Source organism: Cinclus cinclus, chromosome 29 (assembly GCF_963662255.1).
Source record: "Cinclus cinclus chromosome 29, bCinCin1.1, whole genome shotgun sequence".
Classification (NCBI taxonomy): domain Eukaryota; kingdom Metazoa; phylum Chordata; class Aves; order Passeriformes; family Cinclidae; genus Cinclus; species Cinclus cinclus.
This window is the reverse complement of record NC_085074.1, coordinates 443,083-567,088: the sequence shown is the minus strand read 5'-3', so window position 1 is coordinate 567,088 and position 124,006 is coordinate 443,083. Positions and strand designations below refer to the sequence as shown.

General features: G+C 48.5%; 4 protein-coding genes across 12 annotated transcripts; 1 reads left to right on the top strand and 3 right to left on the bottom strand.

Annotated features, from left to right (window-relative positions):
• Nucleotides 1-1,482: 1,482 nt before the first annotated feature.
• Nucleotides 1,483-34,302, bottom strand: GFPT1 (glutamine--fructose-6-phosphate transaminase 1). Of its 4 annotated transcripts, none has more exons than XM_062510731.1 (20): nucleotides 34,260-34,302; nucleotides 28,248-28,355; nucleotides 27,773-27,880; nucleotides 26,510-26,635; nucleotides 25,750-25,808; nucleotides 24,644-24,778; nucleotides 23,738-23,799; nucleotides 22,973-23,052; nucleotides 21,983-22,036; nucleotides 19,830-19,935; nucleotides 18,687-18,850; nucleotides 17,650-17,745; nucleotides 17,275-17,372; nucleotides 16,055-16,175; nucleotides 13,326-13,483; nucleotides 11,429-11,543; nucleotides 10,970-11,097; nucleotides 9,976-10,143; nucleotides 9,497-9,658; nucleotides 3,779-8,913 (listed from the first exon to the last, which is right to left on the bottom strand). In XM_062510731.1, the coding sequence occupies exons 1-20, from the start codon at nucleotides 34,264-34,266 to the stop codon at nucleotides 8,869-8,871; spliced, it is 2,100 nt and encodes a 699-aa protein (XP_062366715.1). In that variant the 5' UTR covers nucleotides 34,267-34,302; the 3' UTR covers nucleotides 3,779-8,868. The 4 variants fall into 4 exon arrangements, with proteins under 4 accessions (XP_062366714.1, XP_062366715.1, XP_062366713.1 ...); XM_062510729.1 differs by lacking the exon at nucleotides 21,983-22,036 and adding an exon at nucleotides 20,426-20,464 and having other exon boundaries at nucleotides 34,260-34,284; XM_062510730.1 differs by lacking the exons at nucleotides 3,779-8,913; nucleotides 21,983-22,036 and adding an exon at nucleotides 1,483-1,884 and having other exon boundaries at nucleotides 34,260-34,284.
• A 2,533-nt stretch (nucleotides 34,303-36,835) lies between these two features.
• NFU1 (NFU1 iron-sulfur cluster scaffold) lies at nucleotides 36,836-44,796 on the bottom strand. Its single transcript, XM_062510587.1, has 8 exons — nucleotides 44,750-44,796; nucleotides 43,298-43,404; nucleotides 42,795-42,930; nucleotides 40,818-40,884; nucleotides 40,202-40,316; nucleotides 39,941-40,004; nucleotides 37,762-37,936; nucleotides 36,836-37,057 (listed from the first exon to the last, which is right to left on the bottom strand). The coding sequence occupies exons 1-8, from the start codon at nucleotides 44,794-44,796 to the stop codon at nucleotides 37,010-37,012; spliced, it is 759 nt and encodes a 252-aa protein (XP_062366571.1). The 3' UTR covers nucleotides 36,836-37,009.
• A 912-nt stretch (nucleotides 44,797-45,708) lies between these two features.
• LOC134054783 (smad nuclear-interacting protein 1-like) lies at nucleotides 45,709-51,363 on the top strand. The gene is given in 3 exon segments (XM_062510746.1): nucleotides 45,709-49,153; nucleotides 49,155-49,228; nucleotides 49,230-51,363. Coding segments are annotated over 3 exon segments (837 nt in total). The 5' UTR covers nucleotides 45,709-48,655; the 3' UTR covers nucleotides 49,495-51,363.
• A 31-nt stretch (nucleotides 51,364-51,394) lies between these two features.
• AAK1 (AP2 associated kinase 1) lies at nucleotides 51,395-116,584 on the bottom strand. Of its 6 annotated transcripts, XM_062510743.1 has the most exons (19): nucleotides 116,529-116,584; nucleotides 116,149-116,440; nucleotides 95,102-95,220; nucleotides 92,922-93,030; nucleotides 90,571-90,713; nucleotides 86,633-86,754; nucleotides 85,185-85,266; nucleotides 83,284-83,416; nucleotides 81,960-82,063; nucleotides 80,930-81,009; nucleotides 80,040-80,194; nucleotides 79,678-79,955; nucleotides 79,280-79,486; nucleotides 76,120-76,334; nucleotides 75,278-75,435; nucleotides 74,813-74,929; nucleotides 64,408-64,518; nucleotides 61,679-61,830; nucleotides 59,794-61,431 (listed from the first exon to the last, which is right to left on the bottom strand). In XM_062510743.1, exons 2-18 carry the CDS (start codon nucleotides 116,312-116,314, stop codon nucleotides 61,691-61,693), a joined length of 2,439 nt encoding a protein of 812 aa, XP_062366727.1. In that variant the 5' UTR covers nucleotides 116,315-116,440; nucleotides 116,529-116,584; the 3' UTR covers nucleotides 59,794-61,431; nucleotides 61,679-61,690. The 6 variants fall into 6 exon arrangements, with proteins under 6 accessions (XP_062366724.1, XP_062366725.1, XP_062366728.1 ...); XM_062510740.1 differs by lacking the exons at nucleotides 59,794-61,431; nucleotides 61,679-61,830; nucleotides 64,408-64,518 and adding exons at nucleotides 51,395-52,638; nucleotides 73,065-73,160; XM_062510742.1 differs by having other exon boundaries at nucleotides 59,723-61,830.
• Between the last annotated feature and the right edge of the window lie 7,422 nt (nucleotides 116,585-124,006).

Sequence of the window (124,006 nt, the reverse complement as noted above, 5' to 3'; positions counted from 1 at the left end):
TGGCTGGAGGCTGGGGGTGGTTTTCTGGGAGTTTCTTCCCTAGTTTTCCCAGCGCCATCTGGGGACATCCCTGCAGTGATGGGTTCATCCTGCAAGGGAGCTCTGCTGGCCTGGCCCTGGTCTGGTCCTTGGTGCCTCCCTGCTGCAGACAAACCCCCAACAGGAGCTAAATGAGTTCAGTGCAGTCCTCTGTAAAAATTTTGAGCTAAAACTGCAGGGAAGGGGGTTGAGTTCATCTGGGGTGGTTTCAGCAGTGTCAGGGAAGTGTCTGAGATGCTCCTTTCCCTGTGCTCCCTGTTGTGTTTTGACAAAATGCCTTTGGGTTTCAGTGGTGCCAGCTCCTCCTGGGCTCAGCTGGGCTTGCCCAGACCTGGGACAGAGGGGACAGGGCTGTGGGAATGGGGACCCTGCAGGCACCTCCCCTGTGGTTTTGGAGAGGACAGAGCAGGAGACTGCTCATGTTCTTCACCCTTCCACGGAATCCTTTCCCCTCCTCTTCCCATCTATTTCCTGTCCAGAAATTCCTGACTGCTGCTTCCCTGACTCTCTGCTGCTGATGGAATGTGATTTAATCACAGTGAAGTCCTCGGGGAGACAGCGAGGCAAGCATCATCTGCACTGGTGATGTCTGTCTGTCTGTCTGTCTGTCTGTCTGTCTGCAGCCAGACCGGTGATAAATCTCTGCACTGCAGCCTCAGGATGGATTTGGGTTGGGTTTGCTCCCTCCTCCCCCTCTGTGCAGCAGGAAAAGGAGGGATGAGCTGTGGGATTCTGCCAGATCCTAGAGCTGCCCCCCACGCTCCAGGGAGCTGGAGGAGCTCGGGGGTCTCTGGCCCAGGCAGGAAGGGGGATGCTGTCAGTCTGCAGCAGGAGCAAGAGGGGCTGGGCCAGCCTGGAACACTGCCCTGCTTTGGCTTTGTGCAAGAGCATCAAAGCTTTTCCCAGCATTGCTCTGTCAGTCCAATTGGGGCTGGTGCAGCCTGTAACAGTTTTGCTCTGTATTAATTTTTTTACTGCACTTCCGTCAGAAAAGCTGATTCATGCTGGGCTCCCCAGCTTTGGTGAGCACAAAAGCTTTGCTCCTCTGCTTCCCACACAGGCTTGGGGAGTCCTGATCAAATCCTGTGGAAGGTTTTCTCTATTCCCAGGAGTTCACTATGGAGATCTCAGCAGCTTTTTGGGTTGAGTTGGGATGTTTGTGACTAACTGGGGTGTTGAACAAAGTGCAGGACTGTCCAGCCAGACTCTTGTGACAAAGCCCAGCCCTCAGCTCTGTCTAAAGGAGACACAAGGAGGGAAATTTGGGTCCAAGCCCTCAGAACTGTCACTGAACAGGAAAAGGGGGAGCAGGGGAGGGTGGTGAGCTTGGCTTTGTTCCCTGAGCGGCAGAAGCCAAGAAGGAAAGGAACCATCCAAGAAAAGACAAACTGGCATTTCTAAAGCAAAATACTCCACTTTTGGTAATTGCTCTAAAAACCAAGATCATCTTTGAAAGACTTTTATTGTTTAAACTCTACAAACAAGACAAGAACTCCAGTGCTAAACACAGCCAGTGAGCACAGCGGCCTCTGAGTGTGTCACCTCCCCAGGGGCGGTTCCAGGCTTTGTTCAGCGCTAAACGCTCAGGGGTGCTGGGCTGGGCTGTGGAGCAGAGGGGGCCTGGGGGGGTCTGGGCTGAGCCAGGGGTGCTGTCACCCTTGAGGTGGCATCACCTCAGTGCCAGTGTCACCCCGGGCGTGGTGTCACCCGAGGGCCAGTGTCACCCTGGGCAGGGTCTGGCTGTCCCCGCTCACCCCTGGCTCCTCCTCCTCACGACCCTCAGGTGCTGCAGCAGCTCTGGGGTAGTGCTGGTGCTCAGTCTCTGGAGGCAGCGATGCGATCGACCTGCAAAAGGGACAGGCAGTCATAAAAACAACAGCCCTGGGACAGGGAATGATCCACCTGAACAGGGACATAAAAAACAACAGCCCCCGCCTGGCTTGGCTGGGGTCCTGTGGGGACATCCTGGAGCCACTTCATCCATCCACAGAGGTACTCAATTCATTCAAGACTTCAGGCTCTGAGCATTTCTGAGGGGCTGAGGGAGGGGACGTGGCTGTGCCAGGCTCAGGTGGAGAGGAGGAGGATGAGAACTGCCATCCTGTGTCAGCAAGGGCTGTTCCACATTCCCTGGCTCACATAAACCTGTCCTTCCTCGTGCTTCGACCCAGTGGGAATTTTTCCTGCATGTGTCCTTCCCACCTTGGTGCAGTTCTGGAATGCACCTTGAATTCCAGCAGGTGATGGCTGGAGGGTTTTTCTCTCCAGGGAGATTGGGGGTCACCCCCTGAGTGTGGACAGCCTGTCCTAGTGTGTGCCTGCAACCTCCTCAGGCAGGGCCAGCTGGGGCTGTCTGGGCAGAGGAGAATTGTCATGGTCAGCAGTTCCAGGGCTGGGGAAAGCAGCTGCTTCAGGAAATGCCAACAGGAATGTGAGTCCCTGCCACAGCTCAGAGTGGCCATGACCGCAGGGCCGTTCTGTCTGTGCTGGCCTCGTGCTGGAGAGGAGCTTTTGTGGCTCCAGCCAGCTTTTCCCACCATCCATGCACTGGTGGGAAGGTGGCTTTGGTCACCCAGGCAACTCCAGGCACATCCCCAGGGTTTGCCAGTGCCCCCCCCATGAGTGTCCTGCCTAGCCCAGGTACCAGAAGGAGCCAGCTGGGAGCTCGAGGACAGGTCCTGGGGACAGCAGGGACAGGAGAGGCAGTCAGTCCTTCCTCCCAGGGACTCCCTGCTGGCGACAGAAGACGTTGTGCCACCCTTTCAGCACCTGCATGTCTCCTGCTCTGCTGGGGACACCGAGCTGTGCAGGCAGAGCTGGACTGTCCCCTCTAGCCATTCCGTCCCTGGGGCAGGGAATGCTGGACAGACGGGGAATGGAGGAGCTGGGAGGGAATGGAGGAGCTGGGAGGGTCCAACTGCCCCCCTGCAGGTTTGCTGAATACTGCTCTTTGATGCAGCTGGTAATTTGTGTGCAGGTAATTTGGTAATTTTATCCTGAACAAGGAGCTTGGGTGACCTCACCCCAGTCTGCCCAGGCCTCCTGTGCTGGCCCCATCTTGCACATGGTCCCAGTGCCCTGGGGAGCATCACTGGGTAGCTCAGGGCTGCAGTGGCACCATCAGTGTCCCAGTCTGCCCAGGCTCGCTGCCTTGCAGCATCCTGGGTCTCTGCACAGCCTGTTTGTTTCCGCTCATTTCTGTAGGAATTTGTAAGGACCATGGGAACATATTATATCTGACCTAAACAGCAAAGAATGAGCCAGAGGAGGGGGAAGGAGTCATGTCCTGTCTGATCTGTGGGTCTGATTTTCCTGAGGGGCTGGGTAAATCTCCTCAGCATTGAATGGACCATCCTGGTGAGGCAGTTTTTCTTCCTTCCAGTGCTGTATTCCAATAATCAGATAAATGCATGGGAACAGGTGAGGAATGGCCTCTTTTGAAGCACATGGTGGATTTGGGGCCAGGCTTGCAGAAGCAGTTCTTCTGCTGGGCTGGAGCTGAGGAGGCCGTGCCTGTCCAGGAGCTGTGGCTGTGTGGGTCCATCCACATCTGGCTGTGCCACCAGAGCTGGAGCAGAGGGCTTGGGGAAGGACAAAGCAGAGGGTTTGGGAAAGTGCAGTCCCCTGTCTCCTGAAGTGCTCTGGACTGTGCAGAACTCAGCTGCAACTGGCCAGGATGCCTCACCGAGGTGAACTCCCATCCCTGTGCAGCATTTTTCTACATTTTTCAGGATGTCCTGTCAGCTGTCACTAAAGCTGAGGCCCTTAAAGCCCCCTGGCTGATGCTGCAAGAGCTGAGGGGCTGCTGTGACCCCAGAGATGTTGTTCTGGCCCTGGGGATGGTTCCTGGGGCGCTGCTGAGAGCACCCAGGGCTCCGGAGCCACAGCTCCCCAGGTCAGGGGTGCTGCTCCCAAGGGACTCCCAGCGTCTCCTGCTCCTCCCTGTGCACAGGAGGGTGGCTCTGTCATCAGCTGTGTCCTCACCCCATGAGCTGGGCGTGGCTATGTCTTTCTGGGAAGGGCAATTAGCAAGATTATTGTAATTAACAATAGCTTTTACCTGTCCCGGACAAGGAACAGAACAGGTGCTGCTTCTCCACCATTCTGGAGCAGTCAGTGTAAAGCCATTTATTCAAACCAAATCCTTATGCCTGTCTGGAAGTCTCCCTTGGTTTCTAGGGTTTATTTATCAGCTTGTACGAGACAATATGGGCAGGACTGAAGGTTTCTGTGCAATCCTGCTCCCACCTTTCTTTGTGCTCCCATGGCCACACTGCAAGTTCTAAGCCCTAAAGAGAGGAGCCTGGGGACCCTTCAGGCTGTTTTTTGTATGGGGAAGGTCACTGAGAGGAGAAGCCTGAGCTGCTGCTTTTGTCTAAGATAATAAAGGCTGAAGTTTGATGCTGCTGCCCTGGAGAGGCAAAGATCCCTAAGGAAATGAATCCAAGAGGAAGAGGGTGAATTCCAGACAGCGTTTTGTCACCATGGGATTTCCTCACAAAGCCAGCCAGGTGTGTTTTAGCCCTAAGTCCCCAGCACTGGTCTGACCTGACCCTCGTGCTCCCAGCTCAGCCTCACCCAAACAGGGCTCCTCCTTGGAAAAGCTGAATTTCAGAATCTGTGGAATGTGGGTTACACTCACTGAGCATGGGTCATGTATGGGCTGTGCTGACTGCAGCTGTCTCTGTGGTGATTAAATAAGGTGATTCAATAAGAATTGAGGTACAGAAGCAGCTCTACCTTAGGGGGATTTCACGGGCTTTCTTGTAGAGAGGAAAAAAACACAGTTAGGAAAGGGCAGGTGAAACATGAGAGATGAAATACAGGCTGAATCTCTGACCTGAAAACAGCCTTTCTGGTCAGGAGAGGGGAGAGTTAAGCCCTGAGGTTTTCTGCTTTGTACATCCAGCCCTTAACTTCCACAGGGGTTACCTCTGCTTTCAATGGATTTAACTAAAGACCAGTAATTCTGTTTGTTGAATGTAGGGCACTTGATTTTATTCAAAGGGTGAGATACAAAAAAAGTAAGCAAAGAGACAAAACCCAAATTATAGAACACTACAGACAAAAGTAAGACATCTTCTGCATACAGCACACAACAGAAACACAGTTCAGTCTGGTCCCCACAACCCAAGCCAGCTGGATATGTACAGCAGAGGCAGAGAATCTACAAGGGAGGAAACGTGGGTTTGCCACTCAAATGTCTATTTACAGAAATTGAATTGAAGGCAAAGAGTTTTCTTTCCTTTTTTTTTTTTTTTTTCAACCCAAATACTTGTTTCTTCTCCGTTTCTGGTGAGGAGGGACTCCATTCTTTGAGGCAAGTTTGGTACATTCAGGTAGGATCTAAAATTAGCCACAGCTAAACAGTGACCTGATACTTAAGCTACTTAATTTCAACCTCCCTCCATCCAACACGGCCACCAGGCACCTGATCATGGCATCAAGGACTTCTAGGGACAGCCAGAGAGGAGAAAGGCCCAGTTCTGCACAGGTGTGGGTTTGATTTGTGCCTGTAGAGGCTTCACTCTGCAGCTCAAGCAGACCTCTGTGTCTGGGCTGGGCTTAAGGCTCCAGACTGAGGGTTCTGTGTGAGGCCCATGAGCTCCATTCCACGTGGCTGGGAAAGGCTCTGGGTGATGTTTTGGCTTTCTCAGCACAGGGGCTTGTGCCTGACCCAACACAGGATATCCAGGCAGCTTTTTGGACAGAAGGGTTTCCCCACGTCACACAGGAGATGGCCCTGCCCAGGGACAGCCCCCAGGCACTGATGGGCTCTTGGTAAGAATGTGCACTGAGTGCTGTCTATGACAAATCTGGGAGAAAACTGCCCAGAGCCCTTCTGCAGCAGAGCTGGGGGGGGAAGAATTTTTCTGGCTGCAGCATATTCCATGTGCAGCCTAATTTCCATGTGTGTGGAATCTGTCTGAGAACTTCCAGGCAGAAATGTGCTGAGCTGGGAGCTCTCTGGTCTTTGTTTTAATTACCAAATTATTTACCTCTCAAGACCTCAGAGCTTCCCCCTGAGTCTCTGCAGGTGAGGAACAGAGTTACTCACAACAAAATAAACTGTGACCAAAGTGGGCAGGAATAGGAGTTGCTATTCTAGGTGGCAAAGGCCTTGATTTGTATTTTGTATTTACCTGTGGCTGAATTTTAGAGACAGGGCTACTGAATTTTTCAACACCTCAGTGAGGAAGGAGAGAATTTCACTGGCTCAGTAAGCAAAACATTCATCTGAGAGAGCAGAAGACTGACTGGCTGTTAATAAATACCACGAGACATCCTAGAAGTTTTCTAAGGAAAGGAGAAACATCATCTGTTCATAGAAATGCAACACGTGGACAAAAAGTGGTACGGTAAGCTAAAAAGAGTCCTTTGTACATTCTCACTTTACACTGCATGGCAACAACAACAACAACAAGGAGATGCTTAACAGGTTCCCTGCCACGCTTAGCAGAGGAATTCTTCATACAGGTGTGCTCCAGAGCATCCTTTGGGACTGAACCTACAGCACCCACCAGCCTCACTGCAACAGCTCCAAGCCCTCAGTTTTGGCAGGCAGAGTTTGATACACAGGCAGTTGCTGGCAAGAGGAGGGGGTGGGCACTACTGACCCCATCAATGCCTCCAGCTACAAGGAACAAAGATTTGTCTGGCACAGCACAAAGCCAGAGAGCTCAGCATAACCCCTACAGCTCCACTGTCAGATTGGACATTTCTAACTCAGACTCCTGCTCTTTGGTCCTCTTGGTACACAACTTTCACCAACATATAACAGCCTGTACTACCAAACTTCTACTGAGCAGCAGCTTGTGTTCACAGGAGTGTCTGCCCCCCTGCCCATGGGCAGCCCTCTGTGCAAGGCAGGGTAAAAGCAATGCTGGCTGCAGGAGCAGAAAAAGGGCCTCAAATAATTCCATTGTGGGGCTGCTTCACATGAGATCCCGTTCTGAGAACAAAGGATGGGACACTGCACATCCTGTGCCAGGGGGACTCAGGAGAGCCAGGCTGGACCCAGCCCTGCACAGGTTCTCTAAAGCAAGCTGGGAGGAGTTGGAGGAGGAACTGTCTCCTCCAACATTGCCCAGCCTTGTTTTTTCCCTAAGGATAATTATTATCCTCCAGTGAAGCAGGGAGAACTACAAGTCATGTTTAGGCAGAGGCACAGCTTTCACAGGGCAGTGCCTCACACAAAGCATTTGCTGAACTAAAATGCAGCATTTACCACTTTGTTCTTAAACAGACACTGGCAGCACAATATGTTCATAAATTAATAGTTGAAATATGACAGATTAATAAACACATACACTTTGAGAAGATTTGAGAAACTGTTTCCAAGCATGCAGCATTTCATTTTCATAATGAAACTGAGCCTTGAGCTGACACTGCATTGAAGTGGAAGAGTATCTGTGGGTTCATACAAAGCAGAATTGCCACAGAGTCTTTGGGAATACCTTGCTCAGGGCAGCCATGTGTCATGACTGTGTAACCCTGTGCCAGGGGAACTGGGGTTGGCAGGGGCACTGGGCAGTTCCCAAGCACTGCATTGGCTAAAGCCATTTTTCAGGGGCAGTAAATGACCTGGAATATTCACCAGCACCATTTTATACCTTGCGGCATGGTTTTACAGTGCCTGTGTAAAGCTAATTCAAAACCCAGCAAGATGGGAGGAAATTCACCTTTTCACATTAGGAAATATATAACTGCCCTTTGATGACGCTGAAAAAGTCAGGTTTTGAGCCCTGAAGATACATTTTCTGTGTCATTTTTTTATTCTCTTCAAGCTTGTTATAGAAATATTACAGAGAGATTTATTTCTGTCATGTTTATGGAGCCTTTTTATCCCCTTTAGGTGTGTCACACAGCTGGGGCACTCAGGTCTGGCACAGCTGGGTCACTCAGATGTGTCACACAGCTGGGTCACTCAGGTGTGTCACAGCTGGGTCACTCAGGTGTGTGCACAGCTGCGTCCCTCAGGTGTGTCACACAGCTGGGTCACTCAGGTGTGGCACAGTGCCTCTCAGTTCCAGAGGAAAATCCTCAGCACAGGAAAACTTCCACTTGTTTTAAAAAGCCCCAAGCAGCAGCAGGCACAGCTCTGAGTGAGCCCTGGGCACTCCTCCTTGCCCTCACACCCACTGGCCAGCCAGAGCTCCCAGTCCCACTGGCTGTGCTGGGGCACATGGCGCAGTGGCCACCGTGGCTACAAGATTGTCACTTGCTCTGTTTTTGGCATAGATAAAACCCTCTTGGAGCAGCTCTTGGCACATTCACCAAGTACCCAGAGGAGGAGGCCATGCCAGCTCAGCTGAATTCTCTTTTGCACCTGAGGCAGGAATTTACCCCAAAGGCTTGCCTGCAGTTTCATTCACTGGTAAAATATCTGCACAAGCATGACCAGTACCAACTCTTGTTCCAGTTGTGTGTCCTGGTGTCCTGTTTCACTGCCTGAGAGCATGGCAGGGCATTAATTAATTCCTTCAGAGGTTTCACATCAGTGACTGGAATGAGCCACATGGGGTAAGAGACAATGACATCAGCCCAGAGTAAAGTAGAGGGCCCCTTACCTAGAAGACTCAACAATCTTTAAGGAAAATCATTTAACATCTTTCATGGAAGTCTACTGATCAAAAAAACCCAGAGCTATTGACATAGCACATGGAATCAATTGGACAATCACTAATGTAATGGAATTATGGTGATCTTATACACAAACAACAATTTACCAAAATAAGATTTACCTAGGGGGCTTTAAAATCGAGTTATTTTGGTACCAAAAAAGTCTTTCATTTAATTCCCCTTTGCCCCTATGATTCAGATGATCTTTCACTCTACAGTTACGGACTTGGCCAGATTTCTTGGAAAATCAACCTGCAGAAAGGGAGGAGAAAGAACAGGCTTGTGAGTATTTACACACTTTGCTTGTTTGTGTATAACTTTGTAACGTGTGGAATGTTTATCCTGTGTTTCAACCGAAAACAATCCAACATATTCTCACGTTAATTTAGGCCATTCAGTGCAGAAAAAAGTCCACAACCTTATTGTTACAACTCCTCTGTCAGAACTAAGGACTGAGTCCTTTAGTCCACATGGTTCCAGTGCTCAGGTGATAAGAGGTCACTGATAACAGATGGAGGCCAGTGTCTGTATTAAGATCAAACAGCTAACACCAAACTGTTTGCCAAACACCCTTCTGAGGATTGTCACCTTCCCTTTAGCTCCCTACAGCCCTCCAGAGCCTGGCTGCTCCTACCAGACCACAGGCACACATCCCAGCTCAGCTGCACCAAACTCGACCACATGTCCTGGGCCTCCTCCCAGTTCTGCATTGGCCATGCCTGGCCCTGGGCACTGCAGCAGCTCAAGCAGTGGCACAGAGAACCCCCCGAGCCTGGCAGCATCACCCAGCACACAGCAGCACACAGGAGATGGGGGGAAGGAATGCTGTACTCACATCGTAGCCCCTGAGTACAGCCAGGTGGAAGGCCAGCAGCTGGAGGGGGATCACACTCAGGATCCCCTGCAGACAGTCCACTGAGTGGGGAACTTTGATTGTTCTTTTGTTGTTCTTAATGGTCTCGATGTCCTCCTTGTCACAAATCACCACAGGTCGGCCCTGCAACACAGGGGAATGCTGGCGGAAAGATCTGGAAGGTTCTTTGTTTCTGTGCAGAGTGCCAGTGGCAAAATTTAATACTAATTTAGAACCAAACAGCTTCACATCCACTGGGCATCCCTGAGGGGTATTTAAGGGTTAAACAGACCATGCCAGGCTTCTGCAATTGCTGCAAAAACTGCTGTTGAAATGGCCACAGTGTTTACTGAAGTCACATGCAGGTAGTGACACCGAAGTGGATGGTCTGGGTGTCTGTGAACTACTTTTCTATTAAAAGCATCACCTCTGGAGCAATGCAGACCTTGCCAGGCCCTCACCTGTCGTGCAATGACCTGCTGGAGAGCATTCTGGCACTTGGCATAGGTGTGGTCTCTCATGATGATCATGATCACAGGCATGAGCTTGTCCACCAGGGCCAGGGGGCCATGCTTCAGCTCCCCAGCCAGGATCCCTTCTGAGTGCATGTAGGTGATTTCTTTAATTTTCTAGAGGAGGGAAAGGAATTAATGAAACTGTGAGCAACCTTGTAATGTTTTTGTAATCACCTCTGTGAATTCTTGCACTTTGTAAAACTCAGTTCTGGCTCCTCTCAGATGCAGATGAGTTGGGCCAAAAACCCAGAAGCAAGCAGGGCCCCTGGGCTGGGCTGTTTGTAGCTACCAACACTTCCAGTTGTGCCAGCAAACCACCAGAGCCCTTACAACTCGCCATCAGCCACCACAGCCACCCTCCCAGCCTGACTGGGCAGGCAAAGGCAAAAAGGACACGTTTGAATGGCAGAGGGGGACACAGCACTGAGAACAACAGCAATCTCCTCAAATGCAAAAACTGTAATATGTGGTTTTGGAAAGTACATGCCCAATTTTCTATTTATTAGGGTGCTCTGTTTGTCCAGTAAGGCATTCCTAATGTGAACACGGAAAATACACCCTTCCAACCCACTGCAGGCTGTGACATAGGAATCCCCCAGCAGCAGCCTCAGCACTGTTACAGTGACTTTCAGGTATTTGTAATCATGGCACAGTTTGGGTGGAAAGAGACCTTGAAACCCATCAAGTCCCAGTGGGCAGGGACACCTTCCACCATCCCAGGCTGCTCCAATCCCTGTCCAGCCTGGCTTTGGGCACTTCCAGGGATCCAGGGGCAGACACAGCTTCTCTGGGCAAACTGTGCCAGGGCCTTCCATTTAACTCAGTGCTGGCCAAAACACCAGAGCCATGGCTGCACTTACAGCTGCACCTGGAGCCAGATATTGCTCAGGTCTGAAGTCTGTGGCTGTGTCTGAACCATCTTTAAATAAAGAAATCTTACCAAAGCTCCCTCCAGACATGTGGCATAGTGGTAGCCACGTCCCATGATGAGGACAGACTTCTGATGGTACAGCTCTGTGGCCAACTTCTGGATCTCATCATCCATGCTCAGCACTTCTTTAATCAAATCTAGAGGGAAGGGGAAGAACCCAGACTGAGTGTGTTCATGTGTGCACCTCACACTGCACCCCTCACTCACACAGCCAGCAGTGACCTGTAAAATCCCTGGGCTCAGTTTTCCTGCTCCAGTTTGGTGGCCTGGAGACACCTGAGAGAATGTGGCTACAAGGAATGGTGACAGCAACCCCCAGCCCCTCCCTGCAAGTCCAGCCCTGCTGAGCTCCCCCAGCCCTGCTGGGCCCCTCCAGTCCAGAGTCCAGCCCTGCTGGGCTCTCCCAGCCCAGGATTCCCCTGCTGAGCTCCCCCAGCCCTGCTGTGTCCCCCCAGCCTGGGGTCCCACCTGGCAGTCCCTTCAGACCCCGCATGATCTCCTTGCGCCGCTCCTGCATGGAGATCCTGTCGTCACACATCATCAGGGCAAACATCACGAGGGACACGAATTGGCTGGTGTAGGCCTGGTGTGGGGCACAAGAGAAACATCACTGCTGCACAAACAGGTGAAATCCTCAGCCCTGCTGTGCCCTTGCTCTCAGCATGACACCAAGTGGCAGCTTTGATTCCAAGTGAGCAGTGAAAATGAACGTGGGCTCACGAGGCAAATCTCACTTGGGCACATCTCAACGGGGGTACACAATGGTCTCCTCATACTCCAGGACATTCAGACACAACAACCAAGATTTCCTATTCTAAGCTTCCCTGGGGACTGCTAAACCCTATTTTGTGACCATGCCCATGTCCTCCTTCACTGCAAGTGACTCCTGAGAGGACTGGAGAGGAGCAGGGGACAGACTGGAGATGTTTGGTAGAAGCCTGTGACAACCAATCTCAACCAGCTGTGATTTTTTTGGACCACACTCAGGGAACACAAAGGCAGCTGTGATTTCCCACCTGCCTTCTTTAAGAACAGACTCTCCTGAACTCCTTCCCTGTCCGCAAGAGCTGTCCATGCCTTTGGGACAATCCCTGCATAGGCAGGTGACAGGAGGGCTCATATCAGGGCAGGTCTGGTCACAGGGACACCTGAGGGACACTGAAACAGCAGCTGCAGTTTGGCCTCTGAGGTGCTTGCAAGAGAAACATTATGAAAAGGGCTTGGGGCCAGCCTGGCACTGAAGTCATGCAGAGGTAAGACCAAGGTGTGGAGTATTTTTGTCCCTTCCTAAGCAAGGACCAGACAAACTTCTATGAGGCTGCACTGGAGGAGATTGAAATGGCTCTGAAGGAAACCAGAAAAGTTGCAGTGATGCTGCCTGGAGGAGTCTACGGTGGAATCTACTGCTCTGCTTCATGCAGCTGGAAGCTGCAGAAGTCCACAGCACCCAGCAGCCACATTAACATGCCTGGGCTGTTAAGAAGATTCTCAAAATGAAGTTCTGGGCAACCTCAGGGCAGAAACTTTTCAAGTTTTTATTTCATATATGCACAGCCTTGGTAATGCCCCACATCATCAGAGAAAAAATGCCACTTATCTCCAAACTGTAACTGTAGGCCATGTGAAAACAACAGGGACAAACAGCTCGTTCAAGAGTTTCTTGTAAGAGACTCATGAATTTTCCATGATCAAATTCCCCAATGAACTATTAAACGTAAATGTGGTTTTTGGCTGAATTTATGTAACAGATTGACATCATATCACCTCTAAATATAACTAAACCAAAGCAGATTTCACCATGCAGAAGCACTTCACCAAAATGAAAGGCAGCAAAGTAAGTTATTTTATACTGTATCTCACACTGCCAGAATAATCCTGTTACCTGGACACAAATAATAGGTTTCTGTAAAAGACCATTCCCCTATTTGTTAAAAGTATAGTTTTAATATCCCCTTTTCTTTGGTAAAGCAGAGCCAGTGAGGGAGTTACATGCAGACAAAGTTTCCATTATCTTGTCTATTAATTTCCTTTTTCATCTCTAACCTTGGTTTAAACTGAGCCTGCACCTCAAGACAAACAATGGCAAAGAGAATTCTGGCCTCTCAGGGAATCATTCCCTCTGAGACACGTTCATTTTCAATGTTTAATGCAGTTTCCTTCAATTATTTAATTTTTATTAGGGACCCCAGACGAAAGCCCTCTGCAAGCTCCAGGACAGAAAACATGCAGGGTGCTGCTGGTCTGTAGCTGCACAGCCAGCAGCAGCAGGTGAGCAGGGGGCCCTATCACAGCCAGGCCTTCCAGGAGGGGTTGCAGAGGCAGGAACAGCCCATAAAACCTAGCAGGGGTGTGGGGCTGTGCCTACCTTGGTGCTGGCCACGCCGATCTCAGGGCCGGCGTTGATGTGCACACCACAGTCGGTCTCACGGGAGATGGAGCTGCCCACGGTGTTGGTGATGCCCACGGTCAGGGCTCCCCTCTCCTTGCAGTACCGAAGGCACATCAGAGTGTCTGCTGTCTCCCCTGGAGCACAGGAATGCACAGGGAACACAGGGATGCACAGGGAACACAGGGATGCACAGGGATGCACAGGGATGCACAGGGATGCACAGGGATGCACAGGGATGCACAGGGGAGCACAGGGATGCACAGGGAACACAGGGATGCACAGGGAACACAGGGATGCACAGGGAGCACAGGGATGCACAGGGGAGCACAGGCATGCACAGGGGAGCACAGGGATGCACAGGGAACACAGGGATGCACAGGGGAGCACAGGGATGCACAGGGGAGCACAGGGAACACAGGGATGCACAGGGAACACAGGGATGCACAGGGGAGCACAGGGATGCACAGGGAGCACAGGGATGCACAGGGAACACAGGGATGCACAGGGGAGCACAGGGATGCACAGGGAACACAGGGATGCACAGGGGAACACAGGGATGCACAGGGGAGCACAGGGATGCACAGGGGAGCACAGGGATGCACAGGGGAGCACAGGGATGCACAGGGGAACACAGGGATGCACAGGGGAGCACAGGGATGCACAGGGAACACAGGGATGCACAGGGAACACAGGGATGCACAGGGATGCACAGGGATGCACAGGGATGCACAGGGAACACAGGGATGCACAGGGGAGCACAGGGATGCACAGGGGAGCACAGGGATGCACAGGGAACACAGGGATGCACAGGGGAGCACAGGGATGCACAGGGAACACAGGGATGCACAGGGGAACACAGGGATGCACAGGGGAACACAGGGATGCACAGGGGAGCACAGGGATGCACAGGGAACACAGGGATGCACAGGGGAGCACAGGGATGCACAGGGGAGCACAGGGATGCACAGGGAACACAGGGATGCACAGGGAACACAGGGATGCACAGGGGAGCACAGGGATGCACAGGGGAACACAGGGATGCACAGGGGAACACAGGGATGCACAGGGGAACACAGGGATGCACAGGGGAACACAGGGATGCACAGGGGAGCACAGGGATGCACAGGGAACACAGGGATGCACAGGGGAGCACAGGGATGCACAGGGATGCACAGGGGAGCACAGGGGAGCACAGGGATGCACAGGGAACACAGGGATGCACAGGGGAACACAGGGATGGGTGCTCAGTGCCACTGCCACTACAGGTGGGAAATGCACAAACTCCCGAACCAGAGCCCTGTTGTTTGTGCTCCCTGCATGCCACAGAGGTGACAGCAGACACTTCAGCCCCAGTTCACTGAGTCTGAACCCTAACCACAGGGCAGTGACACCCAGAAAACACAAAACCTAGCTGCAGCCTTTGGTTCAAGGAAAAGCCAATGTTCTGCTACAGTTTGAAAAAAGGCAGTTCAAGGGTTGTCCCTTTAACAAAAATCAACTTCATCTGTTTTCCTGGTTAATAAAAATTCATCTGGGCAGGGAGGTAGTGGGGGAAACACATTTCAGGGATGTCTTGAGCTGCTCATGGGCTGAGCTTCAGAGATGGGCTGTGAATGGACGCTGCTGTGCCGTGCAGTTCGTGCCACCAGTTTGTTTTAGTCCTGAAAGGACAGAGCTCTGAGCACTCCTGCATGTGCAAGGTGACAGGAAAGGACAAAACCCCCCAGGTGAAGTCAGTGCCTTTCTCCTTAGTGCCCAAACCTGATCTGCACAGTGCTCCACTCAAAGCCAGGTGTGCAGGGTGGGAACCTACTCTAAAAACAGATTTATGAGTGGGGGGAGCAAGTTATTAGAGCTCAGTGTTTACTTTGGGTTGATGAGCAATCTCAGGTTCCAGGAAAATCTTTGTTAGTTTGTCACATCCAACACTTCAGGGAAAGATGGAACCCCTTGCGTGCCCTCAGGAGTGTTCCCTGTTAGACTGGGACAGGACTGGCTGTAAGAGACACAAAAACCCCAGGGAGAACTTGACCCTTAGCCCCTCACAGAGAGGATATTCTGAGACACTTGGTGCTGAGAAGAAAAAAAGTCACTACAGAGAAGAAAAAAATTGCTCCCAAAAGGGTGTCTTAACCTGTGGAGGCAAAGTACTGACTGGTTTTAGTGTCACAGCTAAAGATCAGTCATGAAAACCTGAAATGCAACTAAGAGGGGAAAAAGAGGTAGCTTTATATTGCAGTTGTCCTTGAAAATATGAAGTACCTCATATAAATTATTTTATGCCTCAGTGTGCCTTTTATCTCCCACTCCAATCCAAGTTAGTTGGATTTTTTGTTATTCATGTCAAAAAGTTTAATTTCTTCTATGGCTTCAATCCACCATATGGTGGTGCTTTAACTAGAGAACTCAAACTCTTCCAGAGAACAGTGAAGCTGCCTTCCTCCCGAGCTCAGCAGCACTCTGCAGTTTGTTGATTGATGCAGAGCAAGGAAACAAAACTCCTGTTACACCTGTCAGCCACAGGAGCCCTGCAGCAGCTGCAGAGGGAGGGAGCAGAACCTCCCTGGTGCTGCCAGCCCTGGAACCTGAGTGTGCTCCCTCACTCACATCACACATAGTCCCACAGGCAGGCACCAACCTGGGCCCTGCTGCCTCCTCCCTCAGTTTTGGGCAGCGGGAGTGAGAGGTGGGAGGGAAGCCCATACCTGACTGGCTGAGGAAGAAGCAGACGTCGTCCCTGAACACAGGGGTGTTCCTGTCCAGGAAGTCACTGGCCAGCTCCACCATGACAGGTAACTCAGTCAGCTCTTCCAGCACCTGGCGGGTCTGGCACAAGGAGGAGCAGCAAGTCAGGTATTACATCATGGTTATAAAAACAGGGGTTTGCACAAAAAAAGCTTTCTAGCTGCCACACTGAAAAATATTAGTTAAAACCGAGTGTGAAAATCAGTGTTGGATTATACATTAATTATTAGTATTGCCCACACTCAAGTCACCAACAAGCCCTGTGAGAAGCAACCTTGCTTTCCCTGGCACCACCACCAGCCTGTGAGGCCAACTCCTCCCCCAAATGGAGAGAAAATTCTCTTTAGTAAGGCTCACTTATTATATAACCCTCCATATAAATTATGCAATGCTGGGTGTCCTGTGTGTGCATCAGACTGCAGCCTGAAAAACTCAAACCACCCCCTGCATCCAGGCCAAGCCTGGACCCCACCTGGCTCCCGGCAGCCCATTTGCATTCTGTTCCAGCACTGTCCCTCCCCTGCCAGCTGCCTTTTTTAACAGAGCAGCTTTTGCTTTCCAAAGTCTTCCACAGCCATGGAAGTCACAGGAACCACTTCCCCAAGTTCAACTTCATCAGCTTTTATTTCCTCCTGCTGTTGCTGTGAACTGAGTCTGGTGTTTGCAGCTTTCACAAGGGTCGTCCTCCATTCACCTGTGCACTTCCTTACTCTTAACCTGACTAAGGTTAAGAATCTATCCCTAGCCTCAAAGCAATCCTTAATCTGCTTGGCACACTCCATGCACTCTCCAGGGAGACCTCAGAGCCTCTGCCAGTGCCTGAAGGGGCTCCAAGAGAGCTGAAGAGGGATTTGGGACAAGGGATAGAGTAGCAGGACAAAAGGGAATGGCTTTAAACTGAGAAAGGGTAGACTTGAATGAGATTATTAGGAAAAAACTCTTCCCTGAGAAGGGGGGAGGCCCATGGCACAGGGTATCCAGAGCAGCTGTGGCTGTCACTGGATCTCTGGCAGTGTCCAAGGCCAGGTTGGACACTGGGGCTTGGAGCAGCCTGGGACAGTGAAAAGTGTCCCTGCTCATGGCAGGGGTGGCACTGGATGGGCTTTAAGGTCCCTGCAGCCCACCTCACTCTCTGATTCTGGCACTGAGCCCAGCCCAGGCTCCAGAGCCCAGCACTCACTGCCACTCCTGCATGGTAACTTGTGCCACAGGCGATGAGGATCAAACGCCGACACCTCTGGATCTCCTTGATGTGATCCTTCAGCCCACCCAGGTTCACTGTGAGCAAGATCAGAGAGCAAGATCAGGGTGGCCAGGTAGGAGAGTTTCCCAAGATCACTGGTGCTAACAGTGTGTTACCATCGTCACCACCCACTGTGCCAAAAACCACCATAAAATGGGACCTTGCCACCAGCACGTGGAATTCTGGAGGCTCTGACACACACTTCATCTCATACTAGCAAGGTTTCCATCTCCCACTTCCTCCCCTGTAGCCACCCTGAGTAACTGCTGGATATTGAGCTGTCAGGAGTGAGGGGGGCCTAAGCTCAATTACCAGTGTAGTCATCAAAGTTGACCCTTCCTCTCATTGTATTAACAACAGATTCTGGCTGTTCAAATATTTCCTTCTGCATGAATGAGCTGAAGTTACCTATGAAGAAAGATAGAAAACAAATTAGAACACTTTACCACCTGGTAATTTAAAATTTAAATTACCTCCTGGGAATTGCCATTTTTCCTGTGTTTGTAGGGAAAATCTTGGACCAGCCAAAGATTATTAAACTGATACTACTTTTTCTGCCACAACATCAGCTCATGATGAGAGCATGATATAAGTTTCTGGAAGGTGTCAATGAAGGGCAGAGACAGACTGGCAAGTTTGTGCAGGTTCAGTCTCAGTAAAACCAGACAGCTCCAAGCAGGAGGCAAATCCCTCAGTCCCACAATTCTTCTCAGTAAGGTGTCAATGACTAGAGAGAAAGCTCCACTATGCTGCAGACAGGTAAAAGATGTTATAAAAGAAAGGCCTTATGAAATCAGGTCTTGCTCTGCTAGATTGCCAAAGCTAGCCTGTCACTTCTAAGTGCAGCTTACAAGTTCTCAGGCAAAGCAGTCTTGGGAATGAGAGTTCTTTATCACAACAACCTATTCTGAAGGAGAAAAACAAGTAGCACCTGCATAAATATCAGATCTGTTCCATGAGAACCCACAAAGGGAAAATGTAAGCACCTGGACCTTAGCTCCTACACACAAAATCACCTTTTGACTAATGAATGAGGTAGAAAGAAGACTACTGGCCAATTGGTGTGCACACAAGGTCTGTAGAAACTGTGTAAAATGACTTACGTGAATAAAGAATTGTTTTTTCTGCACAAAGAAAATGAAGGCCCAGCTGACTCATCACAACACATGGCTTGTAAGGACTTGTTTCCCTATGAGGGTGACACTGCAGCAGGCCAAGCTGTGGCACCTCTGTCCTTGGAGATGCTCCAGCTGGAGCGAGCAGAGCCTGTCACCACTGGGGCAGGGATGGCAGCAGGTGACTCCCACCCTGAGACATCCCCCAGGTGCTCACCAGCAGCTCTCACCCACCCTTCATGATCTGCTGCAGCTCCATCTGCAGGGTCTGCACAGCCCGGCCCGGGTGGTCGCCGGCCGTGCGCTTGACGCGGTGGATGGACAGACGCCCGTCCACCACGGCCGCCACGTCATCGTCCTCCAGGAAGATCACGCGGTTGGTGTGCTCGATGACAGCACTGTGGGGACACAGGGGATATCACATCCTGCTCTGAGGAGCACAGCCCTCCCCATCACCCCACACCCAGATCTGGAGTTGAGAATTTCCTCCTCTTTTACAATTGGGCCATTCCTGTCAAGCACACCTGCCAGCGGAACTGGATTTTTTCCACTCGGCTCATCACTGATTTCAGGGCCTGCTCTAAGGAAAAACTCTGAACTGCTCAGACAGAGCAGCATGTGCAGCACTGGGATCTGTCTGGAGCTATGAGGGCAGGGATTTGCCCTGGGTACAGGCTGCTCAAACACAGGAACAGGTTCCTTTCCTGGTTTTCCCAGGGATAAGCCACTGTCCCTCCCTGTCCCTCACTTTGCCCATCTGTAAGACCAGGGACAGCTTTGTCCCCTGTTAAAGCAACCCTGAGTTCAGCTCAGCAATACTCCCTGGAGTGTCACTGAAAAGCTCTAAAACCAGAACACATCGGGGTATCCTGAGAGACTCCAAAATACCCTGATGCAAAGAGCTGCAGAAGTCAACCACAGCCGTATTTTAAATTCCTGGAGCAAGCACTCATTTCTCTTGAGCCACAGAATCCCAAAAACTCTGCTAAGGCTGCTGGTCTCTCCTCACTCCTTTAGGATTACAATATACCACCTTTGATGATGAAGGAATTGCATGTGTGCAGAGATCCCTGGAGAATGAACACAATTCTCCTCATAATTAGCATCTGTCCTGCTAATTTAGGTCAGTACTCTCTCAGGTTCCCTAACACTGGGAAATCTTACCAACAGATGAGCCTGAAGAATGGCAACACTCTATTCCAAGGCCAGTGTTCATTACTTTAACAGCAACTCTGTTTTGGTTAATATTTGTAAAGTAATGGCCACATGCACACAATTTACTTTTTTCACAAAGAAACCAGAGCCTCCCCACCTCCTGTTCAAGAGAGCCTCAAACAGGATATTTCTACATACACCAGAGGTGCTGGACAACCCTACCTGGCATCAGAAGCAAAGTAATATTCCACAGCTTTCTCCTCCACGGGGAAGAGGCAGGTGGTGCTGTCCACTCGGGACAGGTTGCAGCTCCCCTTCTTGTCTTTCCCTAGGAGACAGGAGGGTCAGGGGTGCCCAGGTGACACACCTGGGCACAGGTGACACCTAGCAGAGGCCCCAAGGCACAGTACCAACATGAAGCACTATTTTTCTGCCTGCAGGTGGGCACAGCGAACAGAAAAGCAGCACTTGTGCTGCTGTGCCCATCCTCAGTTGGCTTGCAAGAGTTTTATTGCTTTTTAAGAAATTTACAGGTGTATTATCAGTGCAGTTTGAAGTTCAGAGGAAAACATCAGGAAAAAATCCAAATTAAAGTTTTGTGTGGCTCCACTGGCAAAGAATTCAAGGTGCTTTATGAGCAGCTATATATTCCCAAACTTCCCCATTAAACCTGCCTTGCTGATCATTTTAAGTTTCTTCCGTGTTCCTTCCTGGTAGGAATCTCCTGAGCCCTCAGAAATGGTGCAGCATTGCTCTTTCTTCGTCTGCTGCTCTCAGCACTGGGGGAATTCTTTCAGAGCTGCCACCTGTGTGCCCACCCTGCTCCCTGCTCCCAAACCTATTTCTTTCTGACTGAGCTCACTGTTCAGACACAGCTCAGGAAATCCAGGATTAAGAGCTCGGCCTTGTTCCTGCACTACCAAACACAATCACCTCATTCTCATCAAAAAAGCAGACCTGCGCTGTTGCCAGGGAGGTATCCAGGGGTGCTCAAAGACACAGGACTGAGAGTCAGCTTTGGGAAAATCTCTCCTAGAAGTTCAGCGTTTCACCAAGGATCTTGTCTGGAGTACTCTGGTAATTCCCAATACTGTCTCATCCTCCTCCAAAGTGCTTCTTAGTGGTGGAGCTCATCAGGGATGCAGATGAGGCACCCAACACCTACTGCTCAGCACCAGCCTCCAGCAAAATTATTTGCCAGTCATTGTGCACGGTGTGGGGAGGGTGGGGGTGGATTAATCAGATTACCTCCCAAAATGGGACTATTGCTGAAGAACAGTAACACTGAAATTACTCCATTCTGTATTTATTCCATAATCTTGATGTTATTTCACCTACTAGACACTGATCTGATTCAGTGATGCAAGTAGAGCTCGTGGTGTTCTGACTTCCACTTCTGCAGATGAAAATGTAAAGGAAAAATACTGCTTTCATGCTGATACTCAGTGAGAAATCACTCAGCCAGTGATTTAGAGCCTTCCAGTTCAGTTATCAGGTCAGTCAATGAGGAAAACAATGCCTTTGTGGTGGAGTTGAGACAGAACAGACTGATTTGGTGTTGAGAAGGGACAGAGCAGAGCTGTTAGTGGCCACTCCCCCATAGAAGCGCCCAGACCTGATCAGAACATGCAAATTTGGTTTCTCAAAATAGAGCATTTCCCTGCATTGGCTTTATTATGTTGCACTGCTTTCCTGCATTACAGATTCTGCAGATCATTACAGATTCTACAGGTTCAACCAGATCCTCCTCCTCACAGAAAAGGGCTCTCCTGCTTCAGATGTGAGCTTGGCTCATCCCATCATGTGATGGCTTGGCTTTTGAAGCACTTCAAGTGAGTAACAGATGGTTCCCCTGATAAATGAAGAGGGGAAGGAAGTCCCAGCCTCAGGCCAACCTCAGAGCTGCCACCAGAAGCTGCAGCTCAGACTCACACCATGGTCAGGAGGACAACAGCTCTGACAACCCAAACTCCAGAAGGAATTTTGGGCAGCGTTTGCATTAGGATTAGCAGCAACCTCCTGCTTTAGGGGTTTATTTTCAAGGTAATTGTTGTTTTTAAGGAAACAATGTTTCCTTCTGTAGCCAGAGCTGCAGGAACACTCAGTACAACTTGCACTGTCATCAGTTTTTGCACATATGCTGTGTATTATGTCCCAGTATTTGAAATGGGATGGGTAGATTTTCCTGTGTGTTGCTCGTGGTGTTTCTGATCAAGAAGGAATTTTGATTCACCCATGAGTTTCACTTCACTACACGGAAAGCAATAACCACATATTAAAAACACAATGCATCTTGGCCCCATTTATGATTCCTTTTCTAAGGAACTGGAGGATTTGTCTGAAATTTCAAGTGTTAGCTTTTCTCTGGTAGGCACCTTCCTCCATTTTTATGGATATTCCATCAAAAGAATGATCCATAGATGGTACAGCTGGAAGTACAATTGGAAAAAAAAACAAACCAAACTTGAGATAATCAGTAAAAAAATAGTGTTACATAAATTCATTCATATTACTGCTAATCATCCAATCAAAAGGCAAAGCTTCTGGGACTGGTTCTTGCAGCAGGGGATCAGCAGCTACTGTTAGGAAGCAGCAGGACAGGGCAACAATTCCTTGGATCGCTGCACTGCTCAGAACACAAGTCCACGTCCCAGGGACTGAACAGGCTCAGACCCCTCTGACAACAGTGAATTACAGAGTAATCCTTAGTCACTTTTCATCTTCAAGGGTGTCTTTGGTGGTAGAACACATGTGAGAGCAGGATGGACAGAGAACATGAACATTATCCCATGAAGGGTAACAGCTCCTACAAATGATGTGTGGTGGCAGGGGCGAGGTCTGTGACAGAGCCAAGGGACAGGCAAGGTCTGTGACAGTGCCAAGCCCTCTCATCTTTGCTCTTGAAAAACACTAGACTCACAAATGCCAACATGCCACACGCAGAACAGAGACTGCAGTTCAAGTGTACTGTTTAATTTATTATACTGAACTATTCCAACACCCCTGGCAGTGTCCATGGACAGGGCTTGGAGCATCCTGGGGCAGTGGAAGGTGTCCCTGCCCACAGCAGGGGGGTTGGAACAAGATGGGCTTTAAGGCCCCTTCCATCCCCAGCCATTCTATGATTATATTTTATTCTACTACACTAACATGTATTTTCCTGGCAATAACTGGATATTAAAGCTTTGATTACAACACTAGAGGACAGGTTGAGGGTATACAGTAGGTAGAACACATGGTTAAAAACCTGCTTTTAAAAGAGCGTCTCTCACAATGGTTTCATTTCCAATTTCCAGCTGTGTTTCAGAGCACACAGCTGGGTGTGGCCAGGCCCTGGAGCCCCAGGGGAGGTGCTCCTCACTCACCTGTGCGGTACAGGATGGGGATATGGTCGGTGGAGAGCTTGTGCTCGCTGCGCACACCGATGAGCAGGGGGCTGCCTCGCCTGCAGGGACAGGGACACAGGACAGCCTCAGCTCCAGGGGATACCCCCTACCCACGAGTCCTGCCCCCCAGCAGCAGCTCAGCTACACCAGGGCACAGCCAGAGCCTCCCAGAGCAGCTGCTGCTGCTGCAAACACTGAAAGAATTGGGATAAAGAACGTGTGAGGAACCTGCACCAAGGTTAGACAAACTTCTCCTGAGTCACTGCACACCTGAACCAGGGACTGTTCCACACTGCACATTCCTACAAAAAGGTATGGTGCTCAAGTTCAACCCCACTGAGACTACCCCAGGTGATGATTGTGTTTAAAAGTGAGATAGGAAACCTGTACACGAGGTTGGCCCAAATTCCAGGCCAAGTGGAGGACTTGTCCAAGTGCTGCCACAAGGGCAAGCACAAAGGAAAAGGTAAAATCACCTCCTTTCAAATCATAAGCAGAGGATTCCAAAACAAAGCTGTTCCAGACCAGGTGTGGTACAGCTGGTCACTAAGAAATTTCCAAAATGTTTCTGGGAACTTTCTGCTATGACAGATGGAAAACAAGAGAAAGGAAATTAAAAACAACAACCACCCTCTCCCCAGCATATACAGGGTGATGAGAACAACCTCTACTCAGTCTTCTGACTTGAGGGCACAAAAACAAGTGACAGGGTGCAAGAATGTTCCTTCCCACAACAACACTCACCTGGTACCAACTGCCTGCCCAGGGTAATGAACACTCTTGAACACAAGGGCAAAAGCACCTTCCTGCAACAAGAGAAACAAACTGTTTAACTCTTCAGCTGAGGCCCAGGCACTCTTTCAGTGCTCCCAGCACAGAAACTGCTCCCATGTTTCTGTGAACACAGAAAAGACACCAAAGAGATGTTTCCAGAACCACCTGTAGCTCCAGCCTGCATCCTGGAAGGACGTTCCTCCCCTGAGCCTGGCAGCACATCCTCAACCACTGAATGATTCTCCTGAACCCCTGGAGACACTCAGACTCCCTTGGTTATCCGAGTGGCTTCTGATTTAGCTCAGGGTGCAGTGAGGGGGCCTACAGAGGCAAAGATGTGCTAAAAGAAGTACCAAAACTTGAGGGTGTTTGTTCAGGTGAGGTGCCACAACCTGCCAGCAACACGAGTTCTTGGCCTGATGCTACAACAGCTCCTGGCAGGTAAACCAGTGAAAACCCAGCTGAAGCAGATGCTGTGGGGTGAGAGATGAACTGTGGTGGATTCTGCTCCCGCACACAACCAGGCGGTGGAGGCAGAGCAGCTCACACCAGGGGTCAGCAGCAATCCCAGATGGAGCTTTGGGAAGGACTGGAAGCAGCACAGACTCTCCCAAGCAGGCTCCCTCCCTGTTCCCACCACCCCAGCCAGGGGCTGGCAGCCTCCAAGTGCTGCCATGTCCAAGGACTGAGACATTTCCCAGATGAATAGTGTTCAAGAAAACCTAACACCTGAGATGAACAGTCCCAGCAGGGGAGACAAAGCCATGCCTTAACATGTGAGCATCCTGCAGCAGTGGCATGGCTGGTGCTGCAGGGGCTATTTTGGGGTGGACTGCCTGTCCCATCGTGCCCATCCCTCCAAGCCCCCAGCATTACCAGCTGCTGGATGACCCTCTCCACCAGCGTGGAGAAGCTGATGTCGTCGCTGTCGCGGTTGTCATACATGTACTTGACCAGCTTGACAATGCTTTCCGTGTCCGTCTCCGACTCGAAGTCGTAGCCCTTGCTCTCCTGCAGGGACAGGCCATGTGGGTAACCAGCCCTCTGCCTCCCCTTCCACCTTGCTTTGCCCTCCTTCCCACCTTTCCTTTCTTTGGTTTTACTCCTGCCTTTCCTTCACCTTGCCTTTAACTTTTTCTTCCCTCTTTTTCTCATGCTTTTCCTTCTCCTTGCTCCTGCCTTCCTCCCTCATCTTTCTTCTTCCTTCCCTTTTTCCTGCTCTTCCTTTTCTTTCCCGCCTCTCCCTCTTTCCTTTCCTTCTACCCTTCCATGCTGAAGGGTATGTATGTTCTTACACTTTCTCCTTTTTTCCTATGCTTCGCTCTGTTTTTCCTCTTCCTTTTACCTCCCTGCCTTTCCTTTTTCCTTCTTTTTCTTCTCTTCTCACACCTTCTTTCCACCCCTCCTGCCTTTTAAATTGCAGGAATACAAGGAGGGGAGGAGAGGGCAGTGAGTGGGAGTGTGAGGTGAATGGAGGAGTGTGAGAATGTGAGGAGGAGTCAGGGTGGGAGGGACACATGGAGGGATTTGAGTGGGAAAGTCTCAGTGGGAGAATGAGTGGGGGCTGAGGAGGGAGTGGGAGTTGTGGGGTGTGAGGAGGGTGGTGAGTGTGAATGTCAGAATATGAGTGGGGGAATGCTGGGAGTGAGGTAGGAATAGGGGATGTAAATGTGAGAATGCACTCACACAATGGGAGAGTCTGTGAATGCAAGGGAAGGAGTGGGAGTGCAAATACAGGTGGGAGTGCAAAAATATGAGTGGGGAGCATGAATGGAGGCAAGAGGTAATGTGAGTGGGGAAATCACTGTCAGAGATGAGTGAGGAGTGAGTGGAGCAATGTGAGTGAAGGAACGGGGCGAGTGGTGGATGTAAATGGGAAATGAGAGTGAGAATACACTCAGAGGGGGAGTGAGCTGGGAAGGGAGTGAGAGCAAAGGGGAGTAGGAAAGGAGGGAGGGTCTCACCCCCTGGGGTTCACTCACCAGGAATTTCTGCAGGTCCTTGTAGTTGGTGATGATGCCATTGTGAATGACGATGAACTCTGGGGACAGAGGAAAGGCCCTGCTCAGCCCCATGCCAGCCCCAGCCTGGCAGCAGAACCCATTCATGTCACTATGGGACAGGCCCTTGGCAGAATAAAGCACGTTTCACCTCCTGCTACCACTCCCTGCTCTGCCTCCCCTGGCATGGCAGGGGGTGGGAGGGATAAGAGTGACCTGGGTGGCACCAGGGCTACCCAGACCCTGCAAAGCCTCTGGAGGCACCTGAGCACTTGGCAGCTCCCATCCTGCTGGGAGCAATGAACTCCATGCTGATGCTTCCAGCTGAGCACTGCTGTCCCCTGGGCAGCCACAGCCAGCACAGCCCACATTGTGACAGCCTTAAGCACACCAACCCCCTTCCCTACAGTGGGGATTCAGGGGAAAAAAGTTTACGAAATTCCATTACAAAGAACAGCCACGGAAATTCTCACCATCCCATTTCCTTCTGTCTTCTCCTCCTTGTTCTGTGCTCACACACCCAGTCCAGCCCTCCTGGGATTCCTCACTGCAGGCAGCATTCCCCATGGCTGGAAGCCGAGCCCAAGCCCTGCAGCTTCACTGCGGCTGGGCTCATTACCACAGCCTGAACGAGCCCAGTGCCTGCATTTAGCTTCCCCTCCCAGGACACAGAGGGGACAGGAGTGCTCCCTGAGGCTTCAGGAGCTGGGCGAGCTGAGGAAGTGCTAAGGAAGGCACTGACCATTGTTCTTGTCCGAGCGCTGAGGGTGGCTGTTGACAGGCTTGGGCTCACCGTGCGTAGCCCAGCGCGTGTGGGCGATCCCCAGGTGAACATCAAACTCGATGTCCAGGTCCATGTCCTGTTGCTCTGCAGCAGAAAGTTTTAGTCCTGAGGGATTGTCCATACTCCAGGTCAGGCTGGGAGTCTCACCAGACTACAGAACAGCAATGCTGACAGGGCCAGCAAATCCCACAGGACACAGAATCACAGAGCTGTCAAGGTGCTCCTTGCCATCCTGTCATCCTTGGCTGAGCCTGCACACCACCATGGTTATTCATGCATCCCTAACCCCTGCCTCTCCAAAGTCTACCACAAGCATGAATATTTCTTTGGAAAAAAATAATCCTCTTACTCCACAAGTGTTTCCACAATCTCTTGAAAACTGTGTATCCTGCTTCTTGAGCAGGCAAACCTCCCTTCAGGAACCCTCTGTCCATCTCCTATTTCTGTATCACACACCCCAACTCATCTGGGCTTTCTGGCTCCACACTAAGATTAGACTGACCACCTCTCTTTGGGAAACGCAGCACTCTACAGCTCAGGTGAACACAAGAATGGGTTAAAAACACTTGAATTACACCAACACAGCAGCTTCTGAATGTGAAGTTGAGATCCTGACTGCTCCCTGCCCTCAGACAGCCTGTATTAAACTCCCAACAACTTAGTGCATCTTTGCATTGAGCTCAGATTTAATGAATTAGGGTTTAAATAAAGGGAACAGAAAGAGATGCAGAAGCCCTCAGTGCCATCAGTGTCACAGTGACACAGACCAGTGCCCTCCTGGAGCCACTGCAGAGCCCAGCCCCACAGCAGGGACAGCTCCAGCTGGGACAAGCCTTGCATGGGAACATTTAAAACCCAGCTGGGGAGGTTCCTACAGCATCACTCCTGCCCAAGCTCTAGGTCTTAATAATTATCTTCTGCTAATTCCTCTAACCCCGTTTCAAGGAATTTTTTGGTTGTTTTGGAGTTTTTCTTTATGGAGTCTGTTTTCCACAATGTATTTCAGGTCTATTTTACTTTAGTAGGATGCAACTAATTTGTCTTGGAAAAAATCAGGATTTCTCTGTAACTTCACACCAGCAACCACAGGATCACAGGGATCATCTTCACAGCTCATCCCTGAGCATTTACAGACAAGTTACTTGGAAATTCGTGTTTGTGGGTAAAACAGGTCATATTCAAAACACAAATTAGCTGAGAGGAGGAAAGGGAGATACCTACTGTGAACCTCTTCATCCAGAGCCTTCACTTTCCCCGTCTGTTTGATAATGTGAATTTTGCAAGCATTGGCTTCCCAGTCTTTGTCATTTCCACCGTCCAGTCCAACACCTAAACCCCACCGTGGAACATGGAGAAAGAGTCAAGTGCAAAAGTCATTACAGTATTTTATGTAAACAAATTCTGCCCTTTTTGACTCTTCCTGAGCCCTTTCTCCAAAAGCTGGCCTGCCACATAAAAGCAAGAAACCCCTTAGATTGGAACTAAGTTTTCCTTCTGTCACCTTGTCAGTATTTTTAAAAACCTTAGAAAAAAAAAAAATCAAGAATGCTTATAGAAATTTGTATATTGAAGTTAGTTCAAACCTGACCACAGGCACATGCAGTCTGTGTTCAGAAGCAGAAGGTGGTAGAAAGCATACACAGTCACAGGAAAACCATCAGTTCAAGCCCAAATTCCCAAGAGCTCAGAGAGGTACCTGCAGAGTCATAGCCCCGGTACTCCAGGCGCTGCAGGCCCTTGATGAGGGTCTCCAGGATCTCCCGCCTCGTTCGGGGCACATGATAGTTCAGGTAAGCAAAGATACCTGTGTGGGGAAAAAAGAATCATCTCACACTAAAATCACATCTGAGGAAGCTCTATGTGAACACCAGGCTCCCACTGCAGCAGCCTCAGTGCCTGCGGGAAGCTCCCACTGCACTCCCAGCCCCAACCAAAGCTCAGCAGAGACATCAGTGACAGTCAAGAGATCAAAACTGCCCAAAAACACTGAAAGCAATCCAGCAGGACAGGAGAAGGGATTTCCCTGTAAGGTGGACCTATGCAACAGGATGAGCTGCCAGGAGATAACACAGAGTGCAGGAAACTCATCCCTGCAGGTGAGCAAGTCAAGGTTCCCTAACATGGAGCTGAAGAACCATCAGAGAAAGGAGTTCTTCCTCCAACAGCTTCTTCCAAGTTCCTCCCACAGACTAAGCAAAAAATCATTTCACTCATGCAAACTAAGACTCCCAAACAATGGAGCTCTTTTTCCTGTAGGTTGCAAAGGAAGACGAATGGTTGCTTCTATGGGATGGCAGGGATGAGGAGTGTGGGGGAATTTCCAGAACCGTGGGATGGCAGGGATAAAGGGTGTCAGGGAATGCTCCATGACCATGGGATGGCTTCTGGCACAAGGACTGCAGCTTATTCTGACTCAAGAACTTGCTCCCTCCAGAAGGGCTGACTTTGGACACCTTCATTAAATCTGAACCCAAAACACACAGTGACTTGAGATGTTGTTTTCTCCACAGATTTCAGCAAGTTCAGTCACACCTGAACCAAAAAAAAACCCCAAACCCTGACTGCTCCTCCCAAATGCTGGCAGTGCACAACAAAAAGGGCACAGAGTGGCAATGGCCTCCCCACAGGGAGGAGGGGCCCAGCTGGGAGGAGAGGGAAAACCAGAGTGTTTATCCCTACCTGTACTGCAAACAAACTCCAAACACCCATCCAGAAAGAAGTCAACTTGGCATTTGTCTCAGGCACTGGAAACAGCTATTAATTACAGCACAAGTATATTAAGATTATTCATGAGGCCTGTGGAAAAAAAGCCTGAATCCAAGACTAAGAGAATGCCACAAAAACAAAAACAAAAGAAAAAAAAAAACAAAAAACCTCCCAAAAAAACCAACCCAAGGAATTCAGTGCTTCTCAGAAAACAGAGACTACAAAAACTAAGGAAACCAGAAAAAAATCCAAATGCAAACAAAGCTGCGAAATATGGACATGCTTTTCCAAAAAACAGACCCTGGGAGATTCAGTTTTAATTCAGTTCAGCTTTTACATCCTGAGAGGAAAATAGGTACAATGATAATGGAGATGACACTGGGAAAATCAAATTCTAAGAACTCATCTGTGAGCAACACATTTTACAAATGAGAAGGCAATTAAGACAGGGACCTTTAAAACCAACCTTGGAGAAAACAGGAAAAAATGAAATAAAAATAGAATATGCACAAATGACGTATCATTAAAGTAAAAACTGAGACAACAAGGCTCCTGTCAAAGAACACAAGTCTTCCTAAATGCATTACTTACTACTGTGCAGGCTAAAGTTCAATATTTGACGGCTTATCACCCATTTGTGATACTTATCATGATGAACTACGTGTAAGCAAACTTCATTTATTGGAAATATTTACAAATGTGTTTCATTTCCCCTTTACAAACATCCTGCAATGATGTAATACTTCACAGCTGGGGAAAGTTTGAATCTCCATGTGGAAAACAGATCACCCAGGAATACCTGAGCAATCGCACCCTGTAAGCACTTTTAATTTTAAGTAGAGCTCCCAATTCCACGTCCCAGTTCAGCCCAGAACAGGCCTTTATCGCACACCAGGGACACATTTTCCTCCAAGCCACAGTGCCCTGTTCAAGCCTTCTCTCTCCCTCCCTGAGCTGATATTGAAACCAATTAACCCAGCTCGATACACAAGAAATCATCCAGTGCACAGAGCTTTGCCAGGAGCCCCTTCAGAAGTGACAATTTCTCCATCTTTGGAGTCACAGTTCTTTGGAATCACTCAATGGAAGTGCTGGTTGGGATGGAATTCCATCCCCCATTTCTCCAAGGCAAAATTTCCCCCACTTCCCCCAGGCAAATCCAAAGAGTTCCATCAGGATCCCACATGGTGCACGATCAGCCTTGACGCCAGGTGCTGAAAATATAAAAACCTTGAGCAGAACGTTCCCCAAACCAGCCCACCAGGAGTTTCAGGGTCTCCAAAAAAGTTTTGGTTTCAATGCACTTTTAGATTCCCTTCCACACAATGCTTCCAGCAACAACGTCATATATGCATATGAAACTCTGTAACACTGCAGAAACAGCCTGCACCAGGAAGCACTCCAGAAAACCAGGACCTATCATGACATTTAATCACTCTGCCTTGAGGAGCCCTGAGCTGGCATTGTTCGAGGTGAAATACACGTGACACAAAAAATCAACCCTGGGAACTTCCTTCTCGTCCAGCATGGATAATTGTGAATTCCCAGCTGCAAGAGGAGAGCAGCAAGGACACTGCAGGAATTCCCACCTGGCAGCCTCAGAAAACACAACACCCCTGTCTGGAACACACTGACAGACCTCAGCACTCAACACCAATGCAATTCAGGATTAGAACAGCAGTGACACTTCACAGCATAATGAAACATTTCATCTACTAACCTGACACAGGACTTTGCATTTATGGACTGGAAAGACCAATTCAAAGCATGTCAGCTTCTAAGACAACTTTTGAATCACGCCAAGACCCATAGTAATAAGTTCTCTTATTCTCTCAAGTGAAATACCTTGAACAATATAATCTAGAATATGAAACATTTCCTTTCTTGCAGGTTTGCCTTAAACACCTTACCTGGGGAACCATCAGAACAGGCATTCAGCTGCTTCTGACACTCAACTCCTCACAGACCTGATTTTTAATATTCAAGCATAAATCCTTGGCCTTCTTAATTTAGTATCAGCTACGTAAAGAATTCCCTATAAAGGGCTGATAATTTTAACAGAATAGCATTTTCAACAAATGGACATTATTTATTTCTAAAGCTGTCAGTCACAATATTTTTTCTGAGAACTTCATTTTCCCCGTGAACTTTTTTGGAGCTCAGATTCCTTAATTTCATGGCACGTTCACAGGCAAACTAAATAAATCACCTTTCCAGGTAAATTATAAATGTCTCAAGACACATGAAGGAATTGCTTTTTGTAATCCTTTTCCTACAAAAGTAGATAAGCCTTCAGGCTGGGTTTACTTCCAAATTCCTTTTCCTATTACTGTAAACTCATTTCCATAGACTTTGTTATCAGTACATTCACCTGCCAAGGACTCCAAGGAATCCTTTATCCCAGAATTACTGCTCAGCCCCACTGGAGGAGCTCCTGTTGCTGCTGTCCTGCAGTTCAGGGAGGTGCCAGTCCCTGCATCCCAAAACATCCCTTTCCCTGCCCAGTTTGAGGACCACAAGGTCAGGCCCAAGCTCGCTGCCACTGTCATGTCTGGGAGCTGCCCAGGGGACAGGTGACACTCAATTCATCACCCCCAGGCTGGGAAAAAAAGCAAAACAGAACAACATCCACTCCGTGAGGATCCACTGGACACTTCTCTCGCTGCTCACACACACATCTTCCTCTCCAGCTAAAAATAAATAACCAGAGCAGCAATTCCAGGGACTCCCTCTAGGCCACAGCCACTTCTCCATGCTCCACTCCAAGGCAGACACCAGGTACAGCCAAGGGGAACAGATGTGCAAGGGCTGCATTGTCCCCACTGATGCACATGCAACCCCAGAACTAGAAACTCCAGTCCTTCCTAAGCCCATTTTTATCTTCAGTAACCACTAGTAAAGCAAGACCTGAATTCTACAATCCAAGACCTGAATTCTACAGTCCTTTTTTTGTCGTTAAAACCAGTCATGCCATAGAACAGACTTATTGTTTTACAGAATGGTCTGTGGAGCCTGGCTACCTTGACAAACCTGTTTCCTGAGCTATTTCATTGAACTGGTTTGGTGCATTCGAACCAAAGCACACCCACCTCATAGCTGGCCAGGGGGTCAAACTGCAAGTGTCTAACACACAACCTAGACAAACCCTATTCTCACTAACATTATTAGAAACAAAGCCCCAGCACATCTAAACAGTATCCATAGCAGGCACCAAGGCACTGGACTTTGAGGCTCCTTTCCTTTGCCTGTCCAGCAGCACAAGCCCATCGGAACACGGGACTCTGTAAGGTCACAAACCTGAACATCAGGCTGAAAACATTGTGTAGACAATTCCAGGCTGGAAGCTGCTGAAGCTCTTCCTTCAGTGTGACAGGCTGAGAATTCAGGTAACAATAGCAGCACTGTCACATTTTTTTCTTTTAAAACTCATCTCAACAACTACCGTTTTGTGTGAATTGGATTAAACTCTGAATATGGATGGACACCCACCAGGTTAAAGCCATGTTTATCCATCCCCACCCACAATTTCATTACAAATGTTGTCTGAGGGCTCAAACCTGGCCCTGCAGCTGCCACAGCCTGGGAAATCAGGGTCCTCTGCTCCAGACAAACCAGCAACCCTCCTGGTTTCCTTCGGTGAGGAGAGACAAGCCGCTCTCACTCCAGGATACATTCCCAACTCCCAGAGCAACACAGAGAGACAATAACCCCCCAGAGCTTTTCTCACTCTTTCCATAAAATGTTTCAGTATCCAAGAAAAACTTCATTTGTATCAAAAAGGGGGGAAACACGTTAAATCCTGAACATAACTGAGGAACTGCCCAGTGTTTTCAGGGTTTATCACGGCAGAAAAGACAAAGACCAGAATGTTAACATTGCATATTTCAAAGGCCAGACCTCAAATAAGGCAAGCTCGAGGCACCAAAAACATCCCTGTTCTTGCAGCAAGCTATTTATAATAATAATTATCCTTTCTATTCTTAGCTTTGCTCCGCTTTGTTCTTTCAACACAAATTAAGATAGTGCTAAATGTAAGCTGAGGTATGAGCCTTTAACTGATTCCCCAGAGCACTCCACAACTTGACATCTTGAAGGCAATACCAGTTCCATCCCACAGAAACAATGAAAGAAATGGCAACTTACACATTAAGTGTAAAACCCACAGTCTCTCTGAGAGCATAATTTTGCACACAAAAATACAGGAAGGGAAAAAAATAAGGTAGTGTGGAAAGAAGATAGGAAAATCCAACAGATCGCTGTTGTATACATTTCCATGGAAAAACATGAAGACGACGGGATAGGAAGAGAAAGGATAAATTACATTACTGCGCGAAAGGATGAGGCAGGGTGGTTCTATTGCCACAGGAAGCGGAGCGCAAGGCACGGCGGCGAGAGTAGAACCAGAACCAGCCCCGGCCCGAGCTCATCCCGGGCTTGGGGCACGTTCCCGGCACAGCCGAGCCAGGCCGGACCCACGGCCCCTCTATGCCCAGCCCACCAGAGCGAACCAGGACCGATCTGCGGCAAACAAATCACCGGGAGCTGCAACGGCTAAAAAACACCAACACTGCTGGCACCCGGAGTGGGAGTGGTGACCGCGACAGGATCGGAGCCACGGCCCGGGAGCGCCCCGTCCCACCCGTCCCTGACGCGCACCGGGGCTCCCGTGCCAGCGGGAGCCACAGCGGGATTCCCCCGGGCCTGGGCAGGGTGTCTGTCCCTGGCAGCGCCGAGCCAACCCCGCCGGCACAGCCTGGAGCACCGGCCCTTTGTTCTCTGCCGCCACATCCCCGGCAGTCTGGCGACAATTCGCCCTCTCAGTCGCTAACACGGCGCGAGCCGCCTCCGCGCGTTACTCGGGATAACGGGGCCGGGCCGCCTCTCGCCCTCCGTCCCCGCCCAGCCGGGGCTGCGCCGCGACCTCACAGCGCCCGGCCGGGCGGCTCCTCCCGCCGGCTCGGGGCCGGCCCGGGCCCCGCCGTGCCCCCGGCCCGGTGCTCACCGCACATGGTGCGTTCCGCTCCACAGCCGCGCTGTCTCTGGCACCGGGGCCGCACCCCTCGCGCCAGGCCCGGCGCAGGCCCCGGCCCGCCCCGCCCCGGGCCGCACCCGCCATTGGCCGCGCCGCCACCGCCCCGCCCGCCCGGGCCGGGACGTGGCAGCCGCTGCCGGGGCCGCGTCCGCCGCGGGGCCGGGCGGACAGAGGGGGACGGGCAGCGGGCGGCGGAAACACGCCCGGGGTACGGGGATGGGCCCGTTCCCTGAGCCCTCGGTGATTCCCAGCCCCAGACTCGGGCCGGGGGAGCCCTGTTCCCAGACCCTTCCCGGTAATTCCCAACCCCGGAGAGCGGAGGCGAAATGCTCCCCCCGGTAATTCCCACTGACACCAGGCAGGAGCAGCTCCCACGGGATCATCCCCACGCCTTTCCGCAGCAACTCAGCGCCTGGAGATCACGGGGTGAGGGCCCAAGGCTGCTCCGGGCTAGGGCAGAGGACGAGCGGCCCCGTTAGGCCCCCGGAGCCCCGCGACACGGGGGCTGCATCCTTCCCAGTCCACGCGGCCTGGCCTCTGGTTTCTTACTCTGGCTCTTGTATAACAGCAGCCATTCAGAAGCAAGAGAAAGAACCATTAAGATGAATCTGCAAAGCAAACTGGGACAGACATAACTGACCAAGGCGTGACATCCGTGCAGCTGGAGAGCTCAGTGATGCTGGCTGTCTGCAGCCACCCCCACCAAACCCTGCTTGGAAACTTATTAAAAGCCTAAGGCTACAAAACACAACGCCTTAAGAAAAATACCATTCATTCAACTTTATATTACACTAAAAAGTCAATAGATAAATATTTCCTTTAAAAGCACAGAAAAACAATCCACAGCGTCAGGATACACAAAAGAACTGAGACGGGGCGTATTTTGCACTTGCTGCCAGGACCTGGCCGGACACAGAGAAGCAAGAAGGGCACGGGATGTCAGGAACATGAGAAGCACACAGCCCCCTCCCGGCTGTGTTCCACAGCTGGGACACACCAGGACGAGCAGAGGCAGGTACCCCGGGGCTGGAGCTTGCCGGGCAGAGTTCTCCCCTGCTGCTCTCGGGGCTTTATCTACCTGTCACTGGCGAAGCTGGACGAAGGCTAAGCTGAGGCCCTGGTTTCCAGCAGGGAGGAGAGTGCTGATCTCCCACTGAGCCCTGGAAGGTGAGGGACAGGAACACGCACCTTGCGGGCAGGCACAGACAGCAGCGCTGCTCCCCTTGGAGCTCAACCTGCCCCGCTCCTGTCCCAGCCTTTTCCTCCCTGGCCTGCAGCACGGAATTTTGTCATCAATACACTGGTACCATGTACTTCAGCAGACAGTAAAGGAAAACATGGTAATTTCACACCTATTTCCAGATCCTTAGTAGGTAGTTCAAACAACTGTGGGTTATTACTGAAGATGAAAAAATATTTAGCTAAAATATTTATTTTCAAATTTTTACCAAGTAAGAGGCAGTTTATGGTTACCACATGCTGATATGGTGCTACAGAGATTCTCCAGCAACTGAACTGATCCTGTTTAGGGGCTCAGTGGAATAATTGTACTGGCAAGGGATGAAAGAGGAGAACACACCAGAGGCTGTCATGCCAATCATAAGCTAAATGAGGACCACAACTCATGGTTTAGCACAAAGAAGGAACAGAATTCCTGGTCACAAAGCCCTGTGCTAAAGCCAGGCACCAGGAAGAAATCACTCCTCCACACAGAAGTAAACACAGCTCCTTGCAAAGCCCCATTTATGTATTTCAACAGCAAACACTACACACGTTCTGTATGTCAGAACAGCAAACACTTCTCTGCCCTGGTGTGCAGAACTGGAAGGAGCCCTGCTCTGCCACGTCCCCCACAGAGGCAGTCAAGTACAAGGCCAGAGAGCAAACAGGATATGGCAGGAGCAAACACACAGTCCCTCCTTCCCTCTGCCACCCTGCACAGGCAATCCGTGCCTGCCAGCACTGCACCTTCCTCCTGATACTGGAGAATTACTCTGAGAAATCATGCATGTTTAAACAGAGCACTAATGGTGGCTGAACCATTTTACTGCTGAATGAGCGAATTAGTCTCTCTACTTACTGAAGCTCATAAGGATCATTCTTTTCCAACGTTTTTTAGAAGACACGATTTTTGTAACAAACGGTTTTTGCTTCTGTTGCTATGGATTGCACAGTAGTAATGAGCAAAGAGGTAACTTTCTACAAGCCATGGCAGCATTACATGCCATAAAATGAACACTTGATGTTATAGGTTATCTTTCACACACAAAAATTTGATAGGAATCAACAGCTTTTTAACAAGATTTGATAAAATTAACATTCCTGAAGCTCCCATTTACAGTGTAAGGGCAGAGAGTGCTGTCAGTCCCACAAGCAGGAGAAATAAACACCTAATATTGCTATTGCACAAAAAAGCCAAGGAACTTTTGCCTTCTCTTTTTTTCAGTATTGAAGTTTCTGTAAGAAAAAACAATAAAGAAATGCATCACTGTTTTCTGAGCCCACCATTTCTTTCTAAAGATACAGCACAAAGTAGAGCAAAGTAATTTTTTTGTAGTAGAGGGCATTTAATAAATTAGAGGATTAACTGCTTGAACTGACAGTACATTCTCACAGTAAGTACAGCTATTTTTCTGACGGCAGATTTGGTTGTTCCTCAGCACAAAGATGGTTTACATACACCAGGAGGTAAATGTTTATTTGGCCACAGATGACGAAGCTCAAGTAGAATTTGCTTCTGTCTCCACGTCATCATCATCGTCAACAACCTGAAATCAAATCCAGAAGCAGTTTAGATCAACAGTTTAAGCTCTCAGTCCTGCAAGATTTATTACATTAAATCCCTGCTGGGCCCAAGGAGAACAGCAGTTATTCCACATCGCTGAATGACAACGGGCTCAGGAGGAAGGCAAGAAAAACTGGCAATCCAAAATGCTAGGAGGAAATGAGCTTTAATTATAGGAGCTGGCCAAGTTACCACAAAGGCCACTAAAACAACTGCTCTAGAGAACAGGTATTTCATGAGAAAGTCAAATAATCTGTATTTCAGGGGACAAAGCTCGTTGCTTTTTATCACATCAAGTCAGCACAAAGGTATCAGCAACCAAGTGTGTCCAGCTCTGGGCTCCTTGGCAGAGGAGGGATGTGGCACACTGAGGGGAGTCCAGCAAGGGTAACCTGCCTCCCCTTCTGCCAACACCATCAGCCAGCTCTGCCCCAGGGCCACTGCAGCTTCTCAGGCCAGCCTGGCACCCACAGCACCCAAGGCTGTTCCCAGGCATGCAATCCCAGCCCGTGGGATCCCAGCACCCTGCCGAGCTCTTGATCTTTGCCAAGATACAGCTGCTGAGTTGGAAAACCTGCATCTATGCATCCCTGGTTTTCCCTAACTGCCAACGTGCTCCCACTGGAAAGAGACAAAGAGCTCCTTTTCCACTGGAAAGAAACCCTCTGTGATCTCTCCCCGACCCACCTGCTCAACGCCTTCCACCTCAGGGATGTAGAACTGGAGCATGTTCTGTATCCCGTTCTTGAGGGTGATGATGGAGCTGGGGCAGCTGGTGCATGACCCCTGCAGCTTCAGCTGCACAATCCCATCCTCAAAGCCTTTGTAAATAACATCACCACCATCTTCTTGAACTGTGGGCCTGATGGAACACAATATTCAACCTAAAACTTGTGGAGCTGAAACATGGATCCTTCCAGAAACCCTCAGTAAAGCAATTTAATACTCATAAAAATTGTCAAGATAGAGGGATTTAGTCACTATTTTGTGAACCATCTGGTTCACATTTCCAACTCCTGCTGTGCTGGACTATATAACATAGCAACTTTTTCAGGGGGGACAGTAGGCAAACCATTTTTGTAATGAATGCAGCAGTGTATGAAAGGATCACTGAAATTTTAGGGTAGAGAGTGAACACCCTGGAGCAGAGCTCAGCCTGCACAGACACTCTGGCTTGCCTGGAGGCTCTCTCCACAGGCAATCATTGCCTCAGTTACTGCCTGTACATTAGGGGCGTGTCCCCCCATGTCTGCAGTGCAGCTGTCACCTATGATAAGAAGCCCTGCTTCCATAAATAAATATGCAGTTCTCCACAATTTACACTGCACAGAAAACAACTCAAACTATAAAAGCTTAATCCTGCTCAGGGGTGAAGGAACTAGATCCCGATAAGCTCACCCCAGTGCCACCAGCATTTCTGCAGCCTCCTCTCCCTCTGCCAGCCACAAATGCCCAGCATTGTAGCTCTGTCCCCATAGCAACATGTTTCCAGACCAAGTAAAAACCATCAAGTTACTCTAACAGAAGCTCTTTATACTGATTTCCAAAATAACTCTCTGAGAACTACACTCCTAACAGAAATGTCTGTGAACCTGACACATTTATAAACTCACCACAGCAAATTATCTCCATTCCTGAAAGCCAAAGATCATGATTTAAAATACCATTTTTCTTACTTGAATTAACTTTTTGACACACTACAGGACCTTCCAGATGTACATTCCCTCCATCCTGCACCTTCTGACATCTTCTCTGCATTTAATTTTGATTTGCTGGACAATAAATGCTCTATGTGTAACCTGATTTATGAATACCCTGCTATAAAATGAAGGAAGATATAGATCTGCTGCTATTCTCATCAACAGCTTCTTGGTGCACTGATGGGTACAGGGGGAGAAAATCAGAGAAATTAAAAGGTGGGGAAATCAGGATTTTGGGCAGTAATTCTGTGCCTATTACAAAAAAAAAAAAAAAAATAAACAACCCTTGGAACTCAAGGACTGACACACTCCAGGGAGCTTAAATTACCACACAGGGTACCTGGCAGGAGCATGAACATTGCTGTCAGAGCTTTATCCAACACTGTAGTTGGCTTCTGGTTTCAACACTTAGTACAAATGTTTGGGAAAGATGTTCCAGCTCATTTCTACTTTTCTTGCTTTTTCAGGAAAATTAACCAGCACCATGTGTCTGCTCTGAGATAAAGTAGTTTCTGGTTCCTGCAGTTTGTGAACTGGGGAAGATGTCACCATCAGATATCACAAACACATCAGACATCTTCCCCTACGCCTCAAATGTCAAGTTGCTCATTGCTGTCAGTTCACTTTAGAAGGCAATTAATGAGCACAAAAATACTCTTCAGGTAAACAACATGATCCACAGCCACTCTTGAGACTTCATTAGTTACCACCAGTTTCTAAATTCAAGCTGTGTTAAAGCACCAATAAAATCACAACAGAGTGCAAAGACAAAATCCGTTGGGGCAAGGATTTTCCACTTCCTTTGGAATACTTGGAAGGGAAGGACAAGAACAATTGCAACTGACATCAATACAGAGAGAGAAAAAGGTGTCTGTAAAAGCAAAGCCTGTGCTGTTTCCACCCCTTAAAGCAGCCAGGTTAAAGCCTTGGACCCGTCCAAGGCGGTGTGGAGGGAAGCCCTGCTCTGAAGTCACTCAGCAAAGGGCTCTGCTCAGGACAGGAGCTTCAACAGCAAAATCAGAGAGAGTTTTCAAATGAACAGCATTCCCAGCTCTGGCCAGTTCTGCACTTGAACCTCTCCACATCAGATGCTGAACCATGGAATCACATTCCCAAAGAAAAACACACTGTTCCCTAAATAAACAGCAGCAATGCTCCCTGTTCACCTGATTCTTGTATCCAGCAGTTCCTTAATCATCAGTACAACTTCATCATCTTCTTCTGAAGCAGCTTGGGAAAAGAAAAATGTGCAAGTCAGAATACTGAGAGAATTCCAGGCTACAAATTCCTGCCTGCATTCATCTTAATAGGTGTTAAATTTGAATTTTCCTGCATGTTTTTCTGAGGGAGGAATGGAGGCTCTTCTAGATGTCACAAAAACTAAACCCAAAGGCACACCCTGGCCTCTCCCTGAAGATTTGATTTACCTGTATCTGTCCTAGGTGCCTCGTCAGTAACTACAGGTAAGCCAGAGGCAAAGAAATCCATTATGGTTGCATAAATATCTGGTTTCAGCAAGTTCCAGTCTAGGTCTTCACTCTCCTGTGAGAATCAGAAGGGGGGGGGGGAATAAAAAGAATGAAGAAGAGTATCTGCCTACTGCTGCTACATTACACAGAGATTCTTATATTAAAAATGCCATCATGGACTCTCACATTTAATGCACAGACTGGACTCCATGTTCTGTCAAGTCAAGCTTTGCCAAAGATGTTTAGTCAGACTCAGACTGTGACATGTAAAGAAGGGTCACCTTGTTTGCAAGCCAAGCAAGTGCTTTTAAAATGTTAGCTAAAAAGGTGTGAAAGACTCCAAAATAAGCTATTGATATTTTATCAACTGTTTCAGAGACTCAAGATTGTCAGTTTAACAATTTACCTTTCCCTGAACTTATTTTCTTTTATATTATAGGCAGCTCCCTTTGGGCACTTGTGCACACTTCTCTGGAACTTCCACTGAGCCTGCCTGAGAACCTGGCTGGATCTACTCTGTGGCCATATCCACACAGCTTATCTTTGAGCACAGCTGAATCCCTGCTCTGCTTACCTTGGTGATTGTGATGAAGTCTGGCCCAAAGAAAACACTTTTAACTCCTTCAATCCGGAATAACTGTCTGTTAAGGAAAAAAGGGGGGGAAATTGGGCAAATATGCACCCAATCTGACAAACTGAGTTTTAATTTTAACAATTAACAATACGGTTAACCCAACAATTTCATTTACAGAAAAAAAAAAACCTGTGGTGAACTTGCACTGTAGGCCTGATGGAACACAATATTCAACTTAAAGCTTGTGGAGCTGAAACATAGATCCTTCCAGAAACCCTCAGTAAAGCAATATTTAATACTCTCAAAAATTGTGAGGTAAATACAGTGTAAGGCTATAAGAGTGTATTTTGTTATTATGGGGAGAAAAAATATATATTCTCTTGAGTCTCTTCAGAGACTGGAAAACATCAAAAATGCAATGAATGAAAGAATCAGAAATCTTACCACAGAAGTATGTGTAATGGAAAATTATAAAAGTGATTTCACAATACCCACTTAGAAGAATTTCTACACATGAAACAGCAGTATGTGCACTGAGCATTTACATCGCTAAGTCAACTGGATTTTGAAAAGACTTAAATCATGGAATTATGCAAATGCACCAAACCATCTGAAATAATTAAATAATTCTCTTCCCTCCCTCTCCTCTAGGGTGTTTTTTGTTAATTCTTCGGAAATTTTTATTCCAAATTATATTTAAAAGGGAATTATATTCCCTTTTAAAACAAAGTCATCCCACTTACGAAAACCATAATCTGGGTTCAGTGACACACAGAGCGACAGTTTTTCCCATGATCCTGCACAATACACACAACCAAACTGGTCTGCACTGTACACATTGCAGCACACACACCATCTTGGATGAAAATGTCTATTTGCAGATAGATGACAATAAAAAGCCACTTTCTGACAATAAACTTCACTCTGCAACCTGACACACCTTGGCACAATGAGATCCTACAGCTTCAGCACTCTGCTAACACACTGTGATGTCCTCAGAAACCTTTCACATTGGATTTATTACTTGCAGGCAAGTCACAGGCCTCTGCCTGCAAAGATCCTGTTTGCTCTCAAAGAGAGCAAGAGACTTCTGGAAACATCAGAGCTGCATGTTTGATAGCCCCCCACCTCCTGGAGAGAATGCCACGGCACACAGCTTCTGCTTTTACATGGAATTCTGCCAAGGTACCTAAAGCTGCCTGGGATCTCCAGGGGTAGCTACTGCAGCATTTCTAGGTCTCACTCCCTGGCCAAAGCTCTTCCACCCACAGAACAGAATTTATTTTCAGAGACTGATGTGAAAGCAGTGACACAAAATGGGTGCCTCGAAAATTCAGAGACTCATGCTGGTACTCCAAGCCCCTTCTATGCCAAGAACCAATTCTTACTCCAGACAGTGATTTTAATTACTGAAAACTGTATTCCCAATATCTGTTAGAGATTCAGCCCAGAACAGTGGCCTTTCTTTGAGTGAAGCACAAATCTTTAGTGAAGGAAAAATCCTCTGGTTCTGAAGTTCAGGATAGTCTCAACACCTGCCAAAGCAAACTGCTGCATTTATTTCAGAGTATCTGGGGGCTATTCACTGACTATTTCCAATTCCCAATTCTAAACAGTTACATGATTTCCAACTACTTGAACAAAGAGTATTCTGAGGGGATTAATTTGAGAAATCAGGGCCAGAGGTCTCGCTGATGATGCAGCAACTGCTCACAAAAACTGACTTGTAAACCCTCTCAATCCAACTGCACAAACCAGACCATGGTGCCTCTGGCCATGCCAGAGCTGTGGGGAGTACACACAAACAGCTGCAGCAACAACCTTCCCAGCTTTCATCTTAGGCAGCGTTAAATCTCAAATCCAAGCAAGATGCTCCAAAGGAGGAGCGGGATGACGGGAAGTTGTGCTTAAAAACATCAGCTGTAGACACAGAGCCCAGACCAAGCCCCTAATGAATCATTATATGTTTAATAATACCTTGCTAAAGGTGAGCAGTAGGCTGCAGCTGGTGTGGAAAACTCCATAGTCCTGGACTCCAGCACTTCCCTTCCAGGAATAAACTTCAAGCTATTTGGATTTGGTGTGTCCTGAGTTTGAATAAACATGCCTCTTACTGCAAAGACAAAAACAATAAAGAAAAGTAATATAATCAAACCCAAGGAGCTTAAATTAAAGTCAAGTCCTGATAACTCAGCAAGCCCAGAGTGATCCCTCTGCTCCAGAGAACTGCAGCCTGGGCAGCCACAAGGCTTTAAAAACACAACCCAAGAACCCCAGAGCCACAGGAGCACTGCTGAACACAGGCACGTCTGTCATCTCCCAGGAGACAGCAGGATAAAAGAAACCTTGGCTTAGCTTATTCTGCTAACTTTTATTTACTAAAAAGCATCATCCTCAGAATGAACAGCAAACTTTCAGCATTCCCACAGAACATAAAAACCCACAATGTGCTCATCTGTTAATTTTTAACTGAGATATACCTGCACGATGCCATGCTGCAGCTGGAATAGATGGTTTCTTTTGCAGAAGCTGGTGGAAAGGCTGTCGAGTTGTCAGATTACGATATTTTAACAGCACATGACAGATCCTAGAGAAAAACAACTTTACTAACAATTCTCAAATTCCACATTTGCACTGTCCCAAAGAAACAGTATTGCAGACGTTTTTAGCTGCCCCAGAACTCAAGACACACATGGGGTGGTATCATTAGCTCAGACAAAACTAAAGGGGGGAGAGCAGCAGGGGAAAAAAGAAAAAAAAACAAAACAAAAACAAACAAACAACAACAACAAAAAAAACATTAAAAGGAAAAGCAAGACAGAGTGATAGAGTAACAGGCTTCAGTTTCATAGCTGTGAATTTTTTTCTGTAAGTATGTGCACAGCCAACAGCATCAAGGTATTTCAAAGCAAAATGAACATCAGAAAATGAGAACAAAACCCACCTCACATCACAGACAAAATATTACATACTAAGGACCAATTATTATCTAGTTCCTCTCCTCCTTATCAGTTCTATGGGAAGAAAACTGATAAACACAGTAAATACCATCCACAGGGGCTGTTCAGTAAGAGGCTGGCTCTCTCTGGGGGTCATAAATCAGAACACAAGCACTGCACTCAGGCCCAGAAGCCTCAAACGTGGAACTGGAGAGAAGCTCTGTCTCATGAAATTAACATCCCTGCTGTGAGCGCAGGACACAAGAACACAGAAAAGGTCTAAATCATGTTACATGCTTACTTTTGGGGGCTCACGAGCAGGTGGTAACCACAACAGGTCCTCGACGTTCCCTTTAGCTAACAATGATTATATCCTATTTTACAGCACTCAGCACAAAGTGCGCCAAGCACTACAGGGTCCTCTAAATTTCCCCTTACTGCTTGACCCTGAGCAGATTTCGGGGAAGGAATTTCCTGTTATTTCATGACCCTGATGATACAGGAATGTGAGGGGCGTGGGGGTGTAACAGCTCCTCACTGCTTGATCCTGTGCACACGTGGGGATGGAGAATTACCCCTCATTGCAGGGTCCTGAGCTCACGGGAGGGAATTAATCCCATCAGCACTGTCCTAATTACCCCTCGGTGCAGGTCCTGAGCTGGGTGTAGGGGAAATTTGCCCTCACGGCTCTCCCTGGGCGTGCAGGAGGTGAGCACTCAGGAGCTGCGTGTCGGGGAGAACTACCAGCTCGCGCCTGGAAAAGGGCTGAGAAGGAGAAACAGCCAGGAAGAAGCGTCAACCCTGTCCGCGGTGCAGAAAGGAAGGGGAAGAGCAAGGAGCACCCGGGGCGGGCCTGGAGGTCGAGGTGCCGCTAACCCCTCTTTCAGTCGCGCGGGGAAGGGGCGGGAGGGGCCCCCTCCGGGAACATGCCGAGCTCCCTGCGGGAAAAAGCCGTGCGGGGCAGCGGGAACCGCGGGCCCCGCGGTCACCTACCGCCCGCCCAGCCCCGCCGCCGCGCACAGCCGCCGCGCCGCCGCCATCTTGGCTCCCTGAGGCCGCTCCCGCTGTCGCGCGGGCACGGCGGCGCCCCCTGGCGGCAACGCCTGAGGGGGACAGCGGCCATGGCGGCGGCGATCGGGGCGGAACGGGCTCCGGGACCGCCGAGGCCACGCGGCCCAGCCGCTCCCGGCACTGCCAGGGCCGCCACTGACCCATGTGCCCGACTGCCACACCCACACGGCTGTTCAATCTCCCCGGATGGGGAATGGCGACTCCAGCACTGTGCTGGGCAGCCTGTGCCAGGGCTCGGCAGCCCTTTCCAGGAACGAATTTTCCCAATGTCCAGGAAGGAATTTTCTCGATGTCCACTCTGAGCCTCCCCTGGCCCAGCCTGAGGCTGTTCTCTCCTCCTGTCCCTGTTCCCTGGGAGCACAGCCCGATCCCCCGGCTGTCCCCTCTTGTCAGGGAGTTGTGCAGAGTCAGAAGGCAGCACAGAGTCTCTCTCAATGGACATTCACTCCAAGACAGAAATGTAATTAAGAAGTGCGGCAAAGCCCAAATGGTATTTTGCACTTAAGAGAGTCTTTGGCAGCTGAATGATTCCGAAAAACACGTTTAACCAGTGCACAGTGAGCCACCACGTCTCCCGGTCACCAGCCCTGCCTTAAAACCGCTGAGGAGCAGCAGCTTTGCGGGGCAGGCTTCAGGCTCTGTCCTGCCCTGGGTGGGAAGAGTTCTCTCTGGAATATGAACTGGATATAAACTGAAATACCCTCTGCTTAAAGCAGCAAGAGCAGTTTGACTTTACAGCTGCCAGGTAAAACAGCAGGGCCAAACCTAGTTCAGCTCTTCGGTAGGAAGAACTCATTAAAACCCACATTCCCTGTATCCAGCAAAAATATTTTCTGTGGGGAGGGGAGAAGGAAGGCACAATGGAGACGTTGGTTGCCATCAGATACAGTTTTAATAAAATGTACATAAGTTTACAAGTGAAACATTTCTTCATGATTACCAGGAACAGTCGATCCCAATGGGAGTGCAAAACTTGAGCCCAAGGATCTGCCAGGCAGCGGGGACGGAGAGGACTGGGGACACAAGTCACTGTATGTCACTATGGGTCACTGTGGGGACCACGGATACCCCCAGCTCCAGCTCCTCGTGGACACAAAACATTTTCTCCCAGCACCAGACCCAGTGTGTGGGACGCTTCACCTGCTGCATCCCACACCAGAATGAACCCCCCGCCTCCCACCCCATCTCTTTGGAGGCAAAGGATCAGAAACACTGATCAACATTATGTTTTTAACTTCACAGGGAGCATTTCTAGGTGTATGTGAGGGTATTTACCCACCTACAACAGAAACTATAGGCTGTGGGTTATTTCTAGAAACATTAATGCAGCTGATCAGGTTTCAGGAATGTATTTCAGAATTGGAGCAGTATCATGACACTACTGTAAAAATGCTTTGGGGTCTGTCAGTGTGCTCTAAAACATTGATTTTAAACCATGAGGAATGAAACAAAAACCCACAAAAATTCAACTCCCCAACACAAGACTCTTTGGTGGAAGCTGACTTAAAGTAACCGATTACCACTTTGGAGTGATTGAGTTCAGCAATTATGCAGATATCGCCCGGTTTTGCTGCTGTGGCAATGAGGACACTATCAGGCCATATCACCAGTGCTCACACGGGGTCAGGTTCACGGCAGGAGAGGGGACATGGGGACAGCCTCCAAAGTCCTGCAGCAGCTGGGGAGGACAGTCCCCCTCAGCACTGGCCCAACATCAAGGCAGTGAGCACAGAGCACACTGCTTGTTTTACTCACACAGAAACTCTGATTAATCACTTTGAATAGAATGAATTTTAGTGCATTCAGTGAGTGAGAACCAAGAGCCAGCCACTCTCCCATCAGGAATCCGGCATTGTCACAGGGACGTGATAATGCTCTGGGCACAGGACCCAGGGCAGTGAACACCTTTTACTACAGCATTAAAAAAGATATGAAACCAGTGGTTCTTTTCAGAAAACTGATTTCTAAACACCCCATTGAGTCGAAACATATTGAGTCTTTTTAAGTCTTACTTCATTAAGATCACCGATTGTGTGGCAAATAATTAGCATGATTCTACCCCATTCATTAAAACAGTGAGCTGCAGAGGTTATGGAAATGAAATTTCCACTTACAATTCATCACGCTGAGGCTGCAGCAGTGGTAGTGCAGGATTGGGAGGAACACAGGCTGGAAATGAGAAGGGTATTAGAGTAACAGGCATTGAGTTTTCTGGCCATAACCAGAAGTCCCATTACTTTATGAGTCACATGCAGAGATACAAATGAGCTGTCTCCACCCTCAGAAGAGTTTTAAAACCGGTGAAGCACTGGATGTGTCTGGCAGGATCATGAGCTCTGGGGCACAGTTACCCCGCTTTTCGTGTAAAGTGCCTGAAGGACAGAAAAGCTGCTGAAATGCCAGCTGGAAATTCAGCCTGACCTAGGCTGAGCAGAGCTAAAGTTGAGTCTGCACCCCTCAGTGCACCTTCCCTTTCTCCAAGCATGAAGGGACAGGCTGATGCTCCTCCAGCATCAGCTCTGTGGGACCTGCATGTGGCAGTGACAGAAGCTTCACTGAATTATTTAGAGGCAATTTTTCAAGTAAAAATGAAGAGAAAGAAAGAGAACCTGAATCCAATGAGCAGAGACAACACCTTGAACCCATATGGTTTATACAGGACACCCATCCACTTCAGCAAAGCATCTCCCTGTTTCCACAGGTTCATCCCATAGCATCAAGGCCTGACCTCCCTTCCAGCAGCTTCTGAGCAAATTCAAGAGCTCGAGTGCAGCTCCTGGGTCAGTGTGGCTGTGATACAGGCTGGTGTTTGGGCCCTCACAATCACTGTCCTTGAATTCACAGTTTCCTGTCACAGTCATTCTCTGTGTCTCTCACTGATTCCATCCAGCAACAACTGACTTGGGGGAACATATATTGAAAACAAAAACCACTTTTCGGCTGTATATTTAAACAGAAAACTAAAGAACAAAAACATAGTAATAGTGTCAGCTTTGCTGAAGAAACAGCTCAAGGGAAACCCAGAAACTTCTTTACGGTACTTCTGTTTTCACGAGGTGGTGATGGAGAACATAAAGCGCTATAACCACGACTATGCACCAATATTTATTAACTCCAAGCACAGCCACGCAGGGCAGGAGGGTCCCAGCTCCACGAGCCCCCCCCCAACCTGGTCACTATTCACCAGCAATTTATGGGAGCCAACGTGGCCTCTCTGCCTCTCTGCTTCCAGTGTTCTCCCTCCCCACCCCAAGGCTCCAACACCTCAGTCCAAGCTCTTCCCTCTCCCTTCCAGGCAATCCCTACACCCACCAGAACACTTGCTCGTCTCTTTCAACTGGAAATATTTTGGAGGGAAACTGATTTAAGGGAAGGGAAAAGTAAAAGAGAGCAGCTTTCTAAGACATTGGCCCACCAGTTGAGGCCTGATGAGTTTAACGTCTCAATAGACTGGCAGCAGTAAAGATACACAGAAGAAAACAGCCATCAAGGGCCATTAAGGGAACATCAACTCCAAACAACACCCCCGGCATGGCCGGAGACACCTGGCCAGGGAAAGAGAGATAAGAATGAGAACCTAATTAACACCGGAGAAAAAAGAGATCTGTAACCAATAGGAAACCAAATACTAAGAGCTACGTAATCTGGAACCCACGAATATTGCACGGATGATTTTCTATGGCGTTTTCACTGTATATTAAAAACCTAATAAAATTTACGTGCCATAGAATGATTTCCTCTGCACTCCCGGGCTGTGTGTGGATGAGTGATTTCTGCTACACATTCTGGCCAGTAACAAAGTAATGCCTTGATTCTTTAACACTAAAAATGTTGTTGGAGGGCTTTCGTCGTTCCCGCAGCTCTGGTGACAGGGGGAGCAGGGGATGGATCCGCGGGCACAGCCTGCAGCGCAGCGCCGCGAGGGGGGACCGGGACAGGCACGGGGACCACTCATACGGAAAGAACTCCAGTGACAGACCGGGAGCTCGCGGCCAGCAGCGGGACACGGAGAACCTGTGGGGGCAGCAGGCAGAGAGGGAGTTCTACTACGAGAGAAGACCACAGTACCGGCAGGGCACCGAGGGCAGCGCCGACCAGAACCCGGAGCTCCGGCAGTCCGAGAGCAATCCCAAAGGAAAAGCTGCCGTGAACAAGCAGAAGCCAAGCTCCGAGCTGTCCGGGGCGGTGCTGGAGGACACCAACACGTTCCGGGGCGTGCTGATGAAGGAGAGCGAGTCCCCCGAGGCGCGCAACCCCAGGACTCGCTGGTGCTTGTGCCCCTTCAAGAACGACGAGTTCCCGCCCGTGATGTTCATCCACACAGAGAACGGAGAGCGTCTACCTGCTGGGCCGGCACCGCCGTCTCGCCGACATCCCCATCGCCCACCCGTCCTGCTCCGAGCCTCCAGGAACGCCTGGGGGAGCACGGCACCGCGGGCCCCAGGGTGAGACCCTACACCAGCGACCGGGGCTCGGGGAACGGCACCTTCCTCACCAGCCAGCGCCTCAAGCCCCAGCGCTACCACCCACTGAAGGAGAAGGATGTGCTCGAGTTTGGCCTCAGCAGCAGGGAGCGTGTCCTGCTCCACGAACTGTCAGATAAATCTGAGGCCAATGCAAAGGACAATGAGGAGGATGAACAAAGGGAGGAAGAGTATGACAGTTAACGGATGAGGAATGAATTGGTGAAGGGTAGAGGAGAGAAACTTCTTGCAATTGAATGGACCCATAGTACTCTCAGCTTGATCTTGTTAAAACAAAAAAGGGATGGGGTATACCCCCCATGAAAGACTGCAAAAAAGCCTTATATATACATCTGAAGTTTTTGAATCATATTCAGAATTACTCAACCCCAGTCCAACACCATTTCAGAGTATTGCAAACTTACCTAGAAAAAAGCTCAAGTATTTGTTAAGAATTTCGAAAGTGGAAAATTGGAAGGCCCCTTTCCATTAATAAGCTGGGGATGAGAATAGGCTTGTGTTTCTACAGAGTCTGGCCCACGATGGGTATGTGCAAGGGTGATCTAACCAGCCTTGGTTACTCCGACTTCATCATCAGCTTGGGAAACTGAAAGGACAAGATGAATGGAGCTTGTTCCCTGACTGGTTTGTGGCATTCAGGCTCTAACTTTAAATATTTTTACACAAGAAACAGTGATTTTGAATATGTTATTTATATCATAACACTAATACATTGAGTTTTTATAAAGGGATTGAGCTGTAAGATAATTATCTGATGTTATTTATATCCCTTGTTTGGTTGTAGGTTGTTCATGTTACCACTGATTATTAATAAAAGTTTATTTGTAAGATATTTTAGGGAAACCCTCCCAGCCAAAGCCTGAACTCTGGCCAAGCTCTAGCCCTGGCTGGTCAGGAAGTTTGCCATCAGACTCAAGCATTTTTGCTCTAAAATTGTCATCAAGTCCTTTGAGTTGCTGATTTAGAAGTGGCAACGTGTGTCACTTAGTAAGAGTTACCATCTAGGGAAATTCTGTGTCTTCTAGAAGGGTATAAAAAGTTTGCCTTTTGTAATAAACGTCTCTGTTTCTCTGCCAGGCTGAGTCCCTGCCTCAGTCATCACAGCCCTGCTCTTTGGGAACAGGATAGGAAACACAGGAAGGATAGGAAACTTCAGAAGGAGAGCAAATGGATTTTGTTTAGGTTGATCCTTAACCAACAGGAAAACAATAGGCAGAATTCACTTTGAGTCGAGCTCTCTGCCGGTATAAACCAGTCTAACAGGGCTGCAGACTCTGCCGAGTCACACCACATGAGGTACATCCGGACAGTTATGGAGCTGCTTACATCAGAAATTTCCCCATAAAGTCTACTTTTAATACTGTAAAAACATGTCTCTCCTTCACCATAAGCAGATTTCCAGGTCCTACACTTTGGCATAGACCAGACAGAAAATGCATGTGTAAAAGTGAAAGCTCTGCCTGATTGTTTGCACGACCTTCCAGCAACAGTAGAAGCCTGATTGCTTTGTTGGGTTCACAGCACAAAGGCACCACGGTCCTTCCCTGCCTCAGACCCCAGTCCCGGAAGCAGCACTGCCACGTGTTCCAGTCCTGGGGGAGCAAAGCTGTGCTGCTGCCCTGGCTCTGCTCTCAGCAGTACTGCCCAGACTGGCCCAGATATCACGGCACAGCTCTGGCTCCATGGGCACATCACCCACCAGCACACCTGGAGCTGTGACTGCCACTGCTGCAGAGCAGCAGGAATATCACTGACAGCAAAAGTCACAATAACCGTTTAACCTGTGAAATCATGTCCTTTCCAGAGCATTAGCAAGTCCTGCTTGACTCGCTCTGTAATTAATAAACTTTTTAATTCATCTTGCAGTGCTTTTCTCCACCCAGGACCAGAAAATATGGAATACTGCTGGTTTGAGAAAAGCATCTAAAAAAAAGAAAAAAATGGAGGGAACACAGTAAGAGGAGGAAGGTGAGAAGCAACTGGAAAGGATACAAGGATCCTGAGAGCCAGGCATTTGGATGAACATAACTTAAATGGTTCAACTATATGTCACTGCAAATAGAGTTCTGACCAAAAATAATAATTACTTTATATATATATTATATATGTATATATTGCTATGTCATTCAGTTCAGCTAAAAGGTTTGAGGTCCTGCACAAGGTGGCTCTGCAGGCAGCACAGCCCCCAGCTCCTAGCAGGTTAAGGCTTCTGCTTTGCTGCTTTGAAGGGGAAGGGTGCTGAGGCAAAGGGATCCGTGCCAGGCAGCTCCATAGTCCTGGAAGACAGCGGGACAACTGAGACAGAGCCTGCTATGGCTTGTCTGTTGGTCTGAGACACCACTTTGTAAGCAGCTATGGGCTTGGCCTCAAGGCCTGGCCCATCCTCGGGACTGTAGTGCCGGGAATACTTGGACAGGGACTGTGGGCGGAAAGGCTTGCTGGCCACAGAGCCCAGGGCGGCGTCCACAGGCAGCGTGTGGCCATGGCTCCTCTCGCCGGCCACGTCGCCCTGCTCTGGCAGCACTGCTTTAGCAGAGACACTCTCCTGGGCCTCCACGGCTCTGACAGAGCAGGGATGGAGATTGCCTGGCTGAGCAAACCCAGCAGACGCATGTGGAGCTCTCACCAAGGCCACGGAGCCGTGAGCTGCTGAATCCAGGCACGGGAACATCGGCCACGCTCGGCCATCTCCTCCTTGGCTCAGGAAAACAGGTGGCGTGAACGGCTCCTTGTGGGAAGTCAGCTCTTCCACACTTTTCTTCTTAGTGAAAGGGGCTCTCAGAAACACATCTGCTTCCTCTGGATGTCGTAGAGCCGCATTGCCCTTACATATAAAAGGAGCTTTGGTAAAGACATCCGCTTCATCGGGCACCTTCCTGGAGCTTCGGAAAGGAGCCGTGGCAAACACATCAGGTTCGTTAAAAACCTCCCCGGTGGGCAGCTGGAAGGCTGGGAACAGCATCTCCCCTGCTCTGGCCTGGGACTGGGGATCTTCTTTGGAGGCCTCCTGCCTGGGCACAGGCTGCAGGAACCCTGGGCACAACTCGCACGTCTCCTCTTCCTCTTCTGAATCCATCAGTAAAGGCCTGGACCCGCTGCAATCCAGAATATCTCCCTCATGGTCTGTCCCCTCTCCTTCACTGCTGTAGAAGGAGCTGTTGCTTGAAGGACCATCTCTGGCCAAGTACTCGGACTCTGAGTTGTGTTGCACTTTCACCTCCAGCATCTCAGGCTGACCCTTGAACAAAGCGAGTTCATCACTGCCTGAATCTCCTTTACAGAGCTCGAGAGCTACAGCTGGGAACCGGCCCAGATCCCTCTGCAGACCTACAAACACAAGAGAAGAGTGTTACTGAACCAGCTCCATCTGCTCAGTCAGCAGTCACAATGAGAGGTACATTACACAAGAATGCCACGCTGCTCAAATGGAAACTATCACCATGCATGGAAAATGGGCAAGACAGGGAGGGCAAATCAATGAAAAAATAATGCCAGGGAAAGTGTTTGCAACACGGCCCAGGGACACCGTGGGTACCACTGCTCAGAGGATGGGAGATGTCTGACATATGCATGGGCACACACAGCACCCTCAGCACCATCCCACCAGGTTTCTCTCCCACCCACCCATGACAACAGCCACCAGCGCAGGATGCTTCCCTTCCCAATGCTGCTGCCCAAGGGGAGCTCCAGCAGACAAACGAGTTCTGTCATTCCAGCCTGCACTGCTGCTCTCCAAGCACATCTATTGCTTGGTGTATTCTCTCTACCTGTGGGCCAGCCTACAGATATGTGTGGGGATGCCACAAAACCTGGTAAAATAACAGGCCCATTTCAAAGACTGAAGGTAAGCCTACAGCTTCTAGTGAATCCCAAGTAGCAGCTATTTTAGTAGCAGCCATTCTTTTTAACCACTGCCAGACAAATGGTTTTTAAACACTCCATACCATGACTTCAAATCAAGGATCAAAGCCCCAATGACCTGGCTTGTTCCTGCATTAGCATAACAATAAGTGCAGGGAGAGGCTGTCATGCCCTTCTCCAGCTCCAAGAGCCCACCAGAAGGCTGGGTTTGCCTTAGGACTCACACAGACAAAACAGAAGATCTCTTACCTTCACAGAACTACTGGCAGGTTAGAAGTGTGTCATTGGATTCGTTAGCAAGAGGATAGGAGAAAATCACATGAAAACTAAAACAGCAGGAATTGCAGCAAGAAGGAAGAGGATGAGGAGGCTGGCTGCTACCCAGGGTCAGCAAGGCACCAATCAACACACCCTGCAGTGACAGAACCTCATCCCAGAAAAATTCTGCCCAAGGTAATTATTCATATTTACACATCCATCACAGCCCTCAGGCACTGCTTCTTCATCACATCCATGGCTACACAAGTTATCCCTTTCTCAGTCACTGCTCACAAGTAAAGACACAGCAGTCGTTCATTAGGCATCAAAACCAGTATTTATTGGGAAGCTCTTCACCTGGGTACATCACACTGCTAAATAATGACAGCGCAGATATGTGAACATTTGACCAGTTACTCTACAAAAATCCCCTCTCTCTCTCTCTCTCTCTCCTGCAGCCCGTGTTGTCCACACTGGTTTTCCGTCAGGTGCCGCTCTGGGATTCCAGGAGCAGCAGGGCTCTGGTGGAGCTCTCTCCCAAGAGGCTGGTCCCACACTGGCCAGGGGTCACTGACATTCTGAGCCACAGGCTGGGCCAGAACAAGACCAGCTGCCACATCATGCAAATGCCTCTGGCTGCCCCAGTCCACACCTATCCACAGGAAAAAGGCATTCAGCATGGAGAGCATGGTCATGCAGACCAAGGGCCCACTCTGCACAAGAACAGCACATTTGGGTGGAATTTTCTTTCTAACTTTGTCGTGCATTAGCAAGTGCCTGTGCCCACACAACCCATGACATTTGGGACGGAGTAAGAGAGGGAGGACAGGATCTAATCCCATTTGCTTAGCAGCATGCAGCTCTGAATGTGGAGACACTGCAGAAGAAGCAGAATGCCCTGTTCTGGGAAAAATTACTTTTTTCTGATGTTCTCTCTGCCCATTCACATGACAAGGGCATCAAATGCTCAGCAGCAGTTTTCTCCCTTGCCAAGGCCAGTACAGGAGCAATGAGTTAATCTGGGAGACAGAGTCTAAGTGATGCTTCAGCAGGAGCTGGTTTCAGTCAGAGCTGCCGATTGACACCACCAGGGAAGGGCCACAGTGACCTGAACACAACAAAGCCAGACACAGGGATGGTCCCTGGGAGTATGGGGACTCACTGACAAGGCAGGAGGCACCACCCACACTACCAGGGAATGTTTCTCTAATGCTGAACCAGGGAGACCTGGCACTTTGACACCCTTCCCACTGTAACTGGTCTCAGTAGCTTTTCTTTACCACGTTCCTTGGTCCCAGAAGGAGCTAAAGCAGCATCATTACAACAAAGAAGACAACATCATACCAGCATTTTACCTCAGTTAACGTCTGGTTGTGTGACTCAGACATCTCCTCTCTAGCCGAGTATCACATTTAAAAAGGGTTTGGGCTACACTGACACTGAAATACCCCAGCAAACCAAAACCCTGTGTGTGAAGGTTAGGGAAGAGATAGTGAGACACGGCCAGTGTCCCATAATCAGCTGTAACTACAGGCCTTGCAAACCAGCACTGCAGAAGTGTCCTTGACTTTCAGGACTACAGGGAATTTCAGTTCGCCAGTGCTGCTGGCTGCTTTGGCAGGTCTGAGACCAGAGACCAGCCCTGGGAAAAGGCCCGGATGCAATTACAGAAAAGGGGTCACTCCACGAGCTGGTGACAGCAGGAGGCAGAAGGACATATCTCACTGAACTGAGGCAGTGCCTTTGGGTCTGGAGCCCTGGCCCATCTCTGTGGGGTCTCAGACCTGTCCGTGGGGGACCTGACAGAACCAGGCAGATGATTTGCTTGGATTAACACAACAAAGCCCCACAAGCCTCTGCAGAGATGCCCCTTTTGCAGAGGGAGCATTTCCCAATATCTGCCTCTCCTGAGACTGGGCAGCTCCTGTCTGTCCCCCGCCTCTCCAGACTCCCAGATCCGGGTGTTATTCCCTGGGGAAGCATCCCTCAGGTTTTCAGTGAGTGCCCAGGTTTAAGGAATGCCCACTGCAAACAGCCATGAGCTTTACAACAGAAATCATTACACAAGCTGGAGCCTGGACATAAGGATTCTCCCTACCCCTGCACAACATCAGTGTGTACTATCTGATTCCAGGGTCAGATATACCTAGTAAAAAAGATTCCAAACGATACTCAGGCTCTTTTTCAAGAGGGAGAACCTTAAAAAAACCCTCTCATCACTCAGTACCCTGGAACATACTCTTCAGGTATTCAGACAGCAATCTGAAAGAGCTTTACCCCAGTGACAGCTCTGGCACCTGTAGTTTCCCCGGCTTCCAAGGAAAACAGTGCCCTGAAGTGGCAGAGCCCTGAAATAACCAAGAAGAAAACTAGGGAAGATTTACTCCCTGTTCCAAGAGGCAGAGCAGTCACCACAATAGCGAGGATCTCAATTCTGGAGCACAGCCCAAAAAAAGGTCAGAGGAGATAGAGAAATTCCTGGAGTCTGAAGCTACTCTTTCACCAGGAAACTCTCCCGATTTCATCAAGCCAGTCAGGCAGGACTCAACATCCAGGAACAGGCAGTGGAAGATCAGTACAGTTTCCAGTGTGCAGAATTACTGGTTGGGAATTTTAAAGGGGTCAAAAGACTTATCACACCCTTATTCGTGCACTGTGGAGATTTTCCTTGTATTCCAATGCCTAGAAGCAAACTATTCCAATTCCCAGAAGCAATCTCATCAAACAGCAATACAGAACTACCCCACACAGCACTTTCAGCATGGAGGTACCACAGCACAACACCAAAGGTCAGTGACACCTGTGGCACTGGACAATTTGCAGAATTAAGTGTTTCTACTCAAAGCCAGTCACAGTGGGAGACCTGGAAGCAGATCCAGAGCCCTCAGTTTCAGAGGATAAGGAATCTAATGCTGTAGTTCTGGCACACCTGTACAGCCATCTGCACCAGGCAGGAGTTAAAGCACACCAACTCATGTTCATCATTCCAGCAGCTCATTAACAGAACAGTCTGACCTCCACACACCAAGAGCATCCTCTGGCTCCCTCTCAGCTGTGCTGTGCCCCGGGCAGAGGTTACACAAATCCTGTTCAAGGTACAGGCAGGGCCCCTCGCAGAAAAACACAAGGGCAGCTGCTTGGGGTGGCCCCACTCCTGTGCTGGCAGGAGCAGCAGTCCCACAGCAGAGATGTCCCCAGAACAAGCCCAGCCAGCAGCCCCCTCCTCACTCCCCAGGGACAGCACAGTGAGTGAATTTTTAAATCAGTTGGTTTTGTGGTTTTGCACAGCCACTGGAGGCAATACTCTGCAAGCTTTCAGGCCAAAGAACACCATTATAGTTCCTTCATAAGAAGCTCCCTCTAAAAATAACTTTCCTCCACACAGATTGGATCAGCTGGGGTGGAGGAGGATGCAGATCTGCCACAAAGCCAAGATTCTCCCACCCACTGCCCCAGCAGATTGCACAGCACCTGAGGCCCTGGCCAATGAACTCTCAAGGGATGCTGAGCAGACTTGGACAGTCCAAACCCAGGAATCTGCATCTTCTGTTCTGGGACGGATGCTCCCAACACAGTGGATATTGTCAAAAAACGAAGTGGCTGACTGAACTTTTGCTCATCTGGTTAAAGATGAACAAGGAGCTTTTCCAAAGACAGGGGCCTGAGCCCCTCAGAGTAAACAAGAACCAACATCAAAATTCCAACTATTCTTTTTAATTTTTCCACCCAAACCCAGAGTTTGTTCTTGTACCCAAAGCACAACCCTGATGTGAAGGGAAATTGCTCCACGTGCTGTCTGCAGTTCCCTGACAGGAGATCCACCAGAACAAGCAATGCCACCACTGCCAGCTCCAGCCCCTGCTGCCATCACACCACGAGGGCACTGCTCATGGGCAGAGCAGAACAGCCCTGCTGCGACTCCAGGGACTGCTGCTGTCACTGAACACCTCCTGACCCCACAGCCCTTCAGAGGGACAGGAAGGCCTCCCCTGGCTCCAACCAAGCTCCAACACTGATTCTTAGCCCCCCTCAGGGGAATGCCAGGCACCAAATGTGTCCCATGGGACCTGGGATGAAGTTCAGTTTGTGCCCTCAGAGCAGCAGCTTTCACACAAACTCCTTAGTTCTGAGCAGCCCCAGCACTAACTCAGAGCTCATGGGACATTCACAGTTTCTGGAGAGTTTAAAATGAATCCCCATTCTCCACTCATCTCTCATTTCCATTCGCTCTGCAAACATAGGGTGAGTATTTCCTGATAAAGGAGGTCTAAGAACAGACATCTCTAAAATATCGTATTTCCACCCACACCCATGAATAGCTACTTTAAAAAGCAATAAAATAAACATTCACATCTGCTTATTTAATAGCATTATTAACAACCCAGTGCATTTGTCATTTTTTTCCAGAACCCTTGAACAAGCGCCATTAGATTTAAAATCTTAAACATTCTTTAAAAGTACTTTAATTCACAGAAATCTTTGTTTCTAATATACAGTAGGTGGTTACTTTTTAAAATCCATTCTCTTTTCATATAATCTCAGTATCTGACTATACAATAACTCTCTATCTATAGAATCTTCATGTTTTCCAGTCCAGCTTGCCTGTGCTTTAGGAATATAAAACAAAAAAATAATAAAGTTCTATCCACAATTTTACTAAGGTCATTTCCATAGTTCTCATGTAAAGCTTCTCTTGGAAAGTGCAATATACACATGTAATGATACAACACACTTAAGCAATACTTTTATTAATAAGTGTAGGTTTTAAAAGAAGAGTAATGTAGAGACACAACCGATGGGAGTTCTATGTACAGAATTTGTTAAACTAAGTGTTGGGGTGGGAGAAGATGGAGAGAGGAAAGGAGGAGTCACAAACTTGGGTTTCTTCCCTTCTCAGCGAGGTCAGCACAGACACATTCAGTCGCTCGCACTTTCGCACGTGGGAACTGCACTGTTACTAATACAGCTACAAACACAAACACAGGGAGCAGGAAGCTGGGGAGAATTCCACAACAGAGGAAGAGTCCTTCTGCTCAGAGAGGGCTTTCAAATACAAGATAGAAATTCTGGACTTCATGGTAAGCCAAAGGAAACGAGTTGAGCGTATCCAGCTATTGACAAACCAAGCGTGTGAAGGGGAAAGAACAGGGAGAACCCACTGAGTTGTAGCAGCACTGATTTCAAACCACCTGAACCAAGTGCATGCGTGTTCACAGAGACTGGGGTGGAGAAAGACCCACAGGAATCTTTGTCTACTGAAACAATGGCTCCATACTTAACTGGGATGCACTATAGCAGTTACAAGAGAAAATGGAGAACCCAGAACAGATACCAGATGCTTGACTAAAACCAGGATTAAAAATAGACAAACCGCCATAGGACAATTTGTTTCATACACAATTTACAGTAGGCTGAGGGGATTTTCTTTTTTTTTTTGAGTCAAACACAGAAAGGAACTCACAGAAAATACATCTGCTGCTGCCACAGTGCCCTTTTCACCCAAAGAAAGGTCAGTGAAACACTAGTCACAGCCATACTCACATGGATTTGGTTCAAAACATTGTTACACTTCACTTAGGGTCCTTTCTGCAGCTTTAACAATCTGGTTGTTTTCTTTTTCCTTTTCTCTGGTTTTCCCTCCCCCAGGAAGTGCAGTTTGTTCCCAGCAGGACTATTAAACAGCAAACCATGAGCTGGGGGCAGCTGGAAAACTCTTCATGTGCACCATCACCAGAGTATGGCTGGACTGCTCCGGAGGAACTCAGGCCTTCCTCCTCCTCTGAAGTAATTCAGAGCCCCAGGTCTCCTGCCCTGTGTCCTGCAGCTGAGGGATGTCCCTGCCACTGCCACCTGGCCCCTGCTCCGGCCCAGCCCTGGGGAAATGGGAACAGAACCAAAACCACACCCAAAAGCACAAAGCAAAGATGGGGACATGCTGTTCACGCCCTGCTCGGGGAGACATGGCTGGGGCAGGGTTACAGAGCAGCCACAGCTCCCTGAGCAGGGCCAGGAGGGCTCTTCACGGTGTTCCCCTGGACACGGCCAAGGGACAGTACAGAGGGAGCCCCACAGGGCTTTACCAGCTTTAGAGAGAACACTGAGCCACAATCTTCCCCAGGGCACGGGAAGACAGAGAGAGATGTGGGTGACCATCTCCAGTTGGCAGATTTTTCTCTTACTTAGAGTAGGGGAAGGAAAAAAAAAAAAAAGCCCCATAGAAGCACAACGGAAGGAAACTCTTCTGGCAATGAAACCGGAGGTTTGGGTACGTTACAGAAACTGCGTCTGCTACTTTGTCACTGCTACAGGTCTATGAGCTGATCCACCAGCAGCAAAGACCTGGCTATGTTGGGAAGACTGGACTCAGAGCTTCCACTGTTGTTTCTAGAATGCCCACCTGAAAGTGTGAGAGACAGGAATTCAGTATTGAACAGGACACACACACATGACAGTTTCAGAAATTCAAGATCAAGAAAGAAGGAAAAAAGTCAAAGCAAAAAGAGAAAATTTGCTCAACCTCTTCCTGTTATTTTGTATCATGATAGCAAAGAACACCTGGTCACTCTTCCACCCCTTCCCCAAAAAATAAATCAGCACAGCAGCCAACAAATTCCTACAAACCCATTCTTTCCACAAAGATCATCCAGAACCCTGTCCTTAGTAAGGGATCTCCAAAACAATTCAAGGACTCCCACAGCCCACAGAAAGGACAGGTCAAAGTTTGAAATCTTGAAATCTAGTTGCGATTTTAGGAGCATCTTTGTGTGCTCTAAGCTGCTTCCAGGAGAACTGGGCTACCATGGGGCCTTCTGTAAATGGGACTTGGACACTAAAGGAGAGAACCACAGAATGGTTTGGATTGGAAAGGACCTTAAAGACCATCTGGTTCAAACCCCCCAGGATGCTCCCCTGCACTCAAGGTGGACTATCTTTGTCCAGCCTTGGGAGAAGTCTCTGACTTCCATCAGGGGCATAGTTTGTAATGTCTGAACTGTTTCTAAAGAGTGTTATCCTCTGAAAGCCAAGACTAGTGCAGAGCAGGGGTTCAGCACATTCCTGCTGCGACCAAAAATGGGAGGTAGGGAAGCCAAAAGATCCCATGACCAAACTGGAAAAAAAAAAAAAAAAAAAAAAAAAAAAAAAAAAAAAAAAAAAAAAAAATAAATCCTCTCAATAGGGTGACTGCAGAGAGTGAAACACTGCCTGCTGCTGTCCCTGAAGAGCTAAAACCACAGCACAATTGGTGCTGCTAAGCCATCAGTGCTGCTGGTTCCTCACACCCCCCATGGGGCTGAGACTGCTGGCAAAGATCTCCTTAAGGGCATCTGGTGCCAGAATGGTGAAAGTGAGCAGCGGTCTAGTCACTGCCCTACAGACTCTGCCTGCCCAGAGCTCCTCAGAGGAGGTGGGGACATGGACCAAACTTCTCACACTCAGCTCCCACCTTGGGAAGACACCAACCAGAAGTGAAAAAAAGTCAGTTCCAGCAGGAGTTTTGGGCTCTAAAGGATTATTATAATCCCCATTCTCTCTTGTGCCTTATGCCAAGCTCACTTAGAAGACCAAAGGCTTGGGCACTAATAAGTAAGAAGGTGGGAGGACACAGCTCTCACTGCATTCAGCCACTGAGGGGTCTGTGCCCTCCTGGCAGCCTTGGAGAAATTACCCATGGGAACTCAAATACTGCATGTCTGGTTTTGGACATGGAAATCTCCCAAGCAGAGAATCTACAGAAATTTCAAGGCCAAGGTATCTCACTAAACACCACTGACAGTATTTCACAGCTCAGGATTTGAACTAGCCACATGTGCTGCAGCACCAGTGCCCCAAAACTAATTTATATATTCACTGTTTGCCTTTTCTCCTTCCATTTTTCAGTCCCACATCCTGGCTTACCTTGTGAATTTTTGGATATCAACACTGGAATTGGGTCAAACTCATCTTCTGTCACTTTTTCAGAGCCCTCAGGAGCATCAAAGCCTGATATGAGGTTAGTATCTTCTGCAGCATAGAAGAGAAATAAGGGTAAAGAAGCAAAGACAGCAGAGAGGCTGGTTAGAATTGCCAGGAAGTATTAGAACATCTTAATGTTTTCAGAGACAGCGTTTAAAAGCAGGAGTTTTATTTAAAAGGTGAAATAAAGTTGGTAAGTCTGGGTAGGAAAGAAGAGAGGCAATGAAATGCAGAAGTGGAGGGGATCAAACCAAACCAAGCAAGCCAAGTCACAAGACCTGGAACAAAACCTGACCAGACTGAAGGCTCAGCTGGACAGCTGGAAGCTGTGGCAGAGGCCTGGGGTAAACTCCCAAGGACTGAAGGTGTTCTTTGTCATGGGCATGGTGTGAGAGCTCAGTCTGGCTCTCTGGCTCCCAGTTTTCATGCACAGGGAGAGGGAAAGGGCTGGGGAAAAAAACAAAACAAAGCAAAACAAAACAAAAAATTAAAAAACCCCCAAACAAACAAAAAAAAAACATGCAGAAGAAATTCCAGTCATCTACATGAGACAAAACCCTGAGCTTTCACCTGCAGCAATAAAACAAGAAGGGCAACAAGAAGTCAGATTTCCAAGGAGTTTACCTGCCTGGAGAGTACCCAGATGCTGTAAGAGATTTTCTAGAGGTCCCTATGGCAGTTCTGGGAGATAATTCCACTGATTTCAAATCACATCAGCTGCAGTGCAACACTTAGTGGGAGGCACTTTCAACCAATTCCAGAGATGAGATGCCTTATCCATCTCATCAGGCAATTATGTATCTTCAGATCCTCTCACACTCCCTGGGCATCACTACTTGTTCCTTTAGACACCTCAAATATCCTCCCAGATTTGCTCCTCAACTCTTGTATGAAGTATTTCTGAAAGCCCGGCAAGGACACATCAACCCAACAGTTTTCATGAACAGGAACATTCCTGTCTGACTCCTGTTGGGAATAAGAGATTTCTATCTAAAGCTGACCAAGGTTTACCAGGTTTGGGGGGAGATGAGGCAAGAAAGCACTCATGGAACTACTCTGCACTCTGGAGGATCAGACCCAGGGAAAACAACCCCCAAATGCTTTATGAGAGCAATGCAAAGTGTATACAAAACAAAACACACAAAGGTTCGTCTGAACAGGAACAGTCACCATGACCTCTCTGTCCCCAGAGTTATTTACTTGTGCCTCTTCCCAACAGGCTGGGAGCTCCTGCAAGGATTCCACTTCCATGGCACTTCTGCACACAGCTGCCCACAGCTCCAGAAGCATTGCCCAGCTGTGGACAACCCTGAGGAGTGGGACAGGCTGGCCAATGTCCCCAGATGGGTACAGCCCCTCCAAAGCCCTGGAACTCAGCTCAGTGACTTGTGCTACCCCAAGCAGAAACCTCCTCCCTCCTCGCACACAGAGCCTGGTACTGAATTCAGCAAATGCAGATTCAGGGACCCAGAAGGCTCAGCACCAACTCCAGGGCCAGCAAAAAGCCCAGTGATAGACAAGGAAAGGCTGCAGTGGCAAGGCTGAAGGATCAGCCTGCTCAGAGCCCAGATCCCACTGATAAAGGATCAGAACATGGCTGCTTTTCCATGATCCCACTCATAAAGGATCAGAGCATGGCTCCTTTTCCATGGTCCCACTGATAAAGGACCAGAGCAAAGTTAATTTTCCATGATCCCACTGATAAGGGATCAGAGCACAGCCGCTTTTCCAGCCCTCCTGGTCCCACTAGTGCCAGGAGTACTGCAGCTCCACAGGCTCATGACACCCAGGGACAGCAGCACCTGTCCCAGGGGTGTTTTATGTCATCACCAGCACCAGGACTGGATAAACTCTACAATAAAGAAAAGAGTGAGACTGATGTTCAATTAATAACCACACCCAGAGCTACAAATCAGGGTTTCAAAACAAGTTAGCAGTAAGTTCTAGAAGATTTTAATACCTTTCCCCCACCCCCCACTAGCAGTCTTACTTTCCTCATCACATATGAGCCTTTCCCATCCCAGAGGGAACAGCAGGACAGCCCCGGGAGAGCCATGCAGTAAATTCATTTTTTCATTAAGCCACACGAGCACATCTGGGCTTTGCTGTGTCCCAGGATGGAGCAGTAACTGCTCCACACACATTTCAATGCAAAGTAAAGTGGCACAGGAGTGTACTACAGCACTGAGCAATTAGAACAACTGTTTGTTTAACCCAAAAGCTCTATGGAAAGCACAAACTCATTCTGAAGTGCCATCAAGTGCAAAAATTTATTACAGACTGTTTTCCCAGCAATTCCTCTGAGGCCGGAGCATTTCTGTTGCTACAGGGATACTCACCAAGTGAGCAAAGCACACCCCAGCTCTGAGGGGCACCCCAGAATCAGCACTGCTACTCTGGGCCTCTCTTTCAAGGCAACAAATAGCCCAGAAGTCCTGACCTTCCCCCTCAAATTCTCATTCATGTTTGCTGTGACACTACAGCTGGACTTAAGAGCTTCTCCTGATAAGGACAATGTTCTCTAGGGCTGGAAGAGCTCATCTACCTGGGATGCAAACTTCAATAAACCCAAAAAAAAAAAAAAAAAAAAAAAAAAAGAAAAAAAAAAAAAAAAGCCCCCACCTTTTGTTCCAAAAACTTGTGACAGATAATTATCAGGCTCCCTTTGGGAATTAATAGTGCAGAAAAAACACAGGTCTCAAATCCCACATGGAAAAAGCAGACCCAGAATGCATTCACTGAGGAAGGGCTGCACAAAGAGCTCACCCTTCCTGCCTGCTGGATCCCCACTCCATGAAAAGAAACACCATTTTCTATAAACTCTGTCTTTACAGTCAAGCTGAATACTTTATTTTTTTCCCTCCTTAGTACTTCAGTGCACATTCCAAGTTTGAGCAGCTTGGGAAGAAAACAAAGCAGTGACTTGGGGACAATAAAACACCTGAACAGCTCAGAGCATCTGTTTCTGAAAACCAAGAGCAGCTTCATGTCAGCTCCAGGCCAGGGGCAGGAGGACCAGTTTACCTTTGTGAGGCTGAGCTGTGAAAGCTACAGGAGCAAACTCATCCAGGAGGTCAGCAGCAGGGTTAGAGAGCAGAGAACAGTCAAGCAGAGAATCTTCCCCAGTGAGAGAGTCTGGATCCAGATGAGTATCCCAGGGTGGCATTGAACAGGACACAAAGAGTGTTAAGCTCAGATTTCCACACTCCCCTTCACCCACACGCAGGGCACGAGCACAGCTTCAGTACAAAGCCAGCACAAACGCTGCCGTTCTTCTGATGGAAGGGATTCCACTGCTCTCAGTGAGGGCAGAGTCCCAGCACCTCCAGCTGGGATTTCTGTCTCTCTGAAGCTGAACAGACACAGGAATCCCACAGAGCCAGGTTAAAGTGGGAGCTCTGCAGAGAGAGGAGCTCTAAACACAGGGGACTCCCACCAGATACCTCTGAGAAGAGCTCAAGTCCATCTGCTGTGGGAAGTGGCCCAACCAAGGCTGTACAATGAGAAAGCATTGCTTTTTGACCCCTGGGACAAATCAGTGACTGCTCCAGGAGTTCTAAACCACTTCATGGGAGCAAGGCACCAGCACCTACAGGTCTGTGATGGTGGGCTCAAGGAACACTGTACCACGGAATCCCTTCCCTGAGTGGGAAGGGACCCACAGGGACAAAAGCCCAGCTCTTGGCCCTGCAAAGACACCCCAAAATCCCACCCATCCTGTGCATCCCTGGGAGCGGTGTCCAAAGGCTCCTGGAGCTCTGGCAGCCTCAGGGCTGTGCCCATTCCCTGGGGAGTCTAAGCAGTGCTAGCACCCACTGGGTAAGAACCTTCTCTGTTCCTCCCAAGGAGATGAGGAACCACAGAGCACTCCCTGAGCAAGGCCCCCAGGCAGGCCCAGGTGCCAGCAGTGGAAGAGCACCCCTGTGGAAGCAGCCAGAGCTCTCTGGTCCTCAGAGCCCCCCAGCCCCTCCTGCCTCACCGACCTGTTCTGTTGGAGGCCACCGACTCGCTCTGGGACACGAGGCGCTGGGGCAGCGGGGCCTCCAGCCCCGGGATGAGGCTCTCCACAGCCACGTCAGCTTTTCCTTTCCACAGGGGCACAGCAGCACAGCAGAAGCCAGACGTTAGTTTGCAAGGAAAATCACAAGAAGGAACTGAGGCAGGAGTTGTCTGAATCCTTTACTGACCCTGTAGTATATGTCAGCTCAAGGGTTTGTTTGGTTTTTGAACCCTGGCTTCAGCTTTTATTTGGTTTTATCTATTTGAATTTGTACAAGCCCAATTTGAAATATTCAGAGAGTGGAACAGCAGGTTACTAACACCTGCCCTGCAGCTGAATAGGAAGAAAATATCCACAAGAGCCTTGTCCAGCAAAAGGAAAACAGTGACCATTAGAGTCCCCTTGCATTCAGAGTAACTGATCATTAAAATTCAGACAACTGCCAGAGACTGCCAAAGTAGAAGTTTTGCTATTACAGGGTGTCATGTCCTTCCTTTCTAGGTAACTTCCAGCTGGTCATGGGAGCCCAGCTGGGACCCTAACCCACAGAAGCAGCTGATGGAAACAGCCTGCAATCACTATGTTCAGTGCACCTGGCAATTGGATAGAAACAATTCCGCAGCACTCCAAAATCCTGACACTGCCTGGAGCCTGCTGCATCCAGGTTCACAGCACCCTAGCATGTTTATTCCCAGCACTCCCCAGGTCCAGGAAATGCTGACCTTCCTCCTCATCCTGCTGAGGGTCCACGGAGACAGACCAGCTCAGTGCCTGGGCCATGGTTAAACATGAAATCTTGACCAGAAATAAAGGTATTTTTGCCACCTTCTTCTTCAGTCAGTAATTAACTTTTCTTCTACCAAGAGAACACCTAAGTCACAGCTGTGCCACGTCACTGCCAGATCAGTGCAGACACCAAATCCTCACTGCTCAGTGCTCATCTCACAGAAAAATGGCAGATCTGTCTCAGCATGATGCATTCCTTCCCTCCCTCCAGCAGCAGGGGCTGTTCTGGGAGCCAGGGGTGCACAGGGTGAGCATGCGGGGCAGGACAGCAGTGTGACAGGAGGAGACAGGGCTGGGAGCTTTACCATTGACAGCGTCTGACGTGCTGCCGAAGGGGTCAGCCAGAGGCAGGAGCTCCGGGAGCAGGAGCGCAGGCTCGGGAGATTTGAGTCCCTCAATTAGTTTTTCTGGGGCAAGCAGGAAGAGGAGGAAGGGACGCAACAGAGAGAAAAAGCAAAAGAAAGAAAAACACAACATTAATGAGGTGCTCAGTTCATGGCTCGCTGTGCCCTAGAGGAGCATCTGCAGCATGGGCTGTGTAAATGGCTCCAGCACAGAACCCTGATTAGCCTGGGCTGCAAAGGATCTTCCAAAGCTCATCCAACCCCTGCCACAGGAAGGGACATCTTCCACAAACCCAGCTTGCTCCAAGCCCCATCCAACCTGGCCTTGGACACTTTGAGTTCACAGACTGATATTATTTATTATCCAAAGAAACCCTCTCACGCCTGCACAAAAGCACAGGAATCCTACTGTATAAGACTTACCATGCTGAGAACACCAAAGAAAAGCTTAAGTTACACTGCTACATATGTGGGAATAATATCTATCCTTTTCTATTGCCCAATATAAATAATAAAATAGTCTGATGGCTTTGGAACTGCTTATTCAAAGCAGGACAAATACTACTCCTCATGACAAAGCCAACAACTGAAGCAACCAGGAGGGGAAGGAAACCTAAAAACCAGCCCAAGAGGCAGCTGTTATATCATTACAGGCCTGAAGAAGGTCAACTGAAAGGAAAAATGTGATGGAAACAGCAGTCCTAATATACAGGAACTCTTCCCAGTAAGTAAGAATATCCATTTTAGAGGCTGGATTGCATCCAGTGCCATCCCAGGCTTGTGTGGCACAGAGGGGGGCAGAGGGGACAGGCTGGGAGCAGGGGCACCAAGAAGTGTTACTGCTGTCAGAGGGGCTAAGGAGGTGGAATTGGTTATAGGGTGCTGGGAAAACAGCACAGGAGAGCTCTGGGGATAAGGAGACAGGGAACATGCTGCATTTCAAGCAGACTCTTCCCAAGGGTCTGTCAGTGCCCAGCTCCTCCCAGGGCACCCTCCTGCAGCTTCACACCCACACACCCAGCAACCATTCCTGCCAGATCCCACTTCCAGGTGTCCTGTTCCTCCTCCCTTACCTTCACAACAGTTTTCTTCTGTTCCAACAGTGCAGATTTTCCCTGTGACACACTGGAACTGTCCCAGACAGGTCCCAGAGTTGCCTATTGAGCTCAGCCATGCTTTTAGCCACACAGATTCCAAGAACAACCATGGTATTCTCCACACATTAATTTTCCCTCCTACCCCAGGGCACAGCAGGTTTTATGCAAAGCTTTAGCCTGTCAGTGGTTCTTTGCCTGATTTTGTTACTTGTCTCATAAGATCTCCTCTCCTGCCTCCTTCAGTGCTGGTGCCGATCTGCAGTGCTGTATCAAGGCAGCCACTGCACCCCTCAGTGCATGATTTAAAGGAACCTTTACACCCTTGCATTGAGGCTGAGGAGTTCAACAAAAACAAGGTGTCAGGATGAATGGGGAAGGAGCCTCAAGGCATAAAGTGCCTCAAATCCAGTAAATAAACCCAGATCATTCCTGTGCAGACATATGAACAAGCTCCAGGATAAACAAAGAAAAGATAACCCATTACAGTGGTATTTGACCTCATAGAGCTCCTGAAGGGCTCTTGGGGTGGGCCTTCCTCAATTCCAGCTGGGAAATGTGTGTTTTACCCAGTCACTGTGCTCCCACTTGGAGCTGCTGCCTCCTGGGGACCTCCTCTTCATCAGTCAGCCTGTGGAAAACCTGCCAGATGCTTTCCAGCTGCAGGGAAGCGAGTCTGACCCAGTTCAGGATGAGCTGACCACTGCCAACCATTTTCTGTTGGGTTTTCTGCTTTGCCCCATTTTAGCCCTGCCAGGGCAGGTTTGCTGGGGCTGTGCAGCAGCCAGGGAGACCATGGCAAGCTTTTAGAAGATGTCTAAGCTTAAAAGCACAGAGGGAGATTAAAAAGTGTCCTCTCAGCCCTTTCTTGAAGTAGAGCCCAGCCACACACTGCAGGCTTTAAGAAAGAATGTGAAATATTTGTCAGTGCTTCTCACAGTAAGAAATTACTGAGGGTTTCCTATCAGAGTAAGCAAAACAGCTGCAGGAAAAGCAGAGCAAGGGTCTGCAGCTGATGGGTCTTGGAGCATCCCCAAGAGGCTGATGCTGGTGGCTTCAGAGCCTGGAAAACCAAATCACTTCCTCCAGGAATGAAAGCAAGAGCCTCTTTTCTGATGTGCACCAACATAAGGAGGAGGTGAAGCCATTGAATTAACTCTGGATTCATCTCTTGAGACAAGCAAACAGGCCAAACCCTATGCGCTGGCTGAGAAGCACAGCTTTGGACAATCCAGTGAGAAAGTGCTGACCTTCTCTTCCAATCCCTCTTCTAACACTTGCACAGACCTCATGGAGTTTACAGTCAGTCAGTTTGGTCACACTTTGCTTCTGCAGCCAGAGACTCATGCTACTTTTATTGCTGGCCACACACCCCTTCAGCCACAAACACATTTTAAGAAACACCAGAGTTAGGAAAAAATATCAATCAAGAGATGAAAGAGGCAAAGGGGCTTTGGGTTAGAGCAGGCCATTAGAAACAACAAGAACTCCTGAAAACTTGCAAGTTAAAAGTGAGGAGAGGGCAGAGCTCTGTGCCAAGGTGAGGACACAGAGGCTGACCACGAGGCACATGCCCAAGGCAGGAGGGGCAGCAGCACTGCACACACAGGGCTGTACTCACTGCAGGGCTGCCCTGGGATAGCACACACAGCTCAAGAGAGCACACAGCAGAGTCCTTTCCTTCGAGGGCCAGCTGGGAAAGAGAGACACGGCTGTGAAAGTCCTGCCAGGCCAGCAGGTGGGAAGAGAGGGAAATCACCAGCATGGGCAGAGGGCAGTCACTGGGGAGAGTTTCTGCCTACTGACTGATTGAGTATTAGCAGCTTAAAGGAGGTTCTGCATGGTATTCAGCAACAGAGTCCTTGGACTAGCCCAGGGAAGGCACTGCACTTCCATTCTCCTGATGGTGACATCGGATTGGTTCTTACATAGCACAGGCAGAAAGAGAAGGGGAATAAAGGCAAATGGAATGCTTCGAATGCACAGGGCTTTGCAAACACCATGGCGGGTAACAGCACAAGACTTAACAGTGGCTCCTTACAAGATCAAAATCAAGCAATTTTAGTTTCATGTTCAAGATCTGAAGTATTTGTAAAATAATAAATTCTCCCCCCTAAGATCAAATTCAAAGCCCAGACAGAAGAACACTGGATGCTCTTTACACTCATTTAGTTGGGATTCTCATGGTCTGCTGGCTTTGTTGCTTTAAATCATCAGACCACCACCTTGTCCTCTCAGTAAATACAGCAATAAATCCATCAAGTTCCTACATGAACAGCTGCCCTTTTGCATTTTTCCAACTCAAGATGCAAACTCAGATCATTAGTGCACACTCACAGTTGCTGTACATGCCTAATGGTGCATGTGCACTTTCTTTATCTCAATGTGTCATCTTGGTACAATTAATTCTCAGCAGAAATACAGTTGTTTACTACAGTTGTTATAAGCAGCCAGGCATAGCTGGGCACCCAGTTATCTTTTCAGAACTTATGGGCCTAGAGTAGAAGTATGGTGATTAAAAACATCTCATCAGGTATTTTGTTCCCAAAAAAATAAAATACCTCCTACATCAGTCAGAGTGACCCCACAGACAGAGTTCCTCTGACCAACACCCCAGGATTAGTCAGTGGTGAAGCCTGAAATAAGCTCATTAAGAACAACTTGGCTCATTTTCCTGCACATACACAAGGAAATACGTTTTCAGCATGAATATTTAATTCTCTCTTACTTTAACAGATGTTTTGCCATATTTTTACATCCCTCTTGCTAGCTCCTCTTACTAGTTACAGTTCCACTGAGAACTGCAGCCATTACACAGGGGAGGAGGAGGGACACACTGAACACCACCCACTGGCACCTGACTGCATCTGTCCTGCAAGGCAGGAGAGGCCAGGTCTCTGACCAGCACCCAGGTGATGCCACCTGCACCTCCAGGTGCCAAGGGGAAGACGTTTGTGGCTAAGCAGAAAAAGCAGCTGAGCTTTAGCCAGGCCCTCAGCTGCTGCACGGCTAGAGGGCAGAGCCCCCAGGACTGGCTCTGTAGAACAAACAGAGCAAACAAGCAATAAAACCTCACCCATGTACTGAAACCCTCCCTGAACAACACTGCCCTATAGGCTCAGGGTGCAGGCTCACACTTCCACTTCTGAAAGGGAATGCATCCTCCCAGCTGATAAAGACAGAGGTAAAATGTTTTCAAAACAAGGAGATTCACTATTCAGCTTTCTCAGGCATAAAAACATTCCAAACAGAAAGCAAATACTTGGCTGCTTCTGCACAGAACTGAGGCAGCTGGCTGTGCTGTGCTGGAGCCTGGAGTCACTCCCAGCTCTGCTGACCACTGCAAACATCTGAGCTGCCAGGCAGCACAGCCCTGGGCCAAGCCCTCTGTGCTGGGGATGCTCCTCACAGGTAACACTGACACAGAACAAACAGGACACTGCTGGATGACAGACACAGCCTGAAAGTTCAAATCCAGAAGTTTGATCCTTTCTGCTGAATTTACAAGCAGACGACCCCTCTTAGTTTCAAGGTTAAGGGCTAGTCTGTAGCCCTAGAGAACAAACAAATGAAAACACCTTTGCAGGAACCCTCAAGGCCAACAAAGCCAGGTCTCCTGCACGTCCTGGCCTCATGGAAGGGGATCCACTGCACTGAACAGGAGCACAGGCAGCAAGGAGAGCAGCAAGAGCAGAGATAGCACCTGCCTGCAGAGACAGGTGCCGGCCACAACCAGGCAGGCTCAGATCTGCAGGAGGAGCAACCTGGCACTACAGAGCCTGCATCCACTGCTGCTCTGATGAGCTGCCCCAAGGGCAGAGCTGCCAATTCTTCCACAGGGGTTTCTCTACTGGTAGAAATTCAAGAGCTCCCACAGCTGAGGCTGCAACTTCTGCTCCACGGGGTCCTCCTGCTCTGTGGAGATGCAACTGGTGTCCAGTTGTGAGCTCTGTATGCTGGTAGGGAAATAAATGGTCTGGGTGACTTCAGTCAGGACAACAAACACTTCCAGTAGCAGCTGGGGGAAGGAAGAAGTAAAATGTGCAGTCAGCTGCCTTCTGTGGGTTGTTCTCAATGTAGAGCTGGGCAGGTCAGCTCCTGGCAGTGCTCATGCAGGGAACAAAGACTCAAAGTTTTGCTTCTACTCTCAAACTGCATTTATGGATAAAGTCCCTTTTGGACCAAATCACATTTCTTCTGCTCTTTGAGAATCCACCAGAAGGAAGCAAGTTCCACAAAGTTATGGATTCTTTTTTTTTCCCCTGAATTGCTCAACTCTCCATGGAGAGATGCCACCTTCATAGAACATTTTGAAGTCTGGGTCCTCCAAACCACCAGTGACCCAGAGCCTGAGCTAAGGAGAAGGGTGGGAGCTGCAGTTGTACTCTGGGGCTTACTGATGTGGGACCTGCCACACACATTCACCAGAGAGCTGAGAGAGGCTCCAAGATAAAAACATTCCCATATTCCAAATCCCACTGATTTGCAAATAAGCTCCTAAGCGCTTACATAATTTTGTGCTAAGAAGTGTTGGCTGCTGCAGTCAGAAATGTGCACAGAGAAGGCTTAGAAGCAGCACTCCAATGTAAATGAAAAGGCACCAACTGAACTGGAAAATCTTGCCAAATCAGAAAAGGTCACATGTAACGTGTGCTTCACAAGATGCTCAGATTTGCAACAGACTTTGGAAGCCAAAGAAACACTGACTTTTACAGGAAAGGAAGATTAACAACACTAAAACCTATAATTTCAACACTGGAGACAATTTGAAAACAGCTTAAATCAGAACAGGTAATTAATTACCTGAGGATTATTTCTCATAAAATCTTGGAATGGTTTATCTTGGAAGGGACCTTAAAGCCTATCTCATTCCACTTCCTGCCATGGGCAAGGACACCTTCCACCATCCCAGGGTGCTCCCTGTCCAACCTGGCCTTGGACACTTCCAGAGATCCAGGGGCAGCCACAGCTGCTCTGGGCACCCTGTGCCATGGCCTCCCCACCCTCCCAGGGAACAATTCCATCTCAATATCCCATCTAACCCTGCCCTCTGGCAATGTAAAGCCATTCCCTGTGTCCTGTCCCTCAAGACCCTTGTCCCCAGCTATCCTGGAGCCCCTTTAGGCCCTAGAAGGGGCTCTGAGGTCTCCCTGAAGCCTCCTCTGCTCCAGATTGAACAACTCCAGCTCTCTCAGCTCTCCCTCCTAGGAGAGGTGCTCCAGCCCTCCAATCTTTTGGCTTTGAATGCTGAGCCTCTAAAGACACCAACATTTTTGGCATTAGAAACAATGAGATAACTCCAGGTTCTGTCATGAAAACCATCCCCGCTGCCAGTGAGCCCAGCAGAGCCTGGAAGTGACCAGGATTTCATGTGTGCCTACAAACAGAACCAGAAGATTAAGAGGACAAAACAAAGCCCAAGACTCTGCCCCCCTCCATCCCCGCAGCTCTGGTTACCTGGGGTGTCAGATAACGGGAGAGGAATGAAAGGATCAGGCACAGTCAGAAGAGGAGGGCTAGAGTCCAAACTCAGAATGTCTTTCGTTTTTTCAGCTGGCAGAGAAGAGGAAAGGAAAAGGCAGAGTGAACAGAGATGAGGAAAAGAGAAAGCACAGAGCAAAACCCCAGCACAGGCACATCCCCAGCTCTGGCCTGACAAAACAACACACAGGCACATTCTGACCAAGTGTACTACTCAAAAGAATAAAGAACCAAACAAAACCACTTAATATGTGGTTCTCCAACACAACTTAACCCCAAGATCTCAGAACATTCCCTGGCATGGAAGAACTGTTATCTGCCTTCACAGCAACATGAAAGGTGAAAAAGGACAACAAAAGCACAAAAGGACACAAAACCCATGAGGGTCCCTCTGTCTGCAACAAAAGCTGCAGCATCTTGCACCTGCCAGGCTGGGACAGACTCCTGTCTCTGAGGAAATAAAGGGCCGGAAGAGCCCAGCTCAGCACCAAGATTTCCAAGATACCTTCCTTTGCCAAACCCCAGACTGGAAAGACAAGGGACACATTGTAAAGACAGACAGTGCCAGGACTGACATGGTACAGCAACCACAGAGCCCAGGGCACACAGATGCTCCTCAGGCTTTGCAGAAGGTGCTTTATAGCTCAACATGGAGCTGCTGCTGCTCAGCATCATCCATGGAGGCTGATGGAACATCATAAACTGCTCACAGCTGGACAAACTCAGAAAGCAGCTCCCCAGGAGCACTCCTGTGTCAGAGACTTCAACTCCTCAATTCTCTGGTAAGAACCAACATACGAAGCTCAGTTATAAGCACCCCTAAATCTCCTTTTATAAATAGAAATAAGCATAAATGGATTTGTCAGTCCTTGCCCCACAAAGGATTCTTCAGCCTCTTCCCAGACTCCTCTCACCAAGAGTTGTTTTACTTCTGTGGGGAGGCATCAACCAGGTGCATTTTTCACCACGGGGAAGATCCCTGGCATTTGGAGCTCCTAGAAGAAGCTTTCCAACTCTGTGCTTGGCAGGTCTGAGCTGCCCTCACTGAGAACTGATGCTGCAGGATTAGAAATGAGCAGCAGCACTCTCAAACGGGTTTTAGCATAGAAGGGGCTGCTCACAGCAAAACCTTGGGACACGAGGACCAAAGGAAACAAGGACCAAGACACCAGACAAGGTCCGACAGGCGGAGGCTTCTGCAGAAAAACTCCTCAGACCAGCCAAGGGCTCTGGAGCCACACAGCCCAGCCAGTGCAGAAATTACTGCCTTCATCACTTAACATGTCAATTAGGAGACTGTGCTCTCCTTTGAGGACTTTCCCTGCTCACTGATCCCTGCTGTCCTCCTCACTCTGCAGCAGAGATATTGTTATCCCCGTTTCTCTGCTCCTCCAAACAGATCAGTAGCTCTGACCAACACCTCCAACCTTCCCTCACTGCATGTGAGATTTTACTCTTTGTTACGTGCTCCACAGAACTTACACACACTAAGAAGCTTCCTTGGGAACTTAAGGGGCTCAGTTTCTTCCCTCACCACAAGCCCCACCTCTGCCTCCACACTGTCCTGTCTCTGCCACCCAACTGTGACAAGGAAATGCACTCTCCTGAAGTGCCAACCCTATCGCCTGCTGCTCTCAGTGCCCAGTCTCTATCAGTTTTCCTTCCCTTTCAAAGAGGCTCTGACAAGAGCTGCCATTCCATGCTGTTCATGTTCACAGACTCACCTGGCCCAACAGGGAAGGAAGAGCCACCAAACGCATCTGTCGAGGCTGCAGACGCAGCTTGCTGGAAACCTGGGATCAGGTTCTCTGTGGAACTGCATGCCTTTTCTGGAGCCTTCCCTGGAATGCAGACCCAGAGTTAGGGGGAAAACTTCTATTCTGAAAGTAGACTGCTTATCTATATGTTTAGGACACTGTTCCACTAAGTGACTTAAATCTCTTCCTGCAAATCCTAACTTGCAGATGAAGCAGACTTTAAACTGCAGCTTCCACAGGCACCTGTCAAAGCAGCTGGCACCTCTGCCTTTGAGTGACCACTGAACTGCAAACAGAAACAAACTGGAATGATTTAGCCAGAGGACTGTAATTATATGGGACACCCAATCAGTCCCTGCCCAAAATCATTCCCAGTCCATGGCATATTCCCTTGCCAGAGCAGGCAGGTATTAAAGCACCCCACAGACCTACCGTCCCCCAGCTTTGCAAAGTCCTTGTTCAGCAGTTCCTCAGCTGTGAGCTTGGAGAAGTTATCATCATCAAAGGGGTTCCACGCGGACACATCAGGAGGGTTGTAGACATTCTGCTGCGAGGTCCTTGGCGAGCCCGAGGGCGTGGTGGAAGCAGATCTGGATTTGATCATCCCAAACAAGAGCCATTAACCTCCTATCAGAGTTAAATTTCCCATCTGAAATCCTCTGGCCAGCACTATCAGCTGGTCCAATGACTTCCCAATTAAAACATCCAGTGTAAGTTACTGCAGTCCCATGCTCAGAAGCCTGGGAGCACTGAGGCTGAGCACCCACATCTCAGGGGTTAAAACCAGCATCCTAAGCATCCCACTGGGAACAGCAGTGCCAATGGGAAGGCTTCTTGCCTGCAGACACTGTAAAAGTGACCTAGTTCACTCCTACGGAATCAGAGCTCCATTAAGATCTCCAAGACCATCAAGTTCCAATCTTCAGGAAGTGCTGGTGCCAAGCAATGAGAATGAAGTGCACACCTGGGCTGTGCCTGAAATGACACTGCCTTTTGTGAGCCAGAGAAGGCCCTGGTCACCCAAAGTTTTTTGGGAGCTCAGACAACTCATGAGGACTTTGGGGCAAATCTTTCAGCACTTCCTAACAAGCCCTAAATGGAGGTCGTGAAGGCAAAGACTAACTCAGAGTATTGTGCCTACCTTCATTCAGAGCTTTGCATCGAACAACTCCCAGAGCGTGACCCAGCCCTGACTCTACACCCCCCACAGGGGCCCTGGGCACCTACTTGGACACATTGAGGCTGACCCCTCACCCCAGGCCCTGGGTACATACTTGGACTTGTTGAGGCTGGCCTCAGCAGCCGCGGCCTGCAGCAGCTGGGTGGATTTGCTGGCGGGGACGCCAAACACGGCACTGTGGGTAACGTCGCTGAGGATGCGTCGATGCCCCGCGCGCTGTGCCTTGGGCGAGGACGGCGGCGTGAGCGAGCCCAGCTTCTGGCTGTGCACCGGGGCTGGGCCCTGAGCCTGCTGCTGCCTCACCTGAGCCTGCCAGGAGAGAAAAGCACAGTGCCCTCACTCAGACAGCAGCCACAGGGAGAAAACAGCTCCTGCTGGAGCACCCAGCATTCCAGTCATGGACTGGGGACAGTCTGGAGGGGAAAATCCAGACAAACAAAGGAACCATGGCCAGGGAGGGATTTGCTGCTCTGCAGTACTTCAGGATTACTACACAGGCAGTCTCTCCCCTTTTTGTGGTGCAGCTTCAGAGGTAAAACCTCCATTAGGATTTGGCAAAGGCTGGCTGGGCTCAAACATGCTCAAGGGTAGAGAGGACAAGACCCAGAGCAGAGGTGGAAAGAACTCAGACCACAGTGCACAGGAATCTTGTCACAGGGATACGGTGAAAGGCAGAACTGCCTTCAGCACATAACGCAAGACTGGGTCAAATGCCTAAAGGGGTGGAGGTCTTGCGCAGACATCTTGTGCAAAAAACTCTCTTAGGGGAAGAAAAAAAACAGAGAGCAAGGACCACTGGAGCAACATTTGTCATTAAAATGTGGAAGAGAAAGGCACATTTAGCTTAGGTGTGAGCTAATACAGCCCAGTTAAAAGCCCTGTGGAAGCTGCAAAGGGTTTCCTCACACCAATTCTCTTTTTCCATTGCCTTAGTCTTGTGTTACACTCACAAACTCATAAATACTTGAAATACAGTTTTGTAGTGATAAACAACAGCACCACTTGTGACTGTGTGATTTTTCACAATCTGTCTGCCAGAGAGATATTACTGCTGGATTTAAAACAGGAAAATTGGAATACAAAGAGCAGCAAGCTGTGCATGTTGCCTCCCCTGCCTGGGCACTACCTCCCTGTTCCCAGGCCTTTTCCAACCAAGATGAAGGTCTTGGAAAGACCTAAGAGGATAACAGGAGAGAGGTGCCCAGGGTGGTACTGAACCCCGACGGCAGAAGGCAAACAGCTGGGAACTGTCCTGCTTTTCCTGTGGCATCCCAGCACACTCACTCACTGCAGAGAGGCAGAGCACCCTGCCTGCTCCCCATGGACCCACCTGTAATATAGGTCACTGCAGAACAGGACATTTGTTTCTGAGAGTCAAAAGGGCAGTGCTGAAATCACCACAGGAATGAAGGCAGAGCTCATTAAGCTGGAACCTCCCAATGTGAAAAGGTTTTGACAGGCCCTGGCTAGGTGTCTTCTGCTCAGAGACTCTGCTCTGCAGAGACTGGGCTTCACTACCATTTTTAAAATGAGCCAACCAATGGTATTTCCTCCTGATTCAATGCTCCATTTGAGGCATTTCTGCCCTAAAAGGAATAGGGTAATAATAGGCATAACTCAAAACCTGTCTGCACATACTGAAAAATCTCCCACCAAACTTCAAAAAACTGAACTGCCCCAGGTCATTCACCAGAGCAGGAACAAGACCAGGAATACAACAGCTCCCAGCCAAACCAGAGCTGGAAATAAAACAGGAAAGGGGATATGGCAAAGCCCTGAGATACCTCAAGAGAGCAGAGCAAACAGCTGCCCCAGCACTGCTCAATTCATGGATCATGAAGTTTGTTAATCAAATGAACTCCTGATGCCACTTCCAAGGAAACAAGGAGAGGGGAATTAACCAGCAGCTCACAACAAGCCATCACAAAGTAACCCTTAGCCTGGACTCAAACAGTAGTGTACCTCTGAAACAATGGAATCATGAAATGGTCTGGGATGGAAGGGATCTTAAAGGTCACCTAGTTCCACCCTGTGCCACAGGCAGGGGATTCCACTCACCCCACGCAGCTGGCCCTGAACACTTCCAGGGCTGTCATCAGACACTGCCCACTTTGCACACCTGCAGCAAGGTACAGCACAAACACTGGCAGCCTGCTCATGCTTGGTGCCCAGGATTACTCCTAGCAAACAACCAGGGTTAGAAACACCCCTCTGAGCTCCCGAAGCCAGGGAAGAGCAGATGGGATTGCCCAGCAATGGATGCAAGAGGCACAGCTTCCTCCCACAGCCCTGTAGAGCACTTTGACCCCTTGGCACAGCTCCCTGCCCCTCCCTGTGGGCAGCTGCCTGTGCCTCTGCACTTGGACATATTTTCCATCAAGCAAAGAGCATTTATTTTAGGTGCATACTCATATGATTAGTAAAGTGGATGATTGATTTATTTATTTTTAGATATGGTGCTTCCAAAAGTCTCCTTTGAAAAGTCTCCCACCCACTGCATTTATTAAAAAGTTAACCCAGTGCTAGGAACAACCAGGAAGCTGGTTTTGCCCTCCTCTGAGCATCAGGCAAATGTTTTCCAAACAAGCAGCAACATAAAGTAGTTCTGGTGCCTGGTGCCCATCCTGGTGTGTTAAGTACACATAATGTTTCAGAGAGTTTCTCGTATGTCTTCTATGGCAACATGACAGGGGATGAAGAGAAGCTGCATGAAGCAGCTACTTGCATCTTATCTGCTTTCTACACATCCATTACTCATTTCCTTTCTGTGGACCCAGAGCACAATTCTGGAGTCCAGCATCCTGCTGGAATGAGAAATCTGAACAACTGCACATTCCTAAGACAGCAAGGTCAGTGCTGACATCTGTGACCCAGTACTGAGTTATTACTAATCAGGCCACAGAACCATGGAAGTGTTTGGGTTGGAAAAGGCCTCTAAGGTAATCAAGTCCCAACATTTCTCCAGATCTACCAAGGCCACCACTATCCTAAGTCCCCAAGAGTCACATACAGATACGTGTTAAATCCCTCAGGAATGGGGACTCCACCACTGCCCTGGAGAGCTGTGCCAGGACTGGACAACCCTTTGGGCGAAGAAATTTTCCTAATACCCAACCCAAACCTCCCCTGGCAACTGTGATCTGGGCTGTGTGGGTCTAAAAAAGCCAACTGAGGTGTCCCCAGCACACGGGAGCTGGCAGAGGAGCCTTTGTAGCCCAAGCACCAGTGCCCCATCCCTTTCCCCAAGGCCTCACCCCCTGCTCCTGCGGCTGCGCCTGTGGTGCCGCACTGGGCTGGGCCTCGGGCTGTGCCGGTGCCAGGGGCTGCTGCTTCTGCTGAGCTGCTGCTGCGCTCTTCTGCTGCATGGCTGCCTGCTGGGCCATCAGCTGCTGCTGCTGCTGCTGGTAGTAGTTCTGCATGAGCTGCTGCTGCGCTGGCGCTCCTTGCTGCATTGCTGGGAACTGGGAAACAACACTGGTTGAGAGGTTGGAGGTGTGGTGGACCTAGACCAAATCCTGCTAGAGGACTGGGGATGCACTGGACAATGCCTAAAAGCCGTACCCATTCCCCCCACAAGAACAGGAAACTTGCCATAAACACAAAGCTACAGCCCTGCAGATACAGATGTGATGAACCCGATGCACACACCCACCTGCTGTGCCTGCATCATCTGCTGCTGCTGCTGGAAGTAGGCAGCCTGTTGCTGCTGCTGTTGCTGCTGCTGCTGCAGAAGCTGCTGCTTCAGGAAAAGCTGCTGCTGATGCTGAGGGGTGGCCTGGGGCTGTGTCGAGGGGACCTGGGGCTGTGCCTGGGGCGCTGCTGCTGGCTTGGCCTGCGGCTGAGCTGGAAGCTGCTGGGGGGCTGCTTTTGGCTGGGGGGCGCTGGCAGGGAGTGAAGGCTGGGCACTGCCCAGGGCAGCCGGGCCTGCAACTGGGACAAGAACCCAAACCCAGTATTAGGCCACTGCCCTGAGGATGCTCAGAGGTGCAAAGACTCCACAGACATGTCACTCACCCTGTGGCTGAATGGCTGCCTGGGCTGTGGCTCTCTTCCTGGGTGTCAGGGCTGGCTGGATGGGCAGAATTCCAGGATTGGGCTGGGTCTGTCCTGCTTTAGGTCTCTGGCGGGGTGCTATGGATGTTTCTGTCGTAGGGATAGGGTCTGTGAGCCTGTCAGGGAAGAAGGAGAAGGAAGGGCAATGAGTACAGCCTGTGAGCTGGGCAGCCAGTGCACAGAACACACAGCAGGGTTAGACACTCACCCACACTTCAGCTGGGTGTGACTGACAAAGGTGGAACACTCATGGGCACCCAGACACACCAAGCACAGTAAAACCTCCTGGATGCACTCACCACAATTAATCTGACCCTACCATTCTGACTTCTCTGCCAATCATGGCATCTTCTCCTGGTGGACAGCTGGGACTTGTCAAAACCACTCAACTTATATCCAGCTATTTCCTAGAACATATTGCTTGAAACCACTCAGACTTCTGAATGAGCACATGAAGGACACAAACCAGCTCATAAGCAGCTGGTACCTTTGGGCAGAGTTGTCTAAACTGCCTTCTTTAGATATATTTTAACTCTGGTACATCCACCCCAGAATCAGGTCATTGAATTCTTCTGATCTCCACTCAGTGTTTACTGAGCTCCAAAAATGCACAGCAAGAGAGAGGAGCAGCCAATCCCCCAGCCTTCTGTGGTTTGTAGATATCAAATTGTTCTTGATAACTAATGACCCTGATATAAGATTGCTTCTGAGAGCTGACTAACGGGAGAGTAACTGTGCTCAGTCACCATTTGGCAACTGAAGTCCCCAAGGAAGCAGCTAAATACACCTTTGCTAATAAACAGCAGAGACAACAGGCAACAAAATAGGGAGTAAAAAGCAGGCGGGGTTACCTGGCCTTTGGTTGACTTTTCTTTGCAGCAGCTTCACTTGCTTTAACTGGGTCTGGGAGTTTAGCAGGGATTGGAGAATTCTGCAGATCCCAAAAGCACCCGATTTGGTATTTTTGGGGGAGAAAACAGTCAGAAATAATGTGCAAAAACATCACAATAAAACAGGGAGATCAGGGGATTCCCAAAGCAATTACTTCTCATGCTGGACATTTAACAAACACCACAACCTCCATGTCGTGGGGAGACAGGAGATTGGGAGAGTCTTTACATAGGAAGAAAAGAGGGCTCCAGCTTTTTGACCACTGAACATGGAATATGAGCACAAAGCTCCACAGCACAACCTGGGCATTTTTAAAAGACAGCCACAGGACAGTAGTGACAAAATTTAATAATGATGCTATAAAGACACGGGCATAATAGAACCCAAATTATCTCTTATTCACAAAGACCATAAATAAGCATGGGGAACACGGAGAAAAACCCTAAGTTTCTAGTTTTGTAGAAACAACAAAATAAAATGTCTGTCACAGGTGTCTATAACAACATAAGGAAATAACTGTCAACTCCATATTTCAGGTGAAGTCTCTAAAGTCACACTAAGAAGGGGCAGATGGTTGTGTAAGGTCTGATGCAGTTCAAATGCCAAGTCCCAGCCAACAGACCCAGAACTACTGTGTCCAAGCCCAAGTGCAGGCCAAATTACACATGCTGTGATGAGTGTGCCTGCAAATCAAATTGGTTTCCCAAGCATGGCCTAATTTTCCATGTTCACATGCACAAGATCTCTTGGTTGGCCTCACACTGGTGACTGGGTGAGAAGGTAAATCAGGGACAAACAGAAATAAGGAACATGAGAAACCCTGATTCCTGACCCAAAGAATCCAAACCAAACTGTGCTGTTACAAACGAACAAGACCCTCCTAATTACAGAACTGGGGAACAACCAACAGAGCACAGCCAAATGCTCAGTATTCAGCAACTGCCTCCCCAGCCATTCCCAGAGCCCCCCTTAGGCCACTCCTCTGCTCACCTGGACATTCTGCACCGGGCAGTCCTTCTTGGCCAATTTGAATGCAAAGTAGGAGACCTGATAAATGTCAGGTCTCTTATCAGGGTCTGGCTCAAGCATGTACCCTTGAAGAGACAGAGATGCTGAGATCAGAGCAACAGGACACACAGATGCAAGGCAGCCAGCTGTGGCAGCACGTCAGACTTGACACGACAAAGGACTTTTTTTATGCTGAAGGTGGGGAGGTCCTGGCACAGGGTGCCCACAGCAGCTGTGTCTGCCTCTGGATCCCTGGCAGTGTCCAAGGCCAGGCTGGATGGGGACTGGAGCGATCTGAGGCAGTGGAAGGTATCCCTGCCCATGGCAAGAGTGGCACCGGGCTTTAAGGTCCCTCCAACCCAAGCAGTTCCATGACTCCACATTTGGTACAACCAGGTGCCAACAGAGTGTCCTGCCTCCTTCAAAGCACATGGTCAGGGAAGGCTCAGCAGGGCTTATGTGCCCATGGGCTCAGCTGGGAACAGGGCAGGACAGTCAGGATGGACCAGGACAGGTCCTCCAACAGAGCTGGGACCTGCACCTGCTACTGAAGCCTCTGGGGCAAGGAGGGGAAATGCTGCCTGGCCAGGGAACAGCACTGGGTGGGCCTGGGCAGTTCCAAGTGAACCCATAGGAAAATGGCTTGATCCAGCCCTGCTGTGCCAGCAGGGCACAGAGACAGGGCAGCCACAGGCACCACTGCAGATACCCCCACATCAGCAAAGAAAATACCAGCCTGCTCTGCAAACACATCCAACTCTGTGTGAGTCAAGACTGTGGCTAGGAAAAAAAAAAATCAAAAGCTGTGCTGGAAACAAGAGAGCTAACCCAGCTTTGCCAAGAGAAGTGCATTGTACACTTAATTACACATTCACTCTAGTCAGTGGGATATTTATAAATCATTTCAGTTCTGTTTCCCAGTTCACAGAAGATAAATTCTTATCACTAGCCTAAGTCACTGTGGTCTTTTTAGTTCCTTATCCAAACAGATTTATGACTGCAGAAATACGTTTCTGCATAAATAGGCTTATTGTGCCAGTTTCTGTAGGACTCATACCAAATGGCTGTCTGTGTTCCTGCCTTTCCACAGAGCTCACTCCAGCCTGGCCAAACAGAAATCTCTTTGCCATAACTGTCCCTCCAAGAGTGATGTCCTAAACTAGTAAAAGATCACTTTAACCAGCTCTGTGTGCAAGCAAGCTTCTGAAAAAGAGAGAAAAACTCATACTTTGGCTGTAGGGACAGGGGCTGTAAAAGCAAAACCCCTGCACTGTTTTTCAGTCCTGTGGCCCTGTCAGACACTCACGGATGAGGCAGTGCATGTCCTGGGAGTGCCGGGAGTTGTCTGGAATGGTGAAGTTGCCATCACAAATGGCCACCTGGCTCTCCCCAAAGGGCAAGGTGAAGTAACACAGCTTATACAGCAAACAGCCCAGGGCCTGCAGAGAGAGAACAGGGCAAGGATTCACCAAACTGAGCCCAGCAAGGCACAGCTCCAACAGCAGGCAGGGGAGTCCTCCTCATGTCAGGCCTGCACCAACACCTTGTGAGGGACCTGAGACAGGCACAGCTGCAGGGAAGATGAACACAGGCAGAGCTCTCTCTCGTTAGACACTGATCTGGGGGATTGCTCATCATCACACTCCCCACAGCTCTGCAGAGCATGACCCTGCGTGTCATTGAACAGGCAAAGCCTTTCTGCCACACACCAGGAGGAAGACCAAAGTAACAGCACAAATAAATGGCAACCATCACCATTAATACATCCATTCTGACAAAAAGAAACCCAAACTGTTTCCAAGATTAAGTTCAAACAACCTTTCAACTGCTATAAATAAGTGCCAGGGAAGTACAGCTCATTCTGCAGGCTGCCACCCTTCCCTCTACTGCCACACTGCTTTTGGCAGCAACAACCACCACCTATTGCAAAAGAAAGCAGTTTTTGCACAAAGGGCTAATTATGAAACACTCCCACCATCTCAGAGAAGGAAGCAGGAAACATTTCCTAATCCTAAGAAACTCATCATCAGCTCATCTCTTTTGTCACAGGATTTCACAACGACATTGCACTCTGGCTTAAAATAACCTTGAAAAGATTTACGGGACAAGGAGGTTTCCAGCAGGACAAGCACTGGAACAGGCCTGGAAGCTGAGGCCCCACTGTGCTCACCACCATACACTGCTCTGGACATGCTCCAAATGTCACTGGAGCAGAACTCCTGCCACGCCAGGAAGAGCAGGGCCTTTGGATCTCCCCCCTTCCACACTATCACAGGAAGGAGTGCAAACCCTGGTTCTCCTCTGGCTGCCTTTGAGGCCCTATCCTTTCCTTCTATCACAGCTGTGACCTCCCCTCTCCACTCACTCCAGGCCAGTGATCCTGCACAGTGCAGGGCTGACCCTACAGACCCCTGGTTAAACCTGCTCCCACAGGAGCTGCTGCTTCTCCAAGCTCACTGAGGGCACTTTCAGCAGATGTCACACCAGCAAGTCTCCCTCTTGTAGATTTGGAACTATTGAACATACATCAAAGCTCTCTTTTTCTGCTTCTACCATGTTACTTCCTAGCTCAGGGCTCCAAAAAACAACAACAACAACAAAAAAATGCTCCCAGTTAGCATTTTAAACACTTTTAAACACATGTGCTGAATTGCCACTCCAAACAGCACGGAGTCTTTCTCACCTCTGTCTCACCCAAAAGAGCCTTCCCTCCCTGACCAGGTTAACCAGGAATGGACTCCACCACAACTGGATTTTACTCTCACCATGAAGAAAGAGCATGCCAGGACTGCCCTGATCATCAGAAACAGTACAGAAGTTTGGTCTTTGGCCAGTTTGACAACTCAGCCCTGTGCTACACAGGATCAGCACACAGGTTTCTGCTCAATTCTGACCAGAACTTTGACTCCACATACTAACAACCCAGCCCAGGCACAATGAGCCACAATACCCTGAATTTTCTAATTTAACTCTTAAGGTGTGATCACATTTGTGCTGTTCAGCTCTGGAGTTTCATCCATCTCTAAATTCAAACTGCACAGGAGGAGTACACACAGCTGCTCCCCCAGCCTCCCTGCTCAGCTGGAACTCATCAGACACATCATCAGAGGAATTCTTCATTCAGAAACTGTCCAGTCCAACCCTGTTTCCCTGCTGTGGCAATGAAATCAGCCTGGCTGGAGGATGCCCAGTGGTTTCCATACATACCCAAATGTCTGCTTTTGTAGTGATGAGCTTGCCACTGTATAGGTTCACCATCTCTGGGGCTCTGTAGGATAACGTCGTGTACCTGCATGGGAAGGTGCATCAGGGAGTTCAGAAGGGGTATATCAGGTAGGTCATATTCCCAAAGAATTCAAAATTCACTCCTTCCCACCTCATTTTAAGGAAACTCATGCTAAAGATATAGATCAGAAAAATCTTCTAACAGCATCACCCCCTACACACCTCAAACAATAAAACACCCTTCAAACTGCCCTGGGAAGCCAAAATAGAAAACACCATCCTCACTAAAGCATAGAATTCACCACAAGACCGTGCAGCCATTTCAAGAACAGAAACACTCAAGGATTCAAAGCAAGGTCACTAATCAAATGTCCTCTACAATGCCCTCACTGCAAGGCTGTGGCCAACTGCATTACAGAGATTGTAACTGGATATGTGGCTCCTAAAAAGCAGATTTCCACACCAGGAGTCCTGCTCAGAGCCACTGCAGCAAGGGATGGGTCACTGTGTACCTCAAACCACAGTGAGAATCTGCCTCATCTTAACAGATCACAACAAACAGAAAAGCTGGAAAATGCTCCACAGATGACAAGACTCTTCTGATAAGATTTCCTACCAGCAGCTCTGTCATTTCTGCCTGCTGCTTACCCTGATCACAGGAAAGCATTGCTAAAGGCAAAGGTTTTGTAGGCTTAAGTGTACAAATAGGGCATTCCAAGGGGACTGCAACACCGGATTAGGAGCACTCTGAAAACTCCAGTCAAACAAATCTAGGAAATCCAGGCAGGTGTAGCTGAATCCCAACAAAATAGAGGCATCTGCACCCATTCCAGAAAGCTGTACTAACAGGAGTGGCAAGTCTGCAGCAGTGATGTTGTCAGATCTAAAGCAAGGCCAAGGATCTGAGTGTGGTCCACCCCTGATCCAGGGCTCACTGAACTGCAGGTGAACCTTGCCTTTAAAAAAGTACCAACGGGCACCAGAGATGCTGCCAGGATAGTTGGCAGTGTGTGGGGCAGGAGGAGGAGCTGGACTGAACCCCTCCAGGACCTGACACTTCCCATGTAGAGCGGGGATCAACTCCAGTCAGTGCCCGGGTTAGTGGGGAGGGCAGCTCAGCAAGAATGGGATTGTGCCACCCCTGTCTGGAGCTCAGAGAAGCCAAGAGAGATGAAGGACAGAACAGGACTGCCTTGCCGAGGTGCACCTGCTTCTCTGCATTAATCTCAGTCTTTCAGGTCCAAAGCAATTACATCAAGCTCAATTTATTGCTTCACCTTCCCTCGGGCACTCACTCACCTGCAGCAGACACTGCCATGCAGCACAGCAAATCTGCTGCAACAGGTTGAGCAAAATTAACCCCAGCACAAGAAAAAAATTACCTTTCAAACACAAACTACAGCTGAGCTGAAAAGGCAAAGCACACTTACTTCTTGATCTCCTCCTCGACCGCATTCACCCCTTCTGTTTGAGGGTTCTGGAACTTGTTAGTAGCACTTCCAAAGTCACACAGGACATAGTGGCCACGGTCATGCAGCAGGATGTTTTCAACCTGGGAACATCACAGACAGGCAAAGAATCACTCAGACAAAAAATATTCAGGGATTGTTTTTCTTCAGATGAGTCAAGGTTTTAAGTGCCTGAAGACATATCAGACATATCTGATACTAAAGCCTAATGTGACAGCAAAGAAAACAGGCATCAAAACTCTGTCACATCTCCTAATATAAAAGACAAATCATGGAAGCACAGCTGTAACACTGCCTTCCATCCTGCCACCCCTCCCTTCTCCTCCTGCAAGGGTACTTCTTTGCCTCGTGTAAGACTTCAGTGTCCCAGTGCCTATGGAGCTCAACGTTCCTGAAATACTGTGCCCCTGGTCAGGCATCAGGGGACAGGAAATCCAAGCTGTCCCAGCTTTACAAAGGGCTGTACCTCCTCACTGTCTGTGGGGCAGAGGAGAGGCAAACAAGTAACACACACACTTCCACGAAATTAAAACACATCTCCAGATCTTTGGTTACATTTCACCTGTCCCTAAGGGTCTCATTCAAAACAAATCTCAGCTCATGCTCACATTTATTTCCTTGTTCTTAGAGTCTGCTGGGTGCCCCACAGCTCCTAAATGGGGGCTGTAGCAGCAGAGGCTCCCCCCCAGACTGCTGAGAAGTTCTCTTTCTTCCAAATATTATTTGGTCCCTTGAATCAGGCAACAGAAACAAATCCTGAAACAAATAAAATCAGCAGAAACCTTCTCCTCAATACCCACAATGGTGCATTAACAAAACTCTACCTTGTATCCCACCTAAGAAAATTGCCTGTTTCAACACTGACTTATAATCTGTGAAACACTGTGTTCAGATCTTTGCTTTGGCAGAGCATCCCTGTGTTCCAACTCCTCATCTGTGCAGCAGCATTAACAGCATGTTCTCTCAAGGGAACACACAATTTTTCATGTCTTTATCCTCAATCAGTATCAAATGCTCAGATGCAACAACGAGATAAAACATATTGCTCATACAGTTCAAAATAAAAAAAAAAAAAAACCACCACGTAAGTGTTTGCTAACAAAACCCTTTGGAAGCAGAGCTCCCTATCAAGGATGATCTTTACAAGAAGGAAAGAAAAAGAAGGAGTCAGCATTTTAAGCATCAGAAAATGCAGCCAAATTAGAGCAGCTGAGAGGGAGAATGTTGGCTTGAAACCAAGGGTTAAACACGCCCCTTCCCCCTCTGCCATCCATCTGCTTTGGATAAAGCACTGCACACAGATGTTCTCCCCAGCAGATCAACCAGGCCCCTTCAAATACTCTTGCAACATTGCCCCAAGAGTCCTCCCACTTTATCTGGCTGAGAAGTCTGAGGTGATTTTTCACTCCAACACCCTGTAAGGTTTGTTAAATATCAGCACAGGACTATCCAGCAACCAGGTTTGATCAGTGAATGCCAGGAGAAGGAAAAAATAAACACAGCAAAAGAAATTACTGCTATCCACTGCCAGGCCAGAGAAAAGTGTCTTTAAAAGAGTATGATGGTGTCTTCTGATTAAACACTCAGAAATCTGCACTCCAGCTTCTAGCACTGCTAACTCTGGCTGCAGCCTCTGACACACCCAGCACAGTCAGATTTAGACCCCAAAAAAAAAGCATTTAAAGGAGATGATGAGTTGACTTAAGTTTTGCTGGTTATAGAGTGTAGTCAGCTTCAGCCTTTGTAAAATAAATGCTTCTTTGCTAGAACAGAACCAGAGTCATAAAAACCACTGCACAGATTTGCTGGGGAGGGATGAGGTTTTGTTTAGCTGATTGACCTTCTCCTGACAGCAACAGCTTCAAGACCAGTATTCCTGAGCTCAGGTAGTGGTCTGAGAGGGATGCATGACCAGGGCACACTTCCTGGCTGCTCTGCAGCACACAAGGCATTTCCTCATTTTTAGGAAAAAGCAGCATCAATATACACCAAAGCACATGTAATAAGCATCACAGCCTGCACTGCACAGCAAGCAGTGCCACAGCATCTGAATCTAACACCAGCCCGGGAGGGGACCCCTGAACAAACCCAAGGGTGACACAGGATCTTTTTGTGGTCCTTACTCAGTGCCATGCCCACTTTTGCCTATGGACACGCTGGGTAAAGGCACTGCTGTCCCCAGCTGTTGGTCACTTCCCACCATCTGGGGACTGTGCCAACAGGAGGCTGTTCTGCTTCCGGCAAAGCCTTTGGGTTAATTCAAAATCAGAGCCAGGGGCCACTGAAATTCCTCCAGCTGCACTTGTCTGAAAGCATCCACTTGTCACAGCATCCCTTCTGCTGGCAGAGCTCTCCAGGCAGAAGCCTCCAGCACCAGAGCAGCATCAAAGAGCTGGAAGGCAAAAAAGGCCTCCAGGCCCCAGGCAGCTCCCTGCAAAGCCAACATCTGTCTCCTCTTCAGCACGGTTATATTCACCCCAAAAAAAATCTACACAATGGATGTCCCTTCTTACACCCAGAACTTGTACAAAACTTCTCTGCCCATTAATCTCTCTTGGCTTTGCAACTCTCCCTTGACAATACTACATTTGAACACAAATAAAGTCAAAATATATATAAATATTAATTCTGTGTCTTAGATCTCCAGAGGTCACCATAACAGCAACGATACACTACTCAAGCAGAAAACATGTATCCAAGCAGAGAAGAGACAAATCTGACTCTGGGCACAGCTTACAAGTCAGGCCTTGCAAAACCTCCCCTGACCTAGACAGGCAACAGTGGGCTGGACACCAGCCCCAGCAGTCCATTTCAACTGCAACTCAGGGCAGAAAGTAACACTCCAGATCAACTACTAATCCAGCACAGATGTCCCAGATTTACTCCCCTGCAACACAGAGTTTTGTTCTTTATTAAACCCCCCAGGGACTCACCAAAAAGGTAAGGACAGGGGTTAATGTCAGTTGGGGAGGTTCCTGTCCCTCATTCTCTCACCTTGTTTTCCTAACCAATATGAACTCCTGCAAGCTGCCCACAGACTTTACAGCTTTAAACGCACAATTCAGATTGGTAAGAGATCATTTGTTTCCCCGCAGGAAGAGACACAGGAGTTGTTTCTACATCCAAACCAAGTAAGCAGTGGCATCACTATCACTTCAAACATGCCAGAGCACAACAAACCCTGAGGAATTTTTCCCCTGCTCTGCCTGGCTCTCCTTGGTACACCTGGCTCTGGTTCATGTAAAACAATGGCCAGTGGCACAAACAAACACCTGTGAGGGCTCTGAAAACAGTACCTGCCCCACAAAGCACATCTGTGCCCTCTTTCTTGACTATTTCATTCCAGCACTTTACAAGCTCGAGCTCGTTGAGAGCAAAGGGAACATCTTTGTTTGCTGGATTACAGGCCTGGGATTTTTACCAAGATGGCCCTGCTGGCCCAGCTCTGTTCCCAGCTAAGCATACAGATTTTTACAACACACATTCATGGTCAGAGCTCCAGATGCCACTTTCAAAAGCTCCTAAGGATTCCTGCCCCAAGGCCAACACTTCTGGAGTGCTCCTTTTAATTTGGGTCCAGGAAATAACAGCACACTTTTTGTGAGCTACCTTAAATAAGCAGTGTTTCAGGTCACTGTGAATAATTCATCAGGTGCATTCTAGCACGTGTGCAAGCCAGAATTATTCACAAACATTTCTGTTTAAGCAGATATATAGATGGCAAACATATGGTAAGTGGCACTAAGAGGCTCACTGCTTTTTTTATCTTCCAGTAGAGAGGTGTGTTCATGCCCACTTTCCCTCATTACCAGCAAGAGAAACACAGTGTGGGCAGCTGGCAGACCTGGGGGGTGAGCAAGATGGTCCCTCCATGCTGCACCCCTGGAGCCATAGCTCACCTTCAGATCCCTGTGGATGATGGGAGTCTTGCACTGGTGCAGCCTGGCCACGGCCTCACAGGTGTCGCAGAAGATCTGCAGGACCTCACTCTCAGTGAAGCCAGTCTGCAGGCGCTGGTTCATCAGGTTCACCACCTGTCCCCCTGGCAGGACAGAACACAGCAGGCACAATGAGACCTGGACATGACAAATCACAGCAGGGACTGTGAGCTCTGGCCATCCCAAATCACAGCAGGGACAGTGAGATCTGGACATGACAAATCACAGCAAGCACATAGTGAGACCTCTTGTCCCCACATCACATCATGGGACACACAACAAGCTCTGGCCACCCCAAACCCAGTCCCCCCAGCATCTCTGGTCCTGGGCTGCCCCTCAAACTGGGGCTCCAGAGTCAGCAGATGAAGGTTCAAACTAAATTCACAACAAACCTTCCCTGGAGGCTTTTTGCAATCTGCTTACTCAGCTTGTTTCATTCCCTTCCATCCCAGGGGTTTGCAGAACCTGTGGGCAGGTGTTACAGCTCACCTGGGCTCTGAGCAAACCTTCACACAAGCTTCCACAGCTCACCTTGCCCTGGCTGTGTCAGCACTCAATAATAATAATTTTCCTTTTTTTCTTCCAAGTAGGACTTCTTTTGTCTGACTAGAGGAATAAAAGGCTGAATTTGGGGCACTCACAGCCCACAGATTATTCTGCCACATGTAAGCAGGAGGAGGGAGGAAGGGAGACACTCCGAAAACCCACACATTAAGTGGCTTAGCTGAAGTTGTTTACTGGCAAAGAAATTAAAAATCCATCTGTAACTAGGAAAGCTCTGGACAAACAAGCAACTTTTCACGAACAAGTCCTGAATTTGTCTCAGCTTTGGGGTTTTATTGCTGTCAAGGCCCTTCCAAAACAATCCAGAGGTATTTTTCTCCTCTAAACACCCTAAACAGACAGAGAAAAACTCCTTTCTGAAGCTCTGGCAAAGCAGTACTGTATCATTCCACATCACAAGTGCTGGAAAACTTTTGTGGTAGGAAAGAAAAGCTCAGTTTAATGAGTACTACAGCTTGAACACTTTACACTCAAAATTAATGCAGTTCTACACACAAAGACACTGATTTGGTTTGGAAAGTGTCAGCCACAAAAGGAACAAGGGAAAATCAGCATGTAACAGCCATGGCAGTGGGAAGGCTGCAGCCAGCAGCCAGCATGTGTTCAGTACAGCATCTGGCAAGAGCCACGTGAGAAATGCCACCCTGCAGCTCTCCTCCTTTCAGACAGAAGGAAGCTCCTTAGAAAGATGGATTTTACTTCAGCAGCCCAAAATTTGGGTACTGCAGCTGGGGTGGGGGGAGGGGTGCATCTAAACAGCCCAGGTTTGTACCTCCCTCCACAGTGGGCTCTGCACATGGGGCTGAGCAGGGATTTGCCAGCACTGCCAGGCCTCACATTTACAACAGCTCTTGGCATGTTCAGGCTGAAGCTTCAAGACAGCTTATGGAGAGATTCCTTCAGCAAAACTGCCCACGAAGTTCCTCCTCTCACCAGCAAAGAACCAGTGAAAGGCAGCCAAGATTCAGGCAGCAAAACAAAGCAGCAAAGAGGACGTGCAGAAGAGAAGCCTGCACTGGGTATGTTTACATACATCTACACGTCCTTGCTACAATGCTTTTGAGTTCAAAGCCAGACAGGCCCAAAACCACCAATTTCCATCAGCTGCCTCCATCCAAACCAGCCACAAGCTCCTGAAGTCACCTGGCCAAAAAATTTTTGCTGTTCACTCTTCCTGCAAGAAGCGTTTGAGTCCAGTGCATGCATCATGTTCCAAACATCACATCCCAGCCACAAAGATCAAAGCTTTGGGACAGCTGGAAGAGCCTGTCTGACTACAGACATCCAAGCAAAAAGGTCAGAGGTAAAAGGAATGCTTTTTGGCTTCCCATTATCCATTCCATGCTTCTTCCAGAACAATCCTAAGCCACGCTGATGTGGAACAAAGCTTGTAATGAGAATAAAGTGAAGAAAAATTATATTCCTGGCAGCTTTAAGAGGAGCCACTTCTTGTGTGGACCATTCTAAAAACAACAGCAAGATGTATTTAAGGGTTCTCCTTCACAACAGAGGGGACACAGGACCACCCCTGGGCAGCAGGGTACTAAAGATGGTACCAATCCCATTAGCAGAGTCAACACAGCCTCACGGGACAGCCACTTCTCCAACCCTAGTGATGGCTTTGCTCAGCTCAGAACAGCTTCCTGGCAGCTTAGGGACAGCCCTTTTTTTCAAAAGGAATACGATATGCAAGTTTCCTGTAAGCACAGAAAGACAAACCCACCCATGACCAACATGGCCCCACTCACCCCGGCAGAAGTCCATGAGGATCAGCACTTCCCACACGTCCCCGCTGCTGACTGAATTGATGCTGGAGTCGATGTAGCCCACAATGTTCTTGTGGCCAGACAGATCCCGCTGCAAGACAGACAGCCAAATTCACACCACGACCAGCCAAATTCACACCAAAGACCAGCTATGTAGAGCGAGCAGCATTTTCATCTGGTTCCTCCACACTGCTCAAGCTTCTGTCGCTTGGGACTAATCGTCACTCAGAGCTTGAGCAAACCTGAGGTCTGTCTCTACCTGTTTTCCCTTGCAGAAGGATCTGAGACAAACAGCAGAGAAACAGCCAACCTGATGAATTAACTTGTTCAGGCCTGGTCCAGGTTTTGGCACATTCCCTGAGGTGGCCCAGGCCAGGCCCCAGGAGCTGCTCCTCCTCTACAAGAGGGGAGAACAGGGCAGAGGGTGGCAGTGGCCATGCAAGACTTGTTGGCCTTACTTGTCTCATCTCCTTCCAACTCTTCTGCTGACAAAACATATCTCAAATCTTCACATGCTCAAAAAAAACCACTGAAACAACAACAAAAAAAATTAACCTTGCTTTCAGAAGTGCTTTATTTTAAATAGCTCAATGGATTAAAGTACAAGTTCTCATATCAATGACTTATCACAGAATCACAGACTGGTTTGGGTTGGAAGGGACCTTAAAGACATCAAGTTCCAAGCCCCTCCTATGGAGACACATGCTAAACTGCAGGGGAAGATGGTATCTTTGGGACTGCCAGCTTCACACACACTCCCAGCTGGGCAGCCAGCCCAGTTTGATCACCAGTAAAGGAAATCAAGATTCTGCTGGACACATTCTGCTGTAACACCATAGGGCTGCAAAAACTGCAGTTAAGTGTAAAATAATTCTTTATTGCAGAAAAGATGGAAAAGAAGTAAACATTTCCTTTCAGGGATGCACTGGTTCTTCAGGAAACAAATGCCTGGGATAAGATGCAGCTCAGAAGCAAGCAGCCCTGCCAGGTGAGAAGTACCCTCCTCACCCTCACTTTCCACAAGCCACTATTCCAAAGGCACCAAAGACATGGAGACAAGAGAAAGCAACAGCAAGTGAAACCCAAGTAAACAAGCTTTGTGAGCACAACTAAACCTTTCATGTGAGACCTAATCTCACCTTTTCCCACATAGCCATGGGGAGACCAAGCCCAAAGCTTTCCTGGACTATCAAAAACTACAGCAGTTCACTTAAAAGGTATTAAACTAATTAAAAGCTACTTTAGAAATCACACACAGAATTGCTACAGGTGGGAGTTTCTGATAGGACAATCATCTACCTTAACGCTGTACCTCATGTGGTAAATTCACAAAATGAGGATTTCATATTTCCTTCCCCACCTGGCAGCTACTCTAAATGCTCATCGGTGCCTTTGAATAGAACTTCAAAAGTGGCACTTCCCAGGTCTATCATGCTGCAAACAAGATTAGGCAAATCTATTTGGATCACCTCCATTTTGCCTTTGTTTAGAGAAGCTAAGTTTAAAACAGCTCTTAAAAATAGCTATCCCATCATATAAATCCTTGTGTCCAATAATCTAGAAAAGCATCCCAGAGCTTATTACAAATACTTTACATTTCAAAAGCCCTGGCAGCAGCTACCCCACAAATACTGTTTTAAGCTACCAACCTCACTGATGAAGAGATAACCTTGATCCCAACCAAAAGGATTAGATGATGTTGTGATACAGATTTTTCTCAGGATGGAGGTCTGCCATTCATGAACTGATTTCAGGTCAGAGATATCGGAATCATCAGCCTTTTCTCATCAAGTTTAAAAGGCTGAAGACTTGAGATCTCAGTTGAACATTGTGAGACTCTGAATTCCAACACCCCCAGCCATGCTCACATCTTCAGGCCTTCCTTTTGCCATTAAGCCATGAAGCTTTCTCCTCATTTTCCTGGAATTCCCTGTTTTTTTTTCAGGTATCAGGTTTTCCTTGTCCACTGCACAGGAACTTTTGAAATAGTTCAGTACTAGATTTTCACACAACTCCAGAGGTCAGGTCTTCCCACACAAAAGCCATTTTTGCAAGGAAAATGTAGCTTGTGACCTGATGACATGGAGATCACAAGCAGAAGGTGACTGGGCTCCCACCCCCTGCATTCCAGTCTGGGGACCCAGCACAGAGCAGGGACTCACCATGATCTGGATCTCTCTCTTGCAGACCTGCAGGTCGTACTCATTATTGACGTACATCCTCTTCAGGGCACACTTCACCCCATTGCTCGTCCTCACCAGGAACACAATTGCAAAGCCACCTATGCAAGACACAAAATCAACTGCTCATTAACAAGAAACCTCTTGGCCTTTGCCTCCAACCCAGTCCCTGACAGGGGAGTACAGCAGGTTGAGGGAGGGCACTGAGCAGCTCCTACCACCCCACAGTGGGAATGCTGCTTCCCGTGCCCATCTCCAGAGCTCCCAGCTCTGCCTGGACAGTTACGTCTGAGAACTGAAAGAGATCCAAGGGCATAATCTTCAATTAATGGCAATGAAGTTAACACCTAACATCTCCATAAAAACAGGCAATTACACCAGTTTCCTGGTCCTGACAGACAGTCCCTCATTGGTCCATTAATTCCCATTATGTAGAAGAAAGCCAAAGGACAGCAACGGTGCTTTGGACAGAAATCAGAGCTACAGATCACTCACTGAACCACCAAAGGCCTAAACTTAAAAGGCTCAGCAACTTTGAAGCATCTAAGTTACATTACAAAGCTGATTTGTGCAAGAAGCAGAAGAAACATCTACCACATGTGGTTTGATGTTAGAGCTTTTAAATCAGGACAGAAGAACAAGGGAAAAGCCCACAATCTGTTCTGTGGTCATTGCTATTAGTAAAGTCAGGACTCCCAGGATAAACTGACTTGTTTCAGATGAAAGTCCTTTATCTCTGTCAGCTCTCCGTCCAAATACACAGGTTTATATTTGCAGTCCTGGCAGAAATAGGAAGCTGATGGAGGATGGAGAGGTAGAGGCATCAAAAGTTTCACACCTGGCTCCAGAGATCGGAATGAATTTGAGCAGAGTGGCACAGATCCAAGCAGCCAGAAGTGCTGCACACTGGTGAAAAGGGAGGCACAATAACACTGCTGATGCCATGACCCAACAGCACCTCATCTGCTCTCCTTGCACTGCACACATATTTCTTTCATGTTCAAGGACTCATAAAAGTCCAGTTTACAAGTGAGTTATGTGTCTTCAGAAGTCCCACTACAAGGGGAGCAGCAGTTACACACCACAGAACTCAAGTGACATCCCAAAGAATTTCCCTTTTCCAAGTCTGAGGCCTTTGGTGAATCCCATTAACCACCAGATAGATACCCCACCACACACAGTTCCAGGGACATGTTTGTGCCTCAGTTACTCAGCAATTGCACAGGTTGCCCCGATCATGTGACACGTGACAAACAAAGCCACACTTGGGTAAAATTTACTGACCAGAAGAGAATTAAAAAGAGCAAATAACCAAACAACACTGCTGTGTTTAATATACAGCTCTCCCGTTTGTTCTCAGCGGCTTTTATGACATTACACCTCCTCTTCCAGCTCAACACAGGAGTCACACACACAGGTAACACACCTGGCCAGCACAGGAACTGCTAAGCAGGAATTTCTCTTGGCAGCAAAGCCCTCCGTTTTACACAGCACAGGAACTAGAATAGGGTTTCCAAGGAAGCCCCACTGACTTTCAGAAGCAGCCTCAGAGATGCAGCAGGAAGATGCAACAGAAAGAAGAAACAAAAAAAAAAAAAAAAAAAAAAAAAAAAAAAAAAAAAAAAAAAAAAAAAAAAACCACCCCCCCCCAAAAAAAAACCACTCCTCCTCCCTTCCCCCCTACACAAAAACAACCACGAAAAAATAAACATTAAGACTTCAACTAAAGGTCTTGAAAACTATACCCAGGCTGCAAAATAGACACTCACATTCAGAAAACTGGGACATGCCCTGAGATGCAGCACATTACAGCTGCTCAAACCCCCTCGCAGCTCTGGAGGGGCCTCTGTGCACAGTGCTCAATTCAGACCCAAAAATAACGCTGACTCTCTCCCTGAAGCTGCTTCAAGTTGAAGATCTCAAATTACAAGTCATTTTTAAGAGCTTCTGAACCCACAGCAGTAGCCTTATTGTTCTCTCCAGCCACATTTGTCTCGTTTTTGGAGAACAAATCCACACATCCTGCTGTGAATCTTTAGCCCAAAGGGTGGCTGTGAAAAAGAGTAACACAGCACTGCATTGATTTTTCTTCCCCCGCTTATAACCCTTTTTACTGGCAATTGTGGCCATCAAATTCACACCAAAAAGCAGCTCAGAAGGAGCTGTGCCCCTCAGGCCCCTCAGAAGCAGCACTGTTTGTAGAGTAAACACAGCTCAGGTATGACTGCAGAGGGACAGCAGGATGCACCAGATGGCCAACAGTGTCCCTTGGCAGCATCAGCCAGCCCACAACAGCCCAGGAGGGACTGAGCTATGCAGCACCTGGGCTGCAGCCAGCACTGCTTATCCAGGACCTTGTGATGGACTTCAGAGCTCCCCTTCACCCAGCAGTTCCAGCAGAAGAGGGACCATTCTCAGAGGCTGGCGGTGTCTCCCGTGGGCTGCAGCCCTGCCTGGTCACTGCCCACTCCACAGCCAGGCTTGGCTCACATGCTACCCATCTGAACTCCGTTTTTCACAGTCAGCACCATGCTGAAAATCATACACTTACCTGATCTTTTAACTGCTGACAGATGGTTAACCCTTCCTCCTTGCCCACAGTACATCTACAACACCACCAGCACCTCCTCAGCCTCAAGGGCTTCCAGATTCCAGAGCTCCAGACCACAACCAATTTCTCCCTCATTATTCCAGTCCAACCCCCAACTTGGCTAAATTTGGGTAAGGTTGAAAGGAAACAGATCAAAAACAGATTTATAAGCAATCATGATGAAGCCCTGCCAGATGTACATTACAAGACCATTACTACTACTCAACAGCAAGACAATAGTCAGGCACTGCCAGCTCCAACATAAAGATGATCATCCTAGGATCTGAGCAGCTCCCAGCAGCTAAGGTCAGCTCAGGCGCCTGTGCCACACGTGGCCAGGGAGGGTGGGTCACACACAGGCACAGCTTAGAGACAAAGTATTCCAGGCACCAGGAACATCCCCATATCTCTGCTGGTAAAGCCTCTTTTCCAGTACACATGTGGAAAGCAAAAGGCACAAGACCAGGGCAACAGAATAAATAAATCCAGAGACTTGCAAGCACCAGAAGGGACAAAAGCAAGAGCTACGCCTGAGAGTCACCTCAGAGGACAGTTTTCCCCTGCGCACATGCCTGTGATTTAAAGTTCTGAAGGAAAGTCAACTCTCTTCCAACACCAGCCAGCAAAAGCTAAAATATTATTCCCATTCTAAATCGTGAGAAGTTATTTGTGTTCATCCTGAAGACATACTGCTATTGTTGAGCAGGCAGCACACAGCCAGCACTTGGATCACCATCAGCTTAGAGCTACCACCAGCTACAGGGGTTTCTTTTTTTGTGTCTTTGTGGCAATTTAGGCCTGCCTCAACAGCATGGAAACATGGTTATCATGCTACGAACTGCTGTCTGACTTGTTCTTGCTAAAAGGTTTTAGGATAAGCTGAAAAATACTGGGAAGTTCCAATTATCTCCAGTCAATACAGATACCAAAGCAATTTTCCATGCAGGTTTGTGTCAGGGCACTGGCCAGCTGCCAGCTCTGGTAGTTATGTTTTCAGTCCTTCTGTAATTTCAGCAGGATGCAGAACTCCTCACAGCCAGGCAGGCACTTCTAAACTAGGTAAGAGCAGCTGCACAGGGCTGCACATGATCGTTCTCAGCTCCTGCAAGGCAAGGAGAGACCACTGTGCTGAGTTTAAGGGATGCACGTGGATTGCAAGCGTGGAATCCTCTTGCAGCCAGCAAGCCACAGGCAGGCAGCAATGCAAACCTGCAACCAAGCACAGCATTGCTGCTACACAGAATTTGCACCAACAGATGCCACGGTGAGGAAGAACCACAGACATGGGCTCCTTCCCTCACCCACTGGTGACAAGCACTTCCAGAGCTGCTTTTCACTGGGGTGACACAAACCAGCTGAGCTGTGCCCTGGACACCACCCCTCACCCTCCTCAGACCTCACCTGGTCTTTCTGGGATGGCACCACTGGGGGGGTGGTAAGGAAACCACCCCAAGTGTCTTGTCCTGAGAACATCTTTCCTACCAGCACCACACATCACACAGCATCACCTCCTCAGGCCTGCTCCAGACCTTCCCCCTTGCAGGTAACCTGGAACATCAGAGAGGAAAACAAGGCACATCCACTGGCAGCTGTTGTGCCTGCCAGACAGCATCCAGGAAAAGCCTGTTTAAAAGCCTGTTTTCATAGATCACAGCATATCGTGAAGTACAGACACTCACAAGGATCACCCAAGTCCAACCCCTGGCCCTGCACTGGACAGCCCGAGAATCCCACCACACTCTGTCCATGCCAGGCCAAAATAAAGCAAGTTCAGCTGTAGCCAGTGTTTGAAGCCCCAACTCAACAGACCAGTTCACCCAATCTAATTATAGTCCAGGAGCAGGGCTGGACTCTGCCCTGTGCACACACAGAAAAGCAGATTGCATTTCATGGGCTCGGCAGGACCAAAGGCATGTCCACGAGCCCCCATTGCTCCCAAAACACACTGCATTTCTGTGCTGCCCAGCTAGGCTGATCCAACAGTCTCTAGCAGAGACAGCAGCTACACTGACCAAAAGGAACTGCCTCATTCAAACACAATTAGACAGAACCTCCTCCTAAAATCCTGCTCAGTGTTCCTCCCAGAGACACGAGTGTTGCTTGTCCAAGAGCAAAGGAGACACACAGCTCCATGACCTACCAGCTGCACACCTGAGCTCTGCAATAGCAGCTATAAAAACATCTCCATGGATGTGCAAACACTCTCAAGGTTTTCCTCCAACCACATACCTCATTTTTTTTTTCCGAGGTTATGCTGGGTTTGAGGAGGAATCACTCCTCTTTTTCAGTTAAGGCACTCAAATCATTGGGCTTGAAATGGCCAAGTCACCAATTTCCACTTTCAAAAATAAATTTGAAAAATCACTGTTTCATTTTGGTTTTCTCCATCATCCTTCCACAAACAAATTAACAATACCTGGAATTACCGTAGCTCCTGATAAACATTGCGGATGCCACTAAAACCTTTTATTCCTCAGTGGTGAAATTCTTTTCTGACATGGACAAACAAGATATGGTTTCCCATTGAATTGTTACTATCTTGCTGTATTTTAGCTCCATCTCATCCCCCTCAATGCTCTGTGTGCAGACAGCCCACTGTGCTTCAGCACTGCAGCTTAGGGGAATCCAAGCGTTGCTCAGATGTCCCCAGAACTGCCCAGGGAACATTCAGCCTCCAGGGACAGCCAACAAGGCATTTTAAACTCCAGCTGTACCAGCAGGCACTTAATTTTAAGTGCTCTGCTGAACCAGGCACAAAGCCACTCCATTTGTACAATTCCAATACTTACTGATCCTTATCATCCATCAAGAGTTATGTCATATTTTGCCTTATCTCACCAGCCAGAATAACTTCCTTGGCACTTACCTTCCTAAGTACAAGAACAGGCTCGCTCAGGTTTTGGTTTTTTCCCCACAGTGAGGATGCTGTGATCCAACTACAGGAAAACCATAGTGACTCTCTTGCATGGGGTGTTTCCAGCTCACTGTTCCCAAAGCTTTACTGAAACACAGGAGTGCGTTTTTCCCCCAGTCACAGCCACAGGCAGCTGTCACACAGACACTGCACATTACCCATCACTGAACGTCATCACATGGCAACACCAGAACCATTTTCTCTCTGCTGTTGTCCTGAGGAGGCCATCCTGCACTTCTGGCTCCTCTAACTGGAGCAACATACAGTCATTCAAAAACAAAAAAGCAGAAAAGTTTTTCCCCAATTGTGTACATATAATAGCCACTCCTTTCAACCCAAACTATTCTATGATGTAATTCTTGATCTTAAAGCACCAATGTTTTTGAGATAGAGATGGCTACAGCAAACCTCAGTTCTGGAGTCACTTAAAAAGTGGGGTCACCACAAAGAAAAAAGGCCAAAGAAAACAGTTTCACCCAAGTTAATACAAAAATCTGTAATTATTTCAGACAACAGCCAAGCTCAGCAGAGTTCTGAAAGCATACCAGGGGAAAAGCTCACCATGTGCCAATGCTGCTCCCCTAGAGCTCTCTGGGGCAGCTTTCAGCAAAGCTGAAGGGATACCCTAAGCCTGGTTCCCCACCCTGCACACCCAGGATGAAGATGGACAAGTGACTCATCTGTAACACAGGCAAAAGAGGTGCCCTGGGATCTTGTCCTCTGAGCATGCTGGGGCTGCTGAGCTGCAGAGACCTCCAAAATACCTTCCTGTGACTGCTGGGAAGTACCACTGGGACCACAGCATGAGCCTCAACGAGACTCCCCAGCAGCTTGTGCAAAAGGCACCACACTGTCCCACAAACCCAGCAGTGACAGAGGAGAGCCAAGGAAAACAGTGCTACTGATCCTGCCTCATGTCATGACCTGGTGTGACCCTCCACACAAGTAAATATTTGCTGGCATATTTTAATATGGGCTTTTTATTTCAATAATAGCTCCCCATGATTTGCATTAGGATTACAGTGCTATTTTTGTGGCTATTAATCTGCACCAATGTATTCTTTCTGCTGCCTTTATTCCACTCTTCCACTGCCCAGCAGGAGGGTATTGCTGCATATACCTGCTGGAAACACACCATTTCAAATCCCATTTTCCCCATTTTTATGCCACTTCTGCATCACTTCAGACTCTTTGTTTCCAGGACATGGTATTTCATTCCAAATTAAGCTTTCTGTTCCAGTATTATTCCTTGTTATTACCAAATGTGCCCACAAACCAGAGGCAGCATTGTGAAATATTCTACTGTGATACATAACAAGGTGCTGGAATGAACAGAATCACTGCACATTGCTTTTTCTGCTTTATGAAGCATCTGCAACACCTTTAAAGTCACAGTGTGTCAGCATTAACATCTTTACAGAGAAATACAACTCCCTCATTTTGTTTTAAAAATCATTTGAGGCAGAATTCAGAAGGCACAGTAATGAGGCAGACTTTGCATTAGGGCTGTAATAGCCAAGATCAATACCAAAGGAAGTAAAGACAACACTGGTACAATCCATGATTTACTGAGCTCAACCTGGAACATTATCTCTGCTCATCCTTCCTTTGGACAGAGACAGTCAGAAACACAAGCAATTTGCAAGTAACTTCTCTGTTCTTCAAGCCAAGGTGTTAAAAAGGATAGACGGTCCCAGCCCAGAGCAGGGCCCTCAAACCACGGTGTCTCCTAGTAAGAGACAGCAATAAGTCATCTCAACAGGATGGGACTGAAGGTTCACCCTCTCCTGACACTTCGGCTATGGCAGAACATGTTACCAACTGGAAGAAACATTTTTATAGGCACTGCCAGGTACCACAAAGGATTTCACCGACTCAGCCTCTCTCTGGCAGGACTCTGCCCACAGTCCCTCTCAGCACATCTTCTAACCTGTTCTTTCACCACTCTACTCCCCACATGCTCTGCAGCAATTTATTCCTGGGCGTTATCACCCTGTCATCAGCAGAAGTCTCACCAAAATCTCCACTGGAGTTCAACCCCAAGTTCTTCTCTTACACACCAGTGTAGCTACAATCCATCTTTTCTCCACAGCCTCCTGGGTAAATGGAAGGATGCTATCCAGACTCTTTTTCAGATGATCCAGCACAAGAAGACTAGAAGGATTCAAAGTAGTGGTGGTTGTACTAATGTTGTCCTCCGTGTTTGCATTTTGTTGTTTTAGTACTACATGTTGGAGAAACGTGACACTTGGGGTTTGGGATTTAATTAGTGCCTGTGACTCACTCTCCCCCCAAATTCCATAATCCTCTGGTTACAGCAGGGTATACACATGCCATTTTATATCCATACAAGTGAAGATTATTCACCCTCAAGCTGCAGGCACAGAAAACACACAGTCTGTCTCAAGGCACAGGCCTGCATCACCTGTCAGGAGTACATTGGCAAAACCGGCATTTGTTCCCCATAACCCAGGCTAAAACAGGATTTTCTGTACCTGGGCTAAACTGTGTCAACAGTCAGCACGCTGAAGCACAAAGTGCTGACAGGGTGTGCTCAGCCACAGGTTCACACAAGAGCCACAGATATAAGTGGTACCTGCACAACTGTCTGAAGGTGGCAGTGGAGACAGAGGTGACACTCAGGACACACCGCACACACAACAACAACAGCAGGCTCTGCTCAAGGAGACCCTGAATGTGGATCTCCTGGTCTTACTACACCCAAATGCCTGTAAACAGTGCATGTGTTTGTGTACTTGTGTGTTATAAACAAGAGTCCAGTTCTGAACAAAAACAAAACAAACCCTCATCCCCAGCCAACAGCCTCCCCAGCTGAGAAGAGCAGACAGTAACAATAAATTAAACAGGGCCTCTCTCAGCCCAGATTCTCTACCTCAAAGGAAATAACAAGCGTTACTTAGTTGGTTTTGTTGTATTTTTTAAGTCCCTTGACGTATCTAATGCGTAACAGTGCTAAGTTTAAGGGACTGTTTCAATCTAAAGGGCTGTCCCAGCATCTCCCAGAGCAGTATTTGCAGCAAGCCATTTCAAGGAGCTCTGCATACCAGGAACACAAACCACTGGTTTCTGCAGGGTAAACAGGAGGGTTCTGGGCAGCGCTGTTCTCCTTCAGATCAGGGCTCTGAACCACCAACATGAGTCCTTACAGTGCATGCAAACCTGAAAGCTACAAAGTTAATGAGACTGCAGAAAACACTGCACCACACTTCCTTCCATCACAGTCCCTGGGAAGCACCCCATGCTCATTTCCAAGAGGAGCAATCCAGCTCTTAATGCCTGACCTTGCCATATTCACCTGCACAGGGAGTTAAAGACACTAAAACCAAACAAAAATCAGAGCACATTCTGGGTGGTTCACTGAGTTTTCAGCTGTGGCTTCATCTGTTCCTTTGGGAAGTTTCCATTGCCCCTAAACAGCACTTTAAAAGATTTTATCCTGGAGTGGAGATAGAGCTGCTCTGGGAAACTTATCAAATCAGATCTTGAAACATCAACCACCAATTTAATAGTCTGAAGATTTAAGTTTTATCTTGAGGGCAAAAAAGAAAGGGCACACCACTAACTCCAGCTGAAAGAGCTTCGTCTGACTAAGGAGCCATGGTCACAGTAACTCAAATTTCAACCTGGTTCTGACCATTTTAAGTGGCTGTAGGAAGCAATCACAGCTCCAGAACTGCAGGGAAAGTAGACAGCACCTAGGTAAAGCATAGAGGACATCTAGTATTTCGTAACAGGAAACCTGAAAGGTGCAAAATATCAGGACAATCAGCTGAATCCTGCATCTCCCCAGATGGAAAACTAGCTAAGAAGGTATTTTTGCAACAAGATCAGGAATTTAATGGTGAGCACAGTCTAAAGAAGATTGCAACAGTTACAACTGTAAAAAGTCAGGAGAGCTTAGAGCTAAAGCGAACATACAGAAAATGCAGCTATTTTGTGAGTATTTCTAGTGATACTTCAGTTGAAGAAACTACATAAGGGACACAGATACAGGTGGTGTGTCAAGCCAGCCAAGGACAGAATCCTCCTGGCATAGGACAAACTCTTGAAGAATATTCAAGCTTTGCTGGGCAAATCACCAGCTCCCCTTCCTTCCCTGCAGAGCATGTGCACAGCTTGTTTCCTCCTAGCAAATGCTGGGGCTTCCCAGGCTTCATCCTACTGCCAGAGGAAAGCAGCGCTGGGAAACTGAGGTGGATTCTGTGCTCACCCAGTTCATATTCACAACAGCAGCTCTGAGTAGGGCAGGTAACAACTCACTGTTCCACACGGTCCATAGCAGAGAGATACATGTGCAGCCCTACACCTTCACAGCTCCCAAAGTTAATCACTGTCCTTCCTATAATAACCATTTTAAGCAGCTAGAAATTCTCCACACAGCTCACATTCGAACTGGGAAGAATTTGATCGGCACAAAGTCAATCTGCATGTAAGCAACAGTTTCCACATTAAAGCAGCAAGGCGAGGAGCCTCCATGGATGGCCAGCAGAAATACCTCAGGCAGCCTCATGCTGCGCGAGTTCTCCAGGCACGGAAAACCTGGCATCTGCATCAGCCTGGTGCCCACACAAAATGAAACTGGGATTCAGTGGGAGGCAAGAAGAAAAAGGGAAAAAAAACCAAACAACCAGCTTCAAAGATGCCCCCAGAGCTCATCAGACAACAACCATCACCAGGGCAAAGGTCTGCTTCCAAGAGAGCAGAACAGCCCAGGCAAAGCCTTGCTTATCACAAACCCTTCTCACTCCCGATTCCAGAAAGCAGCAGTTCCAGCTGCAGCATTGCTTAAGCTTTAGGCTTTAAATACCACCGGGAAAACTTTAATAGAACACCCAGTACATCAGAGCAAAGGACTTCTCCCCAGGTAAAGCAAAGGCTTAAGCTTAAAGAGAGTTCATGAGTCAAACTCTCAGGCAGGGGAAAGCAGGACCATAGTCAGCCCTACACAGATTTACCATAGCTGAGAATCCTAATGTGATTATCCAATATTACCAACATAATTATAGGGCCCTTGCTTAGTGTCACTGCTGCAATATCTAGGCCGCGACAAGACAGATTTAGATTTACAAGCTCCACCCCCTCCCTTTAAACAAGCAGGATGTCACCATTGTTAATGTTGATGTGGCAGCCCCAGCCAGGAGTGCCTGAACTGTGCAAAATACTACAGCCAGGAACCTCATCCAACACATAACACCAGCACAACCTTTACCTCTCCTGATTTTAGGGGAGCAAGACTGGCTGTCTAGGGATTGTAGCAGTTTTGGGAGTGAACATTCAATCTATCAGCTATGGTGCTCACAATGGAAATCACACAAAATAATTATATAGTTAGAGGCATCTTCACTGCATGGATGACATGGAAAAAGCATAACAGCCTCTTGTCACTTCTCTGGGGGTTTATTTTGATAGAGCTGATTTAAAACCATTCAGCTTCATTTCTTTGTACATTTCAGGGCTCCATCTCATTACAGACCTCTCGGGGACACCTCACTCTCCACACAATTCTCCTGCAACTCCCAGGGTCCATGGAGAAGGACAAAAGAGGAAGCTGTAAATCACAACACAGCAGAGAAAGGAGGGGAAGGAAATTAATCTCTGCCATGCAACAGCATTTTAGAAGCCTAAAATAATCAGTGGGCAATATCCAGGCTGTGCATTAAATCCACCCTCCTGTCACAAGCTCCAGTCCAAGGGAAGCAGTTGCTTGGCACTCCGAGAGCAGTGGCAGAGCACACCCTAGACACCCCAATTCAGGGGTATTAAAGTATCCCAGTACTTGCAGTATTTGTGACAGCAATTTCATAACAGTAGCTCACTGGAGGCCATGGAAGTGTATTGGCTGTCACAGCAGGAAGCACGTTTAGGTGCTCACGTGGGTAGATTTGCTGGGCATGTGCTCTGCTATACAGCCTTGTGCATCCACTCCATTACTCCCTGACAGGCAGACTTGGAAAACCAAAGCTGATAGAACAGTGTTTTATTACTATGCAGCAAGACACGCTGCCTCCAAATAGATTACTTGGCAAGGCAGATTCAGTCCCTCTTTATTGTAACAATTTTAGCCCTTGAACTTCCACTGTAAGCCTGAAAAAAAAAATTAATGGGTCATGAATAACTCACAACTTAAATTTTTTTTTTAAAGAATCATTTATTTAGTTATCAGTCAGTCCTTTAAAAAGCATATTTCAGCTGCTATTATTCCCAGCAGCTGTTAAGAGCATCTGAGCCCTTGTTCATCTCTAAGTGAAATTAGCACTGGCATCAACATGCTGAGGAGCATGACAGGCTCTGAGTGAACATGACTGGAACTGCAAAGCCAGCAAGAAGCTGCAGCAACTGCAGGCAGCTGAAAAGCTTCCCTGGAAAGGCAAGGAAGCCATGAATCACGTCAGCAGGAGAGGAGGGAAAAAAGCAAAACTGGGCAAGCAGAGAGAGGTTGTAGCTGGAGGTGTAGAGGAGGGAGAAAGCGAGATAAAGGCCAGGGCTGGGCCTGGTCCTTAACTGGACTGAACTGCAAGGGCCAGGCATAGTAGGCCAAGGACAAGGGTCACGGTAGCAGCACACTCAATTTGGGAAGCAATTACACAAGGATTCAGGACAGCTCATGGCAACAGACAAGTCCGGCCAGACTCAAATTTAGGAATTTTGATTCCTAGTGCAGCACCCAGTCACACCTCCTGAGCAAAGCAGCAGGAGAACCACAGGCAGAACTCCACTACACACATTCCAGGAAGAGCCCTAGCTCACAGCAGTATATGGAGGCTTCCTCTCCTTAAATCCAGGAGCCCAGAGTTCAACTTTTCCAGGAATGCCAGATAATTACAGGTTATGGGTACCTGTGTAACTACAGGTTACAGGAAGCCTTAGGCCACTGAAGTGCCACCTCCCTGAGTAACAGGAAAACTCAAAGACACATTCCATTCCTCTGGAGGGCATATGCTAATCCACCCCTGAAGATAGCAATGAACTTTTCAACTCCTGAGTAGTACATGCCAAGCATGGAGAGGGGTACCCACTATGCCACCAGGCAGGTCTCAGGGAATTTAAACCCCCAGGTACAGACAGGAGCACAAAGTATTCATCATCCAGCATTTAATGGGGAAAAATACCAGCTCTACGTGAAACAAGGCTTTGAATTTTCCATACACACACAGGTGAAGAGGGAGAGGTATGAACTATTTGTCTGTTCATTTGTCAGATGCCTAGGAACAGGAAACAGGTGCAGGGGTCCAGAACCTGCAGTCTTGTGACTATTACTCACCAAGCCTGTAACCATTGGGGACTGAATTCATCAGTTCAAATTAACTGAAATGATTGTTTTATTTATTTATTTATATCCCAACTTAAATAATAAATATATCATTGAATGCATCAGCTGGAGAAAAACTTTCAAAGGTACAGTGTAAGGGCTTCTATGTTAGGTTTAAAACAAGAGCAAAAGGTAGAAAACAACCATCTGTCCCCCTTCAAAAACAGCATCATTTTAATTTTTAAAAACATCCAATACATTTAATCCTGTCACATTTTGCTGAAAGCTGGGTGAGCAAGGCTGAGTTTGTGTGTTTCCCATGGTTTCTGAATAGTATAAGATCTCCAGAAGATCCTGTGTATCAACTCTCACCCCATGATCAGCTGTACCACCACAGCTGCTTGTACCTCACACCCTCTCTCTGAACAGGCCTCCTAAGGCAGCAGCACAGGAGTGCATGCTAGTACCAAGCACAGTGCTGCGAATCAGCAGGCACAGGGAAAGGCCAGGAATCTCCAAGGAACAGAGACAGGTTTTGTTCTGCATTTGCATTATATGACACAGGGCCCTGGTCCATGATAAAAGTTCCTGGGTACTATGGTGACATGAATATTTATGACCCTGTGATTAAAACACCAAGCAAGGAGTTATATTTGCATTTAATACAAGACTGTCCCTGCTCTCCTACACAGCCCTTATCCAATGGCTTCATCTTCATGGGCTTCTGCTTCTCATTTGTAAAATAATTTGATAAGCCTCCCTACCACCATCTGTTTGTCTGCTCTGCAGAGAGGGATGAGCACAGAACCACAGGTTGTGTGACACCTCACACACAGAACCTTTGTGTTCTTCAGAGAGCAGAGACAGCTCAGCAGTTCCAGCTACAACTGGTAATGGAGCACAGAAATACAAGGGTAAACCCATATTCACATATCCAAGTACATCTGCTGACTCAAAAGCAACAGGTAAAGGCTGAAAGAAAGGTCTGACATTCAGCAGATTTGTTCCTCCCAGAAGTATGTGCTCAAGGATCACAGGACAGTGTGACCTGCCTGTACTGCCCCCTCCCCTTCTCTCTGCCACACTATGCCTCTACCATCTTTTGCCACCCCACAACCCACACATCAGGGCTCTATGATGCATTTCTTTATTTCCTTACAAACGCAGCCAATTAAAGCCACAAACATAAGAACCAGCAGGATCTCATCAGTTGGATGAAGAGGCAGGTGTGGCAGCACTTGAGTCCCTGCAAACACACAGGTGTTTTCACATATCCTTCCAACTCCAAAGAGTGTTTTCTTTAACAATGTCAGGGTATTGTTCATGCCACCAGCCATCTGCATGCCCCTGGTATTAAACACTTCTTGCCAAAGGTCATGAAGAGTCATTAGAGCAGAGCCCTGGGCCAGCAGCAGCCACAAATAACCTTCATGTGGCCACACTGCAGCCATGAGGATTTCCCATTGATCCAGCTCCCTCCTCCTAAGCAGTAGCTCAGTTCCAGAGAGGTCCTTATGGCTGAAGCACTTCCCAAGTCAGAAGCCATCAGTACTTCAGAGGGTCCCAACAGGTAACTGAAGTAACAGTGAATTAGCAGGTAGGTCATGTAGAGATGGTACATAAAGTGAAAGGTCTCAATTTCTGCACTTCTCACATCAGCTTGATTTCTTGTGCTCCTTTTAAGTATTTCAAGCCCCTCTGAAAGTCCCAATTTTGCACCACTCTCATAAACATCCTGAATAGTACCCCTATACAACCTGGGATAGCAGTGAAGTCATAAAAACATGTATAACACAGCAAACCAAGGGATACTCCTGCTTGCTCAGCCTTGAAGAGAGACTGATGTTCAGCGACAGCCACAGGAACCAGGCACATCATGTCCTCATGGAGCATTCGGCACATCTTTGAGACAAGCCTGAGTTTATTTTACTGCTGCCATTTGTGTGGCAAAAGCACACACCAGCCCTGCAAGCATCACTTTGTTTACAGAAGGAGACAAGCTAAGATGATATTTGAACAACAGCTGTGCAATTAGAGAGCCTCAGAAGATCCTGCATTTTGCTCTCACATTCTCAAGCTTGTCAGATTGCTTTTTAAGTTCACACAGGCACATTTTGGGGCCCCCTAACACAGGCCTATGATCACCTAATGGGAAGGCAAACTGGTGTGTGACAAACAGTGAATGAAGATCAGCTCTACCTGCCCTCATCACAGCACCAGCCAGCTTCCAGCTCAGCTGTGGGGGGATGCACACGCAAATCCCTGCTCAGGGAACTCAGCGGCTGATGGCTTTTTTATTTTTAATCTATGAGATCACCCATCACTGGTACGTAATTTGTTTCTGCAAAATCATGAAGCAAACCAGATGCTATGAGCACCTTGTTCCAATAATGTCTTTAATCCAATCCTGCACCACATGGCCCAGGGTGCTGGTGTCAGCAGGGGTTCTGCCACAGAGCAAGTGTGAATTTACACCCAAATCACACATGTGCCAAGAGCACGTTCACTGAAATCACAGAGAGGCAGCACTTGACAGGAAACACAGACTGCAATTAAAGCACCCAATCTGGAAGGCCAGAGATCAATTCCTCACTTGGCCACACATGCTCTGCATTGCTTCACCTCCCTATCTGAGTTCCCAGCAGCCCTATAAAAGGGGTGGAAGAACACATTCACAGACTGCGCCAGGGCTCAGATACTCGGGGTAGTGAGAGCTCCTCACATCAGAGGAGCTGCAGCAGCTCCCCTCTGTTTCACTCTGCTGCATCACAATGTGGGCAGCTAACAATAATCTTCATTTCATTTAGTGGCAATTCCTGGACCTCCTACAAAAGGAGAAAGTTTCCATAATGACAAAAAGCCACAAATGAGAATTACCTTGCAGTGCCTCACTCAAGCCTTTCCAAATCTCTTCCTTGTGCTTGTAAATCACTGTCAGTATTGTTCCTACTCTCAAGAAGTACAGCAGCCAGTATTTGATCCAAGGAGGTTTGCTTCCAGCATGGTACCACCACAAGGACATCCTGTGCTTCCCCCATCCAAGGAAGCCAGCACCCCTTCCTGGGAAACTTACTTAGTTACCTCTTGTTATCAGAATATAACTCCTCTATAAACCAACTTTGCTTATGGCATGTTCTCCTCAGAGACTTCCTGTCTCCTTCCACATGTAGAACACAAGTAAACACTTAGCACAAGTGAAAGCAAATTGGTCGTGACTTTCCAGAGAAGCAGCACCAGCCCTGCAGCTGGCACACTGCCTTCCCAACGGGCACAGCCTCAGCCTGCCCAGAACATTTACACAGGAAAAAAGTCACCTTCAAGGGAAGCAGTTCCCAGTCCCAACATAAGTGTGCAGCACCTAGCCAGTCCTGACCCCTTATTATCCATGATTAATGCAGGTGTTCCTTCTTGGAAGGCAATAAGTGCTAAATCCAGAGTGGATTCCAACTTGTCTTCAGCACATTTATAACTTCCCACCTGCTCTCTTCAAGCTGCTGACAAGCTCCTGCACAAAGGGGAGAAGGCCCACACTGCAATAAAAACATTATGGTAGTGCACATGCAACCAGAGGTTAGCAACCTGTTCCTTTTTAACTACTAGAACACTTCCACAAGACCTCAGCTGGAGAGTTAAATCATGTATAAACTGCAGCCAGAATCCCAAAACCAAGCTTTCTTATACTAACAACTTCATAGAAGGACTGTTTGAAACAGAAGCTATTTTGGTTTAACATGGAAGGTTCCTTCCTGGGATAATGACTGCACTGGGCTAACAATGCCTTTAAACCAGCTCTTAGCTACCACAGCTGTTCCATAAGCAACCAGCCCCCCTGGGCACAACGCAGACCCCTTCTGTGACAGGCTGCAAAAAGCCTACAAGTCTCTGGCCTACACAACTTCTTACACAATTAAATCCACTAATACCTGCTTTTCCTCTCTGATTATATCTCAGGACACAGCACACACTGTCCCAGCAAAAGCTGTGCTGCTAAAAGTACCAAAACTACACTTGGGATACCTCAACATTTACCAAGTAACTCCCTTGGGATGATTCTTCACAAGTTCCCCTGGCTTCTACTCTCAGAAAAACAGGCTGCTAGAACACAGAATCAAACATCCTACCTGGCAGAGCAGAGTGCAGAGTACATGTTCTGCCTCACAAGAAACACAGAAAAAGCAATAGGGAAAAAACGAAAAAATAAAAATCACATGTTCCATTCCAAGAGGAGAAACAGTTTAATTCCTAATCCAAATGTCACTGGTCAGCTGATTAGAAGCTGGCCTTTGGCTGAACTAGAAAGCAGTAACTCACAAAATACACTTCAAAGCAATGCCTTGAACCCAGCCACACTGGAATTGGGTTGAGGATAATATAAATCTGCAAAATGTACCTCAGATGGGATTTGCTTTCAAGTGAAATTATTTCAGAAGAAGCTCATGTGTATTTTCAGTGACTTCAGGTTATGGTGCTGCACGGAAAGGAGGTGCCAAGGCTGAGCAGGGCAGGGGTCAGCAGAAACCCTCCACACTCAGGCCAGCCACACCACTGGGCAGCTCAGGGAAACCCCACACCATCAGGCATGGGCTGGGCATTCACAACCTCTCCCAGCTGCTTCCTACATGCACTGGCCTGCAGGTCTGCTAAGGGAAGTAAGGATGAATCCCATAGTGTTCCTCTTTTCAAAACAAAGGAAAAAATACACCTAGCAAACGTAAGATGATTTTGTGAGTTTGCACTGGTTTGTAATACCAACCATTAAATGCTTTCAAATCAACACACAGCACATACCTGAAAAACTTCAGTGAGATATCCAACAATTATTAAACCTGAATCCCTTACTTACCCACTTGAAGGAGAAAAGACTCAAAAAAATACAACTAAATTTAAAAGTAACTTTTCATTGACCTGCAGAAACACAGCCTGTGCCTTTTACTAGAAGCAGAGCAAGACAAATAAAACCCTGCTCAAACACATGCCCCATCAATGTTTACACACCTCGGGTCAGCTCAGCACTCTCTCACATCATTTTGAATACAGAATACACAGAGGCCCTCAAAAATGGGACACTGGGGCAATCCCCAACCTGTTTTAGCTCAGAGAAGTACCCATGCCTTGTGGTACTCTGCCACACACATTGCTCACATCTCTCAAACTCCCTAGCAAATTCCTCTTTATGGCAACATCCTTCTCAAACTTTCTGCTGCTTTGATCCCCATCAGAAAGACACCAAGATTCCTAGAGCTCTGGGGTTGATTTTTGTTGTTTTGCTTTTTTCCCTTACACACAGGCAGAAACAAAGAGCAGCATCTGATTTGATCAAGCACTATTTCGGTTTCTTTTCAGAAAGAAAACAGCAAGACAGCAGCTTGACTCAGCCCCACACTGCAAGAGCACCTGGGCATTCACTTGAGCTCTGTGAAATACCACTCACCCCAAAAAGCAGCCACAACACCCCTCAGCACATACTGTGTGACTTCAAACCTGGACCTGCAGACCTCCAGGACCAGCAGCACTGCCCTCCCACCACAGATAATCCTTGTGCATTTGAGGGGAATTTTTCAAGAGATTATTTGTGCTATTACATGGATTAGAGCAAGACAGCTACAAAGACTCAACCAGGAATCACCTATTGCAACACTCTGTTAGTAAAAAAAATACTGATTCACCAGTATCCTAACACCACAAACAGCCCCTCAAATTCCTTCTATATCATTCCCATCGACTTTCTTCCAAAAGGAAGGCATGTTCTTCCCTGCCCAGGAAGGCAGGTATACAGACAGAGCTATTTCTCAGGGGTGCGGATTGCACCTAACCACAGCAGGTATTTTGGGGGATCTATACAAGAGCCCAGAGGCACATGAAGCCATCTGCCATCTGGCACAGGCAGTACTGCAGCCAAGGCACACTCCTTGTCAGCAGGGTTGCTCAGCAGAATTCAGGGTGAGCAGGCACAGCTCTTGCAGACAGAGGCAAATCCCAACACTTCAATTCCAAAAGTTCTGGTTCAACTCAAGTCTCCTCCACATCTTTCATCACTTCAACAATTCTCTCTTTTAAGCCACTTGTACATCGCTTTTTTTTTTTCATGTTTCACATGCTGCACCTAAACACAGGCCTCCCCACTCCCTCCTAAAAAAATGGGGATAAGAGGTCCTTCCTTCCAGACAGGATACTCTTCCTACCAAGTGCTTCCCAGGGGACTTTTCCTTTTAGCAGAAATAGCCATGAGATGCCTTTTCAGCACTGCTGAAAGACCACTGCAGATACAGAGAGGCTTTCCAGCCAAGGTTTCAGACATCAGGAGCACAGTGACCAGGCTGCCCATGAGCTCCCCAGGTCTCCAGCTGAGTCAGGGAGAAAAGGCTGTTTTACCTGCACACTCAGCCATGGGCATGCAGAGCTGCAGCACTTCCTGACCCACGCTGCTCCAACTTTCCTACAGAGGAAACAGCACTTTCACTGTTCCCAACAAAAGGTGACAACCTGCAAACCAACACACCACCTTGCTCTTGTCCTCTCTGAGGCTTCACTCCGCACACAGAGGGATTCCAGACTGCCCACAGCAGAGTCTTGCTGTGAGGGAGATACCTGGGCAGCAGCTTTCACCAGAAGAACATCCTCTGCCTCACAATAACAGAACACAGCACCTGTTTCACAGGGGTGCTCGGCCTGCCTGTGAGGAACCCAGAGCTGCAGGCCATGCTCTATCCCACAGGCCAGCCAAGAAAGCAGGAGTTGCAGGGAAAAGCCCCCAGAAGCAGCAGCTGCCCCAGGACAGAGAGGCAGGGAAGGGAGGCTCTTCACTGCCAGGCAAGCTGTGCTCCCACCTCCACCACTGCTGCAGCTCAGCCCTGCCAAGCAGGACAGCCCGGTGACACAGGGCTTGGTGACACACGGCATCACTTCCCAGGGCTGTCAGCATGGGGCAGAACCTGCCAGCAGATTACTCATCACCAAAAAAAGCCTCTGCCTTTCCATGTTACCAGGATGAGGCCATTCTGTATTAAAAACAGACTCTGACAGCTTCTCAAGTTTAGCCCACGTAGGTCCTAAGCTTCCAGGACCAAAAGGGCCTTGGAAATATCAGTCCAGGCAAACCTATATTGCAAACTTCAAGGGAAAAAAAAAATCACTACAGTTGCTAGTTAAAAGCCATGTTTTGGTGTTCCTCTCAGCAGAACAGATCAGAAACCAAGTCTAAAAAACAGTCACAGACCTATTTTCTTGTACACTGTGGTGAATTCTTACAAGCTGAACACAGGGAGCGTACACAGAATCCCTTCCATTTTATGCCTCTTTCTGTAAAAGCCAATACAGGTCCTCCCACTCAGCTCTCTCCCAGCAGCTCCCCTATCCTTTGCCATCAGAACAAAACACTGTTTTGACTAAATTTGCCCAGGATACTGCGCAGGAGGGACCAGGAGCAGGTCTAAGGTGGCCAACATCTCTCTGAAGGTCGAGGCTAAGGTTACCAGCCAGAGCCATTCATGAGGCTCCTTACAGCCCCAACAAATGAAATGTAAAACGATAGCTCAAGCAGCAGAGCTGGTTATAATTAAACAAATGCCACCAGCAGTTTGCTGCATCACAAGGCTTGCACACATCATGGGTTCTATAACCCCTAGGATTCATTTTTTTAAATCTCTAACTGTTTTATTTAGGAGGAAAAAAAAAAAAAAAGCCAACTGGGATCACCACTTCCCCTTGAAGAAATACCCACACAGAGAGAAATCCTTCATCCCAGGTCACAGCCACTCCTGCTCAGCCTACCTATGTAAATAACATAGCTACAAGGAATTTACTTTAGTGCTTTAATCCTCTCTGCTTGAGGCAGGAAAGGAGGTAAAAGCTGAAGAAAGTTTAAGAGTAAAGGACACTTTATTTATGGCACCTCATTCTGCACCAAAATATATGACAATTTTGGTTTGGGTGTTTCTTTTGGTTTTTTAACTCCCAGCGTAGAAGTGGGAAATAAATTAACATCTGAAAATCTTCCCATTTCTAAAGCATTAAAAAAAAAAAAACAAATCCAGCAAACCCACCCTGGATTTACAGATGGGAAGACCAGACATGTCAGCTTACAGACACCGCTGGACTGCAGTTCTGTCAAGGACAATGAAATATTCAGGAATCTGGGGGTCAAGGAGGAGGCTGGGTGCCCGGGACAACTCAAGGCCTCCCTTTCAACTTGGACAGGGAAGGAAGGATGGAAAAGCAGCATACAACGAGCGCTCAGAAAGGCACCTGGATCTCACCTTCCGCCAGCACCTCGTCCACAGTGACCTGGTGCCGGCCGATGCTGAAGACCCGGCCGATGTAGCCGCTGCCCGGGCCGCTGCTGCCGCCGCCGCCGCCGCCGCTGGTGCCCGACCCGGGCCCGGAGCCGCCCTGCTCCCGGCGCGAGTCGAAGAACTTCTTCATGTCTCAAGAGGCGGCAGCTGCCAGCGATGGGGGCGACGCCGGTGACAGGTCTCGAGCCCTTCCTGGCTCCTGCCGCGGCCGCTCGCCTCACAGGGCCGAACCGCGCTGTCCCCCAGGGACTCACACCTGCAAAACCATAGGGGATAACGGGGTTGCAGCGCTGCCCCCGCGGGCCCCTCCGTGAACCCCGAACCGCAGGGACTCTGTCCGGTACCTCGCAGAAGGCAGCGGGTGCCTCCATGCGCCCCGCGGGGCCGGCGTGCGCAGCCCCACCGGGTCACGGCGGGGGCCGGCTGCCGGCAGGGCCTGGGGCCCGCATCGCTGCCTGGCGGCGTCACCGGCGGCCACCGAGCCCGTCAGGGATAGGGACCAACGCCACCGCCGCCCCCCGCCGGCCCCATCCGGCCAGGAAATGGGCCGTCACAGGAAGTCCCGGCTGCCGTCGGAAGCACCGCCCCCGCGCCTCCACCAGCTGCAGGGCCCGGCCCCGCCGCCCCGGGGTGTAGCGTCCTGCGCTGTTCCGTCTCCTCTGCCCCGCCCCGTCCCGTCCCTTCCCGGGATGTTGCTTCCCAGAATGTCCCGTCACGCGGCCCTCGGAGCGGCCCCCCGCACCTCGGTGCGGTGGGAGGGGGAGAGGGGGCTCGGCGGGATGGCGGCGCCGCGCGCGGCACGCTGGGGGTGGTAGTTCCCCGTCGCCAGAGGAGGGGGTGCCCTGGGGCGGTGGGGACTACAAGTCCCGGCATGCCGCACGGCTCTGGCCGGCAGGGGGCGCTGTGCCGGCGGGGCCGTGAGGGTCGCCCCTCAGACCGGCTGGGACCGGAGGCCGCCCCATGGACAGAAGACGGGGCCCGGGGATTCTCTGGCCCCCTTGCCGTGACGGATGAGTGCAGATACCTAGTCCGCGAGGAACCACGGCTCGCGTTAGGGCTTTGCAAGTGACGGGTATTTATGTTTATCTTTGAAATAATGAGCTAAACTCGATGGTTTTGTAATATAATAATAAAAGGTCGCTGCTTTGACATCTTGGGATTAAGCTGAAGCACAAGTTTGATTTTAACACAAGCCCTGCTAGAGCCTGCTTTGACAGCATAAGAAAAAATCCTAAAAGCAGAGATATCCCAAGCCCTCAAAATGTCTTTAGTGTTTTACACCTGGTAGCTGGTTTTATAAAACCTGTGCCTTGGATTTGCTGTTAAATTGCAGCTTCCTTCTCCTTCCTGCCCAATTACTGGCAAGATGCTCATCAGGGGCACTGCAGCTCCTCCAGAGCCCAAAGCCATTGGGTCAGGCATTGGAAAGGTTTAGTTTAGCCCAAATGCACTTTGGGTTATTTTCAGCATTTTCTCCTCAGAAATCAGTAGATTTTCCCAGCCTGTAGCATCCAGAGCAGCTGACTCCTCTCCTCATGCACTTTTGAAGGCCGGAGCTGGGATTTCAAACAGCAGAGGGAAATGTTAAAATGGAAAAATATGTTTTTTTCCCGAATGAAGCCCCATAATACAAAATCCAAGAAGCACGTGGTTGCCAAATGAATACCTCTATGACAACACCACTCTCCTTCCTCCCCTCTGACTGAGATGGAAGAGGAAACCAAAGCATGGTCCCATTTTCCCAACTACTATTATTTCCTGTATTATGGTAATAACTACAGCCATCCTGCTGCCAACCCCTGTCCCCAGTGGATAGGCCAGGCCTGTTTTTTTTTGGGATGACAGAAATGTTTACCCTTCAAACAACCCTTTTCTTCATCCAGCCTTGGTTTGGTCACAGGCTTCCATCAATGCCAGTGAGATTGGTTCAGCATGTTGTAAATAGCTCTAACTGGGTTTTTCCTCACAGTGTTTGAAGACTTTTAAGATGCATACAGCTCTCAGAACAGGAAGGTGAAATTGCCGGTGGTAACATTTAGCAGGGATACACAGATCTGACAGCACATCGCTACAGTTGTTTTTCTGCTGAGCCACTGTGCCTCCTCACTGTGGTTATAATGCTACACTTCTTCCACCATCCTTGTCTTCAACAGGTTTGAAAGGTATGGGCTCACAATCCCACCCTGCAGACCCCGAAGTCCTCTTCTGACCACCTTCAGTCACCCATAATTTGTAGGGTGGGACCTGACTGCACCTCATTTCCAAGTATGCTCCAAGTCTGCACTGCCATAATTTCAGCCAACACATATGTGAAAACAGCCCATTTTCATTTGCAGGCTTTAATCTGCATGAAACCTGCTTAGCTGTGCTTTGAGGCTCTGTGATGAATTAACTGCCTAGAGGTCAATACTTAAGGTTTACATGCCCTTCAGAATAAATATGAAGTGAGTAAAGTCTCAGTTGCTTCTATACATTATTTTAAATTATTTTTAAAATTTCTCTAACCCGTGAAAATCCCCCAGGCATCTCTTAAGACAGGTAAAACACCCAGTTTAAAAACATCCCATCACTGGGGATTTCTGGGGACCCTGCATAACTGAACAATTTCCAAGGAAATTGGGCATCTCTCTACAGTACAGGGAAATGACTCATTTCCAACTGAAGACGATAAAAGCCACTGCATGCAGAGAGCTGCAGATGTACTGCTGAGCCTCCTCCCTGGCTCTGAGAGGGCTTTTTTTTACACTTACCTGCAGTGCAATGCAGGGAGTGTCAGACCCACCCACGCTGGGGGCTCTCATATTCAGACCACGGGCACACAAGCCCCACCCATGACCATTTTGGGGAGCAAAAGCTCAGCAGGAACCATCCCCGGCTGCAGATGCTGAGGATATTCTTTATTCCAGAAGGCACAAGGCTTGGCTGCACTGCTGCAATCCAAATGACCTTCACAGGGATCAGAGTGAACTGAGCCTGAAAGCTCCAAGGGAAAAAGCTGATCAGTGACCACAGCACAGACGTGTCCTGGTGTTTCTTCCCTGTCAGAGTGACTCCAAAGTGCTCCCAGGCTCGTCTGCTGCAGAGAGGAACCTTAGTCTGACTGATATGCTCAATCCTAAACACCAAATTTTAAGATGCTAAAATCCCATGACACTAGGTTTAAAGTATCTGAGTGTGGTCAGCAGAGCTGTTCCCCTTCACACTGGCTCCCTGATCCCTGGTCCTCCTGCACTGCTCACAAAAAACATTCAAATCCCCAGGAAGAAGCACATTAATACAGCTGCATCCCTCTCCATCAAACTTTCCAGACAGCTCAGCATTTTCTAAATAAACACACAGGCCTGGACAGGTTTCCTGCGGCCCGTGAAAGGTGAGGGCACACTGGCCCCTTCTGGAGAGCTCGAGGAGCGGCAATGACAAAGAACAGAGCTGGCACAGCTTCTTGTGCTTGCTGTCACTTAAAGTGGCCAGGGGAAACAAAGCCATGGTCACATTTTCCTGAATTCACCACATAACAATTAAGTCTTAATCACACAGTTATGTTTATCTTGATAAGGATGTTGGGAGAACCAATTTTTACACAGGCATACAGTGGTGGGGCAACTGTTTCAAAGTAATGAAGGAGATATTCAGATTAGGTATAAGAAAGGAATTCTCCCCTTTTGGGGGGATAAGGCCCTGGCACAGGATGCCCAGGGAAGCTGTGACTGACCCTGGGTCCCTGGGAGTGTCCAAGGCCAGGCTGGATAGGGTTTGGAACAGCTTGGGACAGTGGAAAGTGTCCCTGACCGTGGAGGATGGAATAAGATGAGCTTTGATTTCCTTCCCAACCCAATGCATTCCACAATTCTATGTATCTTTAAACATACAATTACAGTAAAAAATTCTGTTAAGCTTCTCACCAGCTAAAGAATAGAGCGGCTGTTCTATTGATCTCTCTGCCTGGATTTCAAGGATTTCTTTCCAAGTTGTACCGGTTTGAAAAGCAAAACCAGTGAGACTTCAAGTCATTAATACAATTTTTAATAGGGAAGAGAAAAAGGAGAAACAAAATACATGCAATAATAAAAAAAAAATAAAACCACTGACAGAGTCAGAATACAACCTGATACCCTGTCAGTCAGGCTGCTGGTGCAGTTTTCCTCCAAAGGGTCCAGCGATGATGTGGAAAAAAAGTCTAGTTCTTCCTCTGGAATCCAGTGGAAAAAGGCTGCCTTTGGCGTTCTAAACCTTAGTTTTTATCTAGGTAGGAAAGGCTTGGCTCGTCCTCCTGGCTGGAGCATCTCCCAATGGGATGATGTAATCTTATCAGTCATACAGTAGGACTCAATGGCCCTGTCCTGGTTTACAATACAAGATACGTATTCTATTACCATCTGAGAAGGGTGATCATCCTTATCTCTGTGGGAAGTATCTTCTGTTAATGGGCCATTGACTCCTACATTGACTGCCTACAACACAGCAAGAACCATCAGTGAAGAGGGCATATCGTCTTTCAGTCTCTGCTAGCTCATTATATGGTGGGGCTTCCTCAGTACATGCCACTTGCTCCTCTTCTTCTTCTTCTTCAGAAGATAACCCAAAAGTCTCACCTTCAGGCCAGTTTGTAATTATTTCCAGAATCCCAGGGCGATTTGGATTTCCAATACGGGCGCGCTGAGTGAGGAGGGCAATCCATTTGCTCCATGTGGTGTCAGTGGCATGATGTGTGGAAGGAACTTTTCCCTTGAACATCCAGCCCAGTACGGTAGTCGAGGTATCAGAAGCAGCTGTGTTTCAGTGCCAGTTACTTCAGAGGCTGCTTAAACTCCTTCATAGGCAGCCAAAATTTCCTTCTCTGTGGGAGTGTAGTTGTTTTCAGACCCTTTGTTGCTTCTGCTCCAGAACCCCAGTGGTCAACCCCGAGTCTCACCAGGCACCTTCTGCCAAAGGCTCCAGGATAGACCATGGTTTCCAGATGCAGAGTAGAGCACGTTCTTTACCTCTGGTCCTATCCTGACTGGACCAAGGGCTACCGCATGAGCGATCTCTTGCTTGATCTGGGTGAAGGCTTGCCGTTGTTCAGGGCCCCAGTGGAAATCATTCTTCTTGCGGGTAACCAGGTAGAGAGGGCTCACGACCTGGTTGTACTCAGGGATGTGCATTCTCCAAAAGCCTATGGCACCTAGGAAAGCTTGTGTTTCCTTCTTGTTGGTTGGTGGAGACATCGCGGTGATCTTGTTAATTACCTCTGTTGAGATCTGATGACGTCCATCTTGCCATTTGACTACTAGAAACTGAATTTCCTGAGCTGGTCCCTTAACCTTACTTCGCTTAATGGCAAAACCAGCCTTCAGCAGAATCTGAATAATCTTCTCTCCTTTCTCGAAGACTTCCCCTGCTGTGCTCCCCCATACAATGATGTCATCGATATACTGTAGATGTTCGGGAGCCTCACCCTTTTCCAGTGCAGCCTGGATCAGTCTATGGCAGATGATGGGACTGTGCTTCCACCCCTGGGACAGTCGGTTCCAGGTGTACTGCACACCCCTCCAGGTGAAAGCAAACTGAGGCCTGCACTCTGCTGCCAGAGGAATGGAGAAAAATGCACTGGCAATGTCAATGGTGGCGTACCACTTTGCTGCCTTGGACTCCAGCTCGTACTGGAGTTCCAGCATGTCCGGCACGGCAGTGCTCAGCAGTGGAGTCACTTCATTCAATGCACGATAGTCCACAGTCAATCTCCATTCTCTGTCAGACTTGCGCACAGGCCAGATGGGGCTGTTGAAGGGTGAGTGGGTTTTGCTGACCACCCCTTGGCTCTCCAGCTTACGAATCATCTCATGGATGGGAGTCACAGAGTCTCTGTCGGTACGGTATTGCCGACGGTGTACTGTTGTTGTGGCGATTGGTACCTGTTCCTCTTCAACTCTCAGTAGTCCCACAGCAGAGGGGTCATCTGAGAGACCAGGCAAGGTATTCAGTTTTCTGATGTCTTCTGTCTCTACAGCAGCTATCCCAAAAGCCCAACGATATCCCTTTGGGTCTTTGAAATACCCATTTTGAATATAGTCTATGCCAAGGATGCATGGGGCCTCTGGGCCAGTCACGATGGGGTGTTTCTGCCACCCTTTCCCAGTTAAACTCACTTTGGCCTCTACTACAGTCAGCTGCTGGGATCCTCCTGTTACCCCAGAAATAAAGACTGACTCTTCTCCTACATACCTTGATGGCATCAGGGTACATTGGGCGCCGGTGTCAACGACAGCCTTATGTTTTTGTGGGTCAGATGTGCCAGGCCATTGGATCCACACAGTCCAATAGATCCAATTGTCCCTCTCCTCTACCTGGCTAGAGGCAGGGCTCCTCTATTCCTGGTCTTGGTACACATTGCTCTCTTCCTGTAAATAGGCTCTTGAGGTCCCTTCAAGAGGATCAGTCATATCATCATTCTGATACTGTTTGGAGTTCTGTGCACAAGAGACTGGAGCAGCATTGATTCTAGATGAACTTCTCGTGTTGGGTGTCCCTCTTTTTAGTTCACGCACCTGGGCTGCTAAGGAGGAGGTGGGTTTTCCATCCCACTTCCTCATGTCTTCTCCATGCTCCTGAACGAAAAACCAGAGGTTACCTCGTGGAGTGTGTCCTCTCTCCCTGGCTGGGAAATGCCGGCTCCTAATGGCAGAGACTCTTGTTGGTTCTGGTGAGATCTGGTAGTTTTCTTCCTTAAGTTCTTTTTTTAGTTTCTGATGGCCTTCTTTAATCAAGCTCTGGACTTGCTCAACCAGCCTTGTTTCCACGGTCGAGACGTGTGTACGAAATGGGGCAGTGACAGTGTCCTCATAAATTATTAGTTTATTGGCCAAGACGCCTACCACATCCTCACCTTCCCTCCATTGCAGCATTGCCAGATAACGGGAGTACATCTGTGGTCCAAGCCGTGCGAATCTCAACCACATCTGTGACGTGCACCAGACACAGTCTGGGCTCTTAGGAAATCTCTCATCTTCTGAGAAAATGATCTCCAGCACAACCAATTTCCTCAGGCATCAGATACCTTGTTCCATTGTGCTCCATTTTCCTTGGTGCACCTGGAGATCTTCTTTACAAAGGTATCTGTCCTTCACACTTGTCAGCAGTCAGCGCCAGAGCCTGAGGGTTTCTTGGTTTTTCCCGATCCCCTGGTCAATGACCACATCCCGGGACAGAGATCCCAGTTGCCTGGCCTCAATTCCATCCAGAATGGTGTCATTGGCTGCAGCGTCCCAGATGCAGAGCAGCCAGGTCAGGATGGACTCGTTTGCCTGGCGGGTGAATTCCCTCCGCAGGTCACGCAGCTCACCCAGGGATAGAGAGCGAGTGATGATTTCTGGCTCTGTCTCTTCTGCTGGGTGCGAAGGTCCTGCCACGTCCTCATCAGTGACTATGCGAACTGATTTGCTCTTTGATTTCTTCTTCTGAATGGGGGCAACTGCTACTGGTCTGGGCTGTTCTGGTTCGGTGACAGTTTGTGTGGAGATGCTGATGGCACTTTTGGTTCCTTCCTCCTGGGTAAAAGTCTGCGTAGAGACGGATGCTGTTGCTTTTCTTTTGGCTTTTTTCTCCTCTGTGGCAGTCTGCGTAGACACGGACGCTGTTGCTTTGTGTTTGGTTCTTTTCTCCTTTGTGACAGTCTGTGCAGACATGGACGCAGTAGATTTGTTTCTTTTTTCCTCTTCCTCAAGAATATGCTGCACTATACCATGTAGTGTTTTGTTTCTAAGCATGTTGCAGGCTGTGAAGGCTGTGCAGAAGAGACAAAGCAGAACTAACAACATTATGCTGTCCTTGGTATCCAGAGAGA

What these genes read in the sequence shown, in the direction of transcription:
- AAK1 (XM_062510740.1), bottom strand. Translation starts at nt 116,314, where the DNA reads ATGAAGAAGTTCTTCGACTCGCGCCGGGAGCAGGGCGGCTCCGGGCCC. An exon ending in GCCCGGTGCAGAATGTCCAG is followed by an intron (nt 81,010 to 81,959) that starts GTGAGCAGAGGA and finishes TGGGATCTGCAG; the next exon opens with AATTCTCCAATCCCTGCTAA. An exon ending in CTTTGCAAAGCTGGGGGACG is followed by an intron (nt 74,930 to 75,277) that starts GTAGGTCTGTGG and finishes TCTGCATTCCAG; the next exon opens with GGAAGGCTCCAGAAAAGGCA.
- GFPT1 (XM_062510731.1), bottom strand. An exon ending in GCTGCAGCAGATCATGAAGG is followed by an intron (nt 17,746 to 18,686) that starts GTGGGTGAGAGC and finishes CTTTCTTCATAG; the next exon opens with GTAACTTCAGCTCATTCATG. An exon ending in CAACTTTGATGACTACACTG is followed by an intron (nt 17,373 to 17,649) that starts GTAATTGAGCTT and finishes TCTTGCTCACAG; the next exon opens with TGAACCTGGGTGGGCTGAAG.
- NFU1 (XM_062510587.1), bottom strand. Translation starts at nt 44,796, where the DNA reads ATGGCGGCGGCGCGGCGGCTGTGCGCGGCGGCGGGGCTGGGCGGGCG. An exon ending in ACTTCATCACAATCACCAAG is followed by an intron (nt 40,317 to 40,817) that starts GTAAGCAGAGCA and finishes TGATTCTCACAG; the next exon opens with GAGAGTGAAGACCTAGACTG. An exon ending in GGCACCTAGGACAGATACAG is followed by an intron (nt 40,005 to 40,201) that starts GTAAATCAAATC and finishes TCTTTTCCCAAG; the next exon opens with CTGCTTCAGAAGAAGATGAT.